The 120,612-nt window shown below is 42.7% G+C and overlaps 1 protein-coding gene across 2 annotated transcripts; it reads right to left on the bottom strand.

Annotated features, from left to right (window-relative positions):
* Window positions 1-9,450: 9,450 nt before the first annotated feature.
* On the bottom strand, window positions 9,451-87,109 carry Ldah (lipid droplet associated hydrolase). 2 transcript variants are annotated; one of them, XM_032909190.1, is made up of 7 exons: window positions 87,061-87,107; window positions 75,370-75,525; window positions 65,829-65,972; window positions 55,159-55,328; window positions 26,845-27,079; window positions 18,340-18,422; window positions 9,451-10,388 (listed from the first exon to the last, which is right to left on the bottom strand). In XM_032909190.1, the coding sequence occupies exons 2-7, from the start codon at window positions 75,521-75,523 to the stop codon at window positions 10,197-10,199; spliced, it is 978 nt and encodes a 325-aa protein (XP_032765081.1). In that variant the 5' UTR covers window positions 75,524-75,525; window positions 87,061-87,107; the 3' UTR covers window positions 9,451-10,196. The 2 variants fall into 2 exon arrangements, with proteins under 2 accessions (XP_032765081.1, XP_032765080.1); XM_032909189.1 differs by lacking the exons at window positions 9,451-10,388; window positions 18,340-18,422 and adding an exon at window positions 84,238-84,320 and having other exon boundaries at window positions 25,866-27,079; window positions 87,061-87,109.
* Window positions 87,110-120,612: the final 33,503 nt, after the last annotated feature.

Genomic DNA, 120,612 nt, shown 5'->3' with positions numbered 1-120,612 from the left:
TCCTCACCTCACCAGCTACTCCCACTCAAGGCAACACAAGTGTGACCATAGATTTCATTTCTTCTTAAATTAGGGTATCCAGAACATTCTTTCCAAGAGCATCTTGTGCCCCAAGAGGCTCGCTCCTCCTTTGAGTCTACCTTGAAAAGGCAGTAGAAAGTAGAGGACACACTGCCTTGATGGTTCCCCAGAGAGTGTCCTCTTGGGGCCCACACATAGGGAGGCAGGGCCCTTTCCAATGGACTCAGCACAGGGGCCTCAGCAAGTGGGTTGAGAGGATAGGGGTCTGGAGGATGGAGGTCTGAAAGCAGCTTTCTGTCAGGGAGCCGTGGGTCTCCATTTCCCTTTTGTAAGTGTCAGGGGTGGGAAGGGAAGAAAGAATGTGGATAAGATGTCGAAGTTGTTACCCAATTTGAGGAGTGGGTGAGACATCACTAGATCTCCATAGGGTGGTCAGCTGATGTCTCTGGTTAGCCTTAGAATGAAGGCCTCTCTATACCCAGGAGTCAGCTCTCTTCATAGTGTAGCCTGGACTCACCTTGTAGGAGACCATGCAGGCATCAGGTCTCTACAGGTGCCTCTCTTGAGAGACATCTGAGACGCTCAGTCATGGGCGGTCATCTCCCTGCCTAGATCTTCAGCATCTGTCCCTTACATGACAACTGCTCCAGTCCCAAGGTTCCAAGATTCTTCTTAGAAAGTTGTCCAGACACTCCAAGACAAATAATCCTCGCCACAGCCGCGTCACCAGAGTTCTGAGAGTGTGGGCTTGTGCACGTCTCTCATCTCATCTGAATGCTGGAGCTTAGCAAACACTGCTTCAGTTTTCTACCCAGGGTGGGGCAGGTGCAGGAGAGGCCAGGATCTGGGGCCTGGGGTTTGGCTCCCCAACAGCCAGGCGCTGCTCTGTGCCCCCTGGTTGGAGAGTGTGCTTGTGTTCACATTGAGTCACATCCAGGCTGAGCTTGCCAGGCGACTTTTTGAAAATGGTGGCAGAGTCGAGCATTAAGAAACACTAAATGGGAAGAGTTCAGAAGAGGTTTATTTAGATCCTCCCTCCCCACCAGCTCTGCTTTTTGTAGCAGATCCCTTTGCAGCTTTAGGCTGAAGCCAAGTTTTTTCTCCCCCACCCTTTTTTTTGGGCCAGAGCTAAGGACAGCACAAAGGGGTACCCCAAGTGGGGCAGTGGTGAGGGAACTGTTCTTAAGAGGACCAAATCCCAGGCTGCCATGAGCTCTCTTGAGTCAGCTGCTGTGAGCTCTGAGATCATCCAGGGACTGAGAGATGCTCTGCTTCTGACGTGCACACATCCATCTTAACGGAGCCCTGCTGCCCGTGCTGTGCTTGCAGACAGCGTACAACTTGGCTGTAGACCTCCAGCCAGGCAGAACCGGGGATGGTGCCTCCTGGCAGCAGTGGCCGTCATTACAACAAAGTGTAAGTCAGCATGGGCAGTGGAAGGTGTGAGGTCACTGAAGATCGGGTCTGCATTTCAAGGCTCTCTTGCTACTGTCAGTCAGACGATGTACTCTCTTAGCAGCAAACCTGTTCACCTGGCAATGGTCCTGTTCAGTGCTGAGCTTACAGGCCTCCTCCAGCATCTGTGAGGCAAACACAGGACTGGTTTCTTTCACATGCATCCCTTTCAATGGTAAGAGGGCTGTGGCAACCACAGACACTTCCTGAGACTCATTTCTGTGTTTGGTGTGAAGGTGTGAGAAGCACATTTTGCTCCATCAGGTGAAGTCCCTTCCAGAGTGGAAACGCTGCTTTTAGAGGGAGTGGCGAGAGAGAATCTGTAGCTCAGAATTTCTTATCCCTTTTGGTGGATACTGAAATAAGCTGCCTAAAGAAATCAGAAAAGACTGAATGCCAAACCCAGGCACCGTGAGTGCTGTGCTACAAACGTCCAGAACAAGGTCAGCTATTTTGTTTTTGCTCGCTGTTTTGCTATTATTTGAATGGTGGTGGCTGGAGATGTGACCAGGCAGGAGGTAGGCATGGAGTTGTCTTCTTGTAGTCATGTAGTGCTCCATCTGACCAGCACTGGAATCCACCATCCCTAGTTCCAATGTCTAGCGATGGGATGAGATGCCATGTTTTATATCTAGGGCCCTCAGACTCTCTGCTGTCAGTTTCCAGAACTGTCTGGCCCGTCTAGCATGTGTACATGGTGGACCAAAACAAGAGTTGTGGGAAAGGTGTTGCAGAAGTCCTGCTGAGTTAGAAGCAAATGGGAATTGATCCCTCCAAAGCCCACAATCTCAACTCCCTTGGTGTGTGCGTGTGTGCGTGTGTGCGTGTGTGCGTGTGTGCGTGTGTGCGTGTGTGCGTGTGTGTGTGTGTCCATGCCTGCAAGCTACTCATTCGAAGCAATAGCGTATAACCTGTCCCTACTTAGACAGTTAGTACTTCTAGACCCCTGTGATGGCCTGTCTCCTTTAAGACAACTCATGTGGGCAATAGGAAACCCTTACAGGATTTCTCAGTGGATCAAGTCTGCAAGGCAGTGACAAGATGTTCTGGGGTTAGATGTGGGGGACTTTCCCTGAGGCAGGAGTGAAGTCCTAGATTCCTTCCGTGGTGCAGCAGCCTTTTGCTTTGAGGACTGTGGGATGGCTTGAGGAATGGGCCTTACTTTTGGAGCCAGCCTGTCAGAGTCATACAGAGTCAACCAATCTGCACTGTGTATAACCGATGATCCAGTTTGGTGAGAAGGTTCAGCATGCAACATGCTTCCAGGCTGGGCAACCGGCTAGTGTTCCAAGCTGGGAACTGAGACTCTCTTGAGAGGAATTTCTCTGGCATTCTCCACCTCTGATAAATCACAGACTAAATAGAGCACCCTTAGGGTCCTTTTATTTTTGCATTTCACATTATATGATAGGACAAACAGCTTTTATGTTTTTGGGTTCTTGGATAAAGTCATCATGAGGTCTTTTAGTTGGGAATTTTTGTTTTTGTTTTTTTTCTCACTCCAAATGAGCAGTTGATGCAATAAAAACAAAAAATAGGGTTTACCACAGTCTGTGACTTGCCCTTTTAGCGGATGAGGTAAGCAGTTCTGGGAAGTTTGGGATATGTTTTCATCCTGCCTTATGTATAAATAAAGAAGTAGATCCTTCCAGTCCTCTCCCTGGGGAGGTTGTTGCTGAATCCTGAACCTGCTCGTGGCATGATGCTGTGTAAGCAGGTCCTGGGTGGGCGGTGGAATGCGGCACACACGGTGAGTGGCCCGCAGCTTAAAAAGTAAATTTAATCTGATTCCCGATACTGTTATTTTAAGGAAATGGCAAAGCTGGAGCGATGTAATGCCACCAAAGCTCAGTTCCACGCTGTTCCCTCAGCGGCTAAAGACAGAATTAATTAGTTTCAGGGGAAGTAGCTTTCATTTTGCAATGACACCTACTGTTCCTCAGGAGGTGAAGCAGGCGCTGGGAGGGAGAGGTTTTTAAAACCCAAAATCTCCTTGTTGGCAATCTTCCAGCTCGGATTTGGCCAGAGCAGAGCTCTGCAGCTTGCGGGCTACAGTTGAGCATCTGCCTGCTGTCCAGACTGGCCACTCGGGCGGTCCCCAATGACACTGTGCAATGCTGTTGTGACCAGACTAGCTAGCAGAGAACCAACCCTTGGAGGGCGGGCGTGAATCCATGTGTATATGTATTCTCGAATTTAAGTAGGTTGTACATATTGAAATGTAAATGACCTGTAAAACAGCAAGCTATTTTTTCTTAACCATTACATAGCAGTATATATTTGCTAAACAGCTTGTATGCCCATCATTCACCACTTTAATATTTTGTACAGACAGACAGTCGATTAAATATTTTATTCATAAAGCTGCTTCTGACTGGTGTTTGGAGATGGAGGTTTGGACCACTGCCGTCCAGCCTACTAAGTCTACTTCTGCTCTGCTTTGGAGAGCAGCAGCCAAGTGACTTGCTCAAAATGGGTAGCTACATGGTAGGCCTGGCCCTGTGTTAGTCTGGTTGACCATGGTGCCCTCAAGCAAGAGGGTCTCAATGTGGTATCAATGATCAGGAGCCCTGAGCACAGCGCCGTCACTGTGAAACTGCTGAGGTCCCTAGGCATAGCCCTGCATCCCATGAGGTTCGCCGAGTGGCCCTGGGCTCAGGGGAGAAGAGTGCAAAATGCTATAGAAAAGGGTTTTCTCTCCAAGAGATGAGCACCACAGCTTGTAAGGAGTGACCAGTCATTCAAAAGCACAGCTGGAAGGGACAGACCTTTGGCTCTTGCATATCCCAGGCTGCTGAGGATCTGTCCCACTACAGAAAGCATGGGTCCTCCTGCTTTGGAGGCTGCATGGCCTAGCCTCTAAAAGAAGTGTCAAGGCATAAAGGCCAGTTGAGTGGCTTCCTCTTTGAGACCAAGCGCATATCTCAGAGGATCAAGTCTTACAGAAATCTGACAGGCCAGCCTGGCTTTGTTCTCTGCATAGCTCCTTAGTTGCTTCAGCTCCTCTCCCTGGCAGCCTATAGTGTGCTCTCTTAGCTCGTCTGCCTGTCTTCTTCCCACATCTGAAGAAGGCTACTTCATTTGTTCTCTGTTTTTGATCACTGAGAGCAGCAGGTGTGAGAGCTGACAGACCTGGCCCTCATGAAGGACTCGTGACCAATATGACCTTTAGGGATATGGGACCCCATTGCTATGACCCACCTTTTTGTCAGTAACAAGCAGCACCTGCCCAGTTTGGAGTCAATGTTCCTCTAGAATGTTGATGGTCTCGGTGGTCGTTTCCCTCCTATCAAAGATAGATCTCGAGACTCTCTTTGTGCTCTTAATTTCGTTATCAAACACATTTTTCTCTTATTGAGAGAATATCTATCTTCTTAACTAAATACTCTGGCAGGTATGATAAATGTACCCTAAGACCCTTCCAATGGAAAGGTGTAAAACCTTGTCATGCACTGTTCATTACACTCGTAGGCTAAAATTTCAGTTTTTCATTGTCCACATGGCCGACTCCAGCATGCTGTGCAGGGGCTCCCACATTCACAAGAGAAAGGGCGGCACTTGTTGGGAGAAAGTCAGGGCATTTGAAATTGTATCCAACTTCCCAAACACTGTGTGAACAGGTCTAAAAGGCTCTTCGGTGGCTGACACTGAGAAGGCCAAGTTCGACTTCTGCTCCCTCCCTGACTCTGCTGTGCACAGTCCGCCCCTGGTGGCATTCATTTCCGAGCAGGGGTGAAGGTGTCCTCACTGCTGTTTCACTGGGGACGGGGGACTCTGTGGTCACAGATGCACAGGGCTCATGTATCCTGGAACCTACGCTCATCTGGTCAGAAGGATCAGCAGTCTGGGGAGAGACTCGTCCGCTGGGATATGTCACCACTGCTGACTTCGGTGGGGCTGTGGGTGTCTGCCGAGTCCTAATCACATGCAGGTGTACAGTGATGGCTGGCAGGAGGGGGCCCAGATGTTCTGCAAAGCTTGAGCTGGGTAGATTTGCAGAGGTGGGAATCTAGTCCCTCTGTGAGGGAGGGAGACCTTGCAGGTGCACCCACACCCTGTGACTCTAATGGACGCCCAGTCAGGGGTCACATTCCCATCCCCGGAGAAGAGGGATTTTCCCATAGACATACCCAGGAAAAGAAATCCAGCCCACTGTGGGGAGGTCAGAACAAACCCTTCACCAGAATGTTTGAGGAATGCAATACAAAATGAGAGCGTTCTACTCGGCTCGGCCATTGTCCTGTGCGCTGTTGCTGTAATTCCCATTCGGGGAGCTCTGCAGGGTTCACGCTCAGTAACTAATAAGCCACATATTTGGTAGTTGCCAATACCTAAGCCTCAAAGTTTTCTAATTATAGAAGAAGAGAAACAACTTTCGTAGTCATATCAGATGAGGTGGCTACAGGAGTAGTGGCCTTGTTTTGTAGTTCGTGCCTCAGAGTGAAAGGTTGTCCTTGAATTTACTCTGCTCAGGAAACACACACACACACACACACACACACACACACACACACGGCTCTGTCCAACACTTCCATTGACATCCCTAGTTTGAGGATGCAAAGCTCCTCAAATGTGACTTTCTGACAGTCTGTCTGTCTGAGGACCTGTATTCTGTGAAAGCTTTCCTGCTAGGCGTGGAAAAGACTTTCACTAACTTAGATAACCAAATTTATACTGCATTCCAGTGGCTGGCCCTGTTCTCTGGTAAGTGATTATTGCAACTCCAGTCCACCTTCTAGAACTCTCCTCTGAAGGGCATGGAGGAGGGAGGATTGTAGGGGCCAGGAGAAGTGGGCTCTGCTCCTGCAGTAGTGATGCTAAGAGGGTCATGACTAGTCTTCCGGGGTGGACTGGCAAGAGGGAGTTAAATGGGTGCTCAGGAGCTAGAAGCAGTTGGTATTTTTGGGGCCAGGTCTCAGGTTGGGCATGATTGAAACTTGAGGCAGGGATTCTTAAGAGCAAGCTGTTGTGCAGACCAGTTTCTGCGTTAGGCAGAGTATCAGGTGTCCAGAGGCTTGGCACAGTGTATCTTTGATAGACCAGCACGTGGGTTTTTCTCCTCCCTAAATATTGCCTGATGGAACTTTTGTCTCTGTTTGCAGGGTTGTAGTTTTCAGTCTTTTACAAGCCTCACGTATGACCTACCACCTCCTTTCTCTTCTGCCTAAGTGGGGAAGGGGCTCACTTGGCCTTTATGTGACTCCTTTCCAGTCCTGCTCCTGCAAGCTTGCCCACTGGGGCCTCCAGGAGGCAGCACAGTGTAGTAGAAAGAAGGGGACAAAGCCCTGGCCTAAACTAGGATCTCGGCTCCTGTCACCTACTAGCTATGAGCTAGGTTTTTAGTTTATTTTAATCATGTGCATTTGTTTGTGTGTATGTGCACTTGACTGCAGCTTCTTAGACAGGCCAGAGGAATAAGATCTCCTGCAGCCGAAGCTATTGATCATTGTGAGCAGCGCCACGGGAGTGCTGGGAACCGAACTCAGGGCCCTGCAAGAGTGGTTGAGTGCTTATCCACTAAGCCATCTTTCCAAACCCAGCAGCTATGCCATTATGAGTGACACAGGGCACTTTGTACCCCAGGTTATTTGAACACTGGGCAAGCCAGAGCCTCCAAGGACTTGGAAGTCTGTGTGAGACAGCACAGGGGATAACTTACCTGGACTTAGTCTCTTTATGCCAAACTGATCCAAATCCTGCCTGCTCTTCTTGGGCAAAGGTCTCCCTCTTCTTCCCCTGGAAGCTTCGCCTCAGAACTATAGCACACCATGTTCTCTACAGCCAGACACCGTGTTCTCCATGACCAGGGTGCCTCATGCTGCCCGGGTGTCACCTGGAGCTGGCAGAGACCCTACTAATGCTTCCCAGCTGCTCTCCACATGGACCAGTGTGATTGATCACTTACCTCCATCTATGGGACACAGGTAGGAGTCACAGCCCACGAGACAGCACCAAAGACACACATGAGAGCTTTTCTGTCCTCGTTAGACGAGCTTTGCTCACACCCGTGGAGAAGTACTTGTTCGCACAGCATGCTTAGCTTTAATGATTGACCTCTCCTTAAGCCACACCCCTAAGTGGAGGAGCCCAAGTGTATCCTCTCTTCTGTGCATCTTTTCTAAGCTCACTCTGAGAGCATCCTAGGCTGTGTGTGTGGAGACTGTCTAACCCAGGCCATAAGAGCATCCTAGGCTGTGTGTGTATGGAGACTGTCTAACCCAGGCCAGACGGCTGAGCGAGGTTAGTATGTCACAGCGGAATAGGAGTAAGGTCCGGAAGCTTGGAGACCCCAAGTGTCCTTACAACCTGGGTGACAGCATAGGTACCGCTACTTCACTGGTGAGACTGCAGGAGGCTGCCAGTCTCTCCCCTTAGGAGCTTTTAGGGCAGGCTGGCCAGACACTTTGCTGACTGCTACATGCATGAACTCATTGTTTTGTAACGAACAAAACATCTTTGATCTCCCCAAGCAAACCAACAAAGAACAAAAACCCCAACCAGGCTGGTATTACCCCAGCTTCATAGGTGAGCAGTTAAGAGGCTCAGGGTGGGAAGGACTCTTTCTAGGGCTTCTCTGTAGACCAGGTGGTTCTTCAACTCATGGAGATCTGGGCTCTGGCCTCTTTCTCCCTGGTGTTGGGATCAAAGACGCTGAGAGGACCATGGATGTGCGCCTGCGTGAGTTGCCTCAGGAGGTTCTTTCATGGCTCGAGACAGACTAGGAATCACCATTGGGCCTGGATCAGGTTCGGATGCTTTTCACCCAGCATTAGACATCTTTATAATAAGTGCCATGAAGATCACAGTGACCATCATGTGGTTAACTGGGCCATAAGGCAAAGCTCCTCGAAAGTGGGTCTCAGCCACTCCTTATCTATTTTTGTCTTTTGCCCTCTCTTCTTATGTTTCCGACGGGGTCTTGCCACGTACTTCAAGATGGTCTCAAAGCACATTTCTGGTGCCTGGGGAGGCCAGAAGAGGGTGTTACTCTCCTCTGAAACAGGAGTTACAGATTGTTGTGAGCGGACATGTGGGTTCTAGGAATTGGGGTGTGGGTGCTGTCCTCTGGAAGAGTAGCTGGTACTCTTAACCACTGAACCACCTTTCCAGATGCTCTGAGTAATTCTCAAAGGTCCCTGTCCTAAAACCCGGTTCTTTCCTCTTCCAAAAGTGCAGTGACAGAAGCACATTTAATAGCTGAGTGCAGCCCAGGCAAACTGCTTATCCTGTATCCTTGCCTACAGCACAGAAACCAGACCAGACACAGCAGTGACTGCGGGTGAGAAATTTATTATAAAATATTGTTTGGTGATTAGGTGAGGAATAGGAATGAGGAACCAGGGCCTTTTAAACAGGATTTGGGAAACAAAGAGTAATGTAAAATAATTTCTAAGAGAGAGCTACGAATGCTACTCTTTTGTTCCACTAGGTCTGATTTACCAGGATTTGTTTCTATGCACTGATTCCCACTACTGATCAAGCCTGTTCTATAAGCCGGGCACTCAGAGCAAGAATCCTGGCTTCCCAGGTCAGCTCTGCAGGAGGCCTCCTCGTGCAGACACAGTAAGGACCCTCACGGTGTCTTCCTGGACTGAGAGCACTCCTTGTCTGGAGAAGCTGAGCTCCTATGCGGAAGCCATGCCGAGCGATGAGAACTCCTCTCTCACCACTGGGCTGGCAGCACACCAGAGCCAAATCTTTCATCAGTGCCTTAGGTCTCTGAGAGGAAGGACCATCTCACTGCCCTTGAGGAATGATACTGTTATGAGAGCTTTTTTTCTACAAGAAAATGGAATGCTTCCAACTAACTGTTCGACTGTTCCTACAGACGGCTGGGGTTAACTGGCCTCCGAGATCTCAGGATTGAGTCAGTTAAGGTAAGGCCGCATAGCTGTTCCGTGTGTTTGGAGGATGCACCCCTCCGCTTCTCAGTCAGGAATATGCTTCTCTACTCGACTTTGATGCTTTCAGAAGTGAAGTAATACAAATTTAATGGCTTGCAGGATTCTGTTCATTTGAAAAATCATTTCTTTCCAATCAATAAAGTTTAGGCACATGGGGAATGAAATTATGCTAGTGTTTTACTTAACAATTTAAAACACCTTTCCAAGTTTATGTTCTAGGAGGTTTTGAGAAGGGAAGAGTCACAAGGTCGCTAACGACATCGTGAATGGCTAGGGTGGCTCACTGCTTCCTGTCCATGGAGCGACACCGGAGGATCGCACTGGCAAGAAATCCCATGCCCATACAAATCTGGTGTGGCCCTTCATCCTTCCCTTCTCGCTCTGGAAGGGCCTGCAGGGACCTGGCATTTCAGGGTCAGGAGCAGCCTGTTAGCTATCCTGTGGCGGGATGGAGTCAGGATCTTCCAGCAACCCTGTCTGGTTAGTAGAGGGGTGTCGGGTGTACTGCAGGTGGACCCCGAAGATCCTGCTGATGATCTCAGCCAGGACCTGTATGAAGTCTGAAATGGTTCCCCTGAACTGGGTTTCTCCAAAGTGCGCCGTCAGCATCCTCTGCTTATGGCTCCTCCATGGAATGAGTCATTAGCTGTGTTCACTTTAGTCTTAACACAGGGCCTGGGAGCTGGTAATCTCTAAGACAAGAGGGTCTCCATTTTTCTTTCAAGCATTAAGATTAAACATTTACCCCTAAGCAGAGCACACCTACAGCTTCTATGTGTTGCCTGTAGGTGCTCTTGTTCCCCCTTGGGACAGTACTTATTTTTTGGGCAGGCTATTGTTTATCCAGTCAGCAACCATGGCAGCCATCTCCTGGCTAAAACCGAGAACAAAAGCATGGGGTATTCCTTTCTCACAGAGGTGAATATTGGCTTCTGGAAAATCTCTCTTCATGTCTTCATAGTAGTTTACTGGACACCAGCCGTCTGTTTTACCATAGTAAAACGTAAGCTGAAAGAAAAGAAACAGCATTTTATCTTCCCTTCCCAACAGCAACTGATACCAGTGGTCTGCAGGGCCCTGAGGGCAGCACCTGTCGGACTCTGCCCACTGGTCCTAAGGTCCCCCCCCTGCACCCCCTCACCCCCATCCCCCAGCCCTCAGAGACCACAGGGTTCATTAAGGGAATGTGACGGGGAGAAACCACCTGGAGACGTGGTGCGGCAGATTCCTCTGACTGAAGGGACACCTGGAAAGGTCATGAGTTCTGAGGCTGGAGTGGAGGGGAGGAGGGGAGGAGGGGGGAGGAGGGGAGGAGGGAGGAGGGAGACAGTTAAGCAGACACAGTCACTGAAAGACTAGAGACTACAAACTTACTGCTTTCACACAGCCCTTCCGTAGACACATGGACAGGTTTGCTGAGTGAATATAAAGAAGTCAGATTGCCTCTGGCTTCTCAATGTAGCAGACGAGACGTGATCAGCATTCTAAGAGTCTGTGACGCTGTGGAGGCTCAGTGTGACAGGAGAATGGGCTAAACTTAGGGAGAGCACATCACCTCATTCTTTACTTGATATCAACAAGGCTGAGTGGCGACAGAGCCTCTTCTGAGGCATTACTAAGACTGTTCCTGGAGATTTATCTGGACGTGCACATAAAATAGATGTGTGTACCATACAGATGCTATATTCTAAGCTGCTGTACTCCACTCTATTAAGTCTTTACAAAGAAGCAAAAGGATAAAATCACATTCAGAATGTTACAGTGATGATTAAAAACCTGAAAAATAAGAGTGTGTGCACGTGTGTGTGTGAATGTGTGTGAGTGTGTGTGTGTGTGAGTGTGTGTGTGTATGTGTGTGTGTGTGTGTGTGTGTGTGTGTGTGTGTGTGTGAGTGTGTGTGTGTGTGTGTGTGTGTGTGTGTGAGTGTGTGTGTGTGAGTGTGTGTGAGTGTGTGTGTGTGAATGTGAGTGTGTGTGTGTGTGAATGTGTGTGAGTGTGTGCGTGTGTGCGCGCGTGTCAGTGGACTTTGTAGAATTGGTTTTCTCCTTCCATCTTTATGTAGTCCTGGGGATCAAGCAGGTTATTAGACCTTCATAGTACAATATCATAGCAGTACTTTTTATTAAAAAAGACTATATTTTAGGGACAGAGGAGAAAATACAGTGCTCCTTATTTATAAAACACTGCTTCCACTTACTGGCACCAGAGGAGCAGTGGGAACAGAGGTGCCAAGGGAGCAGGGCCGAGCATGGTTCTGCCTGCTGCAGCTTCTGCCAGCTGAGCAACTATGCATCCAAGGTGTGCATGATTAAACGCTCAACAGGCCATAGTTTCTCTTCTCCCTACGGAAGCTCGTACCAAGTCATCCAGCAAGTAGCTTCTTCTGAACTACGTGGGGCCACAGTGAGAAGCTGACCCGGGGCAGCTTCCTTTGCAGAGGCAGCTGAGTAGGAGGCCCTGGAAGGCAGTTTATCCTCCTACATTTCTGCTGCTTCAGATGGATGTGCTTGAGTAGACAAACTAAACTGAGATACGACACAGTCCAGCTCGTCCTAATCCCCTGCACTTGAGGACTGAGCCCAGACCTGGTCAAAATTCAGTAACAGTTTCCCCCTCATCACGGACCCCAAAATACAGCTGGCTTCCTTGGGTATCTTCTGTGGAGCAGCGGACTGGACATCCAGGCCCAGTCACACTAATGTTAACAACACCTGCCTCTCGAGAACTCTCATTACAGAGCATGTAAAAGTGACCAGGCTGCTAACAATGCACTCAGAGGGCTATCCGGACTTTATATGAGTGATAATGAAAGCTTACTGAATGCCTGATATACACTGGGCACTGTGTGAGGTCTAAGTGATAAAACAGGAAGTATAACTACCACTTCAGCACAGCTATCTGAGAATATAAGTTAACTGTAAATGATTTTACTGATGGGGAATGGCATCGTGGAGGAGCTTGAGTTTGAACCTGGATTGCGGCCCTGAGGACTCTGCTCTCCAGTACTCACCTCCTCTCAGCCAGGCTTCCCTAGAGAACCCAAGAGCGTGCTAATGCAACCCCTTTGGATGAAGCGCCCGGGGTCAACGTGGCGGAGATAAAAACAAGCCTATCTATTTCCAGGATGATCACGACATTCTGGACAGGTTTCAAGTTAAACAGGCAGAACTAACACAATCCGTTGCAGAGCAGGGCTTGGCGGAAAGGCAGTCCTGGTGAGCTGGTCCAGGGAGCACTTTCCTATGCTCCACCGAGCGGGACGTGTGCATGTCAGAAGGATTTGCATGGCCATTGTGCAAACGTCGGCAGGCAGCACTGTACTAGGGCTGTTCCCACAAGCAGCACACCTCTGGCTAAGGCGGGCTAAGCAGAGGGCTGGGACAGAGCTAGGGCAGACTCCCCCTCCTCCCCCAGTACTTTCCCTCCTTTAAGCCACGTGGTAGCCTGGCCTGGCGCAGAGGAAGTACCACCTTGCCCTGCCACAGCTGCCAGCCGTCTCCCAGGGGCTGCGGCCACTGTGCTCCGTTTGAGAACTGAAGACTCCTGTGGGCCCAGAGTGATCTCTGGACTCAGCCTGGAAGTAGCACACAACAGCTGTTTCCATAAGCTTGGGCCAAGGATGGTCACGGCCGTTTAGAATTTCCCTCCTAAGTGAGTTTTAAATGAAAACTTTGAGTTTATAAGCAAACACGAGTTCACTTTCCTATGAAGGAGACCTGGATCCCCTTATAGTTTAGAACAAGGACAGAGTAAGGGAGCGCTGGCCTTCTTGTTACTTCAGACACACCAGGTGCCCGGAAAAGCACAGCAGACCCTGGAGGCTCCCCGCAGATCTGGGTCACAGCTTCAAGTCACCACACAGGTGATTTTCCTCCCTTGGCTTACTCTGTTCCAGAGCTCACCTTATGCCCCTCCCCGCCTCTCTTCTCATGTTCCCCGGTTCCTTTCCCTAATCTTTAACTTGGAATGGCCAAACATCAATCTTCAGGTGGTCTCCTTTATACTGCAGACTTCCGTAGGCAGCTGCTACACACTCACCGCTTCAGCCATCGGCCTATCCTGCCACACCCAAAAGGGAGCCAGACGCCTCTGTTTAAGCTTCATAAACAGCACACACCTGGGCATGTACTCACTCGGATATGCCACGACTACCTCATACACAAGTGCCAAGCTCTCCCATAGCCTGGGGCTCCCCCCCAATCCTCCCTGACAACAAAACCCAGAGCAAGGGCAACGGTCTCAGATCCTTCCGCCCATCTGCCAATACCCCACCCCCACTAAGGGCCTCTGAGTCTTCCTCTCAAACCCTTTCATCCCCAAAGCCACGGCTTCCACTCTCCTGGAGGCCTGTGAATAGACATGCCACCTAAAATGTAACTGTTTTCCAATACCTTCCCCAAACCATCCCCCTCAGGGTGTGCTCACCACATGTTTAGGGATGACTGATACATACTGGGATACCCGAGCTGTTGGCAGCTGCTTTGTGTCCTGATTGGTCAGTGGCTAGATCATGTGGCTGCCAAATATTTGCAGTATCACTCAAAGTCACTGGTTCTCAACCTTCCTAATGCTGTGACCCTTTTAACACAGTTCCTTATGCTATGGTGACCCAACTTTAAATTTGTTGTTGTTGCTACTTCCTAACTACAATTTTGCTACTGCTATGAATCAATGTAAATGTCTGTGTTTTCTGATGGTCTCGGGCGATCCCTATGAAAGAGCACTCCAACTACCAAAGGGGCCGAGACCCACAGGTTGAGAATCACTGTTCTAGATGCTGTCCCCTTGTGACTTAATTAGTGTCCAAGCCAGACATCATGCTATCCAGTCTCTTTCCCTAATGTGAGTCTTTTACCTTGGAGTCTACAGGCCCAACTAGATCCAGTGTTTAGGAGTATAAAGTTGCTATTTCTTTCAATTATAAATACAGGCAATCAGCCACTATGTTATTGATACACTATATAATTCAAATCACAGTAAACTTACTGTAGATGACTAAAAGATGAATTACACTCATTACTACAAACTCGCAGTAGCAACCTTGACTGTTTTAGATCTTTAATTTTATTTGATTTTTAATTATAAGTATATGAACACGTGTCTAAACACATGAGTGTAGGTGCCCAGAGGCCGGAGGCATTAGAACGACAGTGGTCATGAGTTGCCTGATGTGGGTCCTCTGGCAGAGCGGCACTGAGCACTGAGCCACCTCTCCTGGCGTGCAGCATCACCTTTTACTTTTCCATGTGTAATAAAGACTGCACAGCACTACAGCACACACTGATCTTCAAAACATTCTGCTAACTGTATTTCAGTACACGATGCTCTGTGAAAGCTTTCTCTTCACTCAGCTACCTAGCGCACAATGACTTAACTATCCATCAGGAGCTGTGAGCTGTGCGGAGGCCTCAGATGACGATAACAGTTCCTTCCTTTGGGGTAGGGTGGGAGGAAGGCTGTTCATTTACATACTGTGTTCGACAAATGTGATATAACTTTAAACAGGGAGCCAGCAAGCTGAGGGGAGGCCTGCAGGACTGCAGCTGGGGAAACTTCCTGGAGGGGACAGTGCGAGCCAAGTTAAAGGAAAAGTGGGATTTAGCCAGGTGAAGAGACAGTGTAACCTCTGATGTCACCTGGCTGCTAGACTCTTCCGGACTCAACTGTGAAGCTGCATTTTCTTCTGGAAAGGGAGGCAGTTACCCACTATTGGTGACTGTAAATCAGTATAGCTGTCCAATACCGGGCATAAAATCTCCAGACCTTGCAAGGAAGGCAGTTGGCCCAGACTTTGCAGAACTAAAATTGGTCCCTAAAGTATATTAGAACCTCTCTGTGTGTGAACAATGGGAATCAGTGGCAGAAAATCAGAATGTGACTTCAAGCCAACGCCAGCCAATCAGGGTAGAGGATGGATCCAGGAAGCTTTCGGCATGATGTGGTCGGTAGTAAGACTATTTTCAGAGTAGTTTTTGAGTGGTTTCTTGGCTAGGTGGTACAAAAATACTCTGTTTTGAGTTGAACAAAGTGAAAAATGCAAAAGGTTTTAGCATCAATGCTGGTGCGATAGCCTCACTCTGGGCAGTGTGAATAGGCAAGAAGGTTCCGAGTTCCTCTGTTTAGGTGGAAATATGGACACGGGCATCCTTGGGCACAGCATCTACAGTAGAGACATCTTCAGTCTCAGGCAGGGCTTTCAGCTTTGACTAAATGCTCCTGGGAGGCTGGGAGACAATGCCCACCTTCCGATGTGCCCTGTTATGTCCCCTTGCTTTCTTAAGCCTCCACATATGCTGAGCCACCTTTATCAAAATTAAATTTCAGCAACGTGCCCTCCCTTTTCATTATGTAACAGGAAGTGGTCTTGTGGTGGTCGGGTGTCTCTGTCCTTCACTTCGCTTAGGAATGCTGAGGAAGTGGGACAAACCTATCTGAGTAGAGAGCTGCGGTTTAGCATTTCAGTGACGGGCTGTAAGGAGTTACCCCGTGACAGGAAGGAGCTGCATACCACCAGGCTGAACAACACACTACTTGCTTTAAACTCTCCCAGTACCTTTAATGTTATCGTCCCAGGGGCACAATTATTCCCTGGAGTTGGATAGCTTATTCCTGAGCCTGTGTTAATACTAACCTTGAAATGCTGACTATCTGCCAGAACTTTCCCAGGTTTCTCTCAAGAAAGTCTCAGGGAACTTCAGTCCTGCCACAGTTGCCATGAGCAGACTATCTGAGAATGATTACTCATGCATATGGGTTTAACTCAGCACAGGGATAAGTTAGCACCTTTCTCTGACCTCTTTCTGAGCACAAACACACAAACAGGATCCAGAAGGAGTAGTGTTTTACAACAGCTGGCTTCCCCAGGTGGTAGGACCGGCGCTAACATGACAGACCCCGCCATTCCCCAAGTGTGAATTTTGGAAGCGAGCATCTGCCAATCTTACTATAAGGCGGTTGAATTGTTTTTACAAACTTCCAACTTGGAGAACTAAAATGCATTTTGGAAACAGACTCGGTTATAATTTAACTACAAAATAAAATGCTGTTGTCTGGTAATCTCAGAGCCTCAATGCTGGAGGTATCTGAGAGCCGTGGAGAGCAGGCCCCCCTGCCCAGTTTTCTCCACCTAGCTAGTAACAGCTTCTTCTTCATCCAAAATGCCCATCTCTAGACAGCTTCTGCTTAAGGAACATAAAGACTGCTATGGCACAAACCTAACAGACACAGCATCTTCCAAGGCCCTGTCCGTGGGAATAGTTTTAATACTATAAAATCTTTTTTAAGCAACACATGTAACGCCTGCTTTCAGAAAGTTGTACCGGGAGGTTACAGAACTATGAATTAGCCCTGTGGACAAGCTTCAGTCTAATGTCTCACAGCTTGAGAAGAGACCCTCAATGCCGTGGCAATCTGGATTTGACTGCAGGCTCTGTCAGAGTAAGTCGTCCATCAGGATCGTTCTGTTCCCAGCAGATGTCAGTGTTCCACACCAGCTGTAAACCTCTAGGTCAGTGCTGTCTTAAAAAGTGTAAGGCAGGGCTCACATATACTTTAAGGAAATCTTAATAATGATGTCAAAAAGAGTATGAAGGAATGAGTAAAATTACTTTAGATGTATTTTAAACATTTTTACTACAATATGTCTAAAATATGTCAACATGTAATCAATATATTAATGAAATGTTTTCCTTCTAAAGTTTGCCTGACTGTGCTAGGGTTGAACTCAGGCCTTGTACAATGCCAGGCAGGCTCTGCACTTCTGATCTATATCCTGAGCACCAGGCACCAGCGTTTTGAAAATTAACTTGCATTTATACTCATGAAACACCTCTATTCAGACTAGCTCCATGTAATACTTGTACGGATGTGGGATTTTAACCATGCAGTTCTGGGCTGTGGGTCAAGTTCAGCAGCAAGTTGTATACCCTTAGCACACACAAGGCCTTGGGTTTGACGGAACCAAAGCCATAGAACAGAAATAGTGTAGACTTGAGCTGGAGAGATGGTTCGTTCAGTGGTTAAGAGCACTGGCTGCTCTTCCAGAGAACCTGGGTCCAATTCCTAGCACCTATAGGACAGCTTGCAACGGTCTGTGACTCCAGTTCCAGGGGATCTGAGCCTTTATGCAGGCATACATCTAAGTAAAACCCAACACACATAAAAATAAATCTTTAAAAACAAACAAACGTGCAGATCTACCCTCTTCGGGATGATGCAGACGATGATGTCCTAGAAGTGCCGCAGCTATCCACATACTGGGATGTTTGGGGACATTCCAAACAGAGACTTGTGCTTCCAAATGAATTTGTGTGTGGAGTGTAGTGTTTGCAGGTGCCACACACCTGATATCTCAGAAAGCTGCTTTTTTAAAATTTATTTTTCATTTTATGAACACGGTGTAGAAGTGCTGTGCCTGCATGTATGTCTATGCACCAGTGTCTGCTGCTCAAGGAGGTCTGAAGAGGACATCAGATCCCCTGCAACTGGAGTTAAAGATGGCCTGCGGCTGCTGGGAATCGAACCTGGGTTCTCTGGCAGACTGCTGGACCATCTCCCCAGCAGAAAGCTGCTTTTTAATGTGACGACGGGAGAGCCTTACATGTTGGAGAATAAGAAAGACAAGATAAGTGGTCATCAGGTCACATGCGATGTTAGTTCTTTCCCACTGTTTTAGTTATTATATTTCAATATAACTCATTTATTTTGTTGACACTTCTTAGCACAATACATTGTTAAAACAGGAAAGTGTTGATTTAAAAAAAAATAAATTCAACTAAATAAGTGGCAAAATATACATATGTAGCTGTAATCAGCTTTACTTACCCCATGTAACTCAAGGGTAACACAAGGAGGTTGGATAATGTGTAACTTCAGCATTTTAAGTTCTTAGCCAATTCTAGCCGTGTATCCTGAGGAAGTATTTCTAGCCCCGAATGACAACCCCAAAATGGTTGATTACCTTAGGTAAAAGTTCCTTTATGATTCCATCATCTCTCTTCACCACACGGATCATTTCTTGGCTCCCAAGGTAGGCAGCATTAGCTTTATTAAAAAACCAACCAACCAGCAAACAGTTAAACACTTACAATAGACAGAAGACACATCAATGTCCAATTACTTTTAGCAACTTCACAGGCTTCGTTTTTGGGTGGGGGTGAAGGAGGCACATAGCTGGCTGGCAGGCTTGCAAAGGCAAGGTGTATTTACGGAGGGCCGCATCTGTGGTATGGCCACCCCAGGGGTTACAGCCTACCCTGGCCAGCAAGAGCCTCAGAAGCCACTGCACCACAGAGAAAGACCACGCCCACCACCCTCTGTCCTCTGGGGAAGAGCTCCACTTGCGGTCGGTCTCCCTCCCTGCACAGCAGCAGGAGACAACTGTAAAACTCACTTCACTGCTGTCTCTTTTTCTCAGAATCTCTGCTCTTCACTGTCCAACATCCAGTGTCTTAAAAACATGGCTTTCACATTTTATTTGTTTTTTTTTTCAGTTGTTTTAGGCAAGAGGGCAAATGAGGTCCTTATTATTTGTCTCAGAAATGGAGGAACTATGTGAAGTTATTTCCATTTGAAATAAAAATCTACTTGTGATCTTCCCAATAGAAATTTTTTTGGAAATAAGCAATTTAAACACACTGGCTGCTATTTTTACAATTCAGAAGTCTTCATTAAGAGATTATACTTTCTGTCTCTGGAAACATCTAGAAATATGACACACTTCAGATTTAATGAGGAAGACGTTTTTGGGCTGTTTTACAAATTTAATTCAGAAACAGTTTTTAGTAACACTGGCTGAAGTTTAGGTATTTTTTGGCTACAAGATTTTATTAACAAATACCAAATACAAGGCAGCAAGTCATGCATTTAGTGCTACAAACCAGCAGAATTCACGCCACACATGTGGGACCTTGGCAGGCCCCTCCATGGCTGCTGTGTGTTGGCTAGGCCTTCTCTTAGCACGCAGGAGCTTATTGGTCAACACACACTTCCAGCTGGCCTTTCTGTCGCACTGGCAGGCTGGAGTGTAATCAAGGTGGAGATAGCTAATCAAAGTTCCTGTTCCAGGTCATCAGTACTCTGTAGGTCAGGGATAGAGACTTTCTGTGAACCCGTCTTTCCCATGTAAGCTAACCCATCAGTCTCAAACCCTGGGTATTTATGCTTTGGACATCTTTGACAGAGCAACCCAGCATCATCCCCTTCTTCCATCTGAAGTCACCTCAGGGCTGGGTACCAGACAACAAGAGACCACCCAGAGGCTTTAGAATTTCTAACAGCCAATCCCAGGTCTCCTCACCCAGGTGCCCAACCTGCTTCATCTCACCCTTCCATGGCATCTACCACAGGCTGTGGGTCATCGGTCCCTTCTACTTCCTAACCTAACGGGTGCCTCCCTGTGCAGTCCTGTGTAATGTGACATGAACCCCACTACTGGGAACTGTAAGCGATAAACTCTGTTTTCAATGGCAGTTGACCATGTCTGACTGAAACAAATGAGTTGCAGGTGCATCTGGGTAGGCGAAGGCAGTGGCGTTGGTAGAGGACAGGAGAGGAGTAGAGGAGTGGAGAGGAGAGAGCTGTGGTAACCTAAAGCTCCAGAGAGTTATAAAGGGTTGCCCCTGAGCTTTCCCTCAGTACTGACCAGCACAGTCATGTGACAAACAGCCAGAATCCAGGGAAAGAACCCTCTGAGAGACCACGGGAACAGCCTGAACTGGATACCATGACTGTTTCTGTCAGCCTAGGGCAAAGCCTCTTAATGAGCAGTACAGTGGGCACAGGACTCCGAGTGGCCTTTGGAACCCCAGGTCAAGAGGTCAGAACCTGAACCGTGGCTAGGTTAGCAGTGGGTACATTACATAGGAAGGTGGGCAGGCTGATGGCTGCCCATCGGGGTCTTCAGAGAGAAGCTGCCTGTTCTGGGCATTAGGAGAGCATCTACAGAATGGAGAAAGATATGCACCGTATGGCAAAAGTATTGGCGTCTGGACAGATTTTAAAACTTCTAGCAGCCAACAAAAAGGAGGCAAATGACCAAACATCAAAATGAGTACAGTCTTGAATAGAGAAAAACTCCAAATATTTTGATAAGCTCATATTTCTGAAAATCAAATTTTCATTTGGGAATATACTCCAATCTATTTTCACTCTTACTTTCTTTCCTTGTCATTTTCCATCTAAGTATATCTTTTCTTTCTTTTGATAAGACTCCGTTTCTTTTCCAGTAACTACTCTGAGAAAACACCAGCTTTGGCATTCCTCAGCAATGCTCCCAGTGCTGCACAGTGGTCAGAAATAATGCCAAACAGAAGTGTAATTTCCTTGGTGGAAAACACTGTTCTTGGCAATGAATGCCCACAGCACGGCTGAGTTTAAGGTACGGTGGAGGAGGAAGGACCCGGTACAGAGAACGGAAATGAGAGGATGAAGGGAAGGTGACCTGGGAAATGTTTGCTCATTTACTCAGGATTCATCAAAAGCCTAAATGCATCCATAAAAAGCCAGTGCTCGATTTCTTTGCTACCACCATCTTCTGAAATGTTTAAACTTCAAGGGTCACCATGGGATGTACAGGAGAGAGGGCTGATGGCCAAGGACCAAGAGGGCATTCACTGTAACCAGTGCCACTGGCTTTTCCAAGTGCTCCTAGTCTGCATGCAATGAAGGCTGCCTTCTCAGGACCAATCTCATGTAATCCTCTCTTCTCTTCTGTCACTGACCTAGGTCTGATTTCCTCTAACCACCACTTACTTACGTGCCCTGTCTATCCTTCTGACAGCAGGCGCTGGGACGCACTGAGTTGTCCACAGCTGTCTCTCCTGCTCCCTTGTTAACTTAGAGGCAGGGGCCCTGTCTCATCTACCCCCCCGAGTGTTCTACCCAGCGTTTTACTTACAGCAAGTATATAAAAAGAAAGAAGGGTTGAGGGACATGAATGAGAAGGGCTGAGGGAGATGGTTGCTTAGCTAGGTAGTTTTGAGGGGAGGAGGGAGAGGAAAAACCTGTTTAATTTAACGCAGTCCAGATACGACATCACAACGGAGGCCAAAAATGGAGGCCGAAGTACACTGAGAAGCTAGGCAGGCACACAGGTGGGTTGAGTAATCACAGAGAAGTCTGAGTGTTTCTCTTGACAGCAGTCATTAACTCATAACACCCAGAGACGATGCAAGGGGAGAAAAAGCACGATTAATGAAAAGAGAGGGGAGGCTCAGAGGGAATGCTCAGAGAACTTTCCGAAAGAGAATGTGGGGACGCGTGGAAGCTGTGCAGCTCTTCGGAGGGGTGTGGTCTGCTGCTGCTATGAGGATTTACAGTAAAGTGTTCTGGAATTGTTTGGTTTTTGCAATCACTTTGGAGGATAAAGATCGTTGGTACTCAAGCAAAAGGAATTACTGAAGGCAGACATAGTTTAATCAGGGTAGGTGAACTGTGGAGGTAGGAAGGTTCCTGTATGTCGGCATATATACTACCGTGCGGAATGTGATCACTCCAGGCCAGTGTGGTGGCACTCAGCTGTAATCCCGCCACTGAGCAGGCGGCTGTGAGTAGACAGAGTTTGAGGCTAGCCTCGACTACTTTGCCAGTCCCTTTTGCTCCCACCACCCAAACAATATTTTAAACTATTTAAAATATGAATTATTATAATCATGGGTACAGAGGGCTAGAAATGAGGAGATACCCGAGTCTGAGGCCATCCTGCTAGGATGAATCAGCTGTGGTCTCAGGGAGTGGGGTTACTTGGTTTACTTAGGCGTGAGGAACGTGGTTCGCTCTATGAACGACGACTCTCAGGATCAGCTTAGGGTGGGGATGTGGCAGTCACTAAGCAATCATCCGAAGACCAACAGGAAGGTCCTCGTTCCCCTCCAATTCCTCTCCAGGGCCTCTCCAGGTTAAAATCAATGACTTCAGACTCTTTATATGGGGGGATGCAGCTTCTAATCTACAAGAAGAGGACCGTGGGGAGCACGTTTCTTTCTAGCCAGGAGTCAATCTTTTGCTTTATTTCTATTCTTTACCCTTCTTTCTGTCAATGCTAGAGAAGAGGTTGAAGGAGCCTGAGATTCAGAATACAAAAGAAGCTAAGGACAACAGAGTGAGAATGCTGGTGGTACCCTATATCCCTGCTAGCTGTGGGGATAGAGTGCTAATCATTCCTCCATGGAGTGTTTGCAGTTCTTTCTTGGTGCATGAGAAAAACAGCTTACTCTCTGCTGTGGCCACTGGAACTCAACTTTCTGGTAACTACAGCTCATCTCAATTCCAACAGATAAAAAATGAAGCTGGAACCTCTGAATTTTCTGGGTAGTTTTGGTCAGAGCAAAGAGGATATGGTGCTTAGCTCTGGCAGGGGAGGAGGGAGGCATCCTTCTGCATCTATATTCATTGGAGGCTTCCCTGAACGGAGGCACAAGTGTCATGGACAACGAAGAGCCTTTCTGAGGACAGCTCCTCCCTGCACATGTTCTGATTATTCCTAGGAGTGGCAGGATTTGCAGGGTGTGGCAAGGCTGCACAGCAGCAAAACAGAGCAGAAGGCAGACCAGGGGACTGGAAGGTTCTAGAGACAAGAGCTTCAGTTAGAACAGAGGTCCAACCGAGAAAGAGCATGGCAGCATAAACCAGAAGGCCCCGGGGAGAAAAAAAAAAGACTGTACAGAATTAGATACACAGAAACCCAGACAAAGACATTTAGTAGGAGACCTTACCTAGTCTTCCTTCCTTGGACTGTTTTTCATCTTTGTCAATGTTGCAAAATGTGGTGTATAACAACATAGAAACAAGATTTAGAAAAGAAATTTACCTGTTCTAAAATTCCTCCATAATTTAGAAAAATGTTTCTTGCTTCTGCACTCTATTATGTTTCTTTATAAGCCAGACTCCAGTAAACTACCTATGAGTCAGGCCTGCCGCACTGAGAAGGCTGCCTGTGTGGTGATTATGAACATCTATTTAGTGTGCAGATATACAATCTTACCTAAGTAACGGTGTGTTTACTACAGTGAAAATGTAACCAGAGGTCCGCAGGCTGATGATTATTACAACTGTCACATTTTAGACTAGGAGATAATTTAAAAACATAAGTAAAAAATTTCAGAAAAACAGTAATATATTCCTAGGATCAATACATTCCTTGGCCCTAAATGCAGCACAAAGTCTTTCTGCTCTTTTCCTTTTGGGTTTTAGGCTGAGCATCCTCCAGTCACTAAGTCCTCAGTGGCTTTTGTGAACAGATGAACCCGGTGATCTGAGATGACACAGCAGATCGCATAGCTGTCTGGTCTCTTCAAAGTAAAAACAGTATTCTAGGACTAAATGAAGATATTCTGAGAAGAAATGTTTGATCTGTAGTGAAGCTTGCTATCAGTAGCTCATTAAACAGTTTAAAGAGTCATTTCCATATTGATTAAGGAAGGGGAAGATTATAAACGTTCCTTTCACAGGGTTATTTGACGAAGTAGCACAGCCTGGTAGGAGCGAGCGCCTCATGTCTTGGGCTAGGTTTCTCTTGTTAGGTAATGGAAAGGAATTAAAACATCAGCGCAGCCTAACAAGACCTTCAAACATTTTAAACAGTTAACTGTTTGACCTGTGATATTGTTGAGTTAAAATATATTTTCTTTTAGCTTTGATCAGAAAATCTAATTTAGCTGTCTGAGTGGGAGCCTATTTCTCATGAGACAGAAGCACATCTCCTCCAGGGAAAACATGAAGTAGCAAACATCCCGGAGTCGAATTAAGGGGGGAAACCCATGTATAGTCTTTAAAAACAACATTTCAGACAATCTAGTTACGATCTAATTACCCTGATGAATGCAGAGGTAATGTTTATGCTATATGCTAATTGAGTTAGAGCCACTCTAGATGGGAAGTGACATTTCTTTCCCTCCACTGGAGAAGAACTCGAATGCCACAGCACTCAGCACGCTAGAGGGAAGATGGAGTAGAGGGCTGGCATGCTATCTTTGCCAAAGGGTAGCAGCACTTGAAATGCTGGAACTTTTCAGGTTTTGAAGTTTTTCAGAGCTGAAAACAACAAAAATGTGTGCCCACACTAAAGGACACTGCCCTATCTAGGCAGGGCAGGATTTATTATCTACTGCGTGGACTAGCAAACTTCCTCCATTTGTTTCTGTAAGATTCCTCCTGGAGCACAGACATTACATAATTCACCAACACTGCAAGGCAGCCTGCAAGTCAACAGCAAGTTAAAGGTCATTCTCAGCAGGGCAACCAGAGTTGGAAGCAGGCCTGCCTGCAGGGAGTGTGGAGCTCAACCAAAAGCAGGACCAGGGATGAGTTCTGACCTGCCTTTCTTTCCAAGAATCCTGACAACCACAGCGCTGAGACGGCTGTCACAAATACTGGTTACCTTTGTCCACAAGGCATGCGATGTGGCAGGGTCACTAACCAGCCTCCCTAACCAGCTCACTAACCAGCTCCCTAACCAGCTCCCTAACCAGCCTCACTAACCAGCCTCACTAACCAGCTCACTAACCAGCCTCATTAACCAGCTCACTAACCAGCCTCACTAACCAGCTCACTAACCAGCCTCATTAACCAGCCTCCCTAACCAGCCTCACTAACCAGCTCACTAACCAGCCTCACTAACCAGCCTGAGGCCATCCCTTATGAGCACTCCCTTCAGGAAGTCACCAAAGGGACGACAGGCGGCTGGACAGAGGTAGTTTACGTGTGTGATGATGGCTGCAAGCAGAGGCAGTGCACACTGGTGAGACAGAGGAGAAAGGGATGCTGCGTAGGATGTCTGAGACACGTGGCAATGACCACCTCACGGGTTCAACTAAATATCCAAGCAGTCATGAGTGGAGGCTCCCAAGAGGACTGGGAAAAAACTGAGGGCACTGAAGTACTGACCACTTGGATATTGGAAACGGAGCTCTAGAGCCAAGGAACCGGAAGACCAGAAGAAACAGATGTGCGAGGGCCATGTGCACAAATAGATCTGTTTGCAAGTTGGTCATCTGAAGAGACGAGGAGTGTTCATTCTAGGTTTCAGGGTCTCTCTGAGGGTGGTGAGTCTACTACGGCTGTGGAGAGAGCCTGCAACAATGTGGCTGGAAGGCTCTGGTTGCCCTTGTTGAGGAGGGGAATGTGCACTGTGGTTAAACTGCCTGGCTTCCTCTGAGTACAGCAGAGGCTGCTCAGTGCCACTGCAGGGTTGAACCGTTCTCACCTGCGAACCTCTAAGGAGGTTGTCACAACTCTTCTGTAGAAACGACTAGAAAATGCCTTATGTAAGCTTAGACAAAAGAGTAAGTGCTCCAGCACTACATCACACAGTGCCCCCTGCTGTCCCTGGAGTCACTTTCCTGTCTGGAAGGCAGAGTGAGGAAGAGGCATTCATCAACCTCAACCTATCAACAAGTGTCCCCTGCTGAAGCCACCGACCTTTCTCCTATGGCCAGGCCTCTGCTCTAAAGGCCTGGGGTGGGAAGAAAGAGAACCTGAAGGCGGCCCTGTCTAACAGGCTCACTTGTCAAGGAAAGTACACCCCAAGTGGCCAGTGTGACCTACTAACCATGAGCTGATCTAAGGCTGCACCATCAACACTCCAGGCCCCTGCCTACCCACTTGCTATTGAAGAGAGGCCTTCAAGCTCTTTCCCATCACTCTTGCAGCCCTCGTGTGTGCTGTGTTGTCTGTGAATGCTAAATCTGCCGTCCGTTCCAGCCCACTGCCAATAAACAACTATTTAGGGGAGAAAAATGGAGTGCTCATATATGCATTGCACACACACTAAACATACAGATACCACTGATTACTGTACTTAGACTTTATCTACGTAAACAGAGAAACAAAAATGCTTTCTTATGTTTCAAATCTAGATCTGAGGACCTCTTCTGGCCTTAAAGACAGCAGGCAGTGTAGTTCAGACATACACGCAGGCAAAACACCCATACACAAAAGAAAAAAATTTAAAGTCATTTATAAATACTAGTAAGTAATTATTATCCACAAATACAGATTAGCAAAACTATTCCCTGGTACACTCAGAAAATAACACATAGCAAAGCATCCAAGTGCCAAAATGTATTAGCATGGTGATTACTCTTTGTACTTTAAGCTCTTCTAAACCTGACTTAAGAGGCGAGCATCAAGGCTGTAACCTGCTGACTCTATGAGGCTGTTTTCCAGACCCTGAACTACAGGGCACCCTGGATTCTTGGGAGGACTCCGCACATGCTGTGTACTATGCGGGGCACATCTCGCCATGCCGTAGCCACAGTGCAGAACCAGGCGCAGAACAGAACACTAAGGCTCCATAGAGTTTTTCTCTCCATTTTCGTACAAGCTCCCCTCACTGAGTCACAGGTTCTGTTCTCAGACTAAGCTTTGGGGTAGAAAAGTTGAACAGCTAACTTCATGCCCTGTCCGAGACTATGCTGCAAACATTTCCTTATACTAAAAACACACACCTTTAAAAAAACATGCTTACCAAGGCAGAATGGTTGAAGAAGGTCCGTCAAACGGAGTTCGGATTTAAAGCTCATTTTTTCCAGCACTTTTTGGACTATGAAGGACTTTATCATTTCAGGACACGGCTTAAAAATTAAGTAGCTGGCAGCATAGAGCATATATCGAAACCGGCACAAAAATGGAGTGGCAAACTTGCCGTTGGGCGATTCGGACATTCGCTCGATAGTTGGAAACAGCAGAAAGGTGTGGACGACCTATGAGAAAGAAACATACTTGGATGAGAGATTTTCTTCAGGAGTAGCTGCACGTTTGCTCTTTTTCCTAGGCTCTGCTGAGAGTTCCCAGGCTTGCAACACCACTAGAGACCTGGTCCGACTAAAGTAAAGGTGACTGTGCTCTTACCCTGTGACTGCTCTGGGAAGGACCTACGCTCATTCCTTGGCGGCACTGGGGCTAACCGCTGGCAGAAAGGACGGATTCTTGGACTCTCCCTAGGCAGTGATAGGGTGACAGTAATTAACTGTCCTTTAGGGATTTGGCAGGAATGGGTACTGCAGGCGCTTACACTGTCTCTGAGGGCCACACGAGAGGTGCTGTTTCCGTCAGCATTTCTGTTGTTGATGATGTTTGGCGACAGTTCCCCTTTGCAAAGCTCCGCTGTTCCTAATGTTAACAGTCAGATTAATTTGCAACAGAACCAAACATATTCCCAGTGGATTAGATCAGTTATATTGGAAAGCAGTATCTCTTAACTTCATTGTTAAGTGTCAAAGGACAAAAGGCATTAAACCAGCTCCGCCAGAAAAACAGGAAATAGATCCAAATACTTCTGTGGATGAGAATGAGCATCCTAAAACCATTTTAAGTCAAACGCTATTTACCACGTGGTCATTATTAAAACATGTGAAAATGATATCTATAGGAGATCAGAAATAGTTATACACAATCTGTCCATAGTAATATAAATGAGGAACTGCAAAAATATTAAAAGATTATAGAAAAGAAAAATGAAAACAGAGGCAATAGACTCTTCTTACATTTTTATTTTATGTGTATGGGTGTTGTGCCCGCATGTATGTCCACGTACCATGTGCAAGCAGAAGCAATAAGAGGGTGTTGGCTCCCCGTGGACTGTAATTACAGACAGTTTCGAGCCACTATGTGGATGCTGGGGGTCAAACTCAGGTCTGCTTAAAGAGCTCTGAGAGATCTCTCTAGCCACCCCCTGATTTTTAATAGATTTGGAAATGTGTTTAATGTATGTGTGTGTGCATGCATGTGCCATGGTGCACATCTAGAAATGAGAGTTTATTCACTCCTTCCACTGTGGACTTAGGTTGTCAGATGGGCACCAGTCCTGGCTTTATCTTTAAACGTTGAACAAACATGCAGAGCGAAGCATGCCAAATACGAACACGCACGTCGCAAGTCAAGTCATCTTACAGCAAACAGTGAGGCAGGGGAAGACGGGCTGTGCACAGCCTGCCTCACCTCACAATGCCAGTTCCTTTTCTGCCTCCTCCCAGCGCTCGACATTTCTTCACAACTAAGGGGCCGCTGGTGAACTAATTTTATGTAACATAGCGAACCTCCTAGTTTTAACTCATTTTTTCAACCTCATGTTTAAAAACTTCGTATATGTTGGCCTTATCTTTCTAATGTTCCACTGTATGCATACAGAGATATTATTTCTTTTACAGATAGACATTTGAGTTGTTTTCAATCTTTAGTCAGATCTTAGTTTCTGATCCAGTGTTTTCTGTCAGAAGAACAGAACACAGTTCTTGCAGAGGCAGGCGCTGACAATGACTTTCCTCAGCTCCTTCTGTCTGGAGCCTCTTTACTTTCCTTACCCTTGGAAGGATAATCTCACAGGGCAGAGAATTCCAGGTTGGTGTTTTTTTTTTTTTTTTTTTCATTTTTTTTTTTTCCTCCTCCATACGGAATATCTCACATCTTCTCTCTTCCTGTTTGTGTGGTTTCCCAGAAGTTGAGAGTGACTCTTGCCTTCGATTCTCCGTAAGTAGGGTGTGTGTTTTTTCTCCTTGTCTTTAAGGATTTCATTCCTTTGACTTTGTAGTTTGGACATGCATACCTAACTATTTTAGGGAGGTGTTAATCCTGGGTGGTGTCTTCTGAGGTGTCTGACATGAGTTTAGTCATTATCTTTTAGAGTGCTTTCTGTTTCTTCCTCTCCCTACAGTATTCCTGTTACACAAGTCACAAGTTTGCAGAGCCTTCCGGTCTTCAGACACTGTCTATTACTGGCTTTTTATTTTTGCTTTCTGACTGTAGAGGTTTCTCTCAAGATAACTTCAAGTTCAGAAGTTCTTTATTAGCCTTGTTTAAGTTATTCCTGTACTTCACAAAGGCCATGTTCATTTTGGTTACAGGGGTTTGGGTGGATGCTATCCCCATCCTTGCAGGAGTTCATGTTGGCTATTCGTTCTATTAGAACCTTTAGCATTCACCATAGCTGCTCAAAATTCCCGGCCTGCTAATCTTCACATCCCTGCACACACGGGTCTGTTGCTTGCTCCCCTTTTCACTGTGTAGTTTGCTATTTAGCATGTCTTGCGATTTTTTTCTTGCTAGCTAGACATGATGTAACAGGGGAAAGAAAGTGCTGTAGTAAGTGTGGTGTTAGCAACACACTGTGTGTTCTAGTTATTCTTGTGTATTTCAGAGTGTTTTTTGGTCTCTGCTTTCTGTCAGAGGTCCAAAGGGATAATAATTCTACAATATCTACTATGAGAGCCTGATTGAGCTTTTGGGAGACAAATCTCAAAATATAGTTCCTACATGTCTAGGACCTCCTGGAATTTTTAAACTTCAGAGTTTTCTACTCTGAGCCTTTAGGAATTAGTCAACTACCAGGCAGCTTTTCCTGCCTTGGCACTGGAGCCCACCCTATGCTCTGGTAAGCTATCCCACCTTGTATACCCACCTTTCACTCTGATCTCTGGTAGCTGTCAGGCCTGCTTGACTTTTATGTGGGATATGGGAATCTGAAGTTGATCCTCATGTATACATCCACAGTGCCCTTGCCTGTTGAGTCATCTTCTCGGCCCTCTCTTGCTTTTTAAACAGCTGTGTGTAATTAAAAAAAGACGCTCACCCCATATAGGACATCAATGACAGAATGACAAAATGACAAAAATGATTTCACCCACTGAGTATACCTGGAGTTACTTTCAGGACTGTCAACAACTTATGGGTGGCTAAGAAAAACTCTCTTTCCAGCAAACTGTCTATAAACCCTCAGGGTGGGCGTGGGGCTTTGTGAGCTCCTGAGCTCAACTGTGTACAGATCCCCTGCCAGGCATTACACTGCATACTGTTGATCAGGGCCATGGCCATGTCATGTCTAGAGGACAGTGTGCCACAGCAATGGTTATCCTAACACATCCTCAGTGATACGACTTTGTGGCTTTGATTTGAATGTCCCTGGCGGCTAGTGATGCTGAGCACAGTTTCAGGTATGCATTGGACAATGGCATTTCTTCTTTTGCAGATGTATCTATTCAAACTTTTTGGTAATTTCCAAATTGGGTTTAGTCTTCTCTTTTTAAAACATGATTGTATTTTAACATTTATATTTATTGTGTATGTGCGTGGGGGGCATGCATACACAAAGTGCACACGTGGGATTATAACGTGGGGAGGGACTGGTTCTCTCCAGCGTGTGGGTTTCAGGACTCCGACTCGGGTTGCCAGGCTTGTAGGCATGGGCCTTTATTCAGTAAGTCAGCTAGCACACCTGGTCTTTTCATTGCAACTTATTTTTCTTTGTGCTTTATTTTTTATAGAAATTCTCCTCTGACTGAGTTAAGAATTGTTTTTCATTCACAATGTTTCTTTATAATAGATGAGATATGCTGGCCCTTATCTTCCCTGCAGTGCTGCATTACATCGGTTGTGGGTCTGTTCTCTGATTTCAGACATCAGCGACTGTTTGACCATTTCCTTCACATATGTCTAAGTATCAGTGCACTTTTCCTGTGGGCCTTGGGAGGTGAGTTTCGGCCTCTTTTTCATCTGCTGTGGGCAGTTCCTTTCTCATGGTAACCTATTTGATGACACTGCCCAAATGCTAAATTTGGCTAGGTGTCCCCTGGAATTCTCCTGTGTGTCTCTTGCTAATGTGGAACAGCCATATCTAGGTTTTTCTGGGTCCCATCTCTCAGCTAAGTATTCAGCTATTTCCTGCAGACTTTTTCTTCCACAACAATAATTGAGATATTTTGTTTCCATTTTGGTTACACTAATTTGAGCTTCTCTGGCTTTTCTCCTCTATCCAGTGAGGAGGGTTTGCTCCTGCAGTACCTGTATGGCTTGGAAGATGAGTAAAAATGTTTTGGCAAGAAGTGAGCAATAGCTTTTTCAGACAACTTAAAATGCTACTTTGGTAGCAATGTGTTGTAAATGCTTCCAACACGCTTTTAAACAAAATGCAGCATTTCAGCCACAATAGAAAGTGAGAAATCCACACGGAAAGTACATTTTGTGCATTTTCTAAGCTAAGAGTATAATGCAGGGATTTGGCACGCTACTCCAACACCAAGCAGCACGCTTTAGTATTCTGAGAGGTAAAAATGGTAAAAAAAATCCTTTAGGAAATGGAGTAGTGTTTTATTAACCCATGGCTTTCCATCTCCCAATCCAGAGTTATGTCTTTTAAGTAATTGTAATGTCACGAGGCGTTTATTGTGAAAGCCACAGAGACAGACGCTGTACTGGATTTAATGAGATTTGGCAGATTTCAAATGGGTGGGTTTGTGCAAAGTAGTTGCTGATATTAGGACAGGGAGGGCTTCTTCTTCTATTCCCTTCAGAGCCTTCCCTGGTGGAGAGCATCCTCCCCGCCTTGCTAGAAGAGTTTCCCTCCAGGCTAAGGAGCGGACAGCCTGGGAGCAGCTGAGGGAGCAGCACAAAGATGTAGAAACTGAGACTTTAGGTCCTGGGGTGACAGTGTGGTAAGGAAGCCAGGCTGGCTGTAGTTAGTATTGTTCAGTAACGTGCTGGCTGGACTTCTGTATGCCGGTAACTAGGGAAGATCTATGTTTGTATATAATGACTTCACGGAGTTGCAAAGCATGGGCCCTTTCCCACTATCTAGAAAGTTTAGTAAAATATCACAATTATTTATGCTCTGAATGTTTAGTGAAGCTATATGGCAATGGGTTTTTATTTTCCACAGAGTATAGACTATTGATTGATTCAGTTTAATAGTTCAAGTGTATTCAGGCTATTTCTTTTTGAATTTACTTTTATATATTTCCCACAGGATCGAGTCCATTTCATTTAAATCCCCAAATTCACTTGCCTGAGGTTATTTATAATATCCGGTTATTACACTTCGATTCGGTATTACCAGTAGTGACGTCACTACTTGTATTTCTTATACTGCCTGAAGTGCTGGAAAGAGTAAACTTTTATAACTATAAAGGAAGTCACTTCATTTTTGGTAAATTTTTTCTCTTGGGGCTTATTTTAATTTATATAGTATTACACAGCTCAAACAGCGTTTTCTTGGCAAGAACTATAAGATAAGACTTTCCCCATTCTTTTACTTTCTACATTTCTATGGCTGGACCACCTCGCCCCATCATTCAATCTCATAATTTTAGTTAAAATACATTTTCATCTAACATTAGTTAATATTTTAGGTATGAACCCAAAAACCTCTTCTTCCAACTCCTTTCAGCTTTCTCCATATTTCTTTATCTTTCTTATCACACTTTAATAGGTAATAATAAAGGCAAAATAATTCTACAAATACAACAGGTCACAATCAAAGAATGAAGCAAAAACTACACACTCATGCCAACAATGCAGAAAAATCATCTGACAAAAAAAATAACATCCTTTGATTATAAAATTTCAAAACAAATTAGGTATAGAAGGAATGTGTCTCATACTAGCCATGTACGAGGACCCTGGTGATAACATCATATCCCATGACAGGGAATTAGGTAAGAGAAACAAACAGAAGGTGCACAGATCACAGAGAATGGAGTGAAACTGTTGTAAGACACCAAAAATCTATTGGAACTAAAAAATGAGTTTAGTCAAGTTGCAGGATAAGAAAATCAACATTCAAAAGAAAATTGGTAATGTTTCTATACACCACCAACAAACAACTCCCTAAAAGGTTTCAGGAAAACAATTCTATTTTTATTTAAGGATGAGTTTAGTCAATAGGGCTGGAGCATGGTTCAGCAGTTAAAAGCATCTACTGCTCTTCCAGAGGACCTGAGTTCACTTCCCAGCACCCAAGTCAGGTGGCTCACAACTACTGCAACTCCACTCTCAAGGGATCGGACACCCTCTTCCAGCCACTGCTGCTACTGCAATCATGGGTACCCCTACTCCATCACATACACAGAAAATAAAATCTTAAAGAGTGAATGAATTTAGAAAAGAGGTGAAAGGCCTATATACTCAGAAGTATAAAACATTAAAGAAACTTTAGACATAAATAATGAAAAGCTATCCCATATTCATGGATTAGAAGGCTGCTGTGAAAATGTCCACACTACCTAGGGCAATCTTCAGATTCGGTGCAATTTCTGTCACAGTTACAGTTTTTCACAGGAAAAATGAGCTAAGCTGTGTACAAGCCACAGAAGATCTAAATATCCAAAGCAATCTTTAAAATAAGAAAAACAACGCTAGAGGCATCATATCAACTGACTTCAAAATATAATACAAAGCCACAGTAATCAAAACAGGGTGATACTGGCATAAAAGGTAATTAGGCCAATTAAAGTATGGGCAATGTACAATATGACTTATATGAAAATGTCCTTATGCAATACATCATATACAATGAACATATGCAATCAAAGTTAAACAAAACAAGGAACCTTCCACATACTTGACTTTTAAAAGATGTCAAGAACACATACTAGGAAGGGGCAGACTCTTTAGTATATGGAATTGGGACAACTGGATGCTCACATGCAAAACATATAATGAAATCACATAGTCATATCATTGGAATAAAAAAAGGATTAAAGATGTAATCGTTAGACCTAAAGCCACAAAACTACTAGGGGAAAAGGTAAGAGAAAATGCCCATGATGTTGGTCTGGACAAGGATTCCTTAGTCATGAGTTGAAAAGCCTAAGCAACAAAAACAAAGAAAACAAACAAACAAACAAAAACCTACCTCTCCTTAAAAAACCCCAAACTCAAAGTGATAGAATTATATTAAGGAGCTCTGCACAGTAAAGGGAACAACTGAGAAGTGGGAGAGATAGTCTACAAAACAGGAGGCAATGTTTACAAATCACGTTTTTAACAAAGGATACCCAAAGCAGATAAGGAATTCAACAACCAACCAAGAAGCTTGATTGAAAAATGGGGGAAAGGGGCAGCAGAGATGGCTTGGCAGTGAGAAATACTCGCTGCTTTCCCAAGGGCCAGGATTTAATTTTCACCACCCACAGCCGACTCCCTGAAACTCTGGCTCCAGGGGATCTGATGCCTTCTGACCTTAACAGGCACCTGTATTCACCTGTATTCATATGCACACGCGCGTGCACACACACACACACACAAACACACCACATACACACACACACCACACACACATACACAAATTAAAAATAAAACTTGAAAAAAAATAATAGGATCTGAAGAGAAATTAGTCAAAGACAGACATACAAATGGCTGACAGGGATATTAGAAGGTTTAACATCATTAATTGTCAGTGACGTGCAAATTAAAACCACCATGGGTCACCACTGCACACAGTGAGGGTGGCAGTTATGTCTGCAAGCATGTAGAGAAACACCTGCATTCACACCACGGCTCTTCCTTTAGAAGAGCAGAACCAAGCCCTGCTGGATCTGAACATGGGAAAATAAGCTAACACATGCCACAAACGTTTCACACGGTGACGTTAGAAATAAATTTTTGCTTTGTTTTGTTTTAAAGCTTTCCTGGTACATCTATAGCTAACCAGTGTGCAATCAATTAATGAAAACAATATGTTTTCCAAGAAACTGATAATTTAGTCTTGTTTGGAAACTCATTGTTCATTTTAGTTTCAGGTTTATTCACTTCAGCAGCAGATGCCTACGTTTACCAAGTTGTCTTCAGAGAGCTGGAGACTATAAATGGTTAATTCAGTTACTACCAAACTGAAAGTATCACACAGATTCCACACTAGTTGTGTAACCCACAGTACTTAAGGAACTTTGGGCTGATCAAATCAGCTGGCAGAAACAGGAAGCAATCCATTATTTTTACAAATGATCCTTTACTGTGACCCATGTTAAAACAAAACTGCATGCAAGGGAAACTAAACACACAAGAGCGACCACAGGGTTATATTTGGTTGATCTCTATCGAAACAAATTGAGAATTAAAGTGCACTCTGAAATCATGGGAATGGACCAAAACAATAAGGAAGTTCTAATATTTGCTTTGAATGCCTCATTGCCTCGAAAAAACACAAGGAGACCAGAGACTTTTCGCCACAACCAATACTCAGTGGATGGGACAGGTTCTCCTCTGTGGAGAAGAATTAACTACTGCTCCATGGAAACACATTTCCCCCAGACAGCATCGGATGACTTCAGGGAAATTTACAGTTTAAGTTTGGTAGAGAAAGTCACTGTTGAGGTTCCTTTTATTCCTCATGTAGAAATCTACTTACAAAAGAAAAAAAATCCACTCAGGCCAAGAAAGACGAGCTAACTTTCTAACACAGCTGTGTGGAGCAGCGTTCCAAATCCCCACATATGACAAGCCTTTCCTTGTGTCACGGCCCTTGGTTACACAAAGAATTTCCACAATGACCAGCTTAGTCTGCTCTAGGAAACATTGTCATCAGACATCTACCAAAGTCAACCTCAAAAAAAACTGCTCTTACATTATTTTTGGTGCGTGCGTGTGTGTGTGTGTGTGTGTGTGTGGACACACACATATAGGTCAGAGAGGAACCCCATGTAGTGCTTCTCTCCTACCATGTGGGTTCTGGGGATTAACTCTGGGCTACCCATCAGGCTTGGTAGCAAGTGCCTTTACCCACTGGTCCCAGAGGTGTTTCACACCCTGCTCAGAGTCAAGTGTTGACAATAAGGCACAATTAGGTTTTTTGGACATTACAAAAAAGTAAGTAAGCGTATTAGAACTTTGTATACCAGCCACATTTTGGGGCCAGTGGCCGTATTCTGGCATTTATTTTTCTTTAATTTGCCATTATTAGCCACTCTCCAGAAAAGAAGTTAAGAAGCATTCTGAGAGGAGGCTATGGGAGGAGAGCGTGATGCTTAGGTATGACACGCATTTCATTAAGAAGCACTTATTTTTCACAGTATCGGGAAATCAAACGTGTAATAGAATTTAATATTAAAAACAGTAAATCTTAAAGCTCTTCATACACCACCATTTGACTGGCTTATTACAGAGGCGCCCACTGTTCCGGAAGAGCAGCAGCGATGTGGCGTGCTGTGACTGAGGGAAGCTATGACAGTAATACTGTGACACTGTCAGCAGAGTGCCTTACTGTTTGTTCATTACAGTTCTCATTTGGTACAGTAATGGCTGTGTGCTTCCTCTTCCATGACAGAAAACACAGCACAGACTGTCAGCAGTTCTTTGCGAACATGCAATATAAGTCTTCCTTCAAAAATCAAGCTGTGCACACTAAAGTGTAGGCCTCCAAGTAACCCTAGTTGTGCGTCGTCTCTTGTGATATGAAGTCGTATTTCCCTCTCCTTGGTGCCCCTTTGGAAACACAAGCATAGCGGCTCACTTGGTCAGTGTGCAGTTCGTAAACTCCAAGTGTCACTTTAGTTGGTGAGCTTGCTTTGAGATATCATTGTCTTTAAATTCATATATCAGAATGACAGAGATAAACTCCACATTAGGCAAACACTTAGCACAGTACTATGATTATCTGCTATTTTCTAGTCATTGCACGAATGCACAATAAGCATTTCCTCATTTAACACACAAAACCGCCTTATGAGGTAGGTGTCTTCCTTTCATAGATGAAAACACCTGAGGTTTAGCTACACAGTAACAAAGATAAAGCAGGGTGACTTGGGCGCTAATGACTAAAAACAGTGCCTATGAGAACCTCCTCTGCAGTAACCACTGTCCCCTCCTGATGGAACAGTTACTGCAATTACTGTCAGGCAATCTACACAAGGCTCTGAAGTCACACAGCGCGAGAACAAATGAGCTCCAGGTCTTAAGAAGGCTGAGATTCTTCACCTCATTATTTTTTCTAGTAAAAGGGAAAAAGAGGCCATTTCATGCATTTAACCTACAGGTCAGTGTTGCTAATTCACAGGGAATACATGAATATTTGCAGAGATTCTTCCTGACTTATTACGCAGATATTTGAAACCTTGACTCCAAATCACCCCGTCCTCTCAGGCTTTAAGCTTTTATCTTTATAGCCCACAATTATTTTACTTGGAGAGCAAAGTGCTCCTCTTAGCTTGAGATCTCTTGAAAGGAATTTTCCTGATGCCGCCACTAAGAATCCCTAGAGATGATGGGCAGATCATATGCTTCCTGCAGATCACACCTCAGAGGCTGCTCTAAGCACAAGAGTCTCCTAGGAAGCACCCGCCACTCTGAGTTAAAGATGCTCTTAGCTGGGTGGTGGTGGTGCACGTCTTTAATACTAGCACTCGGAAGACAAAGGCAGGCAGATCTCGGAGCTGGAGGCCAGTCTGGACTATGGAGGGAGCTCCAGGACTACATAGAAAAACCCAATCTCAGTAAAACAACAACAAAACAAAAATAAAACAAGCAAAACAACAACAACAAAATCCCCAAAGAATAGTACTCTCCAGGTGGCCTCAGAATTCAGTGAATGGTGACAATAACTCACTCTTGCATACAGCTACCAAACTCTCACTTGGACAAGATGGCCTCTGGCATGTCAAGCCTTTTCATCCAGTACTCACTAAGGTCATGAAGTCAGAATACCTCAGCTGCTGGCTAAGGCAATGAGGGGCAATTGGTCTACTGGCTGTGCACTGGCCTGTTCACTGACAACACACTGACTGCCCTCAACATGACAGCTGTTGTATGGACTGACAAACAATGGCAGGTAGGCAAGGAAGTCTCTGACTTCAGAGAAGGGGTGTGTGTGTGTGTGTGTGTGTGAGAGAGAGAGAGAGAGAGAGAGAGAGAGAGAGAGAGAGAGAGAGAGAGAGAGAGAGAATGAGAATGTGCAACAGGTGTCTGTATACAAGGAATAAATAATTGGGTCCTTGGGAGTCTTGTTTAACCATGCCCCAAATCTCATAAAAGGCCCCAGAGAGAATTTTAACACTTATTACTGGTCACCTATGTGAGCAATGTATTGACAGCACAGCAAAGGTTACTCAGGGAAATCTCTATAGATTATTCCCCCATTTAACTGCTGAGAGACATTGCAAAACATTTCTGTACTGTATACAAAAATGATATTTTAAAGTCTGTACTAAGATGTGGTAAAGGAATTATTCACAGTGCTAAGAGAGAGACAAGGGAGAGACACACACAGAGGTGGGCCCTTAGCACACAGTACAGGCTTTGCACGGACTCACAGCTTCTCACAGGTGATCTGGAAGGCACAAAGCTTGGCTTTCTAGTTCCATTTCAGCAAAGAGCAACCCATCAGTTGGGACAGCTAACCTGAGAGACAGAGGCTGCAACTCGGGAATGTGAAAGTTAGTTCACAGACAGAGCTCATGCGGAAGCTATGAAGAAGCGTGTGGATTCTCACACTAGCTGTGATGATGAAACAGGGGGATCCGTCCTGTTCAGTTCAGGTTAAAATAAAGGCCACCAGAGACCACCAGAGACCCGCTCTGTAATCACTTCTTCTGCACAGGTCTCTGAGGGAGCTGCTCCTTCTTGCTGTCTCCCACCCACCAGCTTCCGGAGACGGCTCTTATCCTAGAGCTGCCTCATCTCCCAGGCCCCCACATGCAGGTTGCTCCCTGACCTTGTGAGTTCTCATAGCTCCCAAAGAGCCCAGAGGAAGGACATCTTCTCCAGGAAGACCCTTGCCTCCCTTGAAGAGACTGGGCAGCATTTCTGGTGGCCTTGAGGTGTCTACTTCTTCGTTCAAGACACATGGGCCTACAGAGATGGGTTACCAGTTTGCCAGTCAAAAATGCCCACTGTATCCAAAAACAAACATAAAAAGCTGTATGGGGGAACCGCAGACATTTACCAATCCAACTTTTAGCCAGGAACAGTAAGATAATTCAGAGGCCCTTATAGTTGTTCAGTAAACATGGCTATTATTTCTAATTGATATAATTCACATTTTGAGTAGATACAGAATTTCACAGAAAACTTATTTTGGTCTAAATCTAAGTAACTCTATAATATTCTCAGTTAATTTCATCTGTCTTTTTAAAGATAAAAAGGACTTCCTTATTTCCAACATCACACAATTTCTACAAATCTTTTTCTGGACTTCAGCTCCATGGGTAGAAAACAGTTACTACATGAAAAAAGTGCGCTTGTTAGGAAAAGTACCCCGAGACCAAATGCCACTAGGAAATAGTGGTTTTCAGATTTTATTTTGAGGTAAAAACATTTCCCTTTCTTCTTTAAAACAATCTCCATGTAACAATCATGAGACCATAAATCAAACAATTTACAGTTCAGTGAATCAAAGAGACATCTGTAACAATAAGCCATGACACCTCTGTTCAGACTCACGAGGGTAAATGCCTCTGAAATGTTCTCTCATACAGCACATTCCAATGTTTTTAAACATCACCACCGTTACTCCCTTTCAGTAGGTGTGCACAGTGGAAACTGTACATGCCTCACATCCCAAATCCCACTGAAGTAGACACAACTACTTTGGAAATTAACAGTCCTCATGGTTGGGTTATAACCCTTATGGGTGTTTTGCAGGTATGTGTGTGCGCCAATGTATGCATGTTTGTGTGTGTGTGTGTGTGTGTGTGTGTGTAGTCAGGAACAATAACATGCAAGAATTCACTGTTGTTATAGATAGAATTTTGGGTTCTTTTGTTATTAAAATATCTCCATAATCATTTTAAAGAAGCTTGAGTGTGGTTACCATACTAACATCTGGGGTCCTTGAGAAAAAGTAACTTGTACCTAATCATGCCTCAGTGAAGGCCAGAAGTCCATGTGCTCACAAAAAGCCCACATGAAGATAGTCTCCAAACAACTAATTTACACTCTTAAATGCAAAAAGAAACAACTGACAGGCATTAGCTAAAGCCAGAGAGCAAGACAAATGCAAAAATAGAGAAAGACAATGAAGCGGAAGAAATAACAACTTGCTTAAAATCTAAAACAGTATTAGTCAATGAAGACATTAGCAGTATTAGTCAATGAAGACCGAGACATTAGCAGTATTAGTCAATGAAGACCGAGACATTAGCAGTATTAGTCAATGAAGACCGAGACATTAGCAGTATTAGTCAATGAAGACATTAGCAGTATTAGTCAATGAAGACTGAGACATTAGCAGGCAGGTTTATCTGGGGTGGGGGTGGGGGTGGGGGAAGAGTGTGTGAGCCAGAGACTGTGGAGGACCACGAGGAAACACTATCTTCTGGACACGGCCAGGCAGCTGCATTACGCACTCACAGGAGTAGTGACCGCATTAATAAGACGGGCAAGCTCAACCTGGACTGAATCACAGCATGGAGAGCGGACCTGGGTTTGAACTCCCCACCCCCCAGCCACGGAGCTATTGGCAAGTACTAGCTGTTGGGAAGGGTGAGTAGTTTTCTCTAAGGGAGTATCTATTCCCTTTTAAGTCAAGTATGCTCCAGTGGAAGAACACATATCCAAGAGTATTTGGGTAACACACATTGGTCTTGATTTAGTGTTTTAAAGCTGGATGAGTAGGGAAGATTTAGGGGATGAGAAAGTCAATACAGCCAAAACGTACTATATAAAATTTTCAAAGAACTAATATATATTTCCAAAATACACCAGAGAAAACTAAAGTTCTCTTAAATGAGTTCCAAAAAGAGAAGACATTCACATACATGCAAATGGGAAGGGGACCTAAGGAAATGAAGCATGCAAGCCCCCCAAGTCTCTCTCTGGTGCTCATGGACTAAATAAACAAAAGATTGGTTAAGAGGTAGTTGGCCCTCCATAATATCTCCGCATCCAGTGTCCCCACACGGAGCCTTGCCAAGCATTGCCTGGTCATACTCTGTCCAGAAACAGAAGGACACAGGTGTGACGGCACAAATGTGTAATCCTACCACTTGGTAAGCAGAGGCAGGAGGATTACCACAAGTTCAAGGCCAGCCTCAGATACATAGCAAGTTCTAGGTAAGCTAAGACTACACAGTAAAGTCTTGTTTTAAAATAAAGAGAGGAGCTTCTGAATTTGGGCACAACAGGGAGAACGGTAAAAGCTCAACCCAGTTTCCAAGAATCTCATAGTCAACACTAGCCCTTTGGACTGTTTGCTTCTAGGACACTGCATTCAGGCAAGATCAGTGCTTCTCCTGATGCTGCGATCCTTTAACATAGCTACTCATGTTCTGATGACTTCAACCATGAAATTTTTTTTGCTACTTCATAATTTTGCTACTGTTATGAACCATAATGTAAATATCTGATTTACAAATGATCGTAGGTGACCCTGTGAAAGACTCACTTGACCCCTTTATAAAGGGGTCATGACCCACAGGTTGAGAACCACTAGGCAAGAGGACAACTACCCCTCCCCCCCCAGGGAAACAAAATGGATCTAGAAAATAAAAACAAGACCACATGCGCGGTACATGAGGGCACAGCGGACTCTAAGATGTCGGGTACCCGCTTCGCTTTGCAGTGAAGCTGACCAAATGCAGTTTCAGGGCCTCATTCTACACTGTGAAGAAATGGCAAAGGAGCAAAAGACAGTGAGGGAGCTCTGATCGTAACAGATAAAGATAAATAAAACACAGAAAAGTGAATTTGGAGTGGAGACAATTTGAGACAAAGCTCTAAAAGTCTGTTTTCTTGAGATCCATGAAATGAAAGATACTACAAAAGGAACAAAGAAATTCCTCAGAATCCACTAGCATGAATGCTGAAATCAAAAGCTTCATTAGATGGACCAGAAGATAAAGCCGAGGGGAGTGATTTCTCTTCATATAGAGCTAAAGAGCAGACGGATGGGCATAAGATAAACAAAGGGAATCTTGTCTGGAAGTAGAACATGAACAACAAGAAATCAAGGAGACAGAACTCAGTGTGTGAGTGCCAGTGCCCTCGGTAAGAGGAGTACCTAGTCCACATGACTACCTTCGCAAGATGCAACCCTGGGAGGAGGTGAAGAATCTAAACTTCCTACAGAAAACTCTAACTGTCCAAGAGAACCAGAGGTCCACACTGTAGCGTTCATTTCACAGACAGGCACGGGTACCTCAAGCCAAACAACAGCCACCAATGGCATAGGTGGGGCCAGGGCGGTGGACTCCCGCTACACAACCTCCCAGCCAAGACCTATTTGAAAATCAGGGAAAATACTGTTTAGAAGTCTCCCCCAAAACAGTACAGAGGACAGTCAAAGGGGGAAATCCAGGAAAAGGGGAAACAGAGAGAAGAGTGCCAAGGAGTTGAAGTTTCCAGAAATCGTGTGGGGCTCACAGAACAAAAGGTAGAAGGTAAGCATGAGGTCCCCTAGGCTTCCAACAGCCTGCCACCAGGCTCTGGTCTTCCACTCAGCCGTCAGTGGTCTTTCTTGAAACCTGACAATCTTGTTTCTTCCCTGTGCACTACAAGGAAGCTGGTCTCAAGGCGGCCATATACTACTCTTGTGAGACCCCTCACTGGGTGCCTCCTGGGCTTTTTCCACTTCAGGGGCTGTTGTGTGGTCTCCGTTGTGTGTTGCTCACAGATTTTCCATACAAGCAAGAAGGGAGCACAGACAAATGCCACAGCACTGCAACTGTGGCAGAGGCCTCTTCCGTCCCCAGAGACCACGTTTGCATTTCTCATCCCCATGAACAGCTACGGAAAGAAACATCTGGATGGAATAAACAACAGAAGGCAGCTTCATGGGGTTCTGCTCATCTGTTTTGGTCTCTTCCTCTTCATCTCTGCCCCGACAGTTATGCTCACCCACTGAGGACCCACAAGCTGAGCATCTTTGGAGCATCGCATGGGGCAAGGAGCAGGTTGTACTTCTTTACATCTACAGCCATCGCACTGCAAAGGAATCCACGAGTAATGGACTCTGCCTTACCATAGGCTGCTCACTCTCCCGGGGTCCTTTACTGTTACTCTGAATCTCATGGCAGAGTGAGATTTGAATATGGACACTATTTTTCCAAGGCTGTATTAACTCAGCAGAATGAATGATGCTAATCTCTACTTGTGATATTTTAGGACTTTAAAGGTCAGCGTACCTCCCAACCATTCTGGTTATCTGGAGTCATTGCTAGTACAACCGTATAAAGTAGCAGAGGAGATTCTAAGAGCAGGCTAGACAGGGCAGAGGGGAAGAGTGGCAGGGTGAGGAGCTGGGGAGGCTGCTGTTACCAAAGATGCTGATGCTTTGGGCCATGGCTGGGCTGAGAGACGGGGTTTTCTGCAGAGAAACCATGCAGTAGTCTCATTATTTTACTTTGTTCTTTATTCTTAATCTGCTGCTACCTGACAAATTACTAAAGCTTTTGTAGATTAAAGTGATATACATGTTATATCTGTGTGTCGGTCAGGAGTTCGTGGGGCTTAGCTGGGTCCTCTGCCTATGACCTGTCAGGCTGCAATCAAGGTGTCAGCTGGGACTGGGACCTCACGTGAGGCTTGACTGGGACAGGGTCACTGCTGCCAACAGGAGTCCCCTGCAGTGTAGGGCCAATGGCTCTGGCTTTTGTTGGCTGTTGGCTCAAGGTGCTTTTAGCTTCCAGAAGCTACTGTAATCTCTTGTAAGCAGGACAGCTAAAAGCATGGCAGTTGGCTTTTCCAGTTAGAGGGACAAACTTCAGCAGGACAGGTCTGTAAACCTTAAGTATGGAAGCCACACAGCCCCTCCCAGTTATTGTATTTTGTTGCTTAGCACTGTAAGCATGGAGGAGACTATATACAAATGCAGACATACGACGTGGCTACTGTGGGGGACACCCAGAGTCTGCTCACCATATTCCTGGTCACTTTCCTCTTCCTTTCTCAGTATTTTGTACAAAAGTTGGTACTGTGTAAATTCCATCTTTAGCTAGTCTGCGGCTACAATATTATTCAGTTCAATCTTGTAGGAGTTAAACTATAGTTGCTCCTTTACAGAGGCCCCGCTGATCTCTCTTCCTGACAACAGGACAGATGTTTTCTGGATCAAGGCAGGTATCAGAGTTCTTGCATGAAGAGAAGAAATTAGTGGAACTTAGGAACTATTGACAAAGTTACCCAGCAGAACTGCCGACATGGTGACTGTCACATATGTACTTTAATTTAATTCAATTAGGAAAAGGAAGGAAGACGTGTCTTTCTTTGGGGATATATAGGAAATGTAAGGCCCTACCCTCAAGCTTGCAGAGGTACAAAGACGAAAAAGGGGTCAGCATCTTTTCTTATGCTTGTAACAGAATTAGACCCAAGCTATAAGCCAAACTGAAAAGCTGACAGGAAATATGTATGTTTCTGTTTTTGTTATAATGAATGATATATCTACACACGAGTATTTCCTGAATCTCTGAGAATATTTTCTTAATACCCCAATTCCAAAGGAACAGATTAATAAAGTTAGAGGTTTGATCACCCTTTACAGAAACTACTTCCCCCCAATAATATGGGGTCACTATAGAAAACAGTGAAGACAAGGGACTCATCACTCCAGTAAGAACAACCATAAGCCACCTGGGGCCTCTGTGTTAAGAATGGAAACTGTATGCAGAAGACACACGCCCTGGGTTCTGGAATATCAGTGGCTGTTCATCTGATAACTGCAGCACTTCAGTCACTGGACACTGGCGGTACTAGTGATCCCACAGACACTAACTGGTTAAGTCCCACGTCACACTGCATCTTCACAGTTGTTACACTTTTCAGCCCATTATCTGTCGCTATCCTTTGCATTTTTATCTTGAGCTTGGATTTCCTTTTATGGATTTCTAGAAACCCTTTATAATCTGACGCCAGTTAATGTGCTACACAGTAACGTTGTGGGTTCAAATCCTAGCACTGATCTTCACTGGCTGCTTGGATCTGAGTTAATTATCAATGTTCTTCCAAGTCTCCATTTCCTCCCCCATGAACAGGATTAATAAAAGCCTCTTTAAGTTGCTGAAAGGATTAAAGAACATTCCTCATTATGATATAACGACCATGGTAATGAGACTTAATAAAAACATCACTTGTGGGGTTGGGATTTAGCTCAGTGGTAGAGCGCTTGCCTAGCAAGCAAGGCCCTGGGTTGGGTCCCCAGCTCAAAAAAAAAAAAAAAAAAAAAAAAAAAGTAAAACATCACTTGTAAATAGCCACAGGAACTGCATATTTGAAACAAAATCTATATTCTAAAAGTAAGGATGCTAAAGGAGTCCAAGTTTCCTTTTATTTCTCTATTAAATAAAAATACACAGGAGGGTACTACAGTATTTTCTTGGTTCTAAGCACAGGGGTAAGGTTTATGTTAGCTTGCTTGCTTGCTTGCTTTCTTCCTTTCTGTCTTTCTTTCTTTTTCTTTCTTTCTTCCTTTCCTTGTGTCTGTGCGAACGCACGTGTCACAGGGCACACGTGCAGGTCAGAGCACAGCTTGTGGGAGTCCTCTCCTTCTATCACATGGCTTCCAGAAATAGGGCTTACACTGTCAGTCTTGGCAGCAAGCTTTTGCTCCCTGAGCCATCTCGCTGGCCCAAGTTAATTATCTTTAAAGTAGCAGGCAAGCCAGTAACTCTTAACCACAGCCCTCTGCAGAATGCTTCCCCCCAGCCAGATTTGTTTTGTTTTAGGAGACCACTTGCCGCACTAGAAAACAGTCAGTGGTGCAGTGGGTGAAGTCCCTCTGGATGCTTCCTTATGGCTGGGTACTTTGCTTTTAAAACTGTTTTTCTTGCCTTCCTGAAATTTGAAAATACCTTTTATAATTAGAAAATAAATTTTAAAAAGGAATACTGTGAAAAGAAATTCTGCATACAAAGAAAATCAAAACGTGGATTGTAACTGATGTATCAAGGGATCACTACTAATTCTTGTAGGCGTGATATTACCCAATGATGTGGGGGCTTTGAGAACCTATGTCATTTCCTAAGCAACACGATGAAATAGACGTAAGGGTGAACACCTATACTGTGCTCTACTCAGATACTCATGGAAACGGTGAGGAGAAAACAGCCAATCGTTAGGAGCTACACAACTATGGATGATGGGTTCTTGTAGATTCATTACATAGTTATTTTAGCTCTGAAAATCTCAAGTATCTTAATTTTTATAACTAGGATTTTTTTTAATTTTGAAAAAAATGTCATGATAAAAATGTAAAATTATAAATGATTTTTTTTATTTATTCCTTGTCCTCTACGATAGCATATATTGCTATTTGGCTGAGATGGTTTGCTGCTAAATATGCTTACTTTTTCTTTAATTTATTTTTTATTTTGTTTTGAAACAGGGTCTCAATCTACAGCTCAGGCTGCCTGGTACTCACTGTGTCAGTCTCGAACTCGCACTAATCCTGTTGCCTTGGTGAACTAGTGTCCTCAGCTGTGGTAATGAAGTGACCCATCTGTTACAGGTGAAAGCATTACCTTTGTGTGAGGAAGGAGATTATTAGCCATCGGCTAAGTGGATTCAAGGACTGTAAAGGTGCATTCAGACTATACCTGCAATCTCAGTACTCAGGGTGCTGAGGCAGGAGAACTCATGTTGGCTTGAGGCCAAGCTGGGCTGCAGAGTGAGTTCCAGGCAGCCTGGACTTTACACCCTCTCAGCGAAACATATGGTAAATAAATGTAGAGGGAAAGGGAAACATAAACTTTTGTTAATTGCTAATTTTACTTTTGTATTATGAAACATTTTTAAAAAACTTTAAAGGTAAAATTTAAGGTAGTTGATATTTTCGGAAATAAAAATAATTCCTTCTGGACCAGGAAGCCGTATCACCAAAACTTAACAAACACAAGTGGCTTGGCCAGCAGCCAGTTCACCTGCCCTCTGTCTTTTAAATGCATCTCACCAAGAGCTGGCCGGGTCGGGGAGGCCGTCTACAGCTGGCAGTGCATCCCTAGATCTGCGGTGCAGTGCTCAGAAGCCCTCAGATGAAACCTGTTAGATAAAACGCAGTGCTGACATGCATGAGGAATGTTCTATTATAAACCCGTTTTCACTTTCTCGCAGCTTTCCAAAAAATTAGCCTTTTGTGGTGAAATTTTCCATGCTTAGTTTCAGCCCAAAGGTGATTTTTTTTGCAAAGTTCGAGAAAAATATATTAAATAGTTTTTGAGTTATGAAAAGACGAAAGAAAAAAAAAGACCACATAAATTTTCCACTTTGAAAGCAGTTTCAGGATTTGCAAAAATATTCAGATAGCTAACAATGGTTGAGGTTGAAAAGTTGAAATTTTCCATGTGTCCAGTAGTTTGGGAGATTCGGAGAATATGCGTATACACATATCCAGGCACACAAAATAAATTAGGATATAAAGACTGTTCATGGCTGTTCCCCGAGGATCCACACACCACGACTCACTAGTGGTCACATGACAGATGACTGTGCATTGTTTCTGTAGAATTCAGTGTCCTACACTGTACTGTCACATATGCCCCAGCTCAATTCTATAAGTCTGAGGCTGTTTTAAGTTCAATTTTTGCCCTTAGCTATGCCTCCATGCTAACTTCTTTTACTCTTTGCTTCCACAACTCCAATTCTCTCTAAACTCACTGCGAAGTAAACGTTCACTTACTTCCTATTAAAACTTCCCTATGTGCTTGAAGAACTCGAGGGCTGAAGAAACAACAGTTCATTTAGGTCGAAGGAGCTGGAGAGATGGTGCAGTGGTTAAGAGCTCGGGCTGCTCTTGCAGAGGCTTGGTATTTGATTTCCAGCACATGTGGCACTGTGATGTAGTCTCAGGGGATCCAACAACCTCTTCTGGCCCCCCCTGGCACTGCGTGCATGTGATACACAAATACACACCCAGGCAAAACACCCATACACATAAAAATAAAAATGGGGAAGTAAAAGAAAATGTTCTCTCAACCAGTTCTTCACTTCCTATATTGAATTTTTCTCCCCATAGGTCAGCTTCTAGATTAATATCTGTCACTCGACATTCTGCAGCTTCTGTGTCTTATTTCACTAACAATGTAGTCTCCATGGTAACCCCCAAATGCTAATTCCAGTAAAGTGATGCTTCCCACCTCTTAACCTCATTAACCAGCTGTTAGCTTACTTCAGCTCTGAGTAGAGCTCAGGGCTCTGCAGGTGAGGAATTCAAATGGGGCTCCGCTGGGTGGCCGTGTGGCTCCTTGTATCTGCTGGGGTCACTGATAGTGCTCAGGGGTCTAGGAGGGCTGCTCTGCTGAGTGTCTCAGGCCCCTCTCATGTGGCCAGCCAGGGAATGCCAGAGCGGCCAGAGCATTTGTGTGGCAGCTGCCCACTGACATGGAGGCCTGGACTTGGAGGTGCCAGAACCTCGGCTCCAGGTCTCTGCAGTGATTTGCTGAAAGCAGCTCCAGTGCACAGCCTCGGTGGCGAAGGGGAAAGGAAACTTCCTCTCTTGAGGAATGAATGACAGGGACCCAGACTTCTCGGTCCTGCATCTCCCTGCACCTTTCCTGACCTTCTCTCTTCTCTCAGCTTCTGTGCTATACGGGTCTGGATGAATGGTTTTCAGAACTTTAACTCACAATTAGATATACATTCCAGAATGTAATCGGAGATAGAAGCATACATTTATAAAATGAGAAACAAATGTCTCAGGATAAATACCTTTATTACAATATAAATATGCGCAGTTCTGTTTTTTATAAAGTGCTGTTTTGTCTTTCACAAATGCATCTCCCCTCTTGGGAGAAGAGTAGACGTCCCAGCTTTATGGACCAACGCTGGTCACATGACTTGCAGTAGACTGAGAGGAATAGTGTGCCCTTCAGAAGGAGACTGAAATGCAGCTCACCCCCCTTCTACCCTCTCCACGAAGCCAGAATACATCAGATAGAGGCTACACCATCAGTTTGGATTTCGGAGTAAGACTATTCACAGAGAGCCCATAGGGACAGCCTATGTTCAAGAGGACTTGTATTACAAGCAAGAAACAAGCCTTTTGCTTAGGCTTGTGCCTTGGGCCTGCACAACTGTGGCACAATCTAGACTCTTCTCCATCCACTCTGGCAATCCACTCTAATGACTGAGGATGCACCAAGGGGCTGTGGGTGATAGTCTGGGGGGGGGGTGGCATTTGTATTTTCTGCATCTTCCACTCTTCTTTTACAGCAAATGAAACAATTCCTCTGGGATCCGCCCATCTTTCCCTCTTTGTTTTAATTTCAGGGAGAGTTACTATTCTGTATGCTGCGTTCATCATTGCTCATGTAGCCTAGCAAACACGCCTATCACTTGGTTGTTTGCTTTTTACTGTACCTTAGTCTTTCTGCTTCCTTTTCTTCAGTGAGAACTGAGTTTGTCAGATGTCTGACATCATCACCCATGATCCTTCAGTGGCTTCTAGCTAACCTACCTGCTGTCTATCCCCCACGATTCTGAGTTCTTTTTAGATGTATCGCACTGCAAGCCAACTGAACAATTTACCTGCTATTAGTTTCTCAGGGGCCCAGTAACAAAAAAATATTTTTTCTTCTTTCTCTCATAGTGTTTCGAAGGCAAAGTGAGTCCCACTTTCTATCTCATGGAACATGTACTTCTAGAGGCCTGTTCAAACATTCCAGCTGCGAAGAAGTGCTCTGTTCAAAAATTCCTGCCAACAGGGCTGTTTTTCATCTTGAGAGCTGGAAGAAGGTCCTTCCCTCAACACGGCCAGAACCTCTCAGCTCTTCCCTCCTTTGCTTTCACTTCTTATCTCTAGATCTAGGGACAGGGCTCTGGCCACAGCGGCTGCAACACGTTAATCATCTCCTTTCCCCTCCCTGATGGCCAGCCCGACTACTGAACAGGCCGCAGCACTGAGGCAGGTACTTCTCCCTGCTCGCCTGACTTGGATGGGCCAGGAAGGCACCACGGGGTAGGGCTGTTCATCACAGACCGCCTCGATAACTGCACGGTTGGCGGAATGTCTGGATTTATTTTGTCCTAATATGGAGGAGATTACTCCGGAATCGACACGACTTGCCATTCTTACTCTCAAAGTTTTTCAAGCTACTCAGCTGCAGTTGTACAGTTTACATCTAAAATTCGGAATATCTGAAATACTTCATGAAACCTGAGCCCAGTGTATTGGCTCACCCCATGATCAACCCTGGAGAGGCTTAAGCAGGAGGACTGCCTGGGCTATGTAAGCTCAAGGCTAGCAAGTCAGACCCTGTCAAAACAAAAATCAAAACACCCAGAAAAGAAAAACAAAAAGAAACGAGGGGTAAAAGGCTCTGAGCTGCAACAGTGACCACACTTTATTTTACCATTTTTTCCTCTGGTATCTTTATGGAGACACTGTTCATCTTTCTGACACATGGTGAGACATGGCCATCAGTTCCTTCTGCCCATAGCAGGCAGCAGCAATGTGTCTGAAGAAGAGAAATGGTCCCTAACACCCAAGGAGGAGACAGAAACCCGTAAAATGGACAGACAGAACACATTCTTAAAAACAATGAAAATGGCTTGGTTCCTTAAGAATTTTCAGAATACAGGCAAGTGTCTTGGCCACATTTCATCCCAACACAGCACCGCCAGGAAAATAGATGCCATCACTGCCCTGAAAGTATAGAAGTCCCCTCTGGCCCACAGACCTTGCTGAAGAAAGCTAAGTAGACAACAGGTCTGGGGCAAGGCTTCGCAGCACTGGACAAGCAGGCTGCTCACACGGAGTCTAAGCTATCTGGGAGCCAGGAAAGGAGGACACTTCTGTGTCTGAAACAGCAAGCTCTCTGGTACTGTGCACGTTCCCTAGGGAACACCAAATAACACAGATTTAGGATCTGCTATCTCTGAGAACATCCCCAAGCGCCAACTTAATACCTAAAGGAAAATAAAAAGTAAAATTCCTTGAAATTGCCACATGATTCAGTCCACAGCCCAGGTTAAGTTCTAACCTTGGCTATGGAGGACTTCATCAGACGGCACCTTCTTACTGCGCAGAGGGCGGATGCCGAGAAAGCAGGTTCTGCATGAGAGGGGAAGACGGCCACCTTTCTGTTTACATGCCAACCACTGCATCTTACTCTTAATTGCTACAGCAGCGGTTCTCAAACTGTGGGGTGCAACTCCATTGGGGATTAAAGGACCTTTCACAGGGGTTGCCTAAGACCATCAGAAAACAGATATTTATATTATGACTCATAACAACAGCAAAATTACAGTCAATGAAGTAGCAGTGAAAACAATTTTGTGGTTGGTGTCACCATAACACAAGGAACTGTATTAAAGGTCCAGCATTCGGAAGGTTGAGAGTCATCTGCAGAGTCTCCAACCCCTTTAGCTGCCCATAAATGCAGACACGCACACTGTCGGCACACACCATAATCTATCACCCAAAGGCTGAAGGGCATTCTTAGACCCTCTTTATAAACATGGCTAACAGAAGTGCATTCCACTTTAAGATTCAGCCCTGGATGAGGCCGAATCCTGACAGGGTCCCTTTCTCTTAATCCTTATATATAAAAGGAATGGTGATCCTATGGCTCTAAAGACAACTGCAAGTCAGGGCGGTTACTACTTCTCAGTTTCCAAATTAGCTTTTCTAAAGGAAAAAAAAAATCCCTATTCTGGACACCACTTTCAAAGTATCTGACAAGCTTCTATTTCTATATTTTTATATATCAACCTAGACTAAAGAGAGAAACAAAAAAATTAATTTCACATTTTAAAAGAGGCACTTATTTTGCACTGTATTGAGCTACAGGTCAGACAATATATCCTGCATTATACAATAAGTCTCTTAAATGATGTAAGAACAAAGTTGTCAAAAATTATACAAAAATATTGCAAAGTGCTGAACCAAACGAAAACCAAACAAACCGGCTACCAAACTGCAAATATGCCCTCAAAGTCTTAGGGGAGTCAAAAGTTCCAGTAAAAATAACAGAAGAGATGGGAACACAAGTTTCTTATTATCACACTTCATATGTTATAAAACATAACAGCTAACTTATTTTTGGCAAAATGATTAGGGATTGCAACACTCTGGCTTCCACAACTTAGTTGATTGTCAAATGCATCTTAAATGGAGTGTTTCATGTTAACTTCAGGCAGGCAGGCCGTGTGCTGTCTTAGAGACACTGAGATTTCAGCGCCTCAGCATGGATCGCACCAGCAGTTATTAACTGGCCCAGGTGTTTAGTGGTCGAGGCAGGCAGGATGTTGTGGTGGAGAATTTCAACAATGTAGATAATTGAAACCAGATACAGCTTATTTTTTAAAAAAGATTTATTTGTATGAGTGTTATGTATGCCTGCATGCCTGTATGTATGCCTGTATGTATGCCTGGATGTATGTATGTATGCCTGTATGTATGTATGTATGTATGTATGTATGTATGTATGTATGTATGTACACCATGCACATGCCTGGTGCCTGAAAACGTTAGAAGAAGGTGTCAGATTCCCTGGAACTAGAGTTACAAATGGCTGGGAGCTACTATGCAGGTTCTGGGAATTGAACCCAGGTCCTCTGTAAGAGCACAATTAGTGCTAACTGTGGAACCATCTCCAGCCCCACATAAAAGCTTTGAGAAATGAAAACACAAAATTGTACAGACAGCACCTTTACCTCTCTCCCTAAAGGTGCCTTTCATGTACACTCACACACATTAGTTTTTAGTATTCCACTTGTGTCTGTGTGTCTTCTCTCTGTATGTGATATATGCATGTGTGTATAAGGTCATGTAAATGTGTGTACGCATGCGTGTGCATGTACATGTGAAGGCAAAGGTTGATGCTGGGTGCCTCTCTCAAGTGTGCTCCTAGTTTTTGAGACACTCTCAGGGAGCCTGGAGCTCAAGAGTTCCTGAGGATGGCAGGCTCACACACTCCAGGGATCTACCCTCTCTGCTCCCTCAGAACTGGGTTTACACCTGGCCTTTACATAGGTGCTGGAGATCCACACTCGTGTCCTCATGCTGTGACACATCGTGCAGAGCCATCTCTCCAGCACCATTCAAGAAGAGGAACGGTTTCACAGCTCTCTGAAACTCTGAATCATAGTATGTCTTCACAAACGGACTGTGCTAAGCTTGTTCCTCCCTCCCCCTCCCCTTTTTCCTTTTCTTCCCTCTTTCCATCCTTTCCAACCTCAGTCCAAGTGTTCACAGGAGACTACAACCCTGGGAAGACGCACAGTTATGATTTTGTCAAAGACTCTGCAGTCTGGGACCTGGTTAAGCTGTGATCAGATTTCTAACCAGAAATTGGTAGTAAATACAAACAGTTTAACAATACTGGTCTGGGGCAGTTTAACAATATTGGTCTGGGGCAGTAAGTAACCAATACAGCAGTTAACCTAATGACTGAAATGACAATAGTAGATACTTGCTTAGAACTTTAAAATCCCAGGCTACACTCTTAATATTTTACATAGGTCCTCACAAAATCCTTGAAGAACACATGAATTATTTCCAATTTGCTGATGGAAACACTGAGATCGAGACTCAATGACTTGTCCAAGTTTACACTAATGGAAATGTCAAAAAATGATTTGAGCCTAAGTGAGTACTAGAGACAGAGCTCACAGTTACTGTGGGAAGAGAGGTGCTCACACACAGGCTGGGGGGTGGGAAATGACAGCCACATATAGTGTGAGAGGAATTTCAAGGACAGAAAAGAGATTGTAAGTGACGCCAAGGCTAACATCAAAAGCAAAGCTGCTTTCTGAATAAAAGGCCCTATCTAGGGCAGGATACAACTGAGTGCAAGTATCATCTTCAATTTATTGAATTCACACTTAGACATAAAAATATATTTCCTTATATCCAAAAGGAGAAAATTAAAACCCATTTGGTATTAAAAACAGTCGGGGAGTCTATAGTTCTATTCTTTCCAAGTGCTGGTTTAAGCACCGAATGAAGCAAGCTGGCAAGAAAGGAGGCAAATTCCTAGTGGGATCCAAGACCCCGCTGGAGATATTTTATCACACGGACTGGAAATATTCATGGACAGGGATGCTGTGAAGGGATCCCGTCCTCTTGCTTAGTTGTCTCATCCACAAGACTCCAGGCCCTCTGCTAAAAAACATCCTGTATCCTCACGGGGTTCCTCAAGATAACCCAACAACGGTTTTATACGCACACATGACAAATGAAGAAATAACTTGCAAACTGTAGCCACTCACCGGGTCTGTTCATGATACATGTGAGCTAAAGCGCACCTTTATGTAAAGGCTCTCACACAGTCCACTCTTTAAGTTGGAATCTGTGACTTCAGTGCCTCAATCTACAGTACAGGGCTGCACTTAAGAACCAGTTAGCCCACTGATAGAATGCTTGCTTTAGGCCCTAGTTTTATCCCCAGGATCACAACGAACAAAAAGACAAAGACAGCAAGCATCTGTGAATGAAAGGATATATATGTATCTGCACACTACAAAACAGAAAAGAATCTAAACTCCAAATGATGAGGGTACATCATTTTGCTTCTTAAAAAAGACAGGAATATTTTCTTACTTAAGTTTTTGGAGAGTTACTGTTTTTGTTTTATAGTATGGGTGATTTGTCTGCACATATAGCTGTGTATCTTCTGCATGCAGTCCCTGTGGAGGCCAGAGAGGACCCAGAATCCTGAACTGTGGCTATAGACTGTTGAGAACCACCTCCTCAGAATCAGACTTGTTGGATCCTCCAGACGAGCAGTTGGTGCTCTGAGCCAACGAGCCACCTCCCTAGCCTATGAATCTTTTCAGAACAGTCTTCCCATAATGACAGAGGCTTCCCATGCCACTCTCAGTAACTGTTCTTAAACACTTCTTCACAAAAGACAGTAGGTTAAACATGACCTCAGAACTCCAAGACATTCATTTAGCAAACATCTTTCCCACCATTATTCACTGGAACATCATGGGAATTTCTTCCTATCTATCTATCTATCTATCTATCTATCTATCTATCTATCTATCTATCTATCTATCTATCTATTTTTTTATGGGAATTTCTTAAACACATCTTTGGTACTAAAGAGATAAGGATAAAGATAGATACCATGCACCCTTTCCCGTGCTTTCCAAAAAACCTAATACACAATCAGGCACCCACAGTCACCTTCTAAGGCATACGTACCGGCAGCTCCGGGGCACGGTTCATCACGTGAAGAGCTATATAGCTGCCTACGGAATGGCCAATGAATATAAGCTTCACATCCTTTGGCACGTGAGCTCTCAGAAAAGCTATTTTGTGCTCTATTTGACCATTCAGACCATAGATGTCCTCAATTTCTTGAGCATTTGGTTCTAGAAGCAAAAGTATGAACACGCTGTAATAAGTAAGCAAGCTTATTAAAGTAGATAAAGTATCTACAGAAAATGCTGAACTTAAAGCAGTAACGCAGGGTGAAGTACTCACCCTTTGTCACAAGCCTAGAGTACGCTAGCTACAGTACCAGGCACTTACGTTACAGTCATCCACCCTTACCACAGAGCTGGAAAAGAAGGATTATCTGAGACATCTCAACTCACAGACAGTATGTTTGAGACTGACAGCTACAGACCTGTGAAATAGAGGAGGTGAGACTCAAATGAAGGTCTGTTCTCAAAGCCCACGGATTTTCAACTAGTCCATGGACTACTGTTAGTTTAGGCCAGGAGTTCTCTGAACGATCATGTAACAGAATACTTGGGACAGTCTGTTGGAATAGATAGCTGGGCCCTGACACCAGAGTCTCTGACACAGTAGGTCTGGGTAGAGGTCCAAGAATTTCCTAAGTTTCTAGGAGATACACACATGCTGATTCTCAGACTACACCCTAGGGACCACTGGGTTAAGCTTATATTCAGTGAACTAAGAAACACATGATACCGCCTACGTTAACAATCTGTTTATATTTACAAAAACTTAGACTTAAGTAGAAATCTAAATGTTAACTCATACAGTCATGACTTGAAATAGCCTTTCTTTTCTGTCCTAACTCTTTTTCTAGAGTTTTCAAGACCTAATTAAAAGCTACATTTGCTTAACCCCACTGACCCAGAAAGACAAACATGGCATGTAGCTACTTACAAGCAGATATTAGCCGTTAAGTAAACAATAAACATGTTACAGCCCACAGGGGAATTCTAGTGGGGACACACGAGTCTCCCTGGGAAGGGGAAATAGAATAGATTCTGCAGGTGGACTCGGGGTAAGTGGGGATGGGAACAAGAGGGATCAAATGGCATGGGAAGGGTGGAGTGAAAGGACGGGGAGAGATGACCGGAAGGGGAGGGCATTGGTGGGTGATGTGAAAACTTGGTGCAGTGGAAACTCCTGGCATCTATAAGAGTGCCCCTAGTAAGGACTCCTAGTGATGAGGATACAGAACCTGAACGGTCCATCTTCTGCAACCTGGCAAGGTTTCCAGTGGTGTGAATGGATCAACAACCCAGCCACCTTCCACCTACAACCTGTCCTGTATGCAAGATGTGCTGGGATGAGGGTGACAGAGAACTTGTGGCCAATCAATGGCTGGTCTAATTTGAGGCCCATGCCACCAGGAGGAACCCATGCCTGACACTACCTGGATGACCAGGGACCTAGGGTAGAACCAAACCCAACTGGAGAAAAAGAAAGGAAGGAAGAAAAAAAAAGAGAAAAGAAAGAAAAAAAGTATGTTCTGATATATCCATAGATCAGTGTCTAGTCCAGTCATCATAAGAAAGACCACGTCTGGCAGCTGTTGGGAGCCAGTGCTGAGATCCACAGCGAAGATTAGGTGAAGGGAGAGCCCAGGTTGGAGGTCTCATCTGGTCAGTCCCCTCAAAGCTCAGGGAACCCCTGAGGAAAAGGAGAGGAGGAATTGTGGGAGCCTGAGTAGTGGAAGACATGGAGCGAGCATGGCAGGCAGAATCAACTAAGGGGGCTCAAGGGGGCTCACAGTAACTTAAGTGGCAGTCATGGAGCCTAAGTGGGTCTGAGTTAGATCCTTTGCAATATATGTTATGGTCGTTGGCTTGGGTTTTAAGGGGAACTCCTGACAGTGGAACTGGGAGTGTCTCTGACTCGTTGGCCTGCTCTTAGGATCCTTTCCTCCTACTGGTTTGCCTGTCTAGCCTTGATGTTAGAGGCTTTGTGCCTAGTCTTATGTAGTATCTTATGTGTTCAGCTGATGACCCTGAGAGACCTACTCTTTTGTGGGAGAGATGCAATGGGGGAGTGAACCTGGGGTAGAGGGGGAATAGGGGAGGGCAGAGAAGAGTGAAAGGAAGAGAAGTTGCAGTAGGGATGTGTTGTATCAAAGAATTAAAAAACAAACAACAAAACTACACTTGCCTTCAAGAAGATTATAGCCCAGAAAGAGGATAAATAGATTTTATTTATTTTGCCTATGTTCATGTGTATGTGGGTGTGCATGTTAACGTGTACGTGGGTATAATTGTGAAGCCCTTAAGTATCTCAGAAAGGCAGTGGTCATCTGTACTTAGAGAGGTGTTATTATAGCTCTTTCCAATTGATTCTCGAGAAATACTACAAGACCACCACCACAGATGTAAACATTTAGTTACATATTTGAAATTGGGCATAAGTCTATATATACCTTCCTCTATATGTATAGTTAGCTACAGATTAAACATTAAGCGTATAAGTTTAACTATGCATTTTCACACAAACACTATTTACAAGTCTTTGATGACCATAAGACTAGAATTTAGTGCTGTGGCACTGGGTGTGCACATCGTAGCCCTTTACCTTTCACACAGTCATTTTCACTTGTGAATGTGACTTTTCCATCTTGCCCCTTACTCAATAAGGATATCCTAATAATAATTTTAACCTAATAGCTTACAAGAAGAAATAAAAGGCTGAAATCAGAACTTCATATTTGAAATTCTTTGATCAAGATGGGTGTATCATTTATTCCTTAGATGGACCTTTAAAAACAATGTTTACCATACACGTATATTATAATAAAAAAATCTAAAAAGTCATGAAAAATTCACAAAAGTAGAACCAGAGGTTAAATGTGAAAAATCTTTTTATGTATTATTTTATTTGTAATATTAAAAAGAGTCTAGCAATGCTAGCCATCATTTAATAATAGAACTTGAACTGTTAAATAAGTGTAAATATTGAACTTAATGTTTGGGAAAAAGGAGAACTTTTGACATGTGGTCCCCAGGTATCTTGCTTCTATTTTACAGAAAAAAAGTCACTTCATTGTTACTCAAATGGGACATAGAAAGCCCAAAGGACTTTGTGGGTTCATGCTAAAGATCAGAGAAGCAGCTGGGTGAGAACTGTGGCCCTCAAGTCTTTATGCTTCCTTCATTCAGGGGTCCAAATGACTTTCCTTTCCCTATTACCTCTAGGTTTGCTAAGATGAAAAGACACGCTCACAATTTGGGAGCGCACTTTGTTCCCAGCTCTCTCAGTGTTCTGCAAGCTCCTTGGATGTAATTGTTGGTGAGTTTGCCAGCTCTCAAAGTGACGAATACACTGAAGGGATGAGAGATGGGCATTTACACTTATTTACAAATGCTACCTAACTTAAAGACAAATACAAAACCTATGAACTTCAAGAATGTCTTAAAAATAATTTTAATTATTATTCTCAACAACCAAACAAGTTATGCTTTCCACTTGATGGGCATGAATGATCCACTAAGGGTTTCAACAGCACAAATGGAGGGATCAGGCAGGAAATGCAGGAAGAACAAAATGCTACAAACAGTAAACAAAGGCAAGATGCACAAAGTGTGATATTTGGAAATGGTGAGGAGTTTGAGGGAGAAATAGAACAAAGTAGTTAGAAAAGAAAGTTGTCACAAATTGAGCAGGACATGGGATGTTACACGAGGGCATGTATGTAGACTACACAGAAAGGAGCAGCATGCTTGGCTTGTGGGGTCCAGGATGGGTGCTACCATGCCAACAGCCCCCAATGCATCAGAGACTCCTAAATGCACTTAGAAAGATGTTGGGGTTTTCAGACACAATATCCAGATACTGATGAGCATGTAAGTCATTCTGAGCACCTCTTACTGGAAATGCTTGTCACCAGAACTGTCTGGATTTCAAGTCTCTGTCTGTCTACGATTTGAGGATATTTCCATTGAATGTACTTGCTCTCACGCAAAAATCTGCAATCTGAATGAGGCTCCTTAGTCCTCTTACCAGCCTCAGGACTGCAACAATGTGCTTGATTTCTAGGTTCTTCTCCAGCTCTGCACTTTAACTTGGAAACTTGCTTGAATTTCTAGTGGCCATGGGTACTGGCCTGACTGTCCCCACCGTTGGGAGCATCTTTCCTCAAAGTTCTTCTGCTATGCCCTTTCCTGGGAGAAGAGAAGTTTACAGAGCATATTCTCTCTCTCTCTCGGACTATTGGGTGTGGTTTTGTTTCTTTACAATTGCATGAGCCAGATTCATCATTTATGAAAGGCTATATACAAATTTAAGGTGATGTTCTCATCTGCTAAAGCTGAACCAGTGGAATCCTGGACTTGTGTTTTATATGTTTTGAACAAAAGACTTGAAGTAGTTGATAATAAATTTGCCACCAAGTAAGCTGTTTTAGTAAGTCAAAGCCAAAAAACATTTTAAACTCCCAATTTGTTAACATTTCGTCTCAGCTTTTCTTGAATCATCCCTTTGTGGTATCAGAGAACATCTGCTCTGTTGTTATATCCACTTTATGGTTCTGTCAATATGCTGCAACCAGAATATTATTTCCAACTGTTCATAATCTTAACACATGCTAATATGAAGCGAAACGTCTGCCAACCTTTGATGTGCTGCCATAGCTTGCTTTCAGTCATTACGTAGTTTTCAGACTATACCTTGCATGTCGGGCCACCTGTACTTAGGATCATAATCTCAGATGGGAAATGATGCAACTGTCCTGCTGCGCTAACCCACCTGCTATGACACTCGTAAGTGTGACCTCTACATCACCTCTACTAGGTCATGTAGGTTGCTAAGGCCAGGGCTACACTTGGCCTCATAGAACTTTTGGGATACTCAGGGTATAAATGGAAATAGTCATCTCAAAAGACAGAGATGGACATCTCTAGTTCCATTTAATTCTCCTGCAGCTCTACACACCATCACCTAGTCAGGGATCAGTAGTTAGTCCTCAGTGGTGATAAACAGCCTGCCCTTTTACCTGGCTACTTAGTATCTGCTGGCCCTCTGGGCTAATGCCTCTAGATGGCACTGTTCTCATTAGGTAGCAAAGGGCCCAGTGTAACTGCTAAGTCATTATTAACTCATTAGTAAGTACAGAAGCCAAGTACAGACTCCAAGCAATAAGCACCCAAGTAAAGTTATACATAAGCAAGCATCAATTTAAAACACAAATTAAATACATTCCCTAGAAATTCGGACTCACTTCTCACTGGTTTTGTGCACCAGTGCTTACTTGGTAGAGGAAAATCCACAGCGAAGGTATTGAAGATGTGGTCCTAGGACCAGCAGTATGAAGGCTTCTGGGAAGTTGTTAGAAATACAGATTCTCAGATGGTGTCCCACATCTACTGAATCAGTGACTCAAGGGCTGGCCATTATGTTAATAAACAACCTTGGTGCACGTCAGAGTTTGAGAGCCCTTATCCTGGCTGATCCTTTCCATCTGTTTTCAGTTTCAAAGTTGCTACTCAGATTGTGTTTATTTGCTTCTGATTTTAGTACAGCTTTGGAATGTTACTGTGACTGCTGTTGCTGCCGTAACTAAGAATTCTCACTATACTATACTATACTATACTATACTATATGATATATATATATATATATGTCTTTTTCTCCGTGGTAGGGATGTAGGAATAAGACATGATGGCTGCTCATGACTCAGAACTTTGAGCAAAGGGAATGGATAATAATTAGTTTTCAGTAAGGAGCCACCAGTCTCTTATATTTAAAGAGTTTCTTGTAGACAGCAGATAGTTGGATCTTATTTTTATCTACTCTGAGCGACTATCCTTTAAAGTATTCATATTCAAACCGATTACTAATACATTTAGATAAATGATCATATACAATTTAAAGTTTTTAATTTAATTTTAATTATGTGTATATATGAATGTCTATGTATAGCTATGTGCATATGAGGACAGGTGCCTGGGGAGACCAGAAAACTGTCCTGGATTACCTGGGGCAGGGTTAAAGGTGATTGTGAGCTGCCCAACTTGGGTCCTCTGCAAGCAAAGTCCTAACTGCTGAGCCTCCCTTTCCTCTCCACTACGTGTGCTCTGCTTTGATGCCTTGTTTGTTTTTTGCCTTTCTCTCTTCTACCTTTTTTGGTCTTAATTGAGTATATTTAATCATCCCATTCTCTCTCTTTTGGTCATGTCATGGTCATTATATGTCCTTAATTTTAAAAATTTATCCTCCTCCTCATCATTTTTAATGGTTGCCCTAGAATTTGCAGTACTTAATGTAAGCTGATATAAGTAATGACTTATCACTTTACCTTTAGTTTTGTTACATAACAATGATCTTAATTGCTCTCCTCCATCCTTTATGCCCGTGCCAACACTCATCCCACTCACCCATACGTTATCACCACTTACCAACTGAGCACTTATTTAGAATAAGGAACTTTAAAAATTTAAACTCTTAAAAATTTCTCCCTTGCTTTTCTTTTTTTATATTTTATTAGTGTGTGTGCACATGCGCACATGTGCATGCCCACAGAGGTCAGAGGAGGTGTTGGATCCTCTGGAAGCGGACACCCAGGTGGTTATGACCCAGTGGCTGTGGGTTCCAGGAACTGAGCTCGGTCTCTACAGAGCAGGAGGTCTTAACCGATCAGCCATCTCTGTAACCTATGCCTTTCTTTTCTTGTTACAGGTTTGAGTTTCCAGCTCCACTTAGCTTTTCTTGTAAGGTAAAATTAAAGCAAACGGTCTCCTCTGCTTTTGTCTAGAAACTCATTACTTTCTTTCCTTTACTTTCCAAGGATATGTTTATTAAACACAAAATTATAGGTTGATGATATTTTTCTTTCAAAACTAAGTATTTTACTTTATTCTCTTTGCATGTGACAAAGGGTTCTTGGAAATTTTATTGTTGTCCTTCAAGGGCTCTATTGATTTCCTGTAATTTCAATATGTGACACACAGGCAAAGAGTCTGAGTAGTTACCCTGCTCACTGTTCGCCAGGCATCTGAGTTTCATTATGTGAGTTAAGTGCTTCCTTTACTTTGGCTCCACTCCACCCCTCTCTCCATCTCTCCCCTCTCTTCTCCTCCACCCTCTCTCTCCACCTCTCCTCTCCATCCCCCTCTCCCTCCATCCTCTCCATCCTCTCCCCTCCTCTCCTCCTCTCTTCTCTCCCTCTCTCCTCTCCATCCCTTCCTCTCCTCTCTCTCTCCTCCCTCTCTCCTCTCCTCTCTCCTCTCCCCTCTCCTCTCTCTCTCTCCTCTCCTCTCCTCTCCCCTCTCCCTCTCTCTCTCTCTTCCCTCTCCTCCCTCTCCCTCCCCTCTCCCTCCTCTCCCCTCCTCTCTCCCCCTCCTCTCCTCTCCCTTCTCCTCTCCTCTCCCTCTCCCTCTTCTCTCTCCCTCCTCTCTCCCCTCCTCCTCTCCTTCTCCTCCTCTCCTCTCCTCTCCTCTCCTCTCCAACCCTCTTCTGTATTCTAATTATGTAGCTGTCTCGCCTTTGAAATTGTCCATAGTTCTTGGATATCCTGTTCTTTAAGAACACTATTTTTTTCTATTTGCATTTCTGTTAGGGAAGTTTTTACTGATCTATTTCCAATTTCACAGATCCTTTCCTTAGCTGCACTGGGCCTAGTGGCAAGCCCATGAAAGCCATTTGTTGCAGTATTTTCTAGTATTTTCTTTTTATTCTTTCTTTAAAAGTATCCAAACTATCAACTTGGATTACTATTCTTTTGTGGCATGTTACAGTTTTCATTAGAGTCTCAACATATTAATTGTCATAGTTATTTTAAATGCTCTATCTGATAAGCTTAACGTTGGCAATAGGCACATCTGAATTTGGTTATGGTTCACAACTTGTTGTTCAGTCTTACTGTTTTTCTCTTGCCTTTTACAAAGCCTTGTAACTTTTCTGACTAAAGTTGGACATGATGTACCAGTACTAGGAACTGAAGTGAATAAATAGATTCTTGGCATGCGGCTTTATATTAAGGTGGCCAGGAACTGAGCTACATTTAATATTTATTAGAGCCTTTGATTTCATCCATGCTATTGTCTTTTCACCCTTCCCTGCTGGTTCCCCCAAGACCTCCTTAACAGATCCTGTAACTTGCAGCACACACACCTCTGTTATATCCAAAGCCTATGAACATGGTGTAAACTATAGGGGTAGGGGAGGAAGCATTCCTCAATTGCATAGTCTCAGGGGACCTGAGATTCTGTCTGTGATCATAACAAATGCTTTTCAGATCATTTTCCCTCTCTATGTGAGGCAAGAAGGCCAAGAGGTTCTTCCCTCCGGTTAGACAAGGTCACACAAGGTCTCATCCCTTGGAGAGTAGGCTTTTGCTACTGAGAATCCTTTGGGAATGATGCAAAATGATTTCCCCTCCATTCCCACCCTAAGAAGACCCTGAAAGATATTCTCAGATAATCACTGTGACACCTTTACTGCCATGGCAAAGTACTCACAGAGATTGGCTCATGGTTTTAGAGGTCTCAACCTGCAGTTGTCTGGCCCTGTTGTTTTGGGTACTGGGAAACAGACCATGTAGTCAACAAGTGGTACCACAAAGCTGCTGGCTTTCTGGGGACTAGGAAGGAAAACGAGAAAGGAAGAGGACAAGAAGTCCTATCCTCCAAGGTCACGACCCCAATGAACTAAACTACTTACTCCACAAAAGGTTTACCACCTCTCAAGATTCCATTACATTACGGATCCCCAAATGGAGCATTTCGTTCATGAGGTCAAAGCCCTCTTGACATACACCTATCAAAGTCCCTAATATATGTTTGAAAACTACGCACTGGAGACTACTCCCTCAGTTGAACATTTTAGGGACATTTAAAATTTAAACTATCAAAGGGCATTGTCTTATTCCTACAATCCTACCATGAGAGAGGGAGAGGCAGAAGGATTGTCAGTTTAAAGACATCTTGAGCTATTTAGTGAGGTCCTGTCTTAAAACATAAACAAGCAAAGCTGGAGAGATGGCTCAGAAGTTAAGAGCACTTACTGTTCTTGCAGAGGACCTGGGTTCAATTTCCAGTACCCACAAAGTGGGTCAAAACCAATCCTGTATCTCCTACATGTTCTTGCAGAAACTAAAGGACTGCCAAAGAGCTGATGTGGAGTTCCTAGAGGGAATACTCTTTGGAGCCTTGGAAGCCCCTGAGAATTTCCACTTCACTCTCAAACTGTCTGCATTGCACCTCTGTGTGTTCTACTGGCTAAGGCTTGCCTAAGTTCTTCCAAGTGAGCTGTTTTTTCACAGTGGTGCCACTGGTCCAGGTTGTATATGCCCTGGTCCTGCTTTCTTGAGTGCCTGACATCTGGTTGTGAGGGCAGGAGTGGTAGATTCTAAGCCCTACAGGTCAGAGATGAAACTAGAAGTCTTATTACTTATTTTGGAAGAATTTTGCATTAGACCCTTTCCTTGTGCATAATGTTTGCCAACTAGCAGTAACCAGCAGTAAATAAATGTTCATCAGTACCTTTATGAAAAAAGTAAGTACATTAGTTCAGGTCTAAGATATACATTTCACCAGTACATTTTACAAAGGGCAAACCAAACCAAACCAAACCAAACCAAACCCCCACAGAAGATAAGTCCACCACGGGACAGTTCTCATAGGCATAATTCAATTTGTGTAAGACACCTGGGCTTCTGTACTCAGCATTAAAGGACTAGAGAGTCTCTTCTCTCCGTGCTAACGTGCCAATGTTTGCTTGTTTTGAAGCTAACAATTTTTGATCATAATTAAAAAAATATTATAATTTATAATATTCTTTTCCAATTTTAAATTATAAAGCAGCAATTTTAAACATTTTATTTAGCATCTGTATTGTCTAAATTTTACTTAACAGGTACACATCATTTTAATTTTAAAAATACAGTACTTATTTTAAAAAAGGAATAAAATCATGCACTGGAACCAAAAGATCATCTATAAAGTATAAAGTTATGAACAAGATAAACTGGTATTGTTTCTCTACCTGAATACACTAATGTTCAGAGAGTATTCAGAAGAGTTCACATAATCATAACCACAATCATCTTAAAACAGAAAACAATTACATCTGATATGATGGTGAGTGGCCATAGTACATTTAAAAATAAATTAATCAAAACTAGCCTTGAATGTCATCTAAGATCATTCATAAAGTACAGGTTTGCGTGTTGAAATCTGTATACTATTGTCTAAAAGAATCAGGAATATTTAATCATAAAGAATACAAAGGTTACTGTATCTTTAAGTCAGGAAGAGTGGCTTGCAAGAACCGGAAGTGAAGTAAGCACTACAGCCCCTACCTCCCTCAAACAACCAAGGGGAAAAGCCCCACAGCAGAAGACATAAGCCTGATGTCTGTAGGAACTTTAAATTATGTATTCTCTCACTTTAGGAAAGTAGACGTCTGAGAATTCTTATGGGTCAAATGCACATGCTTGCAATACCACAGTAACATCCTTCCCCTAACACACCATCTAGCACATCACCACACAGAAGCCCAGCTCTCCCTTCTCCAACTTATAAAAATGTGGGCCCTGGGTCTAAAGACACAGCAGAGGCTTTTGCTTGTGACCTGAGAATGCCAACAGGCTTCCTAGAAACACCAGTACCTGTTGGCTGTCAATCTTAAAGGTGTTAACAAGGACATACCCTGTGGTGCAGTGAGAATCTTCTTGTCCTTGGGAGTCAAGGAAAACCCAGCATGCGAGATGATCCATACTGGGAAGTGGCCCTTCACCAAAGAGTACAAGGCCTTTGCAAATGGCACGTAGAAGGGGGAAAGGCCTGGGTTACCTAGGAAAAGGAAAGACTAGATTTGAAAGAGCAACAGACTTATGCAAGGTGATGTACAGGCCTGAAAAGATGGCTCAGTTTTCTCACACCATTCTCTCCAAATCTAGTAACATTCACATTTACACTCTGGTATCACAAGAAAGATCTTCATGCCAGAAATCAAAGCACCCTTATGTGATTTAAATCACCCTTATGTGGCTTCCGACTGTTACCCAGATAAAGCCCCGAACCACTAATACTGTCTTTATGGCATTTCAAGATCATCTCAGTTATTAAGCTGTACCAAAGTAAACCCCAAACAAAACAACAACAAAACAAACTAACAAACTCATGCCAGTCAAATCAGTGTGGCAATCTTAGAAAACTTAGGGGAGTCGACTCAGTGTTATCTTGTCATCTGCAAGTATTTGTAGTATGTGTGTAGGATCATTGACTGAAATATACACTACATGTGATTTATTGTACATATATGGAATGCATTTTTGATGTGGGTTAGGGACAGAGAAACAGAATAATGAATACGGTACACCCACGGGGTGAAAGACAATGAAGTAGGGTACCTAGCCTGCACTCGTCATCTGCACAGTCTTCATTGTTTATACTCCTTGCCGTAGATGTCTCCTTATTTCTTCACTCTGTCATGTGTCTCTACTCTGGCTGAACAAGGTCTGTGACAATGGTATTTGAATCAGGATTGGCATAGATAGGCAGCACAGCAAAGTGCTTCAGACTGCAGGCGGTCTGGGCTGCAGCCTGCTTTCCCTATGGACTTTAAGCTTTGGAAGTTATTTACTCTTTGTATGTTTTGACTTCTCATCCGTGAAATGGTATAATGTACAAATGTACACAATGCTAAGTGAACTTATGGATGTCTGGCATATTTTAACATTGCTTTAAACATGGTAATAGCTACGTAGGTGTTAACTGTTCCACTTGCACGGCCTTGTCTACCTATCATGGTACTCTGATGGTTTCATTGTTCATATTGTTATCATGCTCCTGTAGTATCCTGGACGAAAGCTTTAAGTTCTGAGCATCTTCAGTGGTGCTAACTGGCAACTGTGCCAAGTAACGTGAAAACTTTCCCCAGGTCAGCAGTGTGCTCTTTGGTCAGCTTGCTGGCCACTGTGCAGTTGCAGGGGAGGGAAGGGAAAAGGAGACTCGCAGAAGGCAGGCACCCACGCTGTCTGTGAGTGTCTGCCTCATCTTTATAAATGGAAGCCTTCAGCATGGGGATGCTGCTGAGTATAAGTAGAAAACAGCTCTCAACATCTCCCCATCTAAGAGCCAGTTGCATAAGGCCACTAACTCTAACACACATCCCCCGCTCATCAAGCGTCTTCTGACCCAACACTAAACTTCTGCAGGAACTTGTTTTGGAATCAAACTATTCAATTTATTTATTTTGTCATTTTGTCCTTTGCTAAAACATTACATCTTATACATCTACACACACACACACACCATACAGGTGTGCATGCTCATATTTTAGTAATTGGTAGAGCAAATCCTTTCTCTTTATTTAAAACTTTCTAGGCTGGTCTCCAATTTTAGTTCCACTTTATAAAAAAATCTCTTGGAGATCCTGATTGAAATTATATTTAATTTACACATTACTTTATTATTGTTGTTGTTATTTTTTAGTTTTTTGAGACAGGGTTTCTATGTAGTCTTGCCTGTCCTGGAACTCTCTGTAGATCAGGCTGACCCTGAACTCGGAGATCTGTTGGCCTCTGCTTCTCCAGTGCTGGGACTAAAGGTGTGTACCACCGCTGCCTCGCTTACACATTACTTTACAAGGAATTTACTGAGTGTAGCCTCCCAGGAGCGTGTTCTATCCCAAGATCACATTTTTTTTTTCATATTTTACATCATACTTTTAATTTTTACATTTAAAATGTGACAAGCAATCCCCAAACCATTAAATATTAATTCACAGTATGATTTTAATGACCATGGAGAATTCCAATTCATAAGCACACCATATTATTTCACTGTTCTGTTCTATGAGGCAATTAGATTTTTCTTGTTTTTGAATGCGTGTGTATGTATGTGAGCATATGTGTGTGTGTGTAATGAGAAAAGTAATATGAGCTTGTACAGAAGGAGGAACATGATGTTAAGTATATCAGTACCTTTAATACACAGGTCAGAAGTTTCTCAAATGTGCTCCAATTAGCCCTCCTTCCCTCCCTCCCCCTCCCTCCCTCATTAAGCTTCTCAACAACCCACACTTGTGACAATCTTTTCATCAGCCTCACAGAAGTGCCCAAGATCACATTTTTATGCCACTTAACCAACATATGTTAGAAATATCACTTGCTAATCCTTTGAACACAGTAAGATCATATCTGAAGTTAGTGCTTTTCAAGTTCTCACTCAGTCTTCATCTTTTTTTTTAAACATTTATTTATTATGTATATATATACACATCATACAGCTTTCTGCCTGCATGTATGCCTGCAGGCCAGAAGAGGGCACCAGACCTGATTATAGATGGATGTGAGCCACCATGTGGTTGCTGGGAATTGAACTCAGGACCTCTGGAAGAGCAGTCAGCACTCTTAACCGCTGAGCCATCTCTCCAGCCCCTCAGTCTCCATCACATGTAGCAGTGAGAACAAACAGGCTGTGTAACTTTTGAGACAAAGTCAAGTCATCTGAGAAGAGGGAATCTCAACTGAGAAAATGCTCCCACCTGTGGGCAAGCCTGTGCTGCATTTTCTTGATTGATGATTGATGTGGGAGAGCCCAGCTCCCTGTGGGTGGTAGCACCCCTGGGCTGGTGATTCTGGGTGCTGTAAGGAAGCAGGCTGAGCAAGCAAAGGGGGCAAGACAGTACGCAGCTCTCCTCATGGCCCTGGCATCAGTTCCTGCCTTGAGTTCCTGCCCTAGTTTCCCTGAATGATGGAAGATCAAATAAACCCTTTCCTCCCCAGTTTGTTTTGGCCATGGTGTTTTACCATAGCAGTTTAAACTAACCATTAGCAAACAGTAGCTGCTAGAATTATTACAAACAATGCTAAGTAAACACTAAAGTTACTAACCACATGATTTAGGCGTAACAGTTCCAATGACAGCTTATATAAAAATCACTCCTTGAGTATAAGATAATGGAACACCATAGAAAGGCCTTTCCTGCCTGTCTCAAATTCATCCTCTTATTGATTATAGGATCTTAATCAATTCTTCTTACTTTAATATACTATTTTATTATCATCAAGTAAACTGCCAACTGCATTGTGCTCAGTTTCTCTATTCCAGGTGTATAGCTCCCATTGTGTATTATTTTAACCATTACAATTTGCACTGGGAACTCACTGCTTGGAAGTCACTGCGCTATACACAGGCATTCAAGGAGTCCATGGGGTTTATACAGTATGAGAGAATATACACATGTAACCAAGTGAGCTGATTCATGAGTGTGAGAACAACTACAAAAAAAGCAAACAAACAAACAACAACAAAAAAACCCAAAAAAACCAAACAGGATGCTGTGATCCACATTAGTGTGACTTAAAAAACAAACAACAAACCCAAGGTCTGAGGAAGTGACTTTTCTGAGGCCCAGATGGTAAGACAAGGGCAGTGAAGAAATGAAGAGCTTAGTGATTAAAGCAGCACAAGTTCCCCACCCTTAGCTCTTCCTGCTACATTCGACATCATCATGATCAACGGGCGCTGATGGATGCCGAAGCCTGGATGCCACAGGGTTGAGGAGGAGGAATAAACTAGTCAGTACCTTTGGGACCACAGTAAGAAACTTGCCTTTTAGTCTAAGAAACATAGGTGGCAGTTCAGAGTTAAGGAATGATCAGGTTTCAATCATTTTTTATATTAGAATAATTAGAAAATATGATTTTAGGAATATACATGAAATAGGCAACTTCCTATAAAGATACAAAGCACCACAGCTTATTCAAGAAGAATTCAATAATCTAGATGGTGCCACTATGAACTAAAGAAAGTGAGGCTTAAGGATTAAAGATCTCATGAACAAATCCAGACTTACATGGCTTCACTGTTTAATGCTGTCAAATATTTGAAGGGGAAAAATACTATCAAGTATATAGGTATTTTTCAGGATAACATACAAGAAAGAAATAGTAAAGAAATAGTTATTAATCTGTTCTATGAGGTCTGTCTATATTACCCTCATACCAAAACCAGATTTGACTTCTCGAAAAACAGAACTATGGGTCAGTATTCCAATAAACACATATGAAAAATTTGGAACTAAAGGGTAGCAAATTAGATCCGTTAAGATGTTTTAAAAAGTACATTATAACCAAGTAGAGTTGATTATGGGATGACAGGATTCATTTAACATTTAAAAATTAATTTTACTTATCATGCTTATAAACAGAATGGGTCACATACTCATCTTAGAGTAAAAATGGATCTTACAGTTTGTCGAGTGTATTTAGTAAAATAGGTACGATTTGAAACATACTGAACATGAAACACTGAATCAGAATTCCTACACTCTATACAGTCTTTACACCTAGTGATGTCAGTGTCTTTCCATTAATGTCTATTTGTCTATGTATCTATCCTTTCTCCCCTTCAAGACAGGGTTTCTCACACTCTAGCACATCCTGGCCTGGTACTTACCTTGAATCAAGGGCTGTGCTCAAACTCAAAGCAATCCTCTTGCCTCAGCCTGCCAAGTGCTGGGATCACAGTCAGGCATCACCATGCCAACCTTTTCTCCACCACATGCGTCTACCTCTGCACACAGAAAGGTTCTCTCCATCTCAGCTGCTGTGGCTCTGGGATCCACTTGCCACTGTCTTTATATTTCACTACATCTATCTCAGAGGACTGGGCAGCTCTGATCTCCTTACCCACTCTCTTAGCTACCATTTCCTGAAGACAAAGGATCCATACAACCACAAATGGATGGCGCTTAGAGAGCAACACAGGGCAACACAAGGAGGCTGCTGAAGATAGCGTGCCTGGAGAGCCACAAACCTCCAGATGCCTTCTCCTGCAAACACGCACCCCAACTTTCATGACAGTCTATGTAGATGAACTACACAATGTAGGTAATGGAGTCCTGCCAACCTAGGAGCAGAACAAGCCTAGGCCTCTCAGGAATCTGACAGAAATGACTGAGGCTACAGAGGAACAGACACATTGGAAACTTCGTGCCACAAGGGAAGAGACCATGGAACCAGGAATGTGTCACGCTTCCTTCCGTCTGCGGTACGCCAGCCAACAGCTTCCTCTACTTCCTCAGCACACAGGAAGCATGGCTTCCCAGTGGGCGCTCTGCCCCTTGAACCTTTTCAGTAGCGCTCTCACTGTCATGAAACACCTCACACACCTCAATGACAGCAGTGATTTTTTTGTCTTTGCAGCATACGCAGAAGAAACGATGAGTAAGGGAGTTCCCCTAGGTGGGGTGCTCAGCAGGCTGGCTACCTCACTCAGCGACTTTACAGACCTTTAGACTTACTCTGTCCATGCCGTCCTAACCCTTCTCAGTCACTCATACAGTCCCTGAGAAACTGGATGCTTGAGTGACACTCCTCTTGTTGTGCACATGTTAAGTGGTTGCAAAATCCAGCTGGATTGAGTCACCACCTCTGCCCCATAATTCACCAGTTATCAAATCCAAAAGAACTTATTTGCATTAAGTTTAAGCAACAAATTCCTCTCTTAAGAATTACTGTGCTACCCCAGATTTTCTGCATCAGAAATCAGTGGCAGGGCAAAGGAACCTGTCTCTCAGGAGCTAATTCTCATCCCGGCACTAACTGTAAGAAGTACAAGCTTAGGTCCTTTCATCAGCTGGAAATGGCTAACATTCTAAGCACCCCAACTCTGAGGAATCCAGAGAATCTTAGGCCCTTTTAGACCTTACTCTCAATATATCGCTATTCCATTGCTAAAGAATTCATATACCTTTTTTGGGAAGTTAATTCCTTTCACTCAGTATACCAGCTATTCTATGGTCCTCAGTCTGTTTCCTCACCCTCCACGACGGTCACTCTCAGAGAGCAACTTCAACCCTTCATGGGAGACAGCCATGGGGCCGGACAGGGACTATTTCAGTTTCCTCTTGAATCCTTTCATATTTTGTCCATCTTAGCTGCCAAATTTCCCTCTTTCCAGTTTCAGGAACACACTGCTTCCAGTCCACAATCATGAGTCTATTATTTTCTGTACCCCATCTTCACCAAACCTCTGCTACATGGAGTAGCACCCCCTATGTCGATAACCTCAAACTCTCATTAGATAGAGAATGTCTATTTTTCATTTTAATACATGCTATGAGACTGATTTTCAAGAATTATCTTAAACCCTTCAAGATTCTAAGTTTGCTTCCAGAAAAGGTTAAGCTAAAGAGAGATGCTGGGTTGGAACTGTTAACCCAGCTGAGAATGGAAGGCCCATACTGAGGAAAGTACAACTGAGCACTGAAATTCTCAACTCCTTTCCTCTGAAAGGGGCTCTGAACATTAGCAGACGGGCTCCCACTTTTCACACAGGAAGCTGGAGGAAGATTCCTTTCCAGAAAACAGAAAAACTGAAGAATGAGCTACAGATCCCGAAACACCAGAAACTCCTAATGAAATGCTATGCTGTACCCCACCATGAGGCTTGCCCACAGAGCCCATCCTGCTTTGCCCAGGTCTGTTAAGACTTCAGCATAGGTTGCCATGGATCTTGGGGTTCTTAGTCCTAGGAAAATTGCAGTAGCTGATCACTCTAGGCGTGTGGACAAACCCTACCTCTGTTTGTAATGGTGCCAACTAGTTTTTCCTATCTTCACCTTGAAAATGAACGGGTAGTAACATATTTGAGGGGGAAAAAACCCACTAATGGGAACCTGCAGAAAAAGTAATAGAGTAGAAAACAAATGCAGAGACCAAAGAAAATGATATTGTTCCTATGAATCAGGAGACCACAGCAAGAGTAAAGAGGAGAAAAGAGCTTGGACTTCATGTATATAAAGCTGGGAGTGGTGCTGTATGCCTGTGAGGCTAGCACTTGTGAGGATGAAGCGGGATGATTGTCAGTTTGAGGTCACCTTAAGTCACAGACCAAGTCAACGGCTTAGTGGTAGTGCTTGATAGTCATGTACAAGGTCTTGGGCATCAGAGTCTTTGGCTTAAAAGGCCCACTAAAATCCCAAATCAGTGTAGAAAATGCCAGCCATACTAGAGTGCTTCATTGTAAAATTCTAAATTCTTAGAACAAAAAAGAACGTCTCAAAGACATGAACTGTGTGGGGGAAATGTCACATACAAAATATAAGCGATCAGAATGACATAAACAACTTCAAACCTGGAGGGGTTGGGGGTAAGGATTACTGTCTCTGAATTCCAAGGGTAAATTATTTTCCAGCCAGAAGTCCAAGACAGTGTCTCTTTTTCCTTCCATATGTTTTCAGTGGTGGGACCAAACCCAGGGCTTTGCACACACTCAGCCCACCGTGCCACACCCCCAGTCTACACAACTCTTGTATAGGGTACATTATTTACAAGACCACTCCTCTGCATTTCTCAGGAAATAGCTGGAAGCACTTCACCAACAGCAGGAAATATCAAGAGTGCAGCATGAGATCTAGCCTGTCAGAGAGTAACAAGAATTGGAAGGAGGGCAGCCGAGCAGGAGCCTGGAGCACAGTCAGTGCAGGCCAGGTGTGAAGGACAGCACACTCGGGCCACAGCCCCAAGAGCAAAAGGAACCATCCCTGAAACAAGACCTTAGGACTTCTCCCTTCTAGGAAAATGTTAGGATAAGGGAGTGACTGGAGCATGGGAAACTAAGGAGGAGAGACACACATTACCTCAGAGAAGGCAAGCTAAGAGGAAAGGAAATGCAGTCAAAATACACTATCGGTTTCACAGGAGACAATACAATGATTGTGCAGTCCTAGGTAGTCACAGGACTGTAAAAGCTCTAAACACTGATCTGATTAAAAATAGAAAAATTGGAAGGAGGGGTGTGTGACTACGAGAGAAAGTGTACTCTCCATCTGGGTGGAAGTGAACAGGTAACAGCTGATAGAACAATGAACAGAAAGGTAAGCGTTGATTTAGAAATGCAGACCAATACCTAGCAGATGTTGGTCAGCACGTATGTGACTTAATTATTAAGGGAGGGCATGAAGTCAGGAGGGGATGGGGAGGCGAGAGATCTGGGAGGATCTGGGGGAGGAGAATATAATCAAAATGCATTGTATAAAATTCTCAAAGAACTAATAAACCTATTGCATTTAAAAAGATTAGTGTGGGGTCTGTGAGAAGGCTCAGTGGGTAGACTTGCTTGCCACCAAGGCTGACACCCTGAGTTTGATTCCTGGGACCCATGTGGTGGAAGGAGAGAACTGACTCTTCTGACCTCCATGTTTGCAGCATGTACTAAAGTCCCCCCACCCCCCAACTCCCAATGTAGCACAAGAACAGAAGGAAATGTGAATTAATGCCAGGAGCATATGACAATAAAAGTGTTTCTGAGGATTTGTTAGGACTTCAAAAAGCTAATTTAAAGGTCAGTTCAATGAGGTTTCTTTCCTCTCTTAGTAAAACAACAAAATAAAATTCTATGAAGGCAAATGAAGAAACAGAAAAAAGTACCTTGGATAAGAAAACAGTGAGCAGGGACGAGTCCTAGACAAGGCGTTCTATGAACAGGAAAATACACAGAGCTAACCACACAGAGGCAGAGGACACAGACTCAGCCACAGAAGAATCTGTTTTATGTGGAAACAGCCCTGCAGACCAGGAGGGCAACGGCAGCCTTACTCATCCAAAGAATAGAGCAAAGCACGTAATGAACCACCTAAGGCAAGAGGGAAGAGAACAGGGCTTCCGGCTCCAAAGATTATCAACAAAAGAAAGCATGCAAAAGGGGAGAGCTGTTTGTACACTCTTAAATTTTCTTTAAGACAGTTTGACCAGTTTCGTGATGATGAAAATATCTGACAACCATGTTAATGTGAAACATAAAGTAAAATACAACTCAAAAGAGTCTTGCCAGGGTGACAAGTAGAACACAGGTTCACAGCTTATTGCTTGCAACCAACCAGATACCTCTGACCGTGACAGAGCAAAGTCACACACAACCCAGATGAAAACCCAAGAAGAAAAACTCCATCTACGCACACAAGCATCTTTTAAAAGGTGGGAAGAAGTTATTTAAGGCTTAAACTTTGATAACGCTGTAAATATAAAAAGACATTTACAAGGCAAATTACAAAACTGCGCATGTGGGACCTTCTCCACAAAACAAGGAATCTCTACATAATAGCTAATCTAAACGATATAAATGTAGAGAAAACTAAATACACACCCAGAGAAGTAGCCATGATTATTATTGGTAGTAATTTTATTTGTTCCACAGTTACTATGAGAGGCTTTGAGAATCTGACTTTTCGACTTACCGGGAATGATGAAGATAAGATGTTTTGGCTTGCTGACACCTTGTTTATCAAAGAGGTTAGTCCAGGGCCCACATTTAATGATCTGGGTTTCAACTCCACCACAGAGAAAGAATTCCTCATGCACAGGGACTCCATCCTCAACTTCTGAGGCCATTTCTAAATAAAAGGGTGGAAGGGGGTGAGAAACAAAGTACAGAGCCAGCAGGAGGCAGGTGGAGATGAGTTCAAGGTTAGCTTCTCAGCTACACAGGGTCTGAGGTTAGTGTGGATTACAGGAGGCCCCCTCTCAACCCCCCACCCCCACAAAAGGCAGTAATTTAGAAAACCTTAAGCCAAAGACAGTATTGAAGAATAAAAAGGGGAAAGTTAAAAAAAAAACATGTAGAAGAAAATGCCACAGGGCACGTCAGAGATACCATGACTACCCAACCTTTTGCATTAAAAGACTGGAAGACAAATAAGGGGTTCCCATGAAACATGCAGTCACATGGTCAAGCGCAAAAAGACCAGAAAGGAGCAGAAATCAAAGTCAGATTAGCATTCTCATTCCCCTGTCTCCAGCTGGGAATCACAGTGCCCTTGGATGACATCTACCTCCCTAGTCTGGAGGTCTCTGATGGCCTGGGCCTCACCTGACACCGGCCCTCTACCTTCACCTGGCAATGGTTGGTGAAAGGCTCAGCTCTCCTGGGATGGCAGGCCACTGAGCTCCTTTATGTTCAGTCTAGTCATCCTCTGCTTTAAAACTTCCGTAAGCACATTGTTTTGTGTGAGGTAAAACACTACGTCATTGAATTATGAAAGAGGTAGGCGGACAATAGCAGCATGAACAATCCTCTGACCAACTTCATACATACAAGCTGGTGACCCTGAATTACTTACGTAATCCCTCCACTGACTTTCTGTTCTGTCTGTGGGCACTAAGTCTTTTTAAAAAAATTATTATTATTATATTTACTTACTTTACCTCCTGTGCACTGCCCCCCTCCTGGTCACCCCTCTCACTCCCTATTCCATCCCTCTCCCCCTTCTTCTCTGAGCGGGTGGTGCTCCCCTGGGTATCCCCCTGACCCTGGCACATCAAGTCTCCGTGAGGCTAGGTGTATTCTCTCCCACTGAGGCCAGACAAGGCAATCAATCCTTGACACTATTAATGATCCCCTGTTCTGCTTGCAGACAGCGGGGCACTAAGTCTTAACACTTCAAAACTCTATCCTTCTAATCCAGTGGTTCACAACCTTCCTAATGCTGCGGCCTCATGTCGTGGTGACACCCAACCATAACATTGTTTCGATGCTACTTCACAACTGTAATTTTGCTACTGTTATGAACAGTAATATAAATATCCAATATACAGGCTATCTGAAATGCGGCCCCGTGGAAGACTGGAAATCACTGTTCTCGCCCCTTCACCTAACCTGCCCCCTCGGTCTGCCCTGCCCTTTCCTTAGTGCTCATGCTCTTCTGCTCCTGTCACTGTGCTCACAGTTTTGTTTTGTTTTGTTTTCTCTGGAGCTGAGGACCGAACCCAGGGCCTTGCGCTTGCTAGGCAAGTGCTCTATCACTGAGCTAAATCCCCAACCCCTTCTGCTCACAATTTTATCTCTCAGTTACTTCTGGAATGCTTTTCCCTCCACTGTCAATAACCAATTGATTGCCTGCCACCTCCCAATTCTAGCCCCATTCTCATTCTGGCATTCACAGCTCTGACCCAGGCTTCTAAAATGCTTTTCTTTTGTGGGGGGAGGCCGTGTTGAGCTCTTGGAGGAAGAGATTGGAGAGCCCCAGTGGAGGCTTCCTTGCAGGCTCTTGCCAGCTTGTACTTCCTCCCCCTGTACTATTAGCTGTGAGATCCCCCAACTGCAGCTGCTTTCCAACTGGAGAAGACTTTGTCAGCAAAAGAAACATAGCAGTCACTGGGGCCTTTCTCCACTGGTAGGACTAAGAACTCCCAGAATGCAGTGACTGGAGGACCCACAATAAAGTTTCAAAAGGTCAAGAGTGCCCAGAGTAGAAAACACTGCTCTAGTGCTGTGTCTACAGAGTGCCACTTACACCAGCACTGGGCTGCCACTGGGCTTTCTCCAGCTCTCCTCACAGGAGCAACACCCAAGTGGCTGCTCCATCGGCCCTCCTCTAGATAGCTGGTTGCTTGGTTTTGTTCTCTACAGTGGCCTGAAATGCTTGTCCCAAGCTGTACACAGGGACGCTCTAGGTTGCTGCAGAGGGAGGTCTCTTCATTTAATGTGTGCTCTAATTTCCTCTGGACTTACCTATGGAACTCAACTCACTCGTGCCACGAGACCACACTGTCTAGGCTTCAGACCTGCAGCACCCTCCTCCCAGTCTTGGTTCACAGTGACTGGACACTAGCTTTGGCCTGGGCAAACCAGCAGGGCTGCAAGCACAACACCAGTGAGCTTTGAACATCAATTCTATCCTTCCTTACATAGTTTTCTCCAGCTCTGGAGTAATTTTTTAGAGTTCCCTTTATATATTAGTGTTGCAGCTTTTCTCCTATCAGAACTTAATGGCCCTTTGTGTTACACTCACCATTTGTGAATATAACACAACGTGTGGCTTCTGTCTCCTGATTTAATTAGGACTTACATACCCCTCCTGAGATGATGTGTGCCCTCTGTGAATATTTCCTACGTTAGACTCAACTCAATTGTGCTTCCCACGAAGCCTCCATCAGCATCCAAGGAAATCTCTTGCTTCATATTACCTGTTGTCATCTTTTAAAGAAAATGGTGGTATGTGTTTGGTGTATATATACATGTATGCAGGTGTATGTGCCTATGCGCATGCATGCAGAAGCCAGAGGGGAACACGTAGTGCTTTCCCGTATTGCTTTTTTGCCTTGTTCCCTTGAGATGGTCTGCCACTGAGCATGAAGCTCACTATTTAGCTGTGCTGGCCAGTCAAGCAGCTCCAGGGAACCTCCTGTCTCTATCCTCCTATGCTAGGAATATAGGCACTCTGGCCATGCCTGACTTATGTGGATGCTGGGGATTTGAACCCAGATCCTCATCCTTGCATAGCAAACTTTCTCATTTCCCTAGCTGACAGTCATTTTCTCAAGTGGACATTGGTTAGGTAGCCAGCTAAGCTTAAAACTTAGTGCAAGCACTTGATGTCTTTCCCTGGACTGAGCATCTTAATTAAGGCAAATACAGTGCCAGGCAGGATGCAGTGAAATGGGAAGTTCCACACATCTGAGAGCCATCTGATAGCATGGGCCGATACCTATAAAAAGCAATCGCTTTGCCTCCGTTTGAAAAATTGATTCTGGGAGTTGGGGATTTAGCTCAGTGGTAGAGCGCTTGCCTAGCAAGCGCAAGGCCCTGGGTTCAGTCCCCAGCTCTGGAAAAAAAAAAAAAGAAAAGAAAAAAATGAAAAATTGATTCTAAAACAAAAATTACAAAATATATTTCTGTAAGGCTGATGTAAAGAATGTGGTTTATAATACCCAATGTGCTGAGGAACCCAGGCGGTCAATCGTGGAGTTAAGTGAATTGTGATAAAGCATTGTATAGACAGTCGATTATACAATGTCTAGTATAGGGAAAGATAAGCTATAGTTCGGTATCCTGACCAAACACGCTCCCTCAAGGCAGCTTTGCTAATTTCAAGTTTCCCTTTTTCCCTAGCATTTCTATTTCACTGCTCTCGTCTTAGGATCTGTTGTCCCTTTATTCCCTTTGTTTATGTCTGTATTACTTTTACTGTCATTTCTGTGAATTTAGGTAGGAAGAAGAAATAAACACAAACATTCAAAATTTCGTGTTTAACCAAAAGTCTTAATTGGGTTTTCTTAAGCACGAATGAAAAGCTATGGAAGTAGGAACCATCCCTGACACCAAATGACTAAGGCGGCGAAGTGTCAGCTTTTTACAGACTTACTTTAGGTCACCAGTAAACGCCACTCTAGTCTCATTTCAGGAGCTACCATAGCTCAGTAAGTGCATTTGTGAAGGCTTCCTGACACTTACAATGCAGTGGAAACAAAATTAGTCAGACCTTTATACAAAATGTTAAATTTGGACACTGACTGCAAAGCCCCTGGCCACACTTAACACTTCACCTGCAGGAAATGAACAGGTTGCCTAAGTTGCACAAACTGAATCACACTTGGCTTTCATCCAGTCTGACTCCTGAAGCAGCCATTAAACGTATCTGCCTCCGAACTACTTAATTACAAGTAAATGACACCTTGTGAGTTTGACTACACTTGAGATTTATGAGAGTTCAAGTAGATGAAAACGTTCAAGCACAGTCTATAGAAACTGGAAAACAAAACAGCAAGTGCAATCCTAAAAACAGTTCGAGCAGAGCAGTCCCCATGCACGCTCGTTCCCACAGGAGCCTTCCCTTCCCTTCCTTCCCTCCCCTCGTCTGTCTTATTCTCACTAAGCTGTGAAGAAGGAAAGAAAATCTTACCTAAGAGGTAGTTGGGTTCTTTGAGTGACAAAAGGCACTGTAGGACAATTATATGTTGCCGAAGAGTGACAGTCTCACCTTCAGCCTCAGCCTATGAGCAGGCTTAGATTAAATCAATTTGATAAGCATCGAGAATCAGGCTGGATGAGACCCAAAACCAAACCAAGTATGATTACAATGTAAGCAACTTAGAAAAACCTGTTTTTCTAAGGACAGGCGCTTATGTGTACTAATGATTTTCGAATTTTGAATTTTATGTAGCAGTATCATTTTTCCAACTTAATCTTATACAAAAAATAAGTAAAACAGAAAACCAGCATTTATTTGATCAGTATGAATCTTAGACGATCAAACCAATATTTTCATTACATTTATTGTAATATTTATTATGCAAAAATATAAACTCCATTGTATGAAGCCAATGAGAACAATAAAGTCCAACTGCTGAACAAAAATATTCAAAGCCGAGTGTATATGTGTATTATTCGGTTTCAGTATCCAAATGACTGCTGTTTATTTCAGCTACTCTGTATTTCTTCAATCATGCAGGAATAGCCATAACTTTTAAAAAAGCTTGATTTTTTTTAGGATGTCCTGAGAGCCTCCAATCACATTAAACATCAAAAAGACACAAGGGTTTTTTTTTTGGCTATGCCCCCTTCTTTCGGTATGTATGTCTTCACCTGTTGAGCACTCGTATGGCAGGCAGAGGTCAACTTTCGGTATCTCTGTCTACTGTTTTCCAGATCCTCAGTGTTTTCACTGAGCAGTTGACCTGACTGCTGGCCAGCGAGCTCTCAGGACCAGTATGTCCCTTCCTGTGCTTGCTGTGCTGATGTTTCAATAGAGCTTTTAAGTGAGAACTTGGGACCCAAACTCAGGTCCTTCTGCTTGCACAGCCAACACTTTATGCACTGAATTCCCTCACTCTGCAACACTTAATTATTAACTATGTCTAATAATAACTTGTATTACTTATTACACACATCTGGTGGCTAAGAAACTTCTAAAACTTCCTCAAAAGCCAATTTTTATGCACATTGTCAAACAATACCACTTATTGTCTCATCCTGAAACACAGCAGTGTACGTTCTGTACCCTAATTCTTGAATAGAGATTGATTTGTGTGGTTCCTGGGTATCAGTATTTAACCTGGTTGTAAAATATTTGGCAACTGGGCATGTACAGATAGACTTTTTCAAGGTTTGTGGCAGACAAAGTTTGTTTCATATGGAAAGACAATATGTGAAGGAAATATGAAAAATGGCAGAAGCTGTACTCAATCACCAATATGGTGGCTATCTATGTGTATTAAACAACAGAGCTGAGCCTGGCAGTTGGTTCTCATTAGAGGCCTGCTGGAGATTGAACCCAGGGCCTTGTACATACTAGGCAAGTGTTCTGCTACTGAATGATGTTACCAGCCATTCAAGGTTTGTTTTTAAATTTAAAATGTAGTGAATCTAATTTTGCAATAGCAGGCTGGCTTGCTTCCAAAAATCTTCCACTGATGACAATTAGAAAAGCCAGGGAAGGACTGGAGAGATGGCTCAGTGGTTAGGAGCACTGACTGCTCTTAAAGAGGTCCTGAGTTCAATTCTCAGCAACCACATGGTGAATCACAACCATTTGTAATGGGATCTGATGCCCTCTTCTGGTGTGTCTGAAGACAGTGACAGTTTACTTATATACATAAAATAAATAAATAAATCTTTAAAGAAAGAAAAAGAAAAGCCAGGGAAAAGCTTTTCCTGTTTGCTAACGAAACAAAACAAAACAAACCCAAAAAACAAGAACAAAAACAAAACAGAAAAACAAAAAAACCCTAGCAACTATAAAAAGAACGGCACAAGAATATGTAACAAATTTGTATAAAAGAAAAAAAAATGTAACATATGAGTAAGAAAAGCGCAGGGAATTGATATAAAAATATCAAATATATAGAATATAGAGCATGTCCACAGACCTTCTCTCTTTACTATCTCTGTTCCTCAGACTGAATCCTTTAGGCTTTTCTCTAGTACTGCAATAGATCAGTAGCTGCAGGCTCCTTTCGCCACGGCCCACATCTCTTGTGGATCCCATGGACCCACAAGGAGGCCCTCCTGATCTTCCTCCCCTCACACACACTAGTTGCTGCATCACAGCCTCCAACATTAGCAGGCATTCCCTGTGAAGACAACAGCTGAGCAGGCTGGTAAAACAGGCATCACAGTCTAAACTACACTCTCTGAAAATACAGAAAAGAAACAGAAACCAAGGAACAAAACACCCACCCAACAAAGACAAGTCTAGAAATCAGCACCTAGACCTATAGTCACTCCAAATGCAGATGCCTAGGTGACACTTCTAAGAAACAAGCTGGTATAGCCATTTTAATATCTAACAAAACAGACTTAAATACATAATTAACAAAAGAAAAATTCACCAAGATGATATTTCAATTCTTGACATGTATGCCCTAAACACAAGGGCACCCACTTTTGTAAATGAAACACTTCTACAGCTTAAATCACTTATTGACTCTCATACACTGATAGTGGAGACTATCTCTCACATATCCTACTTCAACAATGAACACCACCCAGCCAAAAACTAAACAGAGAAATATTGGGGCTAACATGTTATAAACCAAATGGACCTAACAGGTATTTAGAGATCATTTCATCCCAACACAAAAGAATACACCCTCTTCTCGGCACCTCACGAACATTCTGAAATTGAGCATACACTACAATACAAAGCAAGTCTCAACAGATACATGAAAAATGAAATAACTTCATACCTCCTATCAGACCACCAAATATTAAAGATGGATAGCATCAACCACAGAAACAACAGCAATTTTACAAACTCATGGAAATTGAACAACTCTCTACTGAATGAAAACTGAGTCAAGACAGAAATTAAGAAAGAAATTAAAGACTTTTTAGAAGTCTACACAGCAGAGCCAAACTTATGGTACAAAATGAAAGTGGTGCTAAAAGGAAGTACATAGCACAAAATGCCTACATGTAAAGACTGGAGAGAGCTCAGATGGTTTTAGCACAGAATCCTAATAGATTTTCAACAAAGAGTTAACGCCAATACTCTTCAAATTATTCCACATAATAGAAACAGAAGGAACACTGCTTAATTCATTTTATGAGGCTACAATATCCTGATACCCAAACCACATAAAGACTCATCAAAGAAAGAGAATTACAGACCGATTTCCCTTACGAACATAGATGCAAAAATACTCAATAAAATATTTGCAAACTGAATCCAAGATCACATCAAAAAGATCATCCACCATGATCAAGTAGGCTGCATCTCAAAGATGCAGGGATGGTTCAATACATGAAAATCTGTCAAGTAATCCACCATATAAACAAAGTCAAAGGAAAAAAAAAACATATGATCATCTCATTAGACATCTCATTTGACAAAATCCCTTCATGGTAAAAATCCTGGAGACATTTGGGGTACAAGGGACAAAGCTAAACATAATAAAGGCAATTTACAGATTTACAGCAAGCCTACAGTCAACATCAAATTATATAGAGAGAAATCCAAAGCAATTTCACTAAATTGAGAAATAGGACAAGGTTGTTCACTCCCTCCATATCTATTCAATATAGTACTTGAAGTTTTAGGTAGAACAGTAAGACAACTATTGGGGATCAGTGGAATACAAATTGAAAGGAAGAAGTCAAAGTATCATTATTTGTAATGATATGATAGTATATGCATAAATGACTCAAAAAATTTCCACTAGGGAACTCCTACAGCTGATAAACACTTTCAGCAAAGTGGCTGGATACAAGATTAACACAAAACAAAACAAAGCAAAGCAAAACGAACCAACAAAAAATAAACCCCACCAAACTAAAAGAAGACAATCCCTTCCCACCCCCAAAACAGTAGACCTCTTATTTTTCTATCTAGAAATGGCAAATGGACTGAGGAAGAAATCAGGGGAAACATTCTTCACAATAGCCTTGACTAATATAAAATATCAAGGGTAACTCTAACCAAGAAGTGAAATACTTGTATGATTAAAACTTCAAGTTTTTGAAGAAAGAAACTGAAGAAGATATTAGAATATTGAAAGACCTCCTACTCATGGATTGGTAAAACGGTCACCTTACCAATTATCTACAGATTCAATATAATTCCAGTCAAATTCCAACACATTTCTTTATAGACTTCAAAAAGGCATTTTCCAACTTCATATGGAAAAAAAACAAACAAAAAACCCAGGATAGCTAAAAAAAAATCCCGAACAATAAAAGAACTGCTGGAGGGATCACCAACCCTGACTTCAAGCTGCACTACAGAGCTACAGTAATAAAATCCACATGATACTGGCATAAAAACAGACACATTGATCAATGGAACGGAATGGAAGACCCAGACATAAACCCACACACATATAGATACCTGATTTTTGACAAAGAAGCCAAAATTATACAATGGAGAAAAAGCAAGCATCTTCAATGCATGGTGCTGGTCAAACTGGATGTCTGCATGTTGAAAACAAGGAAAAAGGAAAATGTGAAAAAAACCTCCAGCTAATAGGGAAGGGGTTAGGTCTGGCAAACAAACAACATGGGCTAACTAGATTTCAATATGGAAACACAGAGTGCCTCATAGAATTCAAAAGGGAAGAGCACATTAAGGCTTCCAAGCAATGAGTGTTTACATTATAACGTATCTTTTAATCTTTGGACAGTCAAAGGTTATTTAAACAAGATATAGTGTACCCTAACCACAACGGAAACAAGTTTTAAGATGGATTCTTTAGATTAAGAACTTGCGTTCATCATTAGACACTGATAGAGGATAGTCAGAAGATAGGAGAAGAGGCACACACATATGTCGTGTTCTGGATTTAAGACTATTGTTAGAATACTCTCTAGCAACATATTTAAATCCTGAATGCTACTTATGTGTCATTATGCATATTTGTGTGTGTGAATGTAGGTTTAGTTTAGTGTTTTCCTCTCATTCTCTTAATCTCTCTATATACTATCTATCTGAACATATAATTACTTTTTTTGTGAGGATAGAGGTTGAACCCAGGACTTTGTATATGTTAGGTAACTGCTCTATCACTGAGCTATGTCTTCAGTCCATACTTCTTGTGAGTAGCATCTTACATACAAAATAGATTTCAACAACATGCACATATCGAGAATATGTAAAGAACTTCTACGACTAAGAGAGAGACGATCCAATTAAAATACAGGCAAAATACCAGAAGGGTTTTATAAAAGGAGAAGAGTCATAACCAGACTGCTAATAACCACAAGGGTTTTCTAGAAGAGTCAAAGAACACCAAAATGGAAACTATCATCTGGGTATGTTGGTGCATACCCATAATCCAAGAATTTGGGAGGCCAAGGCAGGAATGTCATGAGTTTGAAACCAGCCAGGACTACTTGGTATATAAAATGGTTTCAAAAAACAAACAAACAAGCAAATCCCTCAAACCAAACATCCAGCTGTTGTGGTTCATGCCTATTTTCCTAGCACTGGGGAGGTAGGAGAAAGGTCACAAACAAGTTCAGGGTCTGTCTGGCTTATAGAAGATCTGTCTCAAAAAACAATCCAAAACAACAACAACAACAAAAAAAACTCTATAAAGTGTAATGCTGATCAAAAGGGACAGATTTGCCGAAACACACACACACACACACACACACACACACACACACACACACACTGTAGACCAGTGCTAGGATTCTCCTACTCCATACTATGACAGCCCTGAATATCAGGTTAAGTATTTGGGAAACCAGTAATTCCAGAATTATCTTCCAAGAGACATGCACTCACAGCTGTTACAATAAAAAAAAAAAAAAGTGGCTGGAGAGATGGCTCAGTGGTTAAAAGCACTGACTACTCTTCCAGAGGTCCTGAGTTCAATTCTCAGCAACCACATGGTGGTTCACAACCATCTGTAATGGGCATCCGATGCCTTCTTCTGGTGTGTCTGAAGACAGCAACAGTGTATTCAAATACATGAAATAAATAAATAGTTAAAAAAATAAAAAGTTCCTAGAAAACACAGGAACATTTCCTAGAAATTTCATTTATTCTTGCTACATGGCACATTATCATAAAACTTAATGCCTGAAGATAATATGTTATAGCCTCACGGGTTGTGTGGGTTAGAAATTTATAAAGAGCACAGCCAAGTCGGTCTTGGAACAACCCAGAGTAGAGTTAGCTAAGAAAAGCTCAACAGCTGGCTTTGACTTGTTCACTGGGACACACAGGCATACCATACAACATTTCAGAAAGTGACTTGACATTTTGCCCATGATGATCTTACCAGTCTCTCCTACTAATGCCCAAACTTCTTCATCAAAGTAGTTTAGAAAAATGTTGAAGGCACCAGGAATTTAACAGTTTCCCAAAGTAAGAAAGAGCTTGATCAAAGCATTCTTTTAAGAGGGCAGCAAAACTCAGAAAAATGTAAGAGCACACTAAAGTTCAGAAGCTACCATAAGTACTATATAAGAAACAAGAGCAAGGAATTTAAAAATAATAATTGAAAGAACAAAACTTATGAAGTGGATCAACTGCAGAGTAGAATCAACAAAGAATGAGATGAGAGAACCTGGAGAGATCCACAAAATTTACAAACCTGAATTAGTGGGAAACAGTCTAAAAAACTAGTAGCCCGGACACAATGCCAAATGACCTATAATTCATTCAATCAGAGTTTCAGAGAAGACAACGTGGGACTAAAACACGTTTAAAGAAAGTGTATCTGGAAACTTCAAATTTGAGAAGGACACAAATCTCCTGATTCAAGAAGCTGAGCAACGCTTAAGCTGGAGAAATGCATATTATACTATTACAAGCCATGCATTTTGGAAAACCAAAAATAAAGAAAAAAATGTTAAAAGCAGAGAGAAACAACACATTATCTGCAAGGGTAAAGGTGATTTTAATGTCAGCTGATTTCTTAGGACGAGGGACAGTGTCGACCACAGATGCCTGGGGAGTTCCAGCGCAGACTTTGATTCATTTCTAGTAGGCTGGCTGCCAGCGCACAGGCTTATCCTTTTCCTGGGAGCCTCTGGGGGCTTGGCCACAGGTGTGGTGAGTGTAGTACCATCGTGTTCCGCACAGCCCAGCTCTGCGGCTGTGCATCCGGGTGATGGCAGCTCCGCTATCCTGACACCGTCCCACGCGCGGCCCGTGTACCCTTCCTCAGACAAACCACACTCAGTGCTGGCAGCATCATCTCACCTGCCCATCCACAAGGTATCGGGGTCGTCCGCAGACCTCTTGTCAAAGCGTCACCAGAACCGGAAGTCCCGCCTTAGCGACGTCACAACACCGCGCCGCGCCGGTCCCGGAAGTTGGGACCCTTAGAGTGCTTTGCGTGCGAGCATCTCGAGTGTGAGAGTTTTGGTGGCAACTTGCTGGGTAGGTGGTTTATAGCCAGCGAGATTGCTGGGAACACATAGAGCGTTTCCAGTATTTCACCTGAATTTTACCCGCTTTCAGTTCTTTATCATTTTGGTAAACGAGTTTTTCCCCTTCTCGGACGTCCTTTCATTTTTTTCCCCCCTCTTTCTACATCTGCTCACTTCTCCTTACTTCCACCACCAGTTGTTTTTCTTTCCTGATTCATGAACACAGGAAAGTTGACTCTCAGTTAACCTTAGCGTTAGTATTAAGCTCCAGACACTCTGCTATTTAGGATAATGCGACCGTTCCAGAGGTATTTCCAACTTACTACAAACTTCAAGATGGTACATTGTAGGCAATCAGTGTATTTCTGTACTCTCAAATATTGTAGCCAACATGGCAGTCTTATTGCTAGAAGAAGCATGTAATAGGAATTGTATCTAAGACAATGGGTAAGTATGTCCACTTCCATATATTTAAATGTTATTGGAAAAAAAGATAAATCTCAAGTCTACACTGACAACCTAGAACTCACCATGAGCTTGTCAGTCAGTCAGCCCATGAAATAACTCCACTTGAACGACAAATAGGCAAGATAAATGTTAGTGTAGTCCATCCAGAACTGTTGATTTGGAACTCCATTAGTTATATATAGATGCACCCCAATATAAAATAAAGATAGGACCTGAAACAGTTTGGAGCTGAGACAATTATTTAAAGTCATCTTTGGACATCTATTTTATCACTCTTTAATCCAAAGGCAGCTGGAGGGAGGGAGGGAGGAGAGGGATGGATGACATGTGAGAATCTGTGGCCAAGGAGTTTTAGGAAAGACAAAAAATGACTTTTGGAGTGAACACTTCATTACTTGTGTGAGGTTCTCTGAAACTTTATACTTGGCAAGGTGATGGCACCATTCAAGATGGCATCTGTGCCAACAGCCTGTGTCCTGGAGTAGTTGTTGCTGCCTACTGTCTACCCATTTTCTTGTGAAGGGCACATAAGAAAGCAAGAACTTTTCTTGTTTATTTCTAGTATTCTTGTTACTGGAATACAGTGTTTCCTGTCAAGGTTGTAGAGGGACAACGGCCACACAGATTTTTCTTTTTTATTTTAATTCTGAATACCTAAGGGAAGAATTTATGATTGACCCAGCTTGGATCCAGTGTCAATAATTGTCCCATCACCAATGGCAAGTGCTAATGGCCATGTTGTTCCTCTGTCAACTTAAGTGAGGGATCCTGGCGAATGGAGCAGACATTCCATACAGGAGCCTACTAGAAGCATAGGTGGCCATAAAATTAGATCATTGTATACTGGTTTTAGTGATATGCTTTTACCTTTTACATAAAAAGACTAGAATTCCATTATTCTTTCATACATTATTGACTACTTATTAACATTTCAAGCAGTCCTCAAGGCTAGGGCTACAAGAGAATCCAAAGATAAAGTTCTGGATATTATAAACAATTTGAAGAAATTAATATATAATGATAATATAAGAGAAAGTAAAAGTATGTTTCAAAATGTTTTGTAGAGAAAAAAAGGTGTAGCGTTGGTTATGTGGGGAAGACCTGGGAGGGGTGGGGAAGTGGAACCATGAGCATAATATATTGCATAAAAATTTATTTTTAATAAAAAGTTGATAATATATTCATTGAAAAATTGGCTCACTTTTGATCTAACTCACTAAGCATCAATAAATAAGTTGAAATATAGAGATATTGGATTATTTAAGTTTTTATAATATATAAACCTTGTTTTCTTTTTAAAAATGATTTAGTTATTTTATGTATGTAAATACTCTATCTGTGTGTACACCTGCACACTAGAAGAGGACATCAGTTCACATTATAGATGGTTGTGAGCCACCATGTGGTACTGGGAATTCAAATCAGGACCTCTGGAAGAACAGCCGGTGCTCGTAACTGACTAGCCATCTCTCCAGCCCTGTCTTCTTAATTTAATTTTTTTGTTTTTCTGAGAATTTCACATGTGAATGGTGTGTTGACACCATTTCCTTCCTTCTTTCCCTCCTTCTCCCATGCCCTTCTCAGTTTTATGATTTCTTTTGTAATTATTTCTACCCCCCCCACTATTTCTTGTTCTCACACAGGAAAAACCTATTGAGCCCACGTAATGTTTCCCTTATATACATGTATTTAAGGTTATCAAGGGACTTGTCCCTGAAGGAGACTGGATTTCCCTCCCTCATTAGCCATTGGCTATTTGTAACTCTTTATTTAGCTTGTGAGGCCTTTCATCTTGATATGTTGAATTACCATTCATGTAATCATGAAGGGCTTGTTTAATATTGTTGAGATTTTAAAAATTCTGACTCCCTGTCATGTCTACGGAATATTACCTAGCAGCAGTTTCCTGGTCCTCTGTCTCTTACAATATTTCTGTGCCCTTTTCCTGAGCTTCTTTAGTGAGGTGTAAGAGCCACACTTATCTGTGGGTATAAGGACACACTTCTAACACAGTTAGAAATGATACTGGTTTAGAGATAATAACTTCCTCTGTAGGGCCTATGATCTCTTCATCTATGAGAAGGTTTGCAGTGCCAGGAATGAGTTTCCTCCTTTTGAGTGAGCCTTAAGCTCAATTAGACATGGTTGGTTACTTCCAAGATAATAGTGCTACTATTGCACCATTGGGGATTGTGGTAATTTGAAAGGAAAAGGCTCTTAGCAAGTGGCAGTATTAGGAGGTGTGGCCTTGAAATAGGTACGGCTTTAGTTGGAGAAAGTGTGTCAATAGTGGGTGTGCTTTGAGGTTTCAGAAGCTCAAACCAGACCTAGTAGCTCACAGTTCACTTTCCTGCTGCCTGTTAATCCAGTTATAGAACACTCAGCTACCATTCCAGCACCATGTTTGCCTGCATGTCACCATGCTTCCTTCCTGATGATATTGGATTAAACTTCTGGATGGTAAATCAGCCCCACTGAAATGGTTTTCTTTATGAGTTGCTGTAGACATGATGCCTCTTCACAGCAATAAAACCCTAACTAAGACAGAAGTTGAATCAGCAATCGGGTATTGCTATGATAGGCTAGATCATGTTTTTGTTTGGAGGAATGTGTACTTTGGGACTTTAGATTAGGAAAGCAGTAGAGTGCTTTAAGAACAGCTTAATAGGCCATACCACTAGGAATGTGGAAGACAACGAATGGTGCTGTCTTAGTTAGGGTTTTACTGCTGTAAACAGATACCATGACCAAGGCAACTCTTATAAGAACAACATTTAATTGGGGCTGGCTTATATATTTCAGAGGTTCATTATCATCAAGGTGGGAGCATGGCAGTATCCAAACAAGCATGATGCAGGCAGAGCTGAGAGTTCTACATCTTCATCTGAAGGTGTGTAGGAGAAGACTGGCTTCCAGGCAGGTAGGACAAGTGTATTAAAGCCTATGCCCACAGTGACACACCTACTCCAACAAGGTCACACCTCCTAATAGTGCCACTCCCTGGGCCAAGCATATACAAACCATCACAGGTGCTGTGGGTGATTTGAACTGGGGTTGGGGGCTGGCTCAAGATGTTTCTGAGGAGGGTATTAGTTTGTGGTCTAGAGACCATTCTTGTGATATTTTGGCAAAGAATGTGAATGTTTTCTACCCCTGCCCCCTTCTACCCCCCCCAAATCTGCCTGAGACTAAATTGAAGAAATGGGTTAACAGTGTTAGCAGAGGACATTTCGGAACACTGTAGTGTGATATGTGGTTATTCGTGTCCAGTCTTTTGAAGATCTATAGTGAAAAGGAGCAAGCTGAGCAAGGGAAAATATAAAATGTTCAAGGATTTGAAAAGAGGCTCCAGGAAGTGGAATGGAGCTAAATCCTGTGTTTAAGGAGATAAATAGATTAAAGAGCACCTGATGTTAGATTGAATAAAGGGGGTGGTGACCTTAGAGCAAGTCCACCCGGTAAGCTTTCAACTTGTGAAAAGGAATTAATGAACAGCTTAGGGCCAGGTGTGGTGGTGCATGTCTTCTAGCACTCTGGAGGAAGAAGCTGGAAGATTTCTATGTTCAAGGTCAGCCAGGTCCACAGAGTGAGCCTCTAGGACAGCCAAATTTAGGCACTTGAAGGAAACCTTTAAAAACAGAAATCTGGTGAAGATGGTTTTGAACAAGGGGTCCAGAAAGTGGAATATAGTGGTTTGAAAGAAAATGGCTCCCATAGGTTCATAGGGATGGCATCATCAGGAGGTGTGGCCTTTTTGGAGTAGGTAGGGTTTTGTTAGAGGAAGTTTATCTCTAGGGGGAGGGCTTTGAAGTCTCAGAAGCTCAAAAAGACCTGGCGGCTCACAAGTTCACTTCCTGCTGCCTGCTGATCTTGATGTAGAACTTTTAGCTACCTCTCCAGCACCACATCTGCCTGCCTGCCACCGTGCTTGATGCTAATGATGATAATGCACTACATCTCTGATTTGTAGGCCAGCTTGTCTTAGGGTTTCATTGCTGTGAGGAGACACTACGAACAAGGCAATTCTTATAAAGAAAAACATTTAATTGGGGCTGGCTTACAGTTTCAGAGTCCATGAGTCCCTGGGGGCCAAATCTGTTCAAACCAATATATACCACTCCCTGGCTTCCATAGGCTGGTAGTGGTAACAAAATGAAAAATGCATTTAGTCCAATTTCAAAAATCCCCCTAGGCTATCACAGAATCAACACTGTTTAAAAGTCCAAAGTTCAAAGTCTCTTCTGAGATTCATGCAATTTGTCATCCTTTATGAAAATCAAAATCCAAAACCAGATCACATACTTCCAACATTCAAGAATGCCAGAGTGAGGACCAAAGCAAAACAGAAAACCATCTGGGCAAACTCCAAAACCTGCATCTCCATATGTGATGTCCAACTCCTTTCAGCTTTGATGACTGAAACATACTCCCCCCGCTCCCCTTGGGTTGGTTCTATTCCCTGTTACAGGCAGCTTTCCTTGGCAAGATCACCATGCTTCCAAAGCTCTTGGGTCACTTCTCCAGCTCTGCCCTCCTTGTAGCACTATAGACTCTGGTTGACTCCACTCTACTGTTGCTGCTGTTCTTGGTTGTCATCCCATAGTACTGGCATCTCCAGTATGCTGGGGTCTTTTAATGCAATTAGGCTTCACAAATAGTCTCTTGTGGGTTGTCTTCATGGTGTCAAGACTCAACGTCTTTATACAACCTTTTCAGTCCTAGTGTACCTTCACCAATGGCCTTCCATGGCCTCTCACAGTGCCAAGCTTCAGCTGCTCTCCATGATCTCTTCATGCTTTCAAAACCAGTACCACCTGTATGATTCATACAGATTACCAGCACAAGGTACAACTTTGGCTATCTTTGAAACACAGCTTCTTTGTGCTCCCAGAAAACAGTTCCCAGAGATGCTGGTCTCTTCTTAATGACAGATAATTTCTTAGTTCCAGCTAACCAATATAAGTTGTCCCAGTAACCTCTTCTATTCTTGACTCTAAAGCTAGAGTCATGTGGCTGAAACTGCTTGCTGGGGCTGGAACATGGCCCCCTTGTTCTATTACATCACTAGCTTTCTGTTTTCCAACTCATTGCCTAAGCTTAACTGTCCTGGAACTTGCTGTGTAGACTGTTCTTGAACTCAGAGATCTACAAGACTTTATCTCCTGAAAGCTAGGATTAAAGGCATATACCAACACACAGGGAGTTACGCTTTTCATGGCCACTATGCCTCAAGAAGCCTATTTCTGGGCTGAAGAGATGGCTCAGAGGTTAAGAGCACTGACTGCTCTTCCTGAGGTCCTGAGTTCAATTCCCAGCAACCACATGGTGGCTCACAACCATCTATAATGGGATCTGACGCCCTCTTTTGGTGTGTCTCAAGACAGATACAGTGTACTCATATGAATAAAATAATAAATCTAAAAGAAAAAAAAAGAGCATTGACTGCTCTTTCAGAAGTCCTGAGTTCAATTCCCAGCAACCACATGGTGGCTCACAACCATCTATAAGGGGATCTGAGCCTCTCTTCAGAGGTGTCTGTAGACAGCAACAATGTACTCACATATATAAAATAAATAAATCTTTAAAATAAGAAGAAGCCTGTTTCTTCCAGCCTCAAAATCTGGATCATATGTGTGCCCTCCATTTCTGTACTGTAGTTCATTCTATAGTTCATTCTAGATATAGTCATGTTGACAACCAAGAGTAGCCATTACAATCTATTCCTGTAAATTTGACACACAATCATATCTTCTTAAGTCCAAATGAAACCAATAATCGGTTTATACTAATTCTTAGATATAACTATCCCTTGTTTAACAAACAATAAGTCTACTTAGGTGAGATCTTGCCCTGAGGTCACCACTCCTGTAATCTGTTTATCTCCTTGAACAGAGGATTCAGTTCCATTTCACTTCCTGGTGCCCCTTTAATACTTGAACTATATATTTTGTATTTTTCCTTCCTCAGCTTGCTCCTTTCATCAAAAGACTCTTCCTAAGAGTGAACTTTAATAATTACACAATAAAATTTATTCCAGGTCGTTTTGAGATTTCCTTTGCTCATGTAATCTAAATCTCTTCACTTTAGCCTCGGGCAGACTCTTCAGACAAGCGCAAAAGCAGCCACACTTGTCACCAAAATATCGCAAGGACGGTCATTAGGGCACATACTAAAATTCTTTGAAACCTCTTGAGCCAGGCCCCCATAGCTCAAATCACCCACAACTCCCCTGTCTTCCATGCTTCTACTAGAATGGCCCATTAAGGCCCATGTAAAGCATTCCACTGCCTTCCGAAGTCCCGGAGTCCACACGTGAAAGCATGGTCAGGCTTATCAGAGCAATACTCAAGTCTCCAGTACCAACTTCTACCTTATTTTGGGTTTCTATTGCTGTGAAGAGACACCATGACCAAGGCAGCTCTTATAAAGGAGAACATTTAATTGGGGCTGGCTTACAGGTTCAGAGGTTCAGTCCATTGTCATCATGAAAGTATGGCAGTGTGCAGGCAGACATGGTTCTCGAGAAGCCCAGAGTTCATCTGGATCTGAAGGCAGCCAGGAGGAGAGTAGAGTCCGCACTGGGTGAAACTTAAGCGTAGGGGTCCTCAAAGCTCACTCCCCACAGTGACACACTTCCTTGAACAAGACCACACCTGTGGGACAAACATGAGTCTGTGGAGCCAACCAACCTATTCAAACCACCACACAGACCTAATTAAATGTTTTCTTTTATAAAAGTTCATATGGTCATGGTGTTTCTTTACAGCAATAAATTTCTAATCAAGACAGGGATAGATTGCAGACTAGCCATTGTTATGAGAGGAGAAAACAAGGGAGTAGATAGTGATTGAGTCGAGGGGAAGGAGAGTAATTCAGAAAGAGAAGGAAATAACATACTAAGAAAAATTTAAAAAGCCACAGGGGAACTTACTTAAAATATGTATACATTATAAATAAGTGTATGCACATACACACAGATAGAGGTAGAAAGATAGAAAGATAAAGAGAGAGATTAAATGAAGTTATATTATACGAGGTAACTCCAGAAGCAATAGATCATCTTACAAAACATCTAAATGCTAGACATGGGAAACCTCCTTTGATGTTGTTAGTTAAGGAAGTTGGTGTCTAAGAGACTCCCCAAATAATATAGGTTATTGCCATTTTCCCTGACTGCCCTCTTGAGCTTGAAGGTAGACCCCGTTGCTGAAGACAACATATACTTTGGGCACAGGGCTTGAAGGAATCAAGTTGGAGCAGACCAGGAAGTGTTTGTCCTCAACGGCTAGCTCTCAGCACTAGAAGGTGTTATACAAGTTGCCAAAGATGTTGATGTAACTAAAGTGTTCTATGTGATAGTTAATACTATAAAAGCCATTCAGATAGATAGGCCTAAAGGCAAAACGTTCACCTGTAAAACTTGGAAAATCTCATTTAAAAATTGTTCTTAGTGCATTGTCTTTACAGAGGCATTAAAAAGAATTGAACAAAAATCTGGTGCAACATTTAGATGCCTATGCCATAAAAAATGCACAATATGTTAACACATGTGTACATGTGTAAGTGCATTTTAGGGAGGTAATAAAATAGTATTTTTAAGATGTTCAACGTAATTCACCACATATAATCTCACTGTGACTCCAAATGTTCTGTCTTGACCCATGCTGTGTCTATTAGGCCTTTCCAGTGGGTTCACACCATAAAGAAGCTTTTAGTGGCAGGGCAGGCTACAGTGAGCATAAGAAAAATAAGGACATTGTAGTTCAACAAAGAGGTCAGAATTAGCTACAGATGGACACCACTTTACAGTACAGTATGTTCCCATTTTATTGAGGTCTTCAGAAGCTCATTGCACCATTCAGTGGGGTTTTGTTTTGTGGGCTACTAACAGTGCTTCAGGACTTTTACCAATCATTTAATTTTTTTAATGGAGACTTCATATTCTTCAGTAAAATCAAGGTCAGGTTTTTCATAGACCCAGATAGCTTTCCATGCAGTTCATCTATCCAAATGTGGGAAACACATGGCGACTCTCGGGAGTTGCTAATGTCCTAACCTTGGGAACTGCTTCATGCTACATTTCATGGTTAAAGGGACACTGCCAATGTGCTGAAGACTGTGACATGGAGAAAATTATCCTGGGTCATTTAGATCGGATTGAAGAAACCAAAAGGATCAGAGAGGAAGGAAGAGGGTCAGAGTCTCAGTAGACAATGACATTGGAAGTGACGAAGAGGAGACGCTATCCGGTGGTGGAAGCAGCGACTCGTGGGAGACTGTGTTGCTGCCATGAAGATGGAGGATGGAAGCCACAAAGTGAGGAGTGCAGGAATTGCACAAAGTGAGGAATGCAGGAATTGCACAAAGTGAGGAGTGCAGGAATTGCTAGGGAGAAGCAAGAAAAAAACCGAATCTTCAGGGGAAGCACAGGCCAGCCAACACCTTAACTTCAGCTCACTGATTTAAACTTTGAAGTCCTTAATGTTCGAACAGATGTTGTTTTAAGGGACTGCGTATGTTCAGCAGTCACAACAGACTAATAGATCAACCGAACAGATAGCCAGACATTTCTGCTTTAAAACTAAGTGTAGGGCATTAGCTGGATGTTGCTGTCTACGCGCTCCTGTGGTTTTCCTGCTGCAGCCTTTCCTTCTTAGATTTGGAGACCTTTAAATGTCTCATGGTTGCCCATCTTTTCTCAGACTGGCTCCCAATCAAAGAACTGTAGTCATGCTATTAGTACAGAGTTCAAGTCCACTCAGAGATCCATTTTATTTACGGTCGTCTGTGGAATTCTTAACTGAAATTGACAAAGTGAAACCGAGTTTGAAATGAAATGGTGAATTCTGGTTATCTTTAAGCCTCCTAACTTTTGGTTCTGGAGTCATTTATTTTTAGTAATGTTTTAGGAAAACATGCTGTGTGCTCCCCTCCTCTCCCTCATCCCTTTCTTCCCTTCCCCTCCCCTTCTTTTCTTTCTTCCTTTACTTCCTTTTTCATTTTCCCCTTTAAATGTTGAAACTGAGATATCAGTGGCAAAGTGTGTTGATATCAGGATGATGTATTAACTTGTTGGCAGTCCACACCTGATAGTCTATGTTTGGAGAATGTCTTATGTGGTGAGTCCTATTACATTCTAAGCCCTGTGCTAGGCCTACTATGGGATACCTCCGTCTGGTCAAAGAGATGAAAATTATTCTGTGAAACTAAGCTGATGCTGCCAGTGACCCATGGACCAGGTGAACAGTGTGCTCTATTGTGGGCTAGATGAAGAGGTTTCTGACTGAAGACAGTTCTGGAGTCTTGCCTTAAAAGATAATGTTTGGAAAGTGGTCTGAAAGTTACTTTACGGTCAAGGTGGTTAATTAAAAAAAAAGTGTTTGAAATGGCATGATTCAGCAACTTTATGTTGTCAACTCTACAATAAAGACTAACGACCCCTTTGCTGGGAATGGTATCAAATACTTGTAATCCCAGTACTAGGGAGACTGAAGCAGGACACTGATGAGCTCAAGATTAGCTTAGACTACATAGCAAAATTCTTGCTACAAACAAACAAACAAACAAACAAACAAACAGCAAAGACCAAATGTGACGGTGATGATAGTAGTGGTGGTGATGAAAAAGCTGAACGGAATATTCTAACCTTAAATGTTTTCGATGGGTTTCTGCAGCTGCTTCTGCAGAATTGTCTCAAGCTGTTTCTTAACTATTTTAAGGTGCTTTTCCGGACACCTCGGACCCAGAGTCCTAAGATGTCTTCTGAATCTAAAATAGCATTTCCTGGCTGACTCTGGTGGCAAGGGCATGAGGGAACCAGCCCCTCTCTTTGTTGGCTGTAGCACTTGGGAGACTGGGTCAGACAGTGCTGAAGAGCTGGCCTTGTTGGTATGGGTGCTGGAGAACTGGCAGGCTGACCAACTCGGCTACTATCCAGGCCCAGATCTAGCATTTGAGTTGGTCCACCCCATCATCTACCCCATCTATGAACTGCTGGAGCTTATGAACAGGTAGGTCCTGAAGATCCAAAGCTACAGTGTCTCCATGACACAGGGCAACAACAGAATATCCTAGAAGATCCCCAGTGAGGAGTCAGTACTGATAGAGTAACAGAAGCCAGATGTCTTGAACCAGACCAAAATGGCTTATTGCAATGAACATTTGCAAGTAAAGATGTTTGGACAAAAGGGTATACTGCGGGACACACAATGGCACACTGCAGTTTCCACAGCAAGATTTTATTATAATATTATTTTTAATTGTTTTACTTTCTTGGGGGGGGCGTAGTTTGCAAGGGCAGAGGGTGGATATGAAGATGAGTAGGATGGAGTGCATGATGTGAACTTCACAAAGAATCAATGTAACATTTAAAAACTAGTATTTCCTTAATAACCCAGAAAATCTCTGCACATTATTTATTTACATTTCAAATGTTGTTCCCTTCCTGGTCTCCCCTCCACAAACCTCCTATCCCACCCCCTTCCCCTTTGCCTCTAAGAGGGTGCTCTTCCACTCACTTTCTCACTCCCACCTAACTGCTCTAGCATCCCCTTATGCTGGGGCATCTAGCCTCCACAGGATCCTCCCCTCCCATTGATGTCAGATAAGGCCATCCTCTGCTACATATGTAGCTTGAGCCATGGACCCATCCATATATATTTTTTGGTTGGTGATTTAGTCCCTGGGAGCTCTGGGGGGGGGTCTGGTTGTTTGACATTGTTGTTATCCCTGTGGGGTTTCAATCCCCTTCAGCTCCTTCAGTCCTTCCCCTAATTCTTCCATTGGGGTCCGTGGGCTCAATTTGATGGTTGGCTGTGAGTATCTGCATCTGTATTGGTCAGGTGCTGGCAGAGCCTCTCAGCAGACATCTATAACAGGCTCCTGTCAGAAAGCACTTCTTGGCATCAGAAATAGTACCTGGGGTTGGGGATTTAGCTCAGTGGTAGGCGCTTGCCTAGCAAGCGGGCCCTGTTCGGTCCCCAGCTCTGAAAAAAAATTAAAAAAAAAAAAAAAAAAGAAATAGTACCTGGGTTTGGTGTCTGCATGTGGGGTGGATCCCTAGGTGGTGCAGTCTCTGGATGGCCTTCCCTTCAGTCTATGGTCCATTTATTTATTTACTTATTGTCCCTGCATTTCCTTTAGACAGGGGCAATTCTGGGTTAAACATTTTGAGATTGTTAGCTTGTCCTCAGCTGGGGACCATGCCTATCTACTGGAGGTGGTCTCTACAGGTTCTGTTTTCCCTTTGTTGGGTACTTTGGCTAATGTCATCCCCATTGGATCCTGGGAACCTCTGCTTCCCTAGGGTCTACTTCCCTAGTGTCTTCCCCAAGTTCCCACCCCACTGCTACATATTTCTATTCATTCTCCTGATCCTCTGGACTTCTCTCTCTTCCCATACCTGATCCTGCCCCCCACTTCTCTCTCCCTCCCAGGTCCCTCCCTCTTTCTACCTCTCATGATTATTTTGTTCCCCCTTTTAAGAAGGATTGAAACATCCACACTTTGGCCTTGTTAAGCTTCCTATGGTCTGTGAGTTGTATTGTTGTGTATGGTGCTCAAATATCACTGTCCTTAAGTTTCCTAGGTCATTGGAGGCTTCTGGCCCTCCGAGTCATTAAAACTAATCTACAGTGTAGCACCCATGTACTCTATTCATATAATAGATTTTTGTTTGCTGTAACATTTCCAAACAGTTTCATACATCATAATATCTTAACCTTAAGTACTTCAGGATGAACCTCTAACAGATAAAGATTTTAAAGTGCCATTATCACATACCACAAATTAGTAAATACTATTTAACAGCATATTCAATTTCTTAGACATGGACTTGGCTTCCTAGTTCTAGCCTGGAGCTTTTAGGGGAACACTGCACTTTATTATTGGTGTCCTATAGTCTTGTAGTTACTATAGTTACAGGAATGGAAGACACCCTGATGAGCTGTTTTACACAGCACAACAAAGACAAATTTTAAAACTGAAGACTAGAATACACAAGTCTACTTCTCTCTTCCTATAATATATACTAGAGGCTAAGGACCTTCTTCAGGTTTTGGATCTGGAAGTCCTATCTATTTGACCTCTGGCAGCTTCACCCCCTTCCATTACAGCATGGCAGAGAAGCCACTCACTGTACAAGGACATGATCTGCTGAGAACTAATCGGTCCTGTAAGAATTACTTCAATCCCTTCCTTTTTTTTTTTTTTTTTTGAGCTGGGGACCGAACCCAGGGCCTTGCGCTTCCTAGGCAAGCGCTCTACCCCTGAGCTAAATCCCCAACCCTTCAATCCCTTCCTAAGGCCATGCTTCTGTGACCTAATTACCCTGAACTAGGTCTCACCTTTTAAAGGCTCTGTCACACCCTCACCAAACTGAAGACCAAACTTTGGGGTATAAACCATTTCTAAACTATACCTGTGAGTAGGAAGATTTCAGCCTTAGAGAACAGTGTAGCCCTGGTTTATTAAATGATGTTTCATCCTGCATCCCGGCCTTCTGGAGAAAATATTCATCTTTCACTTCAGTGGTTCCTGAAAGATAACCAAACATCAATTGCTGATATAATATCCTCTTGTGAGGTAGGAGCAAGATTTCCTGATTGTTCTATGTTTTGACGGACACACATCACAGGCTAATGATTAAACCTAATGAATTTAAAATGAAAAAGCTAACAAGGCTGGAATACATTTTCCACTTTGAATGTTTCTGTGAGGAATGACCTTAATTAGTACAACATTCTTGATGTCTCTTAATCCTCTACTTACTCTGCCCCAGGGAAAGCAAGGCAACTTGGCTGGTAGGTAAATTTTAGAAGACTTAACTATAACAGATTAATTAATTTCTTTCTTCTCTTTGAAGTTGGCTTCCCAAAGGGAGGGGGAAGGTCTTGTCTTTTCTATGATACAAAAATAGTCAGGACAGCCGTTCATCGCAGCCAAACACTTCCTTTGACAGCATGGGTAAGTCTTTCTAACTCCGAAGGTCACCTTACTGTTCCTTTTGACTTTCATTGTACTATGGATCCTAATATGGCCTTTCTCAGAAAAGGCTTACCACTTTGTTGTGTGTGCTTCATTAATTCCTGTTTATGCTTCTCATACAAATAAAAATAAAGGATACTGTTCTGGGCGGCGGTCCTGTCAAAGACAGAAGTGTAGTGCTATTTCAATATGCCATTATATTTGCTAATACTTTGCCTATGATTTTTTGAGCCCATTTTCTGAAGAAGGACTAATTTGTATCTTTTAGGGCTCTAGGGTTTTATTCAAATTTCCATCAAGATGATACTAGGTTCATAAAAAGAATTCAAAAGTTTTCCTTTTATTCTATGTTCTGGAGAAATTTGCGTCAAAATCACCCTTTTACTTGAGTTCTTTTATTTGTTCACTTATAGCTGAGGAAAACAGACAGGTAGGAATCCTTAAGTCTCTGCTCTGACTTGTGGTTACTTTTGTGGTTCTCAACCTTCCTAGCGCTACCACCCTTTAATCCAGTTCCAAATGCTGTGATGACCCTTAACCATAAAATTATTTTTGTTGCTGCTTCATGAATCTAATTTTGCTACTGTTGCGAATCACAATGTAAAAGTTTTTGAAGGTAATGGTTTGCCCAAGAGGTTGCCACCCACAGGTTGAGGCTGTCTGGGTTACTTCATTCTCACTTCCAAGTTTTTTGCTTTTATGTCTCATGTTTATCAGATGACTGAGTGGTCTAGCTGATGCATCTTATGTGTAACTCAGTAGAATGGGTGCTTGTATTTAGGTGTTACTACTGTAAACACCTCTTTTAAAATTATTGAAGTTTATCATTTTTTTCTGCCTTTGTTTGGACTCTTTCTAATAACTCTTACTTACAAATGTATTGCAACTGTGAAATTTCCTCTGATTCTTCTTTGCTTAATCTCAGATTTCTTATGTAACCATGAATAAACAGTTGTTTGGTAAGCAAGCAGAGTTTTCCAATTAAGTGCTCCTTGTCCTGTGAGTGAGCCGCCCTCCTTCCCTCCATCCCTGTCTGCCCCTCTCTCTCTCTGTCTCTCTCTCTCTCTCTCTCTCTCTCTCTCTTTTTCTCTGTCTCTCTCTGTGTCTGTCTGTCTCTCTCTCTGTCTCTCTCTGTATCTCTGTCTCTGTCTCTCTCTGTCTCTCTGTCTCTCTCTGTCTCTGTCTCTGTCTCTCTCTCTCTCTCTCTCACACACACACACACACACACACACACACACACACACACACTCTCACCATGTAGCCTTACTTGATTCTTCTTCCAGAGTTCTGGGATTAAAGGCAAGTTTCACTTAGTCCTTGGGAAGTTCCTTTTACAATAAAGTTATTTCCAATTTTCTTCCCTTCTCAGTAGAGAGTTGAGTTTTGTTCACCACTGATATCAAGTTTGGTCATATAGCTTACTTTGACAATGGGATGTTGATATGTGGCTTAGTATGGAGATACATGTCACCATCGTGGGAGTTCTGGGATTTTTTCTCTCTTACAATCATCATGTTCCAGATTGGGATTCCTTGTCCTGGGCCTCAAAGGAAGACATGAAAGGAAGGTATAACCAATCAGTGAATGTGTAATGTAGCAGGGAGTAAATGTACATTGTTGTAAACTAATGAGATTTCGGAGGTTGTTTGTTATTGCAGCAAACGTTAGCAAAGTTATACATCACCTTGTGAATGCGTTCCCATAGTCATTATCTTTTATACTATGTCACATATTTCTATGTAGAACATAGTATTTATCTAAATATGATATGAACTATTTTAACATTAACATGTAGGTACATTTATGGAACTCAAAATAATAATATCTATGTTTAAATCATGATTATAAAAGTTTATGGTTGAGTATCTTGATTTTCAATATTTATATATTTATTTGTTTGTTATTATATATATGGTTGTTTTGCCTACATGAATGTCAGTGTACCTCATGCGTGCCTGGTGCCTGCAGTGGTCACGAGTAGGTGTCAGTTTCCCTGGACTGGAGGCACAGAGGTTGTGAGTTATCCTGGGTGCTAGGCATCAAACCCAGATTTTCTGGAAGAATAACCAGTGCTCTTAACTACCGAGCAATCTCTCCGGCCTATCATTGCTTTTTTTTTTTAAAGGTCTATTTATTTTAATTTTATATGTGTAAACATTTTGTCTGTATGTATGTCTGTATACCATATGCATGCCTGATGCCCAAAGAGGCCAGAAGAGATGTCAGGTCCCACTTAAAGTAACACCCAAACCTTGGTCCCCTGCAAGAGCAACACGTGTTCTTAACCACTGAGCCATCCCTCTAGCCACTGAGTCTTTGCTTTTATGGTACACTTGTGGCTATAGTTATGATTTCCTTGATACTGAGTATTTGATGAGAAAAGTTTCCCTATTTCAACCCTGTCATGTTAACCTAGGGACGAGAAGGACACTGTCTCTTTTTTTACAGTTTTAATTATACCTCAAGTACAATTGGAAATAACTTAAAATCAAAATGATATATACCTTTACAAATGGAGTTTCCTATGACTATCAGAAACGTAAACAGGTTGAAATATGAATATAACTAAATTTTTCTGAATATGGAAAGGATTCTAGCATTTTATTGAAGATAAAATCTAGAACAGTGGTTCTCAACTTTCCTAATGCTGCATGTCTTTAATATGGTTCCTCATGTTCTGACCTCCAACCACAAAGTTATCTTTGTTCCTACTTAGTAACTGTAATGTTGCTATGGTTATGAATCATAATGTAAATATCTGTGTTTCCTGAAGGTCTTAGGCATCCCCTGTGGAAGAATCATTTGAATCCTCCAAGGGGTCGTGACCCACAAGTTGAGAACCACTGATCTAGAAATTAGGTAATATTTAAAGATTTCAATGTGAACCTCATACTTTCATACCATATACGTTTCAAAATTTTTTATTTATTATTATTTATGTGTGCATAAGGTATGTGAGCCATGAGCCATTGTGTGTGTGTGTGTGTGTGTGTGTGTGTGTGTGTGTGTGTGTGTGTGTGTGTGTGTAGGTCAAAGAACAACGTTTATCAATTTGATTTTCTTCTCCCAGCGTTATATATGTTCCGGGGATTGAGCCCAGATCCCAGGCTTTCAGGATAATCACTTTCATCCACAGAGTCATCTCTGTGGCCCTCACATCACACGGCTGTTTTAATATTCTGTCTCCTAGACAGACCTAAGAAAATACAACAGGTGCTAAAAATACCTGAAGACAGCGCGTCATTTTGTTTGTTTACTACTTTCCGTACCAAGGTTGTTTTCTGTGGAAAGTCTGGCACAGTGAAAACTTGGTTAATTTTTTTCACTTTGTTCTTAGAAATCCGAATTTTCTCTGTGGTAGTACAAATATGAGTTTTAGTAGGCTAATCTCTGAGGAATCAGATATGCCTAGGGAAAATAATCTAGAGAGGAACTGAAGCCCAGGACCATATGATTCGCATTATTAGTACTTTCCATGTAATAACTGTACACATTGTTATCATTAGCAACACTATTTCAATCACGGATATCAGCAAGTTCAGAAGAGATCATTTCTGAATTGTCTCTATTACACTGTGATCAAGAGGAAAAAGTCCAAGTCCGGGTTTTCCTTTAGTGTTGCTTCTGACGTTTTAAAATAGACTCATTTTCTGTGGTTTCATGTGACCTGTTACATGTGTCACTGGATGGCAAGGAGGCCTGTCTCTCATTAGCACTTCCGCTAGTACTTGAGAAAAATATCCTGTGAGGAAAAAAAGAAAGAAAAAAGACTCCAATAGGCCTTCCCTGAATTTAAAAGCATTTGATTTTTTTGTTTTTTGAGAATTTTGGGGAACACCATCTCTAATTTTAGCTGCATACTCCCCACAGATGATAAAACGAACACTCTATCTGACTCGAAACATGTTTCTCTTTGATCCTAAAAATGGTTTTTGATGAAAAAATTGGCTCTCTATTATGTTAAGGGTGAGATAGGATTTAACTGCCTGTGGGGGAAGGAGACAGATCTATAAAAGACAGAACAAAAGAATAGGTTTGAGATAAATCTGTTGCTCAACGGAATTGTATTTTACTTTTGGCAAACATTTATTAATTGTACATAGTCCTATAATTGATCAGCTCACGCTGATGCACAGTTTGGAAATAGGATGTTGAAGTCCATTATTTTTTTTATTTACCTTTTCATTTTACATCCCTCATCTTTCCTGTTTACCTACATCCCTGTAATCACTGTGAGAGGTTCTCTCTGTCTCTCTCTCTGTGTTCTATCTTTGCAAGACACTGCCAGTTATTTGCTTTTCTCCATTTCTCCTTTTCTCCTAGCACCAAAGATGTCCCTTCACTTGTCCTAGTTAGGGTTTCTATTGCTGCAGTCAAACACCATGATCAAAAAGCAATTTGGAGAGGAAAGGGTTTATTCGGCTTATATCCCCATGTTACTGTTCATCAGTGTAAGAAGTCAGGACTGGAACTCAAGCCAGGCAGGAACCTGGAGGCCGGCGCTGATACAGAGACCATGGAGGGGTGTTGTTTACCTGCTTGGTCCTCATGACTTGCTCAGCCTGCTTTCTTATAGAGCTCAGTACCACCAGTCCAGGGATGGTACTTCTGCAATGGGCTGCTCCCTTATCTACCAATCACGAATTAAGAAAAAGCATACTAAGCTGGATCGTATGGGAAGCATTCTCAACTCCATACGGAATAACAAAGGACCCAGGAGAGTGAACACAATTCTTAACAATAAAAGGGAAGCATTTTCTCCCTGAGGCTCCCTCCTTTAGACAATTGTAGCTTTATATAAAAAGTGTCCAGTACAGAGTCCGTTGGTGGCTCTCTACTGGGATGGCCATTTGGTCTTTATACCACTCTCTGAGGGATAGCCGTTCTAGAGCATAGGTTAAAAGATATTTCAGCTACGAATATCAGCATTGGTCTCATGCTTAAAACCACTCATCAAGCCAGCCATACTGATGTGAACCTGCAGTCTCACCATGTACGTGGGAGGCTGAGTCAGGAGGATACAGAATAAAGGGACCCTGGGCTGCGTAGTCTAGTGAGTTTGTTGAGAACCTGTCTAAACAAACAAGTGAAAATAACAAGTCAGCCTGCTCTAGTATCCTGACCAGCCTCTGCCCAGTGAGGTGAACACAGCACATTTCCTGCTGCGGGATATGAAAGAGCAGAAATGGGGGATGAGGAATCCTTGATTTTGTCTTTGAAAATGAGTGGAATGCCGTGAAAGTGGTGAAAGTAAGGTGATCAATCTATAAGCCTGGAAGGGTCAGAGAGAATTCTGCGTCTTTCATAGGCTGAGTGTACTGGCAGACAACCAAAGATACCATTTGCTGAGAGCCAAGGGGGAGACTTGGTGGGATTAGAATAGACCATGGGGAGAGCATGGGTGGTTATTAAGCGTCCTACTTGAGTGAGCAGCTGAGGTATATTCTAGTGGGCTATGGGACGAGCCTAGGTGCTCATGAACACACGAATGAAACCAGAAAATGTGGTGTAGACACACAGTGGAGAACTGTTCAGACACAGGGAGAACAAAACTGTGAGTTTTCAGGGAGGTGATGGAACTGAGATCACCGTGTGAGCTGAAATAATCTCAGAAAGATAAACATCGCTTCCTTCATATAGAGAATCAGAAATGAAAAGTAGAGGGGCTGGGGGATGAGCAACTGGAGGAGGGAAGCGAAAGAGGGCAAGAGGGGCATGATAAAAATACATAGTATATGTGTATGAAAGGAACATAGCAAATCCTGTTATTTGTAAGCACAATAAAATAAGATTCCAAGAAGCAAATTTATAAGGATTTCTCCATTTTTTTTTAAGTTGTTATAAAGTTAAATGTGAATGGAGAGGGGCTCAGGTGACTGACTGCTGCAAGCCCCAGTTATAGTCACATTTCTGTTCAATAAAAGCTCCTGCCCCTTTTGGCTTAGCATTCGGAATAAGGTGTACTTATAAATCTAATCATGCATTTCCTCAGGTCCACGTGTTCAGAGAGGCTGGACCTGAACATGCTGATGTAAATAGGGTTACTATGGAAACAGAAAACAAAACAAAAAACAAAACAACTCTTCACTTCCTCTTAATGATAATACCTGCACTGAACACTATAAGCCATATCAGAGTCTTTATTTGGAAGGACTAAAACACAGGGACGATCCTGGTAGAAAAGATGTATAAGGAAAGAAATGGGAGCTATGAGCCCTTGGAAGGATCAAAAGTGGGGCAAGATTTCACTGCTTGGGCAGGAATCCTAAGGAAGAGCAGTGAGGGACAGGGCTGGGTTTGGAACTCACCTGACAAGAAAGTGAGGCAACATTGATCATTATGGAGCCAAAGAATGGCTTAGGAAAGCCAAGAGGGCAGTAGCCAAGAGGCTGACTGTGGGAAGGGGACACAGAAGGCAGAGTGGAGAATTTCTCTATGGAGAACAGAAGGAAGGCTTAGGGACATTTTCTGAAGGTCTAGTGACCTTTGTTCCGGAAAGTGCAAAGGTGAGCTGTGAAGGAAAGCTTAGGGATTTGCAACAGTGGATAGGCGATGCCTTTAAAAGTGAGGGTAGACCTCATTTCTGCTTTGGGAACTCTTTTTTACTTTAGGATATTTATCAGTATAATATTTTGTATCATAACAATTTCTTTTTCAACTTTGCCCTTATTTGTCTTATTTGGTAGTCAAAACAATCTATGACCCAGGCATGAAAATTAAATACCTATTACTCTTAATCAAGGGTATATTTAGAGATCTCAAGTAGTTTAATTACTCAATTACCCCACTGAGGGTTTTTTTTAATCAAATAATTGAGTGGACACTGTATGGGGATCACAGGAATACAGGGCATGAGCGAGTGCTCAACTAGGGAAATGAGGAACCACACACAGGCTGTCTATAAGAAGAGGCAGGACCTCATGGCTACCATCAGTCCTCACCCATCCGCAAGAGATGAATACCACAGACAGATATCAAAAGTTCAGACATCTGGACTTGACTCTGATGTTAGAGTCTTGCCTAGTAAACTTGGATGTACCACTAGATGTAATATTTTTGTCATTTTATATTCAGATTATCACAAAATTAATTTGTATGAGCATGCTAATGGATGGGTCCAGAGTAAGTATAAAGGTTGAGGTGAATGTGGGAAAACTGTGTGCAAAATAAACTTAGTCCTCACAAGATGGGAGGAGATGCTTTTTTAAAAAAATTCCATGATTTTATTTTTTTATTGGATATTTTTTATTTATATTTCAAATGTTATTCCCTTTCCCAGTTTCCCATCCATAAGCCCTCATCCCATTCCCCTCCCCTTTTTCTATAAGGGTGTTTTCCCTCCCCAGCTACCCCTACTTCCTGCATCCTCACCCTGACATTCCCCTACACTGGGGGAGTCCAACCTTGGCAGGACCAAGGGCTTCCAGGAGATGCTTTTTGAATTGGCCATTCCATGTGGTACTCCCTAGAAACACTGCTGAGGCAGTACCCGAATGTCTCTTCTCTCCCTGTTGTCTGTGGACTGTAGAGAGGTGGAAATGCAAACCAAACTCTTCTCCTTTCTCATCTCCAGTAATTATTGTTAAAGTGTTAACGATTGTGTACCTTTCTTTAGTCAAGGATATTATAGTCTCTTTGCTTTGGGGTTCTGGTAAAGATTCCTATGCTGAGATTAGTTTCTAAATAGAATTAAAATGTGTTTTAGTACCCTGTTTTGTCATCTAAGTGGATGTCATGGTCCCATAGAGGCCACTTGGAGATACATTATCAATAGCAAAGAATATATACTGCCACCATTTCCATAGCATGGGTCAAAGCTTTCACACAGACCAGATGTAAAGTTCTAGTTTAGATCTTCACCTCCAAGAGTCTAATGTGTGTGATGCCTCATAGTATGTGTTAGCAATGGGCCTCTTCCAGAAAGTCGAGGGGGGCAGCAGTGGAGGAATTAAAATTTGATTAACCTTTATTTGGCATCTGAAACACACACACACACACACACACACACACACACACACAGAGAGAGAGAGGGGGGGAGAGGGAGAGGGGGAGAAAGAGAGAGAGAGAGGGAGAGAAGGAGAGAGGGAGAGAGAGAGAGGAGGGGAGGGGGATGGGGATGGGGATGGGGAGAGGATATATAGATAGAAAGATAGATGATAGATGATAGATAGAGAATACTGATTCTCTTTGTTCAGTGTCTTGGCAACCCTGAATAATAGAATACATTTTTGTTTCAGTATCTCATTATTATATAATAAATGGCTCTAAGATTTACTGCTCCCAGCCATTTGTTTTGCTCACCAATTTACAAGCTGTTTAAAATTCCATGGGAATGGCTTGCTTCTGCTTGATGTGGTACAGCTCAAATGTTCAGCCGTGTGTAGGTGGGGCAAAAGCCTCCATTTAAGCTGCCTTTATCTCACATGGCCATGGCTGTCTTTGTATGTTGAATGCCTTTCCCCTCCATGCAGATCCATATGTTGAAGTCTTGGTCCCTGGCTTGTGGCACTATTGCGAAGTAGTATGATCTTTAGAAAGTATGGCACAGCAGAAGAAAGTCAAGTCCTTGGGTGCTGCGTGGCCTTAAAGTCCTGACCTCCTCTCTTTGTTGCTCTTTGTTCTGGTCACTGTGTAGTGGTCAGCTTCCTCTGCCATATACTTCACCCTGATGCACTGCCTCACCACCATCCACGAAAGTGACAGGCTGCACAGACCTCAGACCTCTGAAACTTTGAAGCAAAGCAAGGCTTTCCTCTTTTCCAGTTGTGGCTGGTATTTTGTTATAGTAGTTGAAAGCTACTTTTACGTAATTGGCCAGTGGGTGTGGCCAGAGCTGTTGGCGAGGAGCCGAGCCCCCATTTCCTAACATGCATTTCTTTTGGCAGGTTGCTTGGGTTTGCCCACACCATGGGGACTACATTCTAAGAGCAAATGGCTCAAGAGTAAGTAAGAACCAGGAGGTTGTATCATCCTGTCTGACCTTGCCTTAGAACTCACACAGCTTAGTTTTCACCTCAGACACAAGTCCCCCTGGATTTCAGGAAGGAGCAAATCTTCAGTTTCCATATGAAATGCATGGCGTTCAGGTGAATATGGATTTCAATCAAGTGATAAATTGGCTCATAGGATTAGGACATCTTGTGCAACATTCAGATCATGTCTACTGATTAAGACATCACGTACAATATTTGGGTCATGCTTATACTAACATGCTTATATTCAAGCAGGTTTCTTGAGTTTGATTTGCTAGATCTGTAGTATAATTACCCTTTACCAGTGGGAGAAAGGTCAAAAATCATAATATAGTGAGAATATCGTGTTAATATTCGGAAACAACTCTCTGCCATGGCTTTTGATCCATCTGATGTGTAAAATATGTTCATGGTCAAGGACAACACGTCTCATTCCCCTAGGAATCGATTTGAAGTTTAGAATCTTATACTCTAAATTACATCCAAGTGTAGGTGAAGGTCTTGGTACACTGTTTCTTCAGTGCAACTTCTTTTTATTTGAAAACCTATAGCAAGCACAGGCAAGTTTTCTGTCCCCTTTTAGTTGGCATGTGACAAGGAGGTGGGTAGAAGACAATAGCTATAGGCATTTCCATTCCTAAGTAGAAAGAATAACAGTGACTTTATCTAGAACAGTTCTGAAATCCTGCCAGGTAAATGGTGTGGGTTATTGTCTGATAGCTCAACCCTTTTGCCTATGGACATATCCCTAGGGGCTCTTGGCTCTAGGCTCTTTGTACTTCCTACTAAGTTTTTATAAAAATGGCCTGTATTGGGTCTGATTCATTTCCAACACTTGTTTCTTGTTTGTAGTAGTTTTGACAGTCCAAAGATCTCTCTTTCTTTTTGTCCCACTTCTTGTTTTCCATCTAAGTTTACACCCTTCCTTTAAAAATGCTGTGCTATTTGTGTAACAAATCGTAATCCTCTTTGTTAATACAAAGGAGTCATTTACACATCTCTCAGTACGATTGTCTCCACCTTGAGTCATAAGAAACGTCATCCAGACCATGCCCTTAAGACTCTTAGGAGCCCTGTTGTTTCACTATTGTTTCTTGACTTTGTCTTCAAGCTTACAAAATGTTGTACGCAGCCGCCTCTATCACCTTTGCCCAGATTTGTCTTTTACGTGAGTTTCCTGGCCCACTGTTCCAAATCACTACATACAACCTGCAGGCTTAAAACAACAGGTTATGTAACAAATCTGGAGATACATTTTCCAAACTCGAGGCATTCACAAACTTTGCCCTATTTTGTGTAATGGACTCTAATTCTTTTAATTTTATTTGCATAGAAATATGTGTGTTATAGATGCACATATACACGTGGTCTTTCAAGCTCTGTGCATGTGCCTGGAGGCTGGAGGATGACATTGAGTATCTTCCTTTATCACTCCACGTTATTCCTTTGAGGTACTGTCTCTCCCTAAACCCAAAGATTATGATGTTTGGATAAACAGGCAAGTGGAAAGCCTTATGGACCTTCTGTCCCTGCTCCTACAGCACTGGAGTTTCAGGTGCTCACAAGGCTTTTTCTAACTTACATAAGGGATGCCTGATCAGGTCCTCATGGTTGTGAAACAAGCCCTGCTAGCCACTGAGCCATCTTACCAGATGCATCCTTCAGAGGCTCTAGAGGAGACCCAATACTATTTTTCTTGGTTCCCATAGCACATCATCTGTGGTTCATAGACACTCACTCCAGTCTCTTTCATCATGTGGCTGTTTCTTATATAAATAATAATAGTGTAATTATCAACTTCACAAGTGAACCTTCATACACTTGTTTTATTATTCTATTATCTCCATTCCAGTTCTGGTAATAAAGCTAACAATGCCCTTTCGAACACTTTTATAATTCTAGGCACAGTCTAAAAGTAGCTATCACATTTTTGTCACCTACTCTCTGTGGTCTTAACAAATGGCATCTCTACAGCTTGTCTGGTCCTTTGTTTGTCCCGACATTTTGGAGCTTATAAATGGATTCTCCAACTTCTTAAATTAATACATTCCTTATTTTAATATTTGTATGCTTCCAATTAATTTGAGGTTAGCAATTTCAGCTAGAAGACCAGATACATGATGTGCCTGTCTTCAAGTATCATTGCTAGAGGTGTACCATATGAATCTGTTCCTTACCGATGGCATTAACTTACATCATTTGGGTAAAGCATTGCTCAATTTTACAATGATTTAATCGTTATGTGTTTCTCAACTGATGAGCATTTTATCTGCAAAAATGATTCAAGTATACTATTTCCTATAAAAATTCCTCCTGGAAGAATTGAAGATGTTGATGATTACTATGATGATTATAAAATAACCCTCAATCTCCTGACAGTTACCAATAGATCTCTGACATTGTTGTAAACAAGAGACCTCCTTCTCCTTTGCCTCTGTGCTCATGCATTATAATAGATGCATCGGTGTCAGAGTCAGACTTTTGTTGCTGTGACAAAATATCTGGCAGAGCAAACTTAAAAGAGAAAATTTATTTTGGCATATGCATTCAGGGGTAGCAGTCCATAGTTGTTTGACTCCCTTGTTTCTGGGTTTGTGGAGAGGCAAAGAATCATTGTAGGAGGGCATAGTTTAAATTGCTTACTTCATAATGGGGAAGGAAGTGGAGGAGAGAGGAAGGAAGAAGGGAACAAGAGAAAGAACAGGACAGGAATAGCTTCCAAAAGTATCTCTTGAGCCATACACTCCCTCCCAATAGCCCATTCGATATGAACTTACTGATAGAGTAATTCGTTGATGAAATTAATGCTCAGGTGATCTAGTCATGTTCGATGATTGGATCCACTAGTTGTGGACCAAGCTTTCAGCTTGTGATGCATTGTTTGTTTGCTTGTTTGGTTTGGTTTTTGAAGCTACTTAACACCCAAAGCATAGCAAAAAAGAATGACATTTTTAATGTCTTAGAATTCCTGTGATTGTATGCACAGTGACTTCATTTGGCTCAAGGAGTCCCTTCAAGCTGTTAAAGCTGGCTTCTATACGCTTTCTAACCCAGTGTAATGTTCTGATGTATCAGTTACTTTATGCCTATCATTTGTTTTGATGCTGGGGCTCTAACTCAATGCTTATGTGTGTGTGGCAAGCTCTGTACCAATGGAGCTCTATCTACAGCTCCTCAGGATTATCTTTCACCTGCTCTAGAATCAGCCTTGGCTTTTCATAATGGAGTCTATTACAGTCGACCATGGTGTAGGCACTGTAGTCTGCTTATGCTGCAAGGATATTTTTGTTCCTTGCAGTGAATAGAACTAGGAAATATAGTTCATATGTACACATAAAAATGCACAAAATAAACATGCATGTAAATTTATATAGAGAGATATTCTAGGTATTCTATCTATATAACATTGCAGATATTTATTAAGCTTTAACTCAGACTTCTAATTATAATGGCAACAAGTTTTTTCTGCCCTTCCCAATTCAGTATTTGATGTTTTCTTCATTTATAATAAGAAACCTGTTTTCCTTCAATAGGAGTATGTTAACTCATTTGCTTAACTCTTTTTTTCCACATGGAGAGGTTTAATGAAAGGATGAGAAGACAAGGGGAGAGAGAGAGAGAGAGAGAGAGAGAGAGAGAGAGAGAGAGAGAGAGAAAAGAAGAAGAAGAAGAAGAAGAAGAAGAAGAAGAAGAAGAAGAAGAAGAAGAAGAAGAAGAAGAAGAAGAAGAATTGTAGAGAAGGAGAGGATTAGAGTAGAGGCTGGCCATGAGCACGTGAAGAGAAGGAGGGAGGGGAATGGGGAGAGAAGGGACAAGGGGACAAGAGAGCAAGAGCAAGAGAGAGAAAGAGCAAGAGCTTGCTTAACTCTTATAAGCTTAGATAACTCTTAAGTTGTTCATTTAAGCACCTCCTAAAGCAAGTGTGCTACAAAGAGTTAAGGATTTTGTTGGTTCTCAGGTGAGAAAGTTCTCATTTGCACATAGCAGAATTTACTAATAGCTAGAAACAAAACTCTGATAAAAAAATAAGCATGCCCTAATTTTAGTGACAGAAGATATGTTCTGGCTGGACCTGTTCTAGTGCTGTTGTTGTTTTAGCATTTGGAGATTTGACATCTGAGCAGCTCTATACATCAATACAATCATTTTACATGGCTCTATTTAAGGTAGACAGTGTTCTATCATCTCACTTGCAATCTTAAATTCTCCAAACATCACTCAAAGTTCTGTTATACTCTGGATTTGGTATAAAAAAGTTTTAGATGAGCTGTTGTTTAAAAGAGATCTAACTGGGGAAATGGGATAAGGGAGAGTTTTAAGAGGGGGTGGGGTGATAAATGAAGGGCAAAATAGCAGTAAGGATGGTTGGAAAAACATCATAAGGAATCATACTATTAACTATCTGAAATGCCTATAATACATATAATTGTGTGCATAAACATGCACATATAGTTTAAGTGAATAATTTCATCTGTGTTGACAATACTTCCTGTAAGAGACAAATTCTACCTAACAAAATGCCCAATACCAGGCATGAGAAGCCCTCTTTTAACTTGTTGGTCTGTTAGTCTGCTGGGAGTATGTGATTTAATGAAGTGGTGGCTATTGGTAGCTTAGGCTGTACCTAAGTAGTAGGGTTAGTATCAGTGAAATAGTAGTAGTCATCAAGAGACTGCTAATAAAACACAGTGTACTGCAATTGCCCTTGGTTGCCTTCTCTATTGATGAAGATACCGTGCACTTCAGACCCAGGACCCAGAGGCCCTTGATTTGCAACTGACCTGAATGCCTTTTCCTTGAGGTCTAGTTTTCATGGTACCAGAGGGTGGGTGACATGCAAGCTTCCAAATAAGAAAAGCAAAATAGTGATATTTTGACTTCTTCGGGGAGGGGAACACCCATGTAGAAGGGGAGGGGTAGGGGTAAAGGGGATGCTGGCCTGGAAACTGGGAAAGGGAATAACAATTGAAATGTAAATAAGAAATATCCAATTTCATAAAGATGGAGGAAAAAAAGAAAGAAAGAAATGAAAAGCAACCAACGGTTCTACCTAGCTATGGTACCTATGAACCACAACAATGACCAGCATGACACAATAACCCTAAGTGTGTAGTAGGGGCACACATACTTTGGCAGTAATCAACAGTGTTCAAATTGGACTTAAGATCTGACCAACAAGGAGGAAACAACGCTGGTACTGGAATCCTAGTCAACTACTTAGGGTTCGTGAGGTCATGGATCTTGGAGGAAGACTTACAGCTACCATTTCACTAACCCAGAATAATCCCAAACTAGACTCTAACCATTTGTCCTAAGTGTAGTCCTCACCCTTCATCTTTACAACAGATGAAGACCATTACAGAAAACTACAGCCAACAAAATGCAGAGTTGTGGAGCCTCCTCCCAAGGGATACATCTCTAAAACACTCCCACACCTAAGGCTCAGAGAACATCGTGGAAGAGTGGGTGGGAAGACTGTAAGAGCCAGAGGACCTGGGAGTTTGTGTGAGACTCTATTTCCTAGTAATGTCCGAAGCTACACCATAAAATCTCACCAACATGACTGCCTAAACATCAGCTGAATAAGGACAATAGCAATAGACATGCCAAAGTGGATGTGCACAGGCACACAAGTCTTCAACCCTACACAAAATAACTACAGGCAATCAAGACAACATACTGTGACTGGGAGAGAGATAGTCTTCTCACAGGAAGAGTACACAGATTGGTTATCAAATACCAAATGGTCACCTCTGAAAACATAGCATAAGAGTAACATTCAGACTAAGCAAGTCATACTTGGAAGTGTGTGTGTGTGTGTGTGTGTATGTGTGTGTGTGTGTGTGTGTGTGTGTGTGTGACAACAATTAATGAAAAAAGAGGACTTAAATTTGAAAGAAAGCAAAAAGAGGTTTATGTGAAAGTTTAGAGGGAGGAAATGGAAGGGATAAATGTAATTATATTTTATCTCAAAAATAAAGGGAAAAAGAGAATGTAGGCTGGGTATGATGGCACATACCTTTAATCTCAGCACTTGGGAGGCAGTGCCAGATGGATCTCTCTAAGTTGGGTGGTCTACACAATGAGTTCCAGGACACCCTGGGTTATATATTAAGACCCTGTTTCAGAAACACAACATAACACAACACAATACTACACAGTGCAACAAAACAAAACAGAAATGTTCATGGAATTTACCAGATTAAATAATCTCTTTTGCTAAAGATACATCTTATAAACTGTTATAATCTTAAATGATTAGGTGTAGAAAGTCGAGAATATCACTTTGTTTTAAAAATAGGAAAAATGGGGGCTAGAGGATGGCTGACTCCCTAAAGTACTTACTATAGAGCCTAGAGACCTGAATTTGATTTTCCTCACTATCATGAAAAGCTGGGCATACACTTGTAATCCAAGTCCTGGGGCTGGGGTTCTCTGAGCAGCCAGGACAGTTTAATTAGTGAACCTCAAGCCTTAGTGAGATCTAGTGTCTTCAAAAATCAATATGGGAGCTGGCAAGATGGCTCGTTGGACAAAGCACATGGTGCAAGAATTAGGACCAGAGTTGGAATCCATGGTGCCCACATAATACCAGTGGGCATGACATCCCACTCATAATTCCTAGGGCTTAGAAGGCAGAAACAGGGAATCCAGGGCAAGCTGTCTAGCAAGGCTGACTGAATTAACAAGTTCTAAGATCAGAGAGAAACTCTGCCAGAATATATAAGATGAAGAGTTATTGGGGAAGACATCTGACTTCAGACTCCAGCTTCTGTATATAGTCATTTATGTGCACATGCATGTGTCCACAAACTTACAAATACATGAAAATATATGCATACATATCACATTCACATATCACATTCACATACACATGGGGAATATAAGACACCAAAATGGTCAGTTCCTAAGAAACGATGCCTGAGGTTGTCCTCTGGCCTGTACAGACACATGCACCTACACACAGAGCCATGTTCAAACACACTTACACACTCATGCACACATATAAATGCAGACAAAAAATAAAAATGGAGCAGTGTTCCTGTGAAGTTATTCTAAACTTCAGTGTGTAAATACGCTCTTCAGTTCTTGCTCTAACTCACTTCCTGGCTCCAAGAAGCTGTGTGGGTCTTTGAAACTAATGCTCTGCAAGAGTGTTTGCTTAATACATATTTGTGGGTGGAAAGAATAGTCAGACAGTAGGAAACAATGCATGAAGACACTTTGGCAAATCTCTTTGATCTGAAACTGTTTAGATGATGGTCAGTTATCGTAATATTTATAATCTGAGTAGATTTCAACATGGAGCAATGGCCATTAAGACTTTGGTCCTCTGGTGGGAAAGTTGTCATCCTCACAGCTGCTTAGAAATATTGTAGAAGGCATAGGCAATAGTACCAGGTTGTTTTGAAATTACACCTACCAACGTGAAACATCTAAAGGCCAACGTTATGGATCAAGATTAAAATAAACCAAGCATATTGGAATCCCCTGATGTCTGATGGGAGATATCTATGGAGATGAACTTCCCTTCATGCCTTGTGGTTGACTTTAGACTTCATTCATGAATGTGGTTCCTGCCCCACACTCACAACTGTCATACAGGGCAGGTGTCTCAGAGAAACACTGTCTTCTAAAGGCATGGTAAGGACTCTGAACTTAAGATGAATAGATTGACCTTCTAATAGTTTTCTGGACTTTTATTCAGAGTTCAGACTGAAATTCAAATCCCCTGGCTCATCACCAAGACTGCTTCTCATTAAAACACCAAAACTATAAGAAAATGACCAATGAGAAAACCAACCTCTAGGCAATCACAAATGATGCAATTAAGACTATTTAAAAAATCAGTATGATGACCATTGGAATGGCTTTTCTTGGGGGGTGGCAAATGGGTTGAGCTTTTAAGTTTGGTTATGAGGAAAAATAACATTGAAATAATAGTAAACTCTTATTGGAGCAAGTAGTAAATGCCGATGACCCACTTAGACATGCAGTAAGTCATGGATTCTTCTGGAAGTTTTCTCTTAGAGACTTCTTCCTTTCTGATTCCACACGTTCTGGATAACCAATGCAAGTTTCTGATTTATGATAATCCTGTCTTTTAGGTGGCAATCTGTGCATTTGGGGAGAGGATGAAGGAAGCCCAGGATGAAGGAAGACATAGGTTAAGCTCCGAAGGCGTGCTATTGTTAGTCATTGTTACCGGAACATTTCCCAATGCAGAGTCTGGTCCAGTAGCACCATCCACTGTTGGAAGGAAGTCAAGTTGAAAAGCCCAGATCTAGCACTGTTCTTTGATTTATCAAGCCTGAAGCATATAAGCAAACAGAGCTTTGCAGGGCTCTAAATGACTGTCCCTTTCATGTCTGTTTTTCTGTCTCTTGGAGGATAGAATAAAGTCCCCTGTTTTTATTGTCTGCTAAGAACTTAGAATTCAATCTCTAGCTCTGTCCCTTTACAAAGTGCATAAAGCACATTTGTGGAAGTTCATTCACTCAACACAACAGAAATTACATCTATTCTTTAAAATGTAAGTTTTTGAATAGTGGTGACTCTTAAGTCTTTTATATTTTGAGACATGGTCTCACTTTGTAGCTGAGCCTTAAACCCATGATCATCCTCCTGCCTTATACTGGGATTACAGGTGTGTGTGTGTGTGTGTGTGTGTGTGTGTGTGTGTGTGTGTGCACCATACCTAGAATAGTCCTCTTCAAACACAAATCTGTTCATGACACATGAATTCAACTCTTCTAGAACTCTGCACTGGGGTTGCCCCACCATTCAGATAGTTAACACTAAAGCCTTCCACTCCCACATTTTTGTTCACGTGACTCCATTCTTCCTATAAAAACAAACATGCAGCCAAACAAACAAAACCACAGGCAAACAAGCAAGTCAACAAGCCTCATCAACCTTTAAGGCCCTGTTCTCATGTCTCTTTTCCTTGAGAGACATTCTGCCCTGTATTCACTCATTCACTTGTAGCATAGCTACAGACCACATTATTTACATGTCATGTAAGTCATAGCTTCATATCCACACACATGTTCATGTACATGAGTATGCACTTTAAGGTTTTTTGAGCATCTTGTGGGCTGAATTATCTTTTTTCCAACATGTGTAATATCAGCTTTTAGAAAAGGTTGCATTAATCAAATAAATGAACAAATGGAGTGCGCTCTGAAGAACCACTGGGCTTTTTGACAACCTGACAACTGTCTTTATGGAAGAGAATGTTAAATGTCTCAAGTTCAAAGGAGTAAAGGCTGAGTTCACATTAGGCTTTGGGACCCTTTAGATGGCACCATTTTCTTCAAGAATACCAATTGGATACCAGGGAAGACTGGGTGCCAAGAAAAGATTAGATTTCCTATCTGTCCGCTCTGGTGAAGTAGTCTATCTATAAGTTCACTCATTCTATTATTAAACGAATATTTCTGAGTATGTGCCCCTTACCAGGCCTATGCTAGGCTCATAAAATACAAGCAGTAATGTGGGCACAGTGAGTTGCCTACCCAAAACATATTGTCCAGCAGCCAACACAGTTGTTTCCCAGGATCTGCCTGTGTCTCTAGCTTCTGCTGCATTCTTCTTTGAAGAACACACATTTGTGGCTTTACTTACGCTATAAATACTGATTTTATAATGATTTTATTTCTATCCCAAGTATTTACTTGATCTCTAGGTATGTTCATCTCATGCCATTTAGCCATTTCCCTCCTGGGTGCCTCTCAAGAGCATCAGTGAAGCTCCCTTATATCCCTCCAATGGTAATCTTTTCTTTCCCTATTCATGAAGGTGTTCAACACCCCAAGTCCTGAAACCACCAGCTATAAGGGATATTTGCTTAGTGCTTACCCTGGACTTTGAACTGTGAGAATATTTTGGCATATATTGTCTGATACTTGTTTCTTCTTCTTCTTCTTCTTCTTCTTCTTCTTCTTCTTCTTCTTCTTCTTCTTCTTCTTCTTCTTCTTCTTCTTCTTCTTCTTCTTCTTCTCCTTCTCCTTCTCCTTCTCCTTCTCCTTCTCCTTCCTCCTCCTCCTCCTCCTCCTCCTCCTCCTCCCCTCCTCCCCTTCCTCCTCCCCTCCTCCCCTCCCTCCTCCCCTCCCCCTCCTCCTCCCTCCTCCTCCTCCTCCTTCTCCTCCTCCTTCTCCTTCTTCACTTTCACTGGTTACCATGCAACCTGACTTCAATCTGATAAGTTTACCTGTTATGACATTTTACAGTTCTCTCTCCTGGTGGTGCTCAGACTAGTTTTCTCACTTCCTCTTGTGATATCTTGCCTTTCTCATTTTTTTAGTATACTTTCAAGAGTTGGGTGGCTTTTTACCTCCTAAAGAGTAGTCTCAGTGTGCCATTAGACATCCTGTGAACCTTGTCTAGACTTGCTCTGACCAGTGTAGATCTAGCACATGATGTGTGTAGAACTTTTTATAATGAACCCCAATCTTATTCTATGATGATCTTTTGCTTGAGGGGTTGATTACTTTGGAGAGCCCTTCTCCTGTTCTGTATTTTTGAAATCCCCGAAGGCTGGGAATAATCTCTTAGCTTCTCTTCCTCTCTCATCTCTGCACTATAGTAATATTTACCTCTCTTCCACTTCCAGACGGTTTTCTTTGCAGTGTGGTGAAGACAATCCTCTAGATGAAGCTTGTGAGGAGGCGGCAGATTGCATCTACAACCAGTCTTTCTGGTTATGCTTCTAATTTCAAATAGGGCAACGGGTAATCATAAGCTCTAGGACCTTGATTTAGACCCTTCATGGATGTAACAATAACACAGCTTTGTTTCTTGCTCTTGTTACAGAAGGAGAAAGTTATTCAGAGTATATGAATGTCTCATGTAAGTGAATCTGAACCACATATTGTGTTCGGCATGGCGGTATTTAAATGGTGGGATTGAAAAGGAAGGGGGAAGGGACAGCTAACTGGGCTAAGAAGATGTAAGGA

Source organism: Rattus rattus, chromosome 7, assembly GCF_011064425.1.
Source record: "Rattus rattus isolate New Zealand chromosome 7, Rrattus_CSIRO_v1, whole genome shotgun sequence".
Taxonomy (NCBI): Eukaryota; Metazoa; Chordata; class Mammalia; order Rodentia; family Muridae; genus Rattus; species Rattus rattus.
This window is presented reverse-complemented; position numbering and strand designations above follow the sequence as displayed.

Bases quoted from the DNA above. Each gene is read 5' to 3' on its own strand.
- Ldah (XM_032909190.1), bottom strand. From the start codon at position 75,523: ATGGCCTCAGAAGTTGAGGATGGAGTCCCTGTGCATGAGGAATTCTTT. The intron at 55,329-65,828 runs GTATGTCCTTGT...TTTTGCTTCTAG, and splicing joins GATTCTCACTGCACCACAGG to AACCAAATGCTCAAGAAATT. The intron at 27,080-55,158 runs GTACGTATGCCT...TCTTTCTCATAG, and splicing joins ACCGTGCCCCGGAGCTGCCG to GTCGTCCACACCTTTCTGCT.